We start from the raw sequence: 144,179 nt of genomic DNA, 5'->3' as shown, positions 1-144,179 counted from the left end.
AACTGATCTCAGGAATGCAGGACAGTTTAGTGGGGCCAGATTCAACAGTCTCGAGCTGAGGGCTTAGAGAGGAATCACTAGTGTCGACCAAAATAGTAGATTGAGCAATCTTTTGGTAGATAGAGTTGATCTTATTCGAGAAGAACCCAGCAGTGTCATCACACAGTTGTTGGGACACCGTCTCTGGACTTTCACAAGCTACAGGGTTAGTGAAGGTTCGGAGAACCTGATAAAGTATTTTAGGGTCATTGCCTGCCTCAGATAGTTGAGAGGTAATATGGTTTTTGCGAGCAGCTCTGATGTTTCTGTGATAAGATCTCATGGCAGAGTGGTAGCGAAATTTATCTGCTACAGTATGGGAGTTTCTCCAGGTCTTCTCCAACTTCCTGCATACTTTCGTTTCTGCACACAGTAGATCAGAGTACCATAATTCCTGCCTGCGATTAGACCGTTGGTTACAGGTTCTTAAAGGGGCAATAAGATTAACTGCAGTATTCAGGGCAGCATTGTATTTGAAAAGGGCCATATCCGGGGTATCCGAAGTAGAAATGTATGGGGGAACAAAGATGTCTCTAAAGGCCTCCACGGACACCTTGTGCCACTGCCTGCACCATAAAGGGAGAGGGGCAGGTTGGGGGCGATCCTCTGTCTGAATGGGAAGGGAGAAACCAATCACAAAGTGGTCAGTCCACTCCACCTGTATAGGAGGATGACAGGTCAGCATGTGGGAATTTGACAAAATTAAGTCGAGAGTGTGACCAGCACGATGTGTGGGGCCCTCATTGCACTGTTTGAAGCCCAAAGTTGCTAAATCTGCAAGTAAGGTTTGGGCTTCTACGTTGTCCACCAGTTCGCTATGGATATTAAAGTCTCCAAGGAGTAGGAAGTTTGTCCCCATGCTAATATGGGGAGCCAGCGTCTCCATAAGGATTGTAGAGGCGTCTGTACAAGGGCCCGGGGGCCGATACACCAGTGCCCCCTTCCAACTGGTCTCCAAATAAGAGCTGATTTTAAAGACCAGGATTTCGATGTCACTGGTACTGCATTGGTCCAGGATGGTGACGGTGGAGGTATCCTTATAGATAATAGCTACCCCCCCGCCGGTCTTAACAGGGCGGTCCAGTCTAATTATTTTGTATCCCAGAGGGGTCCCCAGAGTAATCGCTGGGACCAAATGGGGTTTGAGCCAGGTCTCAGTACAGAAACAGTAATCAGGGAGGGCAGAATGGATCAGGTCCCAAACCTCTGAGTAGTGTTTCGGCAAAGATCTTACATTGCAAAGGATACTGTTCCCTATAGGGGACCTGGTTCTATGGCTCTCTGGTAACACCTTGTCCAGTAAGTGTTCACTAGGGTAAGACTGGAATTTGCAGATTTTGCACGAGAACGGGCCTTCAGGGAGTGGCCATGAATCCTGTACACAGCCTATGTGGGGTGTAGGCCACATATTACATAGGTCGTAAGGGGAGTACCTTATTCTTTCTGTAAATTTATTGTAAATGTATTGGCATTTATATAGCGCACTACTTACCCGTAGGGTCCCAAGGCGCTTCGACCGCTGAGAAACCCTTCCTGGCTTCCCTGAGAGATGGTCCCTTAATGGGTATCTCCAGGGTGAGACCAGGCATCCCCGGCGGTCTGGTGGGGCCGTTAGTGAAGATGAGGCAAGCTAATGCCCAGAGTAGCCGAGTGTGATCGCTGATCAGAGTGGGCACCGAGGCGAGAGAATTATCGAGTCCGCTGACCCTGGTCCAGAAACCTGCCGCGCCGGGAATCGAACCCTGGTCCCGGGCCGTCCTCTGCTCTCGGGTCTGCCGCCTCTAACCAGTGAGCCACACTACTTCACTTTCTGCTAAGTTACGGTTAGGTGCAGCTGATGTAGGGGCCATGGCCCCAGGCCCCGTTCGGTCACGGACGGGCACAGACGGGCTCCTCTCTGGCTCATCTCAGGCGCTCCTCTGCGTGTAACCGCTGCGCGCTTGGGCGACGAGAGGGCTTAAATGCCCTGCCTGCTGCAGAACTAGAGCGCTAACCGCGCGAGAGGCTGGGGTGGGGTGACTGGCTCTTCCTGTCCCGCCCTCCGCTCAACGGCACTGGTTGCCGAGTCTGACCAGGGCGGGGAAGGGAAAGAATCGAGCACTGCCCCTCTAAGTGCAGGAAGCCCCAATGTGTCCCCGGTGCTCCAGGAAGTTATTTTAGCAAACACGGTGAAAGCAATAGAAAATAAAGAGCAAATACGATTTTAAAATATTAAAATGCCACAGCACACAGGTATCAGGCAGAATGGTAGCGCAGAGCGCTCTCAGTACTCACGGAGCACGATGTATCGCGCGGGTCGGGGAGACACTGCCACCGTCCTCCCTACCGCAAGTGCCCGCTGCTCCTCGCTGCCTTAAATGCCCTGCCTGCTGCAGAACTAGAGCGCTAACCGCTCTAATAACACATTTGTTCATACAACTCAGTACTCTCGCCTTCTCACTAATTAGTGCGGTTACATATTGAAATACAGAGAGAGGAAAGGTATATAGCCTGCTCTCCTCCTACTTAAATTCTTCAAAATTTCTCCTCAAGCAGTAAGTGAAACATCATAGATGGGTTTGCAACATGGGAACCTATCAATAAAGCTATGTTATATTGAAAGTCTAGAGTACTGCACTTTTCAAGATTTTTCACACATTTTAAAGAAAGCAAATGTTTGGAAAATGTAATGCACTAACCACAACAATAATGAAACCCAATTGCACACACAGTTTTATGGCACTCAACGACGCTGAAAGCAATGCAATAACATGCATACTTGATGTTTTAACTTCATATAAACAAACAATTATACATTACCTGAGAAAATATTGAAACTATGCTGTATTTCCCTTCCTCACTTTGCCACTGGATTCAAGTAAGCCGGGCTGAAGACGGCTGGAATGCCAGAAACCGGTCCTCAGAAGCTTGTTTCCGGTCCAGGGAAGACATGGCTTGGCAGTTTGGGCTGGACTGTTCCCATGAGGCACAGGGTCAGACTGATTTGCATATAGCCATGTCTGAACTGGGGTGGCAGAGTGGGCTAAAGAACGGTGATGGATTAAACCCAGATCTTTTGACTGGGTGTGAGTGTTTGATTGATTCAGATGCTCCGTCCATCACCACCGCTTTTGTACCTCTTTTGGCCGCCATAAGTGTGGCAGGGTATGCTCAGACGGGAGTCCCTTGCTCACTTTGCCACTGGATTCAAGCAAGCCGGGATGAAGACGGCTGGAATGCCAGAAACCGGTCCTCGGAAGCTTGTTTCCGGTCCAGGGAAGACATGCCTTGGCAGTTCGGGCTGGACTGTTCCCATGAGGCACAGGGTCAGACTGATTTGCATATAGCCATGTCTGAACTGGGGTGGCAGAGTGGGCTAAAGAACGGTGATGGATTAAACCCAGATGTTTTGACTGGGTGTGATTGTTTGATTGATTCAGATGCTCCGTCTATCACCACCCCCCTTTTGTAATGCTTTATTTATCACCAGGAGGCCTAAAAAGATGCTCATATCATTTTTTTCTCCACATTTATATCATTAACTAGTCTGAAGGCAATTCACTAAATTGTTTCAAACTTTCACAAGATTCCTTATTGTCATCTTGCATTCAATTGCTCTGAGTATAATACATCTACAGTAAAACCTTTGTCTGTAGGGCGGATAGAACGCATTCTCATTTTGTTTTAATAAGACAGAATACATTAACTAGTATTAAACCGATTTTACACGTTTACAGTCTAGACAATCTTATTAATTTATTTGATTTCCTCTAACTTCTTATATTCTTCCAATAGATTTCAAAATATTACACGCCTAAAGGAATTAATGTAACATGAGTTTAAATGAAAAATTAGAGTGTGGTGGAGAGTAGCATTCTCACTGTTTTGGCGGTTCGCAAAGTGTTACATGTATACAGTAAATACATGTGTGTTTATCTGATGCTCCACAGTGTTTGTGCATTTGTGCCTTCACGCCTCAGCGTGTATGTCTTAATTTAATTTTATTGTATTGTGCCATGCATTAATACAATTGAAAATGTCTACTTATAACTTGTGCATTCATACATGTGAATTTGAATGCTTGCTGCTAACGTTCAATGATCACAGCCTTTGTATTTCCCTTTGTTAGGCATTGTCTGCATACATACCTACATATATACATTTGTTTTGTTGTGGAAGACCCATTTACTACTAAAACATAATACACAGAATGTTCTTTTGGATTGGTCCACCGTTGGTTCATAATGCAACGGTGTTCTTAACTCTATCAGTTTTATTCTTCTTGTTTTATGGGGTTCGCCTCTATTCTGTTGTCAACCCTCTTACTTTAGTAACATGGGACGATCAGGACCCGGAAATTACTCAGCGCGTGACTAGGAGCATGGCACAGGGCGGCCTACCGCGCACGACCCGCAGACCTCCCAAGTAGTCAATCTATCCTCCTACCCCTTGTCTCCACTACAAGAACATGTTCTTAATAAGGGATTGGGATTCGTTCCAACAAATCATCCTGATCTTTTTAAACTCCAACAGGATCTGGCCAATTTCTTTCGTAACCTACGACTGAGGGTCTTTTTTGCGGATCAGGAACCCCGTGAGGAACCTAAGGGAGGTGCGCCCTTTCGTCCAAAGTCCACCTTTACCCCACAGTTGGCTGTACTCCCTCCACAGATAGCCGTCTTTGAACAGGCAGTGGTCCATGAGTTGGAAACTTCCAACCTGGCACAACATTGCCATTTTTCAAATCTCTCGAATTGTGAGAGACATGCACTCAAGGAACTGGCGGACAACGAAGCAATCATTTTGAAACCGGCAGATAATGGCGGCGCCACGGTGATTCTGGATCTAGAAGTTTACCGGTCAGAATGTATCCGCCTGTTGTCCGACCCGAGGACTTATCGGAGACTGATGGAGGACCCTACTGACCTAATCACGGAGGGAGATCACGACCATGATGGGAGAGGCCAGAATTAACGATTGGATTACGGGACATGAAGCAGAGTTTCTAATTAACAAACAACCTGGAACTCCATACTTCTACGTCCTTCCTACAATCCATAAAGCAGTGTGACCCCCTCCCGGAAGACCAATTGTCTCTGGGATGGGGTCCCTGGTGGAGCCATTTTCGCAATTCTGCGATTTCTTTCTAAATCCCATGGTTCAGAAATTACCAACCTATATGAGGGACACTTCGGATGTTTTAAACCTTTTGAAAGATGTCCCTTTTGATCCAGACATTGAATTTCTTATAGGGCTTTATATAGAGGCCCTATATACCAATATCCCCAATTGGAAACACTCAGAGTTTTGGAGTCACTGCTTTGGTGAGGAAGAATGGCCTTATGAAACACCACGAGCCTTCATTCGACATCTAGCCGAGATAGCCCTCACAAAGAACTTTTTTGAATTTGAGGGCGCAATGTACCTTCAAACCCATGGAACATCTATGGGAAGTGTATTGGCTCCCAGCCTGGCTGGGTTATATGTAGGGGCTTTTGAAAGCATGACGGTTCTGGATGCGAATGGACCCTGGGCTTGACAATTGCGGATGTGGTGACGTTATATCGATGACGTTTTGGTGATTTGGAGAGGAGACAGAACATCAGTGGAATGGCTAAATGATCAGAATCCGTTCCTCCACTTCACCTCAACTATTACCAAGACCAGCCTCCCCTTTCTGGACCTAGTGATAGAGCCTAGTGAGGGTGCTCTGAAAACCAAGGTATTCCACAAACCAATTGACAAAATTGCCTTGTTGGCTTTTGAAAGCTTTCACCCCCGATCCTTACGGGAAAATTTGCTGGTGGGTTAGTTCTTCCGATTACGTCGGAACTGTTCGGATAGAACTGATTTTATGGTGGAAGCCGAAACCCTGACGCAGAAACTACAACAGAGAGGGTACCCTTCCAGGGTCATCAAGAGAGCCAGAAAAAGGGCTTTTAATTCCAATCGTGATTGCCTACTTTCCAAAACCATTAGACCTCAATCTAATAAACCAGTGTTTGTGTCTACCTTCAATACAGCGTCACAACAGGTCAGACGATTAGTACTAAGAAACTGGAAAATACTGAATTCAGGGGGCCTGAGTATAGAAAAACCTCTCTTTTCTTTCAAGTGGAGCAAGAACCTAAAAGATCTCCTTATACACACAAGACCTAGGGACCATATGGGCATGAGGAACACTACCACTGTGGCAGGCTTGCCCAGATTGACGGGCCACACGCGGTGTAGCTCATATAGCGTAAGCCACCTGACGTGCAACACCCAGTCGATTGATCTCGGACTCCAAGCACCCTGGGAACAAAGATATCACACTAATTGTAATTCCCAGGGGGTAATTTACTTGATCACCTGTCCCTGCAAGAAAATGTAGGTAGGGATGACAAGCAGGAAGGTGCGGACAAGAATTACAGAATATCGCAGCACAATTAGATGCGGCAAAAGTAATACTAAACTCCCTGCACACTTCCTAGAACAGGGACACAGTATCGAAGATCTCAAATGGACTGTCATAGAGAGAGTACCACTAGGGAGATACCAGACTGATGAACAGAGAACCCTACTAATTCGTGAACAAAAATGGGTCTACCGACTAAGAAGTAACCTAGTTGGGTTAAACGATGACATACCGTGGCAGTCACTAAGAAGCTAGCAATGATCAACACTGGCGTCTGAAATACCAGAACCACTCACTGTTCCTTTGCTGAATATACAGTCAGTCCCTCATTCCCTTCTGCCTCTTGTGTTAGTGGAATGACAGACTCATTATCCGCCACTTAGAGTAATTATATACTTTTCACTACCCACATTGAATATACATAAGAACGAACCATAGTGCCTCTAGTCAATAGCTTACGGTGCCTCTTACAATCGTTTTGCCATCCAATACTCCTATTTTATATGAACTCTCTCTTACGACATTCCGCACCTCGTGATAGCTGATTCGCAGGCCCCCCATTCACCATTTAGCGATTTTAATTTTCCATTATTAAAAATGAAACATAAGAGCGACTCACAGCATTGCCGATTTAGTGCACACTGTTTCGTTGTTTAAATTTTATTTTTAATATATTTTTTGACCCTTTTTGCTGGCGAAATTAGACTCCTTCCATCGGCAACATGGGAAGCTACATCTCCCATCATCCCCATTCCCGTTCCTCCCAGTACGTCATGACACTTCGGGCCGCCGCTCACGTGGGACGACAGGAAACGTAATGCAGGAAGTGGATATGCCATTTAAGCTTGCGAACACCGCCCGGACGCTGTCTTCACGGTGTTGGAAAGCAGGCCGATTTGGCAGGGCTAGCCTACGGAACAGTAAGGAGTTGGGAGAGAGGGAGGAGGAAGAGAGAGGGGGAGGGGCATCACGGACAGTGACACGAGGCACTTAAGGCCATTATTATGTAGGTGTCTTGCTACCGGCACGGACTAAACAATGAGTCCGACTTTTTGGAAACGGGGGCTCATCGCTATATCCTCCTCTTTTTCTTTTTTTATCAATGTGATATAGGTTGTGTTCCTGGGATACCTTCCTGCCGGACACCAGTTTGGGTTTATATATCATATAAACTCGGTGAGTACTGATGCGGGTATAGGTTTTTATGCCCGATTCTTTAAACAACATGATTGGGAGATGTATGTGATTTGGGATAAACAAGATGATTTGTGGTGTATATGGACACATGCAGCGTTTTATGTAAATATTGGCAACACTATTTAACGAGTATGTAGGACTTTGAGACCCGAGGGATTATTCTGAGACCCGGGATAGAAAAGGAAAAAAGGGGTGCACATTCACCTCGCTGACCTTACAGGGAATACAGGGAACGCAAACAGATGATCGCAGATGTTTTTTGAAGTATGGGGATGGGAAGAGATTACCTGTGAGTATAGCATGTCTATACTGTCTCTTTTTCCTTTACTAGTTAATGTTCTATCTGACTATTGGGAACATTCTCCACACGTGACAAGAGGAGCTAGGTTCTAGGTAGACCGGCTCGGACTTCAAGGCACAATAACCGAAATACGGTGGGGCCATAAGTGGTACTGGAAGCGACATCAGTCCTGAAGAAGATCGGGGTGACCTTTTGAGGCACAGTAAGTCGGTCGAAACATGTTGACCACAGCAGTAATAGGAGGGAAGTCTTGAGAAACCTCACTTTCTCACTAAGACATTACCCATCCTTTTTCTTTTTAATCCTGGTGGGGGAACCTGAGAATAATTTGGTCAGTACCCTTAAACCAGTTTTAATCATTTCCAATTAACTGCACCCTTTTTATCGCACTACTTTATTGAGCCACTTGGTGATTGGCACTTCTTTTTCACACTATATGTTACGTGTTTTATATGTTGAGCTTCATGGTTGTACGTTGTGTTGTGTGGAATTTATTATTTTTCCCCTCCCTTATGCTCTGCCCTGTGTGTGGCTACACCAGGGCGTATTGTAAGCAGGCCCTATGATGAAGCATGTCACATACTTCGGTATGGTAGTGAGGGCAGTTTTTTCAAACAGATAAGTTTGTCTGCTTTGTTACAAGTTATGTCTTTTGCTCTCCACCCCCTTTGTGTATGCACCCCTCTTACTTTAACATTGCGTTGTCTGGGTGAGCGTCACCGTTCATATGAAATACAAATGTTTTGTGCATAAGCGCTCCATGGAAATGTATGACTTTGCTTGCTATACCCCCATCTGGTGTCTTCCTTCTAGTTCTCTTCCACACTAGTCTGTTTTTCTTCCCGGTTTGCAGTTTACCTTTTTTTTATTTTCGTCTTTTAGTTTGCTTTTGTTAGGGCCCAGCAGATGTACATTGCAGCTGAGTCACGTTCTTTTCCACTCTCTTGGCATCTACATTGTTTTAAGGAAAAATTGCACTATTTGCCTTTTAGATCTATAAAATAACATTCGAATCTGGACCCAACTTTCCTCATAACAGCATACAATTAATTTTACTTTCAGTATCCATTTTCCTCTTGTGGCTTTTAAAAGTTTTAATGAGACAACCCAAAGAAGTAGAAAAGTATTACTCACAAGTCTTAGGGTGCTTGAATGATTAAATTGTCATCCTTATTTTTTAAACAACATGTACAAAGCTAAGATTTATCGTGGCCACAGTCATGTATCTCTTAGACTTAACTGTACTTCCATAGGAAAAGCCAGCATCATTTATTTAAGCCACTGTTTTAGATTGTTTCTATTTCAATTTCCCTTTCCAAATTTCTCATGAAAATGAAAAAAGAAATACGTTGACATTTTGTGCTAAATCCTTCTTATCCATTATGGAATGTGTGCACCACAATGCTCCATGGAACCTTTGTATCCATGGAGCTCTGGTTTAGTATTAGAATCTGGGGACGGTAATGATTAAAGAGAGGAGAGGGTTGGAGCAAAGGCAGGTGTGGTGTCAGAGGTGTTTCACTGAATCTTCAATAAAAATTCCTTCTCTGCATTAAACCGCTTCAAGGAACATCATTTTTTTCTCACTCTTGTTGATTAACAAGAGTGTTTCTTCAACAAACGACTCAGCTTCTACACCCCTACCCGCAAGCTCCACTCTGCCGGCCTCGCCACAGTGCCGCGCATCCGAAGAGCAACCGCCGGCGGCATATCCTTCTCCCACCTCCCCGCCAAGACCTGGAACACCCCCCCCCCCCAGCGTCTTGAGACCCTCACGGGTATGTAGCGCACTTAACAAATGTCCTGATTGATTGATTGATTAACTAGTGGGTACAAATTGACCTACACTAGACAACTAAACCTTAAAAGAACGTTAAAAATAACGTATCCTACGGACATTTTGCTCTTATCTTTCAGGACCATATAAAGTACACAAGCCCAAATTGCCCAGTGAGAACCTTCCTTATAGTAAATACATTTGTAGGGATTTACCCCTTAACTAGCTTCTGAAACTTTGAAGCAAATGGTGCCTTTTATGGCAGGAGTATTCCAATAAAACGACTAAACAGCCATATTATTTAAAGACATTGTTGAAGAAGAACTAAAGAAATACTCCAATTCTCTTGAGACTGCCATATAACCCATAAGCATTCTGTCTCCAAAATACATCAATCGATCAATCAATTAAACAGGATTTCTAAAGAGCAGCTAATCACCAGTGATGGTCTCTAGTCACTGTGAACCCAGCAGAAAGAGGGGGATCAGTTGAACACCCAGGTATTGAGTGCTTTCCTGAAATCCTACAGAGAGGATAATGTACAGAGATAAAGGGGAAAGTCAAGTCAAGTCAAACTTTATTTTGGTCGTTCTGACCATAAAGTGCAAATGCTTACAGTACAAAATAGTATGGATATGTGAAATTGCATTGATACAATATAAGTGTTAAAGCTGTAAAAGTGCAAGTGCTTACTGTACAGCACGTCTGGTTTGATTACGTGACAAGGATCCATTGAGAGTTTGCAATAGGTGCTTGGTCAGGGAAAAAAGCAATCATAGTAAAAGTAGTTAGCAATAAAGAATGAAAATGTTAAAAAGTTAGCCAAGGGACAGGCTCTGTTAAAGTGCATATGGCATCCCACTATAAAATCACAATAAAAAGATCGGACAATGAACATTTTTAGAAATCCTAATGTTGCTGCCTTGTTCTCAACTAGTGAATTTGAAAATGTAAAAAAGAAGAGCGGTAAGACAGACCTTATATTTTTTGAGTTTGCGCCTTCTAATTATCCACATTTTTGCAGGAAACGTAGCTACTGCACAAGCAGTGTTCTTGAGTCCGATTTTAATATACGCTGTGCTTCCTGATGGCATTGTGTTCCCAATAGCCTACAAACAGTTTCTTTTTATTTAAACAAAAGCAAAAAAAAAGACTTCATGTGACCCATTACAGAATAGTATCGGACAGTAAAAGACATTCCATACCTACAGAATACTGTGTGTATATTACAGTGAATGGATCAAGGGGACCTGCGCTCTTCAGTCTCCTCTGGACCTGTCAGGGGCTACAGATATCCCCTCTATAGTGATTCCATGCCTCCCAGACCTTACCCCACTTTCCCGGACAACCCTGGTAGAGTAAACTGCTCTTTCCCTGAACATGCAACAGTCAAAATCATCTCTCCACTTTTCCACACCAGGCGGATGGCGAGCTCCCCACAGTTGGGCAATATTGCGCTTCGCAATCATGAATGCCAGTGTTGCCCATTGCTTCTCAAAGGAATTAAGGTCGGTTGGTTCCCATACATTCAGAATACACCTGCGGGCTTCCAACTGTATTTCTGTACCCAGGACTGTTCGCAATGTGCTGTGAATCCTCCCCCAATACTCCTGTACTCTCGTACAATGCCACAAGATGTGCATAAAGGTTCCCAGTTCCCCACACCCTCCCTGCATTCCCCATTCTCCGAGTGGCCATATGGATCAACCGGGGACCGGTGACTTATGACCTATGTAAGATCTTTTATTGCACCAGTCGGAGCCTCATTGGAATTGCCACAACCTTCGGGGACGACACTGCCTCCCGCCCGTCCTCATCATCTAGCTCCAGCCCATCCTCCTGCCAGTGCCGTCTAAGAACTTATCTTGTCTTAGCTTGTCTCCTTTCTGGTGAAGAATTGGCTTGGTAGTTTAGTCTGCCCTGTTCCCATGATGCACTGGGCCAGGGACAGACTGATTTGCATATAGCCAGGTTCTGAGCTGGGATGGTGCAGTGAGATAAATAACGGTGATGGATCAAGCCCTGATCTTTGGACTGGGTAAGAGTGGTCTGCTTAATTCAGACACTCTGTTCATCACCACCCCCTTTTCTGAATCGTTTTTGGCCACTATAGGTGTGGCAGGGTATACTCAGACACGAGTCCCTTTCTCACTGCACCATCAGGATTCAAGCAAGCCGGGCCGAAGACGGCTGAAATGCCAGAAACCGGTCCCCGGTAGCTTGTCTCCTTTCTGGTGAAGAATTGGCTTGGTAGTTTAGTCTGCCCTGTTCCCATGATGCACTGGGCCAGGGACAGACTGATTTGCATATAGCCAGGTTCTGAGCTGGGATGGTGCAGTGAGATAAATAACGGTGATGGATCAAGCCCTGATCTTTGGACTGGGTAAGAGTGGTCTGCTTAATTCAGACACTCTGTTCATCACCACCCCCTTTTCTGAATCGTCTAAGAACTACCAGCGGGTCTTCCATATTGTTAATGAGCTTCTTGTACAGCAAAGAGATAGCCTTCTCAGGAAGATGGCCATCTAACCCTCTATCTTCTAGGGGAGAGGCCTCGGGAATCGTGGTGCCCCCGGGGATATGTGTAAGCAGTGCGTGCCGCACCTGTAAATAAAGAAAATATTTACCATCACTCAGGTGATGTTGTAGCTTAATGGAAGCAAATTCATGTATTGTGCCCTCCCCCCAAACGTCCAGTATGTGTGTGATATCAATGAGGTCTCATTTGTCAAAGCCTTTCGACTTTCACAGGTGACCCAACTTTTCAGAACTCCATAGTGGAGTGGCGAGTGCCGTACCTGGACGGCATGTGCCATAGGTCCTGTAAGGGGGACTCTGCAGGGCCCAGCATAGAGCGCTCTAGTGTAGTCACCTCCTGGCATTACCCAATGATCCATGGCGTACCCAGGGTCATACGGGGCTCCATATATCCCGTGGTTTACTGCCACAAACTGTAAGGCCCAGTAGTATTTCTTGAGGTCTTTCAGGCCTAGGCCCCCATAATACTAGGGGAGGGTAAGCATAAGAAATGCCATCCCAAAGCATTTGCCTCTGAAGGGACTCTATTTCCTTGAAATAGGATGCCGGGACGGGGTCCGTTGCATTCTGCAATGCATACAGGAAACGAGGCAAGGCCAACATTTTAAAGAGTACCGCCCTCCCTAAAAGAGAGAGTGGGAGCGCCTTCCAACGCGCCACATCATTTCTAAATTGCGCCAATGGGGGAGGCAGGATCTTGGCATAGCGGAGACTAGGATCGGAGGTGATATAGATGCCAAGGTACTTAAAGCCCTTTGGGGTGACCAGTATCGGGCTGTATCGGGTAAGCGTTAGGGACGTCTGGTGGGTCCCCTGTAAGGCTGAAGAAAACTGACTTAGACCAATTAATGGCAAAGCCCGAGTACTTTCCGAAAATAGCCAACACATCCAAAAAACAGCTCAAACAGCTCAAAGACCACTTCGGGTTGGTGAGGTAAAGCAGGATATCATCAGCGTAGAGCAGGGGTCTTCAAACTGTGGGGCGCGACCCCCAGGGGGGCCGTGGAGCGATGCAAAGGGGGTCGCGCCTTCACAGTGTCACTTCTGCCCAGGCCTTCAGGGCTTCAGCCCCCCTCTTCCCCCATCCTGTGTCTCAGCCCGGGCTGCTGCAGTGCAGCTCGCGCTCCTGGGGCCTCGGCTGGGCAGTGTCTGGAGTCTTATCTCCGGCCCGAGTTTTTCACATTTTTCATTTAAGACCATTAGCATATTTACATGCCTTTGTTAACTGATTACCAAAGCTTCTTTTTTTAATGGTTTCAGTACCCCCTGGGCCCCCACTCTGCCTAATCCTTACATTTGTATTTTTACACTTACTGCTGTAGTGTGAGAATGCATTTAATGAAAAGAAATATAAAGTTGTTTTGCCAAAATAAACATGCCTATGTGTTGTTTAAAGATCCTGCAGAGACCTGCTCTTGACACTAAATTGAGTTATACATACAAAAGTAGGTATTAATTAGTTATGTGACTTTTCGGTCTTTATTCTCTTTAATTATTAGTCATTGATCATTGAGGCATTCCTAGAACACAATTAAAAGTGCTTTCTATTTATATTTACTGTTCTAAGTATTCACAGATAAGTGGAAAAAATACAGCTGTAGGTGACTGCTTATTTCTGGGCCATCAAAATAATGAGCTGGTACCCTAATCATTAGACTGGAAGTTTGTTGCAGGATCAGGACATTATTTATTTCCTCCACCCTCGAACCCTGATTAATGCCATTATAGCAATAGTTTTACTTATATCTGAAACCCTACACTTCAAGTTTCTGGGAATGCACCCTGCTTTCAGACTACTCACTTCTCATTCTCGCCTTCACGTTCACCCTGCACTCCCAGCGATCACCATGCACTCACACTGATCACCGTGCACTCACACTGATCACCGTGCACTCACACTGATCACCGTGCACTCACACTGATCACCGTGCACTCACACCGATCACCATGCACTCACACCAATCACCATGCACTCACACCAATCACCATGCACTCACACCAATCACCATGCACTCACACCGATCACCCCTTCACCCTGCACTCAGTGATCACAATGCACTCACACTGATCACAATGCACTCACACTGATCACCATGCACTCACACTGATCACCATGCACTCACACTGATCACCATGCACTCACACTGATCACCATGCACTCACACCATGCACTCACAACATTCACCCACTCACCCTGCACCTACAGTGATCACAATGCACTCACACTGATCACAATGCACTCACACTGATCACAATGCACTCACACTGATCACAATGCGCTCACATCATTCACCCGCTCACCATGCACTCACGCCAATCACCATGCACTCACACCATTCACCCGCTCACCCTGCTCTCACAGTGATCACTTTGCACTAAAAATTCGCTTGCATTGTTCACTCTGTACCTCACCCTGCCGTCACACGAGCACACTTCTCACCCTGCACTCATGTGACACTCCACTCACCTGTCCCCCCTCTTACTGCTCAATCTGTAGCTCACTCAAACAAGGCCATCACTAACCATGCAGTAATTCGTCCCACTCTGCACTTACAGCCGAACCCAAATTCATATGGTCACCTCACTCACCCTGCAGTCACTCCTTTTACCCTACTCTCACACTGTTACATTGCTCACCATGCAGTCACATGGGCACTCTTGTCACGCACACAGTGCAGAAGGTTAAAGTGCCTGATACAAAGAAGATGTACCATGCACATCACAGAACTGAGTGTGAGTAAACTATGAGTAATGCTATAAAAAAATGAAATGTTTGTCAGACAGGTGCTATAGAGAGATGAGGTGTATTGTTGGTGAGTGGTAGTGAGGGAATTCATGGAGAAGGTGGAAAGACTTTTGCACCGTGTGCGACCAGTGCTTGGACAAGCCCTTGCTGGGAGTGTTAACCCCTCCCCCAAAGTTCGGGTCTAGTGGATCCCCTGCTTCTGCCTATTATTTACATTTGTAGTGCGCTACTGTTACCAAAAGGTGTCCTGGGGCTAATAACCATCTGCCTGCAATGTGAGAGAGGGATCCGTGGTTGGAAGAGGAGAGAGGAGAGTGATGGAAGGAAGGGGTGAGTGGAAAGGGGCATGGGCAAACTGTTTAACTCTGCACAAGACAGCCACGGTTTGAATGCACTCTTGCTGCTCCCGGCCATGGCCAGGTGAGCTTCTAATGTGGCAGCGCGTAGTCTTGCGGATTGGGAGGCCCTTCACAGAGGTTGAATAGACATCTTTCTGATGTCAATTGCTGTATTTTGGTTATAAACTGGTTCTGATGGGGGGAAATCTTTCCTCAGTATTACTGTGTTTGAAAAAATTCTAAATATTAAAGCAATGCTACCCCAAAATACGCAGCATCACAGAACATTATTTACATTTTCTTTTCACACAATTTAGTGAAGCCTGTTGCATAATTTGGTCCTCACCTTCCTCATAACTTAAAGGTTTAGAAATTTTTGTCAGGAGGGGGTCCTTACGTTTGAAAATGTTGACAGGGGGGTCTCGGCATCCAAAAGTTTGAAGACCTCTGGCGTAGAGTGAGATTTTATCATCCCACTCCAAAGTCCATCTCATCCCATGTATTCAATGGTCCTGTCGGACCCACGCCACCAATGGCTCCAAGGCCAGAGCGAATATGAGTGGAGACAGGGGGCATCCCTGTCTGGTCCCCTTGCCCAAGGAAAAGTCGGGGTACTTGCGATTGTTCACCAATACCCAGGCCAAAGGAGCAGAGTACAAAAGATGCACCCAGTCAATAAAATCTGGTCCAAAGCCAAGCTTCTCCAGAACCGCAAACAGGGAAGGCCATTCGACTCTGTCGAATGCCATAGTGGCATCTAGTGACACTAGCACCGTCGGTTCCTGAATTGTTGTGGCCTGGCCCAAGACCCCATGAAGTCGGTGCAGATTAAGGGCAGTGTTCCGGCGCGGCATAGAGCCCGACTGGTCTGGGTGCACCAAGGTGGTGATAACCTTGGTCAATCTCGTGGCCAGCAAGACTTTAGATTTGACGTTTAAAAGTGAGATAGTCCTATACGACGAACAGCATCCTCCGGGTCTTCCCTCCTTGTGGATGACCACTATATACATAGAGCTAAGGAATGGAGCAAGTCTGTAGGAGCTCAACTTGTAGAGCTCAACAGGAATACCATTCGGTCCCGAAGCCTTGCCAGAGCGCACTCCTCTGATAGCCTGCACTACCTTGTCATTCGTGAACGGGGAATCCAGATATTTACAGTCGTTGACTGAGAGCGTGGGTAGTTGAATGTTTGTAATCTTTCCCTTTTGTCTTCCTCTGTGTACACCACCTCCGAACGGAATACCTCCCCGTAATAGTCTGCAAACCTGTTGGCAATGGCCTGTGGGTCAGTGATCATATCAAAGTCATCTCCCTGCAATTCAAGTACCAACCGCAACACCCACTTTCTCCTCTCCAGCTAAGCAATTAACTTTCCCGCCTTATCTCCAAGCTCATATATCTTCCTCTGGGTCTCACCATACTGTGCCCTGGCCCTCTCCTTTGCAAGGCTCCCAAACTCATCCTGACGTAACCTAAGACAGTGGAGACCTTCAGGAGTAACTGCCTGGGATACTTCCTTGTCTAGAGTTAGTACTGCCTCCTCCACCTTCACCAATTCTGACTGCTACTCCCTCTTTTTCTGCACTATCAGGGATAGGACCTCTCCCCTGACCACGGTTTTGAACGGCTCCCATAGGGTCTGGGCCGAATCCACTGTGCACTGGTTGTCCTGGAAATACCTATCCATGGCATTGACTATATCTTTCTTTACAGCGGGATATCTCAAATGCCAAGGGCTGATGGGGGTAATCTTGCAGGCCAGGACCGGATCAAAGTCCAGCTGTAACCATACCGGTGAATGGTCTGAGATGACCCTCCCAAGGTGCTGCACCTCTCGGACCGCACACACCTGTAAAATATAGTCTATCATGGACACGTGCATATACTGCACGCCGCTTAACTTATACTGCCTCCAACTATCAACCAGGCCTGTTGTATCCAGGTAATCAGGAAGCCACCTCTGCGCCGGCCGCAGCATTCTGGCTGGGTGTCTCTCCTTTTCCCCATCAAGCACGGCATTAAAATTGCCTCCCAGAACCAGAATGCTCAGAGGCAACGTTAAAAAAATTGCGCCCAAATCTCGGAATATATCCGCCTGCAAACCCGGTGGGACATAGATGAAAAGAAAAGTGGCAATTTTCCCTTCCAATTGACCCTAGATGCCAACATATCTACAATGCAGATCGGACCGAGTAGCTTAAATAGTCTGTGGAAAGGAGTTTTTTTATCGAAATGCCGACCCCCCTCGACCCAGACGTGAACCCTGCATGTGCCACCAGCTTGTAGCCTCCCCTGTGGAATACTCCTATTCCCGATAAGGTGCTTCTCCTGCAACAGCACCATGACCGGGGAGTGACATCTAATGAACTGACTAACCATCCCCCTTTTGATTTTGTCACCCAAATCGTTTACATTCCAGCTGAGCACTTTGACCCCCGATCCCCTCTTACCATTTGACATTAAGCTGGCATGGCAGTGTCGCCCCATTTTCTCCTGATACAAACATGAAACAATAACCAAACGTATCCACACACGGCAAGGTCCCAAGAACCCGGATCCCCGCCAAACCCAACTGCTACCCCCCCTCCCTGCACCCCTGCTCATGGCTTCTGCCCATCCCCAACTGGCAGTGTGCCTATCGCCCCATTTACTAACTACTGACTAACTAAAGGTAGAAATGAGGAGGAGGAATGCCGGTGTCCCATCTCCCCCCCCCCAGCCCCATGAAGCATGACCCCTCCCCGCATCCGCAACAGCCCGTTGTTCATGGGTTCAAACCAAATGATATACACATGGGTCAACCCCACTTTCTGACAGGTCTCAAAAGTCCCATAAATTCAGCAGTCTCCATCATTCTTGCTCTCGAAAGCCACCTCCGCCGTCACTATCCCGGCCCTCCGACCCGCTCGGGGGACGACTATCCAACCAGTCCGATGCCACCTCCAGATTGTCAAAAAACCAGGCCCTCCCCTCGACCTCCACCCTCAGCCGGGCCGGGAACATCATTGCATACTTCAAACCTCTGTCTCTGAGCTTTTTCTTTACTGTGAGAAATCTCAGGCGCTGTTTCTGGACAGTCTGCGTGAAGTCAGGGAAAAAGGAAAGAGTAGCGTTTTCATATCGCAGAACAAGAAGCCTGTAGGATACCGTCTCTGTCCCTGAAGTTCAAGACCCTCACAAACATCGGGCGAGGGGGCGCCCCAGGCCTGGGTCGCCCATCCGGGACCCAATGTGCACGCTCGATCATGAAAAAGTTACCCAGTCCCTTGGGTCTGAGATGATTAAGGATGATGTCATCGACGAACAGATCTGGGGCCGGACCTTTGGCTTTCTCGGGAACACCAAAACTTTGTATGTTGTTGCGTCATGCTCTTCCTTCGTAGTCATCCAGTTTCTGATCGGTCAGGTAACAAGAGGTCCTCAGGTCCCCATCTCCCGCTGGAGCAGAGCCACATCATCACCTTTATGTCCAGGGACTTTACTTTTTCGCTTGCCTTGGTGAGGTCCGCCGGAATGAGATTGACCTCAATAGCGACTGTATCCAGTTTGTTGTTCAGTGACTCCATCTGTTGACCCAGTGATGACTTGACACCTTCAATCGCCGCCATCGCTTCAAACAGCGTCGGCTCGGCCAGAAGGCCAGAAGAGTCGCCCCCGGTCAACTGTATCGGCCTCGAGTCTGAAGGAGAACCCCTGGGCAACGTGTAGCGGTCCAGCTTGTTGGGTTGGACCTGCTTAGACCTCTTGGCGGATCTGGACTCAGGTTTATCTGCATCTGGTTTGGACACCATCGGAAGTGCAACCCCTAGTGCGCGACAGCCCTCCCGCTCCGTCAACTGCAACTATACCCCACTGGGCACCAACTGATGGCCGCAGCAGTCGGACGCACCGAACCGGCCCAAGCCCCAGCGCCAGTCATGGGACAAGCAGAGTCACAAGAGCGTCATACACTTATGGGCAACCAATCAGCAAGGGCAGCCAGACCGCCAGACAACAGGAGTGTCGCAGGGCAAGGAAGCAAGGATAGTCACGGTGAGGGCAAAGATGGGGATAAGAGTCCTGAAGCTCACCTCTTTTAATCATTCAGGTAGCCCAGGGCCAAGTGGGGACACACCACCACCAACGAGACTTCGGCCAGACTGGTGCCCAGGACAGGGGCACCCCGCAGCGTCACTCAGGCAATCTACTGGCACCCCCACAGGCAGTCCCAAGCTGGAGGAGAGGACATAGCGGCAAAAGTGGCCCACCAGGAGCCCACAAGAGGAGGCGCGTAGTCTCACCAGCAGGCACGGGCTTCCTCACTCCTCAACCGCCTCCAACATCCAGCACAGCCACAACTCAAGCCTTTGGCCCCCAGATGCCCGGCTAGCCCACTGCAGCAGTCCAACACAGGGGCAGGCCCGCAGAGGTCCAGCCACCAACTGATGGCAACAAGGAGGAGAAGGTCCTGATGTCAGCGGCTCCCCCTCACAATCAAAAACAGTCAGTACCTCCTTCAGGCATAGTCACAAAAGTAAAGGACAAAGATGTGCCTTGTTCTCAATGGTTTGCCTACCCTTATCAAACCTGAGGGGAAGAAGTGGGGTACTTTCGGGTAGGGAACAGAGCGATCTCAAGAATGTTTTCTCAGTTGTTAATAGACCCTCTGTAGTCTTGAACCCCCATAGTGCAGCCCCATACAGAGTAGAGCCTACTGATTTGAGGTCATAAATCTGTAGTGACGCTGCTATTGGTCTTGACTGGGAGTGTCTATGCTCCTTCAGCAAGGCTCCAGTGGTCTGTTTCTGCTGAAGAATCCGCTTTGCTATGTGGTGCTTCCAGGCCATTTCCTCAGAGAGAGTTACACCCAGATAGTCGAAGCTGTCTACTCTCTCTCGCGGGGGATCCCCCCAAGTGTTTATTTTCATTTGAAAGATTTGTGAGGGTTTAACAATAACAGCTTACTTTTCAGTGGGTTGACCTCTGGGCCTCTTGCCCCACACAATGAATCAAAGTGGTCTAACAACAGCTGGAGGCCACAGGGGGTCTCTGAGCCCAGCAGGGTGTCATCCACGAATAGCAGAGTTGTGCTTCCGACCTTTCCCAACAAGGGGGCATCAGCTGGAACTTGTGGTAAATGTTGGACCATCCCATTAATGAAGAGCGAGAACAAGGTAGGTCCCAACACACAGCCTTGTCAAGATGGCTGACAGGTGATGAGATCAGGAATTTACCCCCTCCTTGGACCCTTTCCACTCACCTGGAACATGTGGACTGCGGTCTTCATCTTCTCTAACTCCCCCAACTGAGTCTTGAGTTCCTCCGGATGTACCACCATTGACGTCTTGAAGTCCTGACGGCGGGGACCTGATCATTATGGCCGATGTCAGGTGGAGCTACTCATTTGGCTAGAGAAGAGACCGGCTTGGGCTGTCATCTACCCAGCCGGACATGGGACACAGTTGTCGTTGTCTCTACGCTCCTATTTCCTTCCTCATCACCAATGATTTTCTGTCTATGCAGCCAGATACAGTGTGGCGCCCCTGAGCTTGCTTTTGCCTTCTGAGCCTTGGGAGGCGTGCTCTCCTGGACCCTGCAGCTGCCTCCATTTCCTCCTCGGCTCGGACTCGCCTTATCTCTGGACTGGACACTCATTTCTGCCCCTCTGATTCATTCTCCTTCTTCCCCTCCCCATCCAATTAACCACTGGGGGTTTGCCGATGGCAAATCCTGTTCATAGCTCTGATGCCTGATGGAGCTGCCCTGGATGCTTCTGCTGTGATCATTAGGGAGCAGCAATCTGGCCGCCACCTGCGTCCGGACCTGAGCTCCGGCTGCCTTGGGTTTTCCCTTCGCCTCTCCTGGACTGTGGTGGGGATGCAGGATGCTTGTCACCCCGACAGAACAACTACGAGGGTGCAGAAATCGCTGCCTGCCATTGTCCGTGGGCCTGCTTTTTCGTTCTTCCTCTGATCTAGTTTGCCCTCCTGATCCGACTGCTGCCTTCCGCCTCCGAGGTTGCTGCCTCAGGGTTTGCTTTAACTGCCTCCGGTCTGCGTCGACCCGAGAACTGTGGACTTCCTACACCTTATTGGTTTTTCGAACTAACTGTTTTCTTATCTGTTTGCCCGCCATTTTGTCACTAAGTTGTTTTTGGGGGTCCTGGACCCAGACCTCCATCTTGCATTCTCCGCTGACTCTTAATTCGAATCTTGAAGCCGGTCTTCACCTTATACCCTCAAGTCTTTTCAACACCTCAATGGATCCCTTTTTGGAACTCTTTACCCCTCTGAATTCCCTACGATGTAACTATTGTGTAACAAACTGTTTATTTATTAACTTGCAACTCACTGTTTCTTATGCAAAGTGCTCTGATACCTCTGAGTCTAGCCAGCGCTATATAAAACTCATCAACCAAAATAAATAAATAAAGGCATGGTGGTGGCAAGCCCATCTCCAACAGGACTTGCCATAGCTTATATCTGGGGGTTAGATCAAAGGCCGACTTAAAGTCTATACACACGATATAAAGATTACCCCTCTCTGTGGTGACTGTCTCCCAGGCCAGTAATAAAAAATGAAAAACCTGGTCAATGGTGCTTACTTTCTTTCAGAACCCTGCTTGGTAGGGAGATAAGATGTTAGTTTCCTCCATCCAATCTGTAATCTTAGTAAGAAGGGCACAGGAGAAGACCTTTTGGGCACCATCGCTCAGGCAAACGGGCCTATAATTGGAGTGTAGTGAGCGTTCTCCCTTTTTGAATACCGGTTTGACCTCCGCTTCCTTCCATGAAGGCAGTATTGTTGCACCGGCTATGATACCATTTGCAAGTTCCCATATATATTTGGGCTGATTAGCTGTGCCTTTGGGGAAAATGTCACCAGGGATGCCATCAGGCCCCATAGCCTTATTATTTATCACTGAGTGTATGCTGTAAGATATTTCCTCTAAGGTAAACAAATGGGGGTCTTGACAGTAGTCGAAATGGGAATCAAGCCTTCAGAGACAAGGGTTTCAGTGCTAGTGTAGACTGCAGAGAAATGTTTTTTTACCAGGAAGAGGGGGTGATGTTATTAGTGGGAGGGGGCTTGGTCTATCTGAGTTCCCCCTGGTCACCAGGAGCCAGAACTTCCACAAATCCTTCTTCTGGCAGGCATACTTGATCTGGAGCCATCAGTCCTCTTCCCAGCCCTTTTTTTGCTTTGGTCTGTGCATTCTTATAGGATCTCCTCTCTATTTCCAGATTTGCCACATTGTTGGCTCTAATAGCCATGGCAAGTTGGGTTCTTAATTTCCTACATTCATGGTTAAACCAGGAGGGATGAGAACTGGATAGTTTAGATTTGCTATGTGGTCTTGGAGGTGCACTAAATAATGTAACTTGCTGTTTAAAAAAGGGTGTGGGGTGAGATGTAATCTTGATGTAAAAACCAACATGCTGCTCCAGGAGGTTAATCAGCTCATTTGTGCTCTATAGCAATTGTTCTTTCATAGCCTATAGTTTTTATGTGTCAATGGCTACCCCTGCCCACTTAAGCCGCCTGTTGTTGTTTGTCAGGTCTATCTCCTTGGTGGTAAGGCGTGAATGCAGGTGGCCTAAAATATTATTTCACAAGGGTGACATGTGCAGCTCGAGAGGATTGTGGTCACTATCAATAGTTCTCCCAACAACCATGTCCAGCACCTCATGCCACAGTCTAACAGCTACGAGAATATAATCAATACAGTTGGTGGTTCTATTACAAGTATTAGCCCCTTTCCTATCGGAGATGGTCCGACCATTGGCTCTTCTAAGCCTGTGTTCAAGAGTCACAGCATGGAGCTGAAGGGCTGTACAAGTCAATTTTTTAATGGGTGACAAATCTAAAGGGGGAACAAACCACATCTCATCCACCTTATCACTATCAGTTATATCATGAGTATCCAGGGGTTCAAAGGTGGTATTAAAGTCACCTACTACTATTACTGGTGTAGTTTGGTCTCTTTCCTCTAGATTGTTTTCCAGATACATGATGGTAGGAGAACTACAACTAGACTTGGTACCCAGGGCATAAACAGTTCACTCAGCCCTGATGTGAATGGCTAAAATGTCGGAACTTTCAGTCCTGAGTTCATGGGTATTACATTGGGAGTTCATTTTACCCATATCAGCTGTCCCCCTGCAGGTTGTCCGGATCTACTGTGGACTGCAGGACAGCAATAGGTGACATAGCCAGGGATAAAGACAGACATAGTTGACCAGGTGGTAATACTGGGACCAATGTGGTAATGCCAGATAAGGCCTCACCCCTGCAACATTCCACGATAATATACAAAGTCAATATGGTGTTCTTTCATGTACTGGTTGGGGGACGGGGTGTGTTTAGCCTAGAGACCGATGCCTGGTCTACAATGTTGTCTGACCATATTGAGGCCCCTCTCTCAAGGTAGCAATTGAGGGCTGCTGCAATATGGGAGTCTCTAAAGTACCTGGCTTTAGAAAAGAAGGTGGTGGATATATATCTTGGATCGGTTTGATCCCTAGGTACTTACCCTTACTATTTGAGGGGACTGCTGAGGAAAGTTGAATGTTTTCGTTTACCAGTCAATCATTTTTGGCTAATGAGGAGACAGAGCAGGTTGTTGGAGGGGTTGTACTTTAGGTTAATCAAAGAGGATAGGACACTTGTAACCACTTTGCCAGGAGATGTATATTGTAAAACCCTCATAAACGCCGTGTTTATCGAAGTAGCGGTTTATCTTGTTCTCCGCCCCACACAAGCGTTATGGCAGTAGTCATTGGGTTAGACAACTCGTGCTTTTGCCAGCCTCACCCGAGGCAATCTCTGGTGTATCGTGGCAGTATCCAGAGAAAAAAGTTTTTAAACCCACTGGTAAGAAGAGGTTAAAAATAGTCTCCAATCAACAAATTGGACTTTATTAATGTCGTTGGGTAACTCTAGTAAAAAACTGGGTGGGTATGCTATAGGGACTGAGTTAGGGGTCCTCAGCATATCACTTTAATGAGATACGTCGACATGTTTCAGCTCACTGGGCCCGAAGGTCTATGGAGCATTCGTCAGGACATGAAAACACATACAAAACAAAAATAGAATTTGAAATACTTTCACTATTTGTGAAGTAATCAGGTGACTAAAAATTTTTTGATAGTCTTACCACTCAGGTTCAGCATTCACCACCTAAGGACGAAAAAAGGGTCAGTACCTGGGGTTATTTTAGTGGTCGGAGCATGCTTCATTTCTATGCTTTGGGTGCATTAAACTTACACATTTACTACTAGTCAGTACATTTGGTGAAAACTATCTATAGAGACACTCATGGCGAATTAGACAGGGAGGATTAGTGAGAGAGCGGTCATAATTCAATTCAATAGCATTAGATTGCTAGTCTGAAAAAACCTTTACATTATATACATGCGAAATGGAGCGTCACTTCATAAGGGCTCTGCGTGATATTAGATCGAGTAACAGAAAGATGGCATTTATTCATACCTCTATTTTGGGTGAGTAGTTGTAAACCTGGGAAAACAAAACAGCGCGTGTGACAAGCTTTGAATAGTGAAACACAGGGAGTAGAAAATGGAGGTACCTCGTGTGAGGTCTTACCTAGAACTCGTGTGAATTACACTCCCTCAGAGGGATTGGACAGTTAGTCCCAGGCTGTGGGGGTACCAAAAAATGTTCAACTTTAGAAAAAGTTTCTTTAAAAGTTACCCGTGTATGCAGAGAAATACCGTAGAGTGTCAGCTCTCACCCGCGGGGGAAACTGATTCCGCGTCTTGTGATGGCGCTGCCCTCTGGATGCCGGAATCACGTTTCCGGCTTGGTTTTGAAGGTAACATGTAGTTGTTATAGAAAGAGGACTTACCATGATACGTATAGCTCGTAATCGTGTCAGATGTATAAAACACTGTTTTTTATAACTGGTAGATGTTTTATGTTGATGGTATATTTATCATTTGATTTTACCAGGTTATTATGATATTGCATCGTATACTTCAAAATCTATATTACGAGCAGTGTGGTTCAGCGAACAAAATGGTGCCATGAAATATCATCATTCAGTCCATGTTTATTAGTCTTGAGTCGGTCCACCCAACGTTGTTCTCTCTCGTAAAGCACTGTCTCTACATTGGGGGTGCTCTCGGGTAGTCTCTCAATGACTGTCCATTTTAGTTTCTCAATACTGTGTTTTTGTTCCACAAAGTGTGAACAGAGTTTTGTTGTGTTTTTTTGGAGACGGATATTGCTCTTATGTTCTCCTATCCTTAGTTTCACCTTCCTGCATGTCATCCCGATGTACTTTTTTTTCGCAAGGACAGGTAACCATATAAATCACGTGCGATGAATTGCAATTTCTGTGTTGTTTTTGTATCCATTTTAGTGTTGGGGATAAATATAACACTTTTGTACTGGTCGTGGATTTGCAGGCCAGACATGACCCGCAAGGATAGTGTCCTGAAACTGGCGCCATATGTGCATCTCCTATTGGTTTTTCCAGGGTCAGTTGTCTCGGTCGAGTGTGGACAAGAAAATCACGAAGATTTTTCGTTCGTTTATTGGCAAAGCGCGGTTTTGACCAGTCGTTTTTGCCTGTATTGAGGATGTGCCAGTTTTTTTTAATTAGTTTGTTTACTTGGTAAGTCACTGGCCAAAAAGTTGTTATGCAGGTCATCAGATCCTCAGTTGGTGCCTTTTCATAGCTGGATAAGAGGTTTTCTCTCGGTTGGTTCATAGCCCTCTTACGACATTTCGATATGATTGATGGTTTGTATTCTCTTTTTAGTAGTCTCTCGCTGAGTTCTTTCGATTGTTCTTGGTAATCGGCCGTCTGGCTGCAGTTCCGTTTGAGACGTAAAAACTGGCTGCATGGCAAGTTATCTCTTAGAGGTTGGGGGTGGTAACTCTTGTAGGATAACAAGCTATTCTTTGCAGTTGGTTTTCTGAAGGTTTTTGTCTCTATGTTGTTCTCCTTTATGTAGATGGTTAAATCCAAAAAGTCGATACTGTTTGTATCAGCGGTGTGGGTAAAGCGTAGCCAGCGATCTCGTGTGTTCAGCCATTCCATGAATTGGTTCAGATCTTGGTCATTGCGCCAAATCAGTAAAACATCATCGATATAACGTTTTCAGTAAAGTATACTGGAAACGAAAGGATTGTCCACTGTCAGAAAATTTTTGGTTTCAAAATTGCTCACATAGAGTCCAGCCACCGACGGGGCAAAAGCACTCCCCATTGAAGTGCCATGGCTCTGTAAGAACAATTGGCTGTCATATTCAAAATAGTTCTCAGTTAACGCCAGCCGGCAACATTCCAAGACAAAATGTCTTGGGGTGTGAAAATTCAGTCTTCCATTAAAAGGACGTCTTCAAGCATTTCTAGAGTCTCTTTTTGAGGAAGGCTTGTATATAGGGATTCAACATCAGACCCACTAGTAGCATTGTGGTGGGGTCGAAGGTTTTATTTTTCAATTGGTTTAGCAGATCCCTGGTGTCCTTTAGATATGCTGGAGTCTTTTGCACCAACGGTTGAAGAAATTGATCAGCAAATTTAGATAGTGGCTCCAATATTGAGCCTATACCCGATACTATCGGGCGCCCTGGGGGGGGGGGGATTCTGTTCTTGTGTGTTTTAGGCAGGGAATAGAAAAAAGGAATTTTTGGGTCTGGTGTCAGTAAGAATTCCGCCTCTTTTTTACTGATCCATGAATGTGTCTCAGCTTCATACACCATAGTTGCAATTGTTGTTTTCAGTCTAGGTGTTGGATCTGAATCGATTTTGGTGTAAAAATTTTCATCTGCCAATAGTTTTAGGCATTGATTTCTGTATCCTTCTTTTCCCAAAATAACTATGCCACCACCCTTATCTGCAGGTTTAATTACAATTTCTTCATTAGACCGGAGTTCGTTCAGGGCTTGGCGGTCTTGTCTTGTCAGATTCTGAAAGGCTTTTTTTGTATTTTGTACAATTTTGTCAATTCCAGTGAAGATGGCCTGCTCAAAGGCTTGAATTTCGATAGGCACTACACTAATTGGTGGAGTGAAGGATGACTTCTTGCGTAGGTTAGTGTCTCCTCCTTGAGGTAGTGGGGGTGACCCGGAGAAGTGTGCTTTAAGTTTCAAGGTTCGGCAAAATTCTGATAGTTCGCACTTCAGCTTGAAGAGGTCTAGAGTGGGGGTCGGTAGATAGCCGAGTCCTTTATTCAAGACTTTTTCTTGTTCTCTGGACAGGGTTATCGTGCTTAAGTTCACTATTAGTGACTTGTTTTGCTCGTTCTTGGTTTGGCTGTTGTCATGCTCTGAGTTTGAACTTGTGGTTGTTGGTCTTGCCAAGTTATATTTCTTCTCATTCCTCTTTGGTTCTGGCCTCTCAATAAAAAAGAATCCTGATTTTGATTATTCATTCCTTGTAGTGGCATACCCATCATGTTATGCATTTGGTGTGATCCTTGGTTGTAAGGATTCATCCAACCCGGGAATGGTTGCATGTACGGTTGGAAAAATTGCATAGGAGGGCCCATAAACTGTTGTCTCGGCCATCTGTTGCCTCTTCTTTGAGGTCGAGAGCGGAAGTTTCGAAAATGTCCTTTTCCTCTTCTTGGGCCTGAGTCTTCGGATCCTGTCTCTGATCCTTTGGAGGAGTTCCACCCGTCTGAGTCATTATCTATATTGTAATCAGGTGTTTTGTAATCTGTTTTGCTATATGGGTGCATCTTCTCTTGACTGAATTTTTTAAGATCTTTACTTAGTTTTTGTAACTTATTTTGCATCAGGTATTCTTCGGTTTCCGATATCTCTTTATTCAGTTCTTCCAGTCTCTTTTTATAGACAGCTGGTTGTATGCCTTTCTTAAGCTCAGCTTCACAAGCTTGTATCTGTGTTAATAAGGCATCAGACAGTCTTTTGGCAGTTTTTACTATCAAAACAAGGTAGTCAAGGGTGCACTTCCACGAGATTGCTGACCAGTCTCTTCTAAACGCAAGATCGTGAAGAAAGATTCTGGGGGCATTGGTGATCCAAAGTCCCCGTGGTGCTGTTTTTGATCGCAAATATACTGTCATAATGATGCCATGTATGGCTGTTCTGATTTGTTCCTGTTTTTTGGCTGTGAGGCTTTCCCAATCATCAGTTTGAGCCAAAGCTTGAGCCAAGTCCGAATTTTGAAGTAGAGGTTGTGCCGCTAAGATTTCACTAATATCACTCTCCGTGAAACTCAAGCCACTTGTATCTTCCATGATAGATGTTCTGTTAATGTCTTGGTTTCTTGACAAAAGTCAGAGAAGTTATCCCACAGCTGTGCGCTGCTTATAACGTGTTTATCAAAAAGAGGGAAGAGGAATGATTGTCCAATCAGTTCCCCAGAACGTACATAGGTTAATCAAAGAGGATAGGACACTTGTAACCACTTTGCCAGGAGATGTATATTGTAAAACCCTCATAAACGCCGTGTTTATCGAAGTAGCAGTTTATCTTGTTCTCCGCCCCACACAAGCATTATGGCAGTAGTCATTGGGTTAGACAACTCGTGCTTTTGCCAGCCTCGCCCGAGGCAATCTCTGGTGTATAGTGGCAGTATCCAGAGAAAAATTTTTTTAAACCCACTGGTAAGAAGAGGTTAAAAATAGTCTCCAATCAACAAATTGGACTTTATTAAGGTTGTTGGGAACTCTAGTAAAAAAGTGGGTGGGTATGCTATAGGGACTGAGTTAGGGGTCCTCAGCATATCACTTTAATGAGATACGTCGACATGTTTCAGCTCACTGGGCCCGTAGGTCTATGGAGCCTTCGTCAGGACATGAAAACACAAACAAAACAAAAATAGAATTTGAAATACTTTCACTATTTGTGAAGTAATCGGGTGAGTACAAATTTTTTGATAGTCTTACCACTCAGGTTCAGCATTCACCACCTAAGGACGAAAAAAGGGTCAGTACCTGACGTTATTTTAGTGGTCGGAGCATGCTTCATTTCTATGCTTTGGGTGTATTAAACTTACACATTTACTACTAGTCAGTACATTTGGTGAAAACTATCTATAGAGACACTCATGGCGAATTAGACAGGGAGGATTAGTGAGAGAGCGGTCATAATTCAATTCGATAGCATTAGATTGCTAGTCTGAAAAAACCTTTACATTATATACATGCGAAATGGAGCGTCACGTCATAAGGGCTCTGCGTGATATTAGATCGAGTAACAGAAAGAAGACATTTATTCATACCTCTATTTTGGGTGAGTAGTTGTAAACCTGGGAAAACAAAACAGCGCGTGTGACAAGCTTTGAATAGTGAAACACAGGGAGTAGAAAATGGAGGTACCACGTGTGAGGTCTTACCTAGAACTCGTGTGAATTACACTCCATCAGAGGGATTGGACAGTTAGTCCCAGGCTGTGGGGGTACCAAAAAAATGTTCAACTTTAGAAAAAGTTTCTTTAAAAGTTACCCGCGTATGCAGAGAAATACCGTAGAGTGTCAGCTGTCACCCGCGTGGGAAACTGATTCCCCGTCTTGTGCTGGCGATGCCCTCTGGACGCCGGAATCACGTTTCCGGCTTGGTTTTGAAGGTAACGTGTAGTTGTTATAGAAAGAGGACTTACCATGATACGTATAGCTCGTAATCGTGTCAGATGTATAAAACACTGTTTTTTATAACTGGTAGATGTTTTATGTTGATGGTATATTTATCATTTGATTTTACCAGGTTATTATTATATTGCATCGTATACTTCAAAATCTATATTACGAGCAGTGCGGTTCAGCGAACAAAATGGTGCCATGAAATATCATCGTTCAGTCCATGTTTATTAGCCTTGAGTCGGTCCACCCAACGTTGTTCTCTCTCGTAAAGCAATTTCTCTACATTGGGGGTGCTCTCGGGTAGTCTCTCAATGACTGTCCATTTTAGTTCCTCAATACTGTGTTTTTGTTCCACAAAGTGTGAACAGAGTTTTGTTGTGTTTTTTTGGAGACGGATATTGCTCTTATGTTCTCCTATCCTTAGTTTCACCTTCCTGCATGTCATCCCGATGTACTTTTTTTTCCGCAAGGACAGGTAACCATATAAATCCATTTTAGTGTCGGGGATAAATATAACACTTTTGTACTGGTCGTGGATTTGCAGGCCAGACATGACCCGCAAGGATAGTGTCCTGTCACTGGCGCCATATGTGCATCTCTTATTGGTTTTTCCAGGGTCAGTTGTCTCGGTCGAGTGTGGACAAGAAAATCACGAAGATTTTTCGTTCGTTTATTGGCAAAGCGCGGTTTTGGCCAGTCGTTTTTGCCTGTATTGAGGATGTGCCAGTTTTTTTTAATTAGTTTGTTTACTTGGTAAGTCACTGGACAAAAAGTTGTTATGCAGGTCATCAGATCCTCAGTTGGTGCCTTTTCATAGCTGGATAAGAGGTTTTCTCTCGGTTGGTTCATAGCCCTCTTACGACATTTCGATACGATTGATGGTTTGTATTCTCTTTTTAGTAGTCTCTCGCTGAGTTCTTTCGATTGTTCTTGGTAATCGGCCGTCTGGCTGCAGTTCCGTTTGAGACGTAAAAACTGGCTGTATTTATCCCCGACACTAAAATGGATACAAAAAACAACACAGCAATTGCAATTCATCGCATGTGATTTATATGGTTACCTGTCCTTGCGAAAAAAAGTACATCGGGATTACATGCAGGAAGGTGAAACTAAGGATAGGAGAACATAAGAGCAATATCCGTCTCCAAAAAAAACAACAAAACTCTGTTCACACTTTGTGGAACAAAAACACAGTATTGAGGAACTAAAACGGACAGTCATTGAGAGACTACCCGAGAGCACCCCCAATGTAGAGAAAGTGCTTTACGAGAGAGAACAACGTTGGGTGGACCGACTCAAGACGAATAAACATGGACTGAACGATGATATTTCATGGCACCATTTTGTTCGCTGAACCGCACTGCTCGTAATATAGATTTTGAAGTATACGATGCAATATAATAATAACCTGGTAAAATCAAATGATAAATATACCATCAACATAAAACATCTACCAGTTATAAAAAACAGTGTTTTATACATCTGACACGATTACGAGCTATACGTATCATGGTAAGTCCTCTTTCTATAACAACTACACGTTACCTTCAAAACCAAGCCGGAAACGTGATTCCGGCGTCCAGAGGGCAGCGCCAGCACAAGACGCGGAATCAGTTTCCCACGCGGGTGAGAGCTGACACTCTACGGTATTTCTCCGCATACACGGGTAACTTTTAAAGAAACTTTTTCTAAAGTTGAACATTTTTTTGGTACCCCCACAGCCTGGGACTAACTGTCCAATCCCTCTGAGGGAGTGTAATTCACACGAGTTCTAGGTAAGACCTCACACGAGGTACCTCCATTTTCTACTCCCTGGGTTTCACTATTCAAAGCTTGTCACACGCGCTGTTTTGTTTTCCCAGGTTTACAACTACTCACCCAAAATAGAGGTATGAATAAATGTCATCTTTCTGTTACTCGATCTAATATCACGCAGAGCCCTTATGAAGTGACGCTCCATTTCGCATGTATATAATGTAAAGGTTTTTTCAGACTAGCAATCTAATGCTATCGAATTGAATTATGACCGCTCTCTCACTAATCCTCCCTGTCTAATTCGCCATGAGTGTCTCTATAGATAGTTTTCACCAAATGTACTGACTAGTAGTAAATGTGTAAGTTTAATACACCCAAAGCATAGAAATGAAGCATGCTCCGACCACTAAAATAACGTCAGGTACTGACCCTTTTTTCGTCCTTAGGTGGTGAATGCTGAACCTGAGTGGTAAGACTATCAAACATTTTTAAGTCACCCGATTACTTCACAAATAGTGAAAGTATTTCAAATTCTATTTTTGTTTTGTATGTGTTTTCATGTCCTGACAAAGGCTCCATAGACCTACGGGCCCAGTGTGCTGAAACATGTCGACATATCTCATTAAAGTGATATGCTGAGGACCCCTAACTCAGTCCCTATAGCATACCCACCCATTTTTTTACTAGAGTTACCCAACGACATTAATAAAGTCCAATTTGTTGATTGGTGACTATTTTTAACCTCTTCTTACCAGTGGGTTTAAAAACTTTTTTCTCTGGGTACTGCCACGATACACAAGAGATTGCCTCGGGCGAGGCTGGCAAAAGCACGAGTTGTCTTACCCAATGACTACTGCCATAACGCTTGTGTGGGGCAGAGAACAAGATAAACCGCTACTTCGATAAACACGGCGTTTATGAGGGTTTTACAATATACATCTCCTGGCAAAGTGGTTACAAGTGTCCTATCCTCTTTGATTAACCTATGTACGTTCTGGGGAACTGATAGGACAATCATTCCTCTTCCCTCATTTTGATAAACACGGGGTTGTACATTAGTCTGAGGGCCGTTTGTGTAGGTGAACATGATCTTGCCTCAAGGGCTATGAGGTTATGGCCTAAGTTTGCATCTCTGAAATGTAGTTCAATAGAATCAGTGGAGAAACTGTGGTGTGGCATTCTCTTTGCCTATACAATATTCTCTATAATGATGGATCTATACCCCTCACCTTGCTACTTCAGTGTATGGATTTATTTATCAGGAGTCTTTGCCCTCGTGTTTCATACGTGGGGTAACTATCGGTACATTTGCCATATAGATGGGCCTAACGCCACTTTGGACCTGATCTTTTCTGTAGCTTGGTTGCCAGCCCCTACCTTCATTTGTACAATCTTTGTTTTGTGTAGTGCTGTATCTATTTTTAGTAGTCGATATTCTGCAGGGAAAGGTAGGAATGGACATTAGCGGTACTATACTAGTTGAAGTAATCGGTGGCTCTTGCGTAGGCCTCTTTGGCTGTTCTGGGCAGCGTTCTTCAGAGGAGCCTCTAACAATCAGAAGTTTGAATCGTAAATTGAGTGCTAAAATTAATGTTTTTAATGAGGATATTTCTACCCTCAAATCTAAAATAATCCTGGCAGTGTCCTCGCTCTGCGACACCATCTCTCCAGATGGCCCCCATTCTATTGAGCACTAGAATCATTTCTTGTGGGTTCTATAGTCCGCCTTAACAGGAGAGGATCTGGCTCTAACACCGGTATTTCCCCCTGCTGGATGTTATGTTAATCTTGAAGTGGTTGGAACCTGTTTGTTAGGGAAATATTAGTGGAGCTGTCAATGTCAATGTTTTTCCGAGATTTATCTGCAACCTTAGTGGGGAGTGAGAGCAAAGCTGTCTTTGGAATCCCATGTTTGTCTGTAGGATATGTAGACTGGTTACGCGAGGGGGCAACGTTTTCCTACTACTCATTTTGGTAAACATTGTGGGAATCTGTTTTTTAGGGTGTGGAGTGGGACTATGGGAATGTAAGGGTCCCTCTGGTGAATGTGGATTAGCTGAGATGGCTATATTAGAGTCAGGAGTTAACATTTCCTGGTATTCCACTATTAGATTGATACACTACACAGTTGTTAGATGTGATCTTTCAAGCCTGCTTGCACCTGCTCGATTTCTGACGAGCCGCCTTCGCCCCCCCTCCTCCCTCAAAGTTAGACAAGTTTCTTTTCTCCATTATAATGATTAGCAAACTAGATTTTGGATTATGGTGTCTCCAATGGGGTGTGAGGAAAATATCACACTTAAGACCAATAAATACCCACAGATGTCTGGCTATTTAGCTGTTACACAAATATTTGGGGGATTTGAGTTATAAAACGGATAGATGCAGGCACCAAACAAAGTAGCCTTTTCAATCTCAAAGTTGGTAGCAAATTTACCAGACTAACAACCAATAGCAACAAGTCAGTGACAGATCAATCCCAGAATATTAACTGAGTAACAACAAGAATAACAGCAGGACTGCGGGAATCGGTCCCAAATCTCAGCGGGAACTGCTGTTAGGGGCTGGGCAAACTCTAGGCTTGGAAGATGCTTTCAGTCACTGGTGAACACTCGAGCTTACACATTTCCATACACAAAGAAAAGGGCAGGGTACTACTAGTAGCAGTTGCTCCTGCCTGAAGCAATAAGTCAACTCCAAGCAAACAACTGTGGAATGTCAATTAGTCAAGCAAGGTAAACAAGGTAATACAGTAGAGAAGGCTGGCAATGGGAACTGAGCTGGCCCTGCTTTTCTTTCCTTAAGCTTGTCAACAATTGACGTAGTTGTACCAAAATATGGAGGGGGGAAGATACTCGAACCCCAAGCCCTGAGGACAGATGTAAACAGTAAATAGTCAAAACAGGCTAGAGCAAACACATTCACCCTGTGGACAGTAGAGGAGTCCTCAAGAAAGTCCTAATGAAAGAGGGGTGGCCTGGCCTCCTCCAGGCTCCGCCGAGAGTGGTTGGGCCTGCCCTTGGCCCGGACAAGCCTGCGCACGTCCCACAGCGCGGGAGCCCTGAGCAGTTAAAGAAGCACCTCCTGGTGCATTAAAGGACATCAGCGACGTCTGCCGCAAAGTGCGTTGGGGGATGGAGTTCCTTGTGAAGCTCTGGTTGGCTGGCTGGCCCCCCACAGGCAGTAGTTGTGTTAATGGGCTCGCGTGCTCCGGGATCCCTGAGCAGTTTAAAAAGCACCTCCTGGCACCTGAAAGGACATCATCGGCTCCCACCCAAAGTGCGCTGGGAATCAATTAATCAATCAATCAATCATACGATTGTTAAGTGCTACTACTTACCCTTAGGGGTCTCAAGGCGCTGGTGGAGGGGGGTTTCGCAGGTTCCAGTCCATCAAGGAGGGGGTCTGTCGAAGAACCAGGTTTTGAGGTTTCTTGTGAAGATGGGGAGAGATGTTGTCTGTCTGAGGTGGAGCAGGAGGGTGGTCAAGGCTCAGGCTGCGAGGAAGGAGAAGGAGCGGCCGCCTGATCTGGTCTTTCTGATGCGGGGGACCACGGCGTAGGAGAGTTGGGCTGATCATGAGGTCCTTTGGGGCACGTGAAATTTGAGTCAGCTGTTCAGGTATGCTGGCCTGGTGTTGTGGAGGGCCTTGTGAGCCTGGGTGAGCATCTTGAAGGTGATTCTAGCTTCAATGGGGAGCCAGTGGCATGTGAGCAGGTGCTGGGAGATGTGCCAGTGTCTTGGCAGGTTGAGGACCAGTCTGGCGGCGGCGTTCTGGATGTTCTGTAGCTTGCATGTGATGTTTTGTTTATTCCGGCGTAGAGTGAGTTGCCGTAGTTGAGTCTGCTGGTGACCAGGGCGTGAGTGACGGTCTTTCTGTATTTGAGGGGGATCCATTTGGAGGTCTTACGTAGGAGGCAGAGGGTGTGGAAGCAGGAGGACGATGCAGCATTGATCTGGTGGTCCATTTTGAGTTCGGAGTCCAGGATGAATCCCACGTTGGTGTGTGGTCCGTGGGGGTGGGCGGACTTCCGAGAGCGGGGGGCCACCAGGTGTCATTTCAGGCATCGGGGTGTGGGCCCGTGATGAGTACTTCTGTTTTGTTGGTGTTTATTTGAAGGCAGCTGTTTTTCATCCATTTGGCAACAGCTTTCAAGCCTTCTCAAAAGTTGTGGCTGGCGGTGTTGGGTTCGTTGGATAGGGAGAGGATGAGTTGGGTGTCGTCTTCGTATGACACAATGTTGAGTTCGTAGGTTCTGACGATGGGCGTGAGCAGATCCATGTAGACACTGAAGAGAGAAGGACTGAGGGAGGTATTATGCAGGAAGACTGACGCTGACGGAAGGAAATGCAGTACTGAAGCCGTAAGCACACGAATCCTTGATGCGATATATGGGTAAACCCGTAGTGGAGGGAGGCCACCTATTGGGAACTCCGAAAAAACCTGTAATACTAATCTGGGGAGGGCTTTCAGGCCTATAGTTTAAGGGACAAGTGGGGACAAAGAACAACAAAGTTGAGACACTTATGTGTAAGTTTCTTTTAGTGACTAGGGAAAAAAAGAAAATAGAGTGGATTACCCGCTGGAAATACATGATATAAAGCTTGATGCACTGCATAGACTACAGTAAGAAAAATTCGTTTTTTCTTTAATATTTTGACAGTGACGTGACGGATTGCGCAGGAACTGTTGACCTAGACGGTCGAACATCGTTGGCCAAAGAAAGAAAGGGAATGGCAATTTAGAAAAAAGAAAATAATTTTAAGGTACCTGTTAAGTATACAGTGTAACATCAGATGTTTTGTCTATCATGTAGAAACCTAGACAACAAATGGTCCTCGACATAATTTCACTGGTGAAAATAATCATAACATTTGATCAATCTTACTAACTTCACATTCAGACTTAATCTATAGTCTTTCTGACATGAATGATGCTAGCCCACAACCACAAAGAACATTTACAGTATGTGCCAATAAATCAATAAAATCGAAAAAAGGGGGGTTCAGCTGAGGTAATTAATTTAATATATCACGTATTAACAAATGGAAATCAATGTCTCTATATACATATATTTACACACATCCTAAGACAAAATACATTTTTTCTCTAAAACAGGAAAGAAGAACGTGCACAGAGAAAGATAAAGCGTGTGCTCAAGTGAATGATCAAGAGGATCAGAAAAACAGTGTAGATCATTTATATACAGGGAAACATTGAGCCTGTCCTAGGTATAGCTTGTAAAAAATACTTCTTTTTTACTCGCTAAGTGCTATCTACAATTCCTTGGTCCTTAGATTGCCCCGTTGGCAATAGGATTACCAGGGAGAAGGGGATGGAAGGTGGACTGGGGACAGGGGTCACTAGGTACAGGCTCCCAAAAGGGAATGTCGTCGACGTTTCGACCCAAATAAAGAGTGGGCGGTTCAAGTCCTCAACAATGGGTCTTCATCAGGACGGAGTGACAGGGGATATCTCTCAAAGTGCACGTCAATTAAAACCATTCATGTGGCACCCTCCCGTGGTGCCTTGATACGTCCAAGTGCGACGATCGGTCCGCACTTGTAATATGCAAGTGTCCAAAATTATACCAATGCGTTTGTCACTGGTGTGCTTATTTCAAAATTATATAATGTCAATCCAGCACGTCTGTTCCCACACGCTCGTGTGTTCAATCAGCGCCGAGGTATCTTGTTGTTTTAGCTCCGTTTAGCAGTGTGCAGCCTTCCGTCTTGCACCGCGTTATTTTCCACATTCCATAACGCGGTGCAAGATGGAAGGCTGCACACTGCTAAACGGAGCTAAAACAACAAGATACCTTGGCTTGAATTCCTGAGTTATGGAGTCTTCGTATTAGGGTACGGTGAGAGACTGTGTCAAACGCCGCTGAGAGGTCAAGGAGGATGAGGGCTGCTGTTTCTCCTTAGTCCAGTAGGGTTCGGATGTCGTCTGTTGTGGCAAGAAGGGCGGTTTTTGTGCTGTGGTTTTTTCTGAAGCCAGATTGGGAGGAGTTGAGGATGTTGTGCTCTTCGATAAAAGTGGAGAGTTGGCTGTTGATGGATTTCACGATGACTTATGCAGGGAAGGGGAGCAGGGAAATGGGTCTGTAGTTTTTGAGGTTGGTGGGGTCTGCGAGGGTTTCATGAGGGGGTTGATTTTGGTGCGTTTCCAGTCATCGGGGAACAATGCGGTTGCAGGGGAGCGGTTGATGGTGTGGCGGGGCATGGATGCGATGGTGTTGGTGGCTTTGTTGAAAATGTGGTGGGGGTAGGGGTCTGTGGGGGCCCTGGAGTGGATTGAATTCATCATCTATAGTGTGTCTTCGGTGGTGAGTGTGTCTAGTTGTTGATCACTGGCTTCATGGTGCCGGGGTGGTTGGTGACGGTTGAGTGTGTTGGTTGTCTTCGTCAAAGTTGCCGTAGATCCTCTTGATTTTGTGGTGTAAAAAGGTGCTGAGTTTGTCGCAGAAGTCTTGTGAGGGGGATCGTTGGTGGACTTGCTGGTAGGTTGGGTGAACTCCTTGATGATGTTGAAGAGTTCTTTGCTGCTGTAGGTGTGGGTGGAGATTCTGTCTTTGATCGCTTTTTTCCTCGTTTTTCTTATGAGTTGGTGGTGGACTTTGGTGGCGGTTCTGAAGTTGTTGTGGGCTTCAGTGGATCAGGTGTTCCTCCAGTCCTTTTCAAGCAGGCGGCAAGTGCATCTGGTCTCTCGAAGTTCGGTGGTAAACCATCTAGCTTTCTTGGCATAGATGTTGTTGTTTTTCTTGAGGGGATGTCGATGATCCATCTGTGCAGGGTTCAGGCTGCGGTGTTGGGGTAGTCGTTTTCTGCAATGGTAGGGGTGGAGTTGCAGAGTGATGAGGTTTCTGGTCATCAGTGATTCTGGTCCACTTTCTTTGTGGGAGTAGGTGCTGTTGCCTGTGGGTGGTGGGTGCTCTGAAGGTTAAGTGGACGCATTGATGGTTGGTTCATGGGAGTTTGGTGGTGTGGCTGAAGGTGATGGAGTTTCCTATTGTGGAGAGGGGGTCGAGGGTGTGTCCTGCTGAGTGAGTATGTTCAGTCACAATTTGGCAGAGTCTAATGTTGTGTAGGTTGTCCATGAGGTATGTGGTGCTGGGGCCCAGTTGGTTGTCGAGGTGGAAGTTGAGATCTCCCAGCCTGGTGTAGTTGGTGGATGCAATGGCCTGCTGGGAGATGATGTCAGGGCTGGATTTGGCAAAAGGTCCGTGGGGTCTAGGGGGTCAGTAGATGAGGGTTCCTCGGAGGGTGGTGTTGGGGCTGACCATTGTCTTGAAGTGAAGGTGTTCCATCAGGTCTGTGGGCTCGTCGGGACTGTGTTTAGGTGAAAAGTGGGTTTTTGGATGATGGCAATTCCTTCTCCCGGGCGGGTGGGGCCGTCCTTCCTGGATATCTTGTATCCTTGGGAGATGGTGATGGCGATGTCCGGTACCAAGGAGGTGCTGGTCCATGTTTCGGTGAGGAGCACTATGTCCGTGGTGGTGCTGTCGAGGAGGTCCCAGATTTCGGTGGCGTGTTTTGTGGAGGGATAGGATGTTTCGGAGGATGCATTGCAGGGTCTTCGGTTTGGTTATGTTCTTCCGGGTGGGTTGCGCTGGCTCCATGTTCCTGGCAGTGCTGCAGGTGTGCCGTCAGCGGTTACAGCTGAAAGGTCCATGGGTGTCAGCCGGTGACGCTAGCTTGCAGCTGTTGGTGTGGCCTGTGTTGGGTGCGTGGAGGGCTGCTGGGTCGTAGCGTTGGTGGCGTGGAGATCCAGGGTTCCTGGCTCTGGTTGTAGTTGGGTCACAAACGGGTGCAGACATGCTTGCATTTGGCGCACCTTCGGTGAACCAGCGGCGTGTCCGCTGCTCGGAAGGGCACTGCCGCCATTAAGTAGGGGTCGGGGGGGCTGGACAACTGGGAGGCGGGAGCAGGGAGGGGAGCAGGATTGGTCACACTGGGCGTGCTGGGGAAGGGGCCGCGGGGACAGCAGCTGCATGAAAAAACAGGCAAGAAAGGAGGAATAAGGGGGGAAAAGGGAGAAAAAGAGTGAAATAAGACAGAAAGCAGGAAAAGCACAGAAAGTGCAGAACTGATTTAAAAAAAGGTGATAAATGATTGAAAAACAGAGCGGACAGCGGTGCGAATCAAAGGAGAACAGAGGTCCACTGGACTACCAGGGAGGCTAAGGAAATAAGCGGAAAATGAGAAAAGTTAGAAAAAGTGCAGAACAGAAAAGACAGAGGGAGAAGTAAAAAACGAGTGAAAAAAACAGAGAGGCGAGTGGAGCGAGGCAAAGGAGAACAGGGGTCCACTGGACCACCAGGAATGAGGCGCAGGCGATCCTGCGGGTGGAGGAGGGCCTCGAACACCAGCAACACTCAAGAGTGCCGGGGCTCGGGAGGGCCTCACTCAGTGGGGGAGCTGCGAGGGTGGGAGCGCAATTTCACTGACAATTATTCCCCGTAAAGCTCTGGCTGACTGACTGGCCCCCAGCAGGCAGTATTTGTGTGAAGGGGGAAGTCGTTCCAGGACTTAGCAGTGGAGTAGGAGAAGCAACGACCCCCACTGTTGCTTTGGCGGATGTAGGCGCTGTGAGTGAGGATGAGGGAGGGGACGTACACGATTGGTTGAAGTCCAAGCGGTGGTTAATGTATGCTGGTCTCTGGTTGTGCAGGACTTTGTAAGTGTGGATGAGCATCATGAATTGACATCTCATCTGAGTTGGCAGTCAATGAAGCTTCCTGAGGTGGGGGGATGTGGGTTAATCTGGGTAGGTCGATAATGAGACTGACAGCTGCATTCTGTTTGGTCTGCAGTCTAATAAGGAGGTGAGTGGTGATTTCTTGATAGAGTGCGTTTCCGTAGTCCAGCTGGACGGTAACTAAGGCTTGAGTAACGGTTCTTCTTAATCTTTTGACAGGAAGTTAGTTGTAGGGTAAGGAATCAGGCGGATAAGACAGCGTTGATCTCGTTCTTCATGTTGAGCTAGCTATCCAGGATGATGCCTGGGTTGCGGGTCTGGTTTGTCAGAGTAGGTGAAGGTCCAAGTTCGGAAGGCCATCATTTGTGTACCTATAATTGAGTCAGATATACTAAACTCAATGACCTGTAGGAAACTGCTTGCACTTCTGCAGATACATTGTATAATTGCTGTCACTGACCATTTGCCTAGTAAAAGTCTGTCAGGACCTTTGTGCTATTAACAATATGATTCAATATATTCCAATCTGCCAGGTGTTCCAAACACCTATGCCACATTGCAATACACAGAAGGGACCACTGATGTTCGAAAAGGCTAATTTTATTCTGACAGAAGACATGGTGATCAGGCTGATAGCGTGGTGTTTGCTATGGTGCTGAGGTATACAAATTGGGCTGATATAGAAACTACCATGACATAGCTGGATTTTCCTATGTGACAAATAACATACAGATATCAGGCCAATAAGTATAACCTAATATACAACTATATATATTTTGCTTATTTTTAATGTCACATGAAAAGTTCATTCCCCCCTAGTTCAGTTGTGTTCAATTTAGCACCAAGTCTATTTATACGCAGACAGCTCTGCTAGGTTATTGTTTTTATATTTATTTTACTCAGCTATTGATTATTGTCCAAATACCAAGCACATCGTAGCGCTATGAGCTACCAATGGTGTTGTATTTCATTTTGTTTTGGTGAGGGGATTTGGTCTGCTCCATCCAATAATTCCCCTCTCTGCCAGCTACTTGTTTTCTTAAGTAGAGGATCCAAACCATATGTTTACCAGGTGCATTCAACAAATGCGGACTTTTAACACATAGCACTAAAGACGAATGCAGACACACGTGCGACATACTGAGCAATAAACTGCGAATTCTTTACAGATTGGCATATATTCTCAAATTCTCTACTTACTCCTTTCTTGGGAGCTGGGCCTGTTTTTTATTTTGTTGGTATTTTCAAAAACACCTCCATGTCACATGATTATTTAGACATTTCTGTTGATGTTCCAAACTAGTTGCTGGAATCAGCACAATATTCTGTTGTGTGCCTTGTGAATAATTGACATCTTAATTTTAACTAGACTTTTTACATTTAATTTATGCATTTCTTCATTGATTTATTTATTATAGCACCTTTATCCAAGGAGCTTAACATATCATAGAAACTGTGTAATTAATAACGGGAACTTGCTATCTACTTAGATATAACAAGGGTATTGTCACTAATTCTAACACTAAATTAGAAGATATTCCTTCAATTAGTACCATAGAAACAGAAGAATTAAAGGCACAGGGTCTGAAATGTAAGATTGTAATCCAATCAGCTTCTACGTTTACCTCTCACACAAAGTGAATCTCTCATTTTGCATGACTTTTTTTTTATTTCTCAAATTCTCATAATGATAGATTCAATGTGACAACGAAGGTCTCTTGCGGACAAACAATATTAAATGTCCATACAATAGATAACCAATAATGACGCCTAAGCCTTGAGACACATTGTCCTAACTAAATATTAAAGCATATGTAATTGAATATATTTTCAATTTACATTGCATTAAGCCCTAGACTCAAACTTCAGGGGGGGGGGGTCTAACACATGGATTAGTGGAGACAGAGACGTCATAAGACCCAATCAAAAATTACTTGTGGGGGGCTTCCTTCACTTTTCCGATGTAGTGTGTAAAACACAGAGTCATTATTTGAGACTTCTTGTGGAAATAGTGCATCTTAAAGCACACAGGGTCACTAACATTTTTCACGGCATTACATGATTTTGGGTCTCTCAAGAAATTTCTGCACAGTGGATTACAAATATCTTAATACGCATTAGGTCAGTAAACTGGGTGCAATGTGAAACACCAGATTCTATTTTACATCACAATCTCGGGCAAATTGTACACTCCAAACACTCTGGGCCAGTTGTGTCAACCTAACTAGTCTTAAACAAATCTTTTACAAGATGTTTCACCATCCTTCCACCAAAGGAAGGTTTTGAAAATTGGAAACAAATAATGCAGTTTCAGCACATTTATTTAGTGTCTGCACACAATACATTTATGTAATTCTCTGAATATAATGTTGGGATAGTAACGAGCTTTGTAGCTGTTTGGAGGAAGCTGATACATGTCCTAGCTCTATAGCACAAAGAATGTTGAATATATAATATTTGGTACTTTGTGATAACTCCCACTAAATAGTTTTGAATTTCAAATGCGTGGGTAGTCATTTATCAAGAAACACAACTCACGTTTGAAAAGATTTGCTCTAATAACGTACATTAAGGATAGAAACAGAGCACAAAAGCTTGATTTTAGATGATACAGATGGGTGTCAATCTGACATTAACATGGGTAAGAGATGCATACCTAGTTTTCAATTTGGCACTCATCCCACTGCACTCAGTACCTCTTGTCTAAGTGAAAAAATCGGAAAAACAACAGAGCTTTAAAAGTCTCATTTATTTTTTTACATTCCAGTCCCTCTACCTATACACTGGGCAGCAAATAAGTAGCTGTTGTGGAGCTAAGCATGGGTAAAGGGATCAACCTTTGACACCACTTCAGTTATTGCTGCTATATTAGACAATAAATGCCATGCCAGCTAATGGCTGACATTAAAACTTGCAAAATGCCCCTTAGCACAAATGGGGGCAGATTACTAAATAGCACTAACATTCACGAAAATAATTTGCAACAGTGCTCGAACAATGTTTGCAGATTTCAATTGTATAGTTGTGTGAAGCAAATGATGTATGAACTAAGACTTCTTAGGGTGGACGCTTAGTAGCAGTATGACAAAGTAATCCAAGAAAGACATTTGGATGCATCCGTCGGTCATCTAATAAGAGTGATGGGGCTAAATAAGAACAATTGCAGAACATTTTGGAGTAATCATAATGGGAGAAAAAGACAGGACTGAAGACAAACTAGTCTCTGCTTTGTTGTAGCAGGCAGGGAAATAAGCACAATCAATAGGCCTTGCAAACCTAATCCCAGCCTCATTTGAGTTCACATATTGGCTCATCTGAGCATGAAGCATTTACTGCAGAGACAAAACATACCTCCACAAAGTATTATCCATTTTAAGCACTGCTCCTCCTGCTAACATAGCCTTCTGCCCTATAAACTATTGCATAAGATAAGACAACCATGCTTGCTTCTGTCCTCAAAGAAGTCATCTCTTCCTTCCACATTCCCTCATGAGAATTATGCCTTTAGGCCCCATGTAGAAGGTGGGCAGCTTCTGCTTCCATGGGGCTCTTCTTGGCCTGCACAAGTATCTCCTGTTCTTAATACAATGGTGTGCATTGCATGAAGATTACTATAGGTGTGCTTGGTCGCCATGTTTGAAGTATTCCAAAACAAAGTCAGCAATATTAAGATAGTCTTTTAAACGCTGGCCGAACCTTAACGCTTGGCTGCCATATTGAAGATGGTTAAAACTAAATCGCCCACATTAGCATAATATTGCTTATCGAAAACTAAACTATATTATATACTGATCACATTATATTGAACTACGTGGTTATCTTTTCAGGAATATATCAACGCTATGCATTAGAGAGTGTATCAAAACTATATTAAAAAACAATATAAAAAACTAAATAAAAAATGTTCACTAAACAGTATTGAGTTCACAACCCACTAGTACTAAAGTACTTGATATTCATTTGATCATGATTAATTATAGCCGACCCTGGCCTTATGTAAAATCTTAATAGCTAAAAGTACCAAGCTTATTTTACCTTGCCCAAATATATTCAGTGGTAAAGTGAAAAATTCCAACAATAAGCTAAACTACAAATTTCATTAATGTCTTACTTTTAGTCAGAATGAGCAGAATCGTACACTCAAAGATCTGTATTGTCATATAAGCTTTCCCATTCTTCCTTCCTATTTAATCTATTCTTGTAGGTGTTAAATGTAGACATAAAATGTTGTTCTCTTCATTTCCTTTCTATTACCAGGTCACTACCTCTTATATTTATTTGAAATTCTTCTATAATGCACCATTTTAACTCATCTATTGTGGTCGGCTCTTCCTTATCCAGTGATCCACAAGTGGAGCGTTTTTCTTTTTTGTGCGGAAAGCAGATTTATGCTCATTGATTCTTATTCTTATTTCACGAGAAGTCTCACCTATATTACCTCTGTTACAAGGACATAGTATTAATTAAATTGCATTCTTGGTACGACAATTTACCAAGCTTCTCAGATTAACGACGTTGAAGTGTGGGTCGCGTAAAGTTCATAGACGATCACTTAGGTGTGTGTATTCCTATTAAAGTTTATTAAATGAATGCTATCTATTATGCATAGCTCTCTATCTTTTGATAGAATCCTATCTTCATTACATCACGGTAGGAGAATACGTTCCCTTCCATTGGTTGTGGTTCCAGTTTAAGCAAGAGACCACTTTTCGAAGGGTCTCAATACAATTTGATTTGGTAAGGTTTTATTGTACAGTTCTCTTTACTTTGAGGTGACCGATAGATAGACAAGTAAATATGATAAAACAAGGATCATGCGATAGATGCACAAAATCATTTGAATAAATATTTGGAAGGTATTTTCTATAGTCCATAGTGCATATGCAATCAGTTATTAGTAGGTGATCTTAAGATTTGTGAAGCTATAAGGAAATTCAATGTTGCTGTTTTAATTAATGTGCTTCAGATGAAGTAGGTCAATTTGTTTTTATAGTTGAGTTAACACATGTTTTGTTATTCAAATGAACTGAAATAAAAAAATGCTGTCCTGAAGAAGGCGAAGAACTACCAAAATGTTGCCGAACCAACGCATCAACAGTTTTTGACAGTTTTTCTGTTGTTATGACAGTTTTTTTAATTTGTATTTGTCATTTGAGTTTTGAAATATTGAAGTGGATAAAGGGAATGATATGAAAGTGTTAATGACATTACTGTGATTATTGTGACTATATAAATGTGCATCTAATAAATCTTCACTTAAAGAATATTAAAACAATTTAGTTTAAAACCAATAGTGTTTTTAAATAAAATTGTAATTGAAGCACATTATTGTTTATTGTTATAGATCACAGCATCCTGTAATACTAATCACTTTTTTCATCTTTTTACAACAGCATTAGGAGTTTTTTTAGTGCTCGTGTTAAGTACCGATACTACATGATCCGAACTCTAAGAAGGTTACAATATCTACTCCTATATCCATCATGGTTATAGTTGATATCTCTAAAAAGGGATTATTTAGTTTTTGGTGTTATTCCTTAAAAGGTGACACCCCTACTGCAGAACAGTCCCAAATCCTAACAAATCACAAAGTTGAGCTATTCACTGTGCGCTGGTGGTAGGTATTTTTATCGCTCACTCCTTTTGGCTCCATTCCAAGCTCAAGTGTATCTAACACTGGTGCATGGATATATCTTTTCCCTAAACACATTGAAAATGATGCTCATTTGGACTACACAATTTTGTACTGTAAACTACGTAATTCAACTTTGGCCCTGATTACAAATTCCTTGGAGGAGAGTGTGATATCTATTGCACATGTTAAGTTAGATACTAAGAGGGGTTCTCAATTTATCCTTTATGATAAATAGTATCAATTTTGAGTTTCGTCTGAAAATGGAACACAAGATCCAGATGTTAGTGTTCTCTGCACCAAAACCTGCATGCTCCAATATTTACAAGGCACTTATCTTCCAGCAAGGTTTTTCTCAGGTACATTTTGGCAAGGGAAACCTGTTGAAGTTTACCTGGGGAAAATGCTGCAGTTGTGGGGCTTGTAATGTGGATATGTGCTGGCCCAGAAGCTACCCTACATTTCAAAATTAACTAGGTCAAACATAATCGGTAGCTTTAACCACTTAAGTTCATATAACACACAGTTTAAACCATGCTACAACGGTGGACATTATAAATTACAACACTTAAAAATATATCTCAAATGCTTTTGCAAAGCATCCTTGATTGTGCTTTCAAAGCTGTACCTAATTCTGAATGACTTACCATTACTCCACAGAACAAAACATAATTAAGATGTCTGCAAGTGCTGTGATTTAAAAAAAAAAAGCACAATAACTGATGCCCTTCGGTACTATTGAGACTTTTATTTATAGGGGCTGTAGTATACAACATATTGTAAACTTAACATTGCTTGAAAACTGTTTAAGTTAAATATATACATTTGTGTTCTACATTACACAAGCTATAGGATATTTGATAGTTTTGCAGGATTGGGTTAGCTATTTTATCAATCACAGCAAGATGAAAAGGTAAGATGCCTTTTTTGGAATTCAAATTCAAATCCATGTTCCGCGGGCTTTAGAGTTGGTTGAGTAACTGAATGTTCAAGTCCGGCTCAAGACAGATGTCTTGCTATGGCTCACCTTGAGGTTCTCTTAGACCCTTAAGACCAAAAAGAGCCAAGTTTGCATGAGGCTTTTTGCTGTCATTCTCTCTTTTACCTCATGCAGCAAGAATTAAAAACACAGCATTGACCAGTGATGTAAAACAGGACAAAGTAATATTCATCAAGTGTCAGAAATTTACAATGAAAAATCCAGAACAACTGAGTTCACTCCCAGCTTTCTTGCTTGACTGATTGGTGTGATCCTAGGGAATATTTAATTTCACCATAACTCCTTTTTTTATTGCACATGGCAGCAAGTTGAAATGTGTGATCACTGTATAAACGTACTTGCATTTGATTGTTTGGTCTAAAATGCTTCTACATGTAGAATAAGAATCTAGGCCACATTCAGGGTGCGCATGACACTGTCTTGCCTCTTAGTGACCTATTTATGGCATTTTGGCATAGGGCAGTGCAATAAGACACATTGCTGTTCTGCCATATGGCAAAGTGAATGGGCAGGAATGCATCATATTTTTGAAATATAGTTATTTCCTGTCTATTCACCCTGCGCTGGGACTGTTTCTGCAGCCTAGCACCAACGCGGGCACCTTTGCACCATGGTGCAAGGGTGCCTCCATTGCATGCAGGATTTTTTTGTGCTGGAAGGGGCACCTTCTTGCACAAAAACAATGCTAGTAGGTGTTTTCCATTTTCTATGTGCACTGCATAATGCCACACACATAGAACGAAGAAACAATGAGGAGAAATGAACATATTTCCCCCCATTATAAGTCATCTTGTGAAGCATACATATTTGGTGCTTCCCAAGCTTTACATGACTTTGTAATCTGGGGCAGCATCAAATTCCATAATGTTGTGTGGAAAAACCTTCTGCAATGCCCATAGAATGCCTTTGGGGCACAGAGTAAAGCGACACAGCGATTTGCGCTGCATCGCCTTAGTCTTGATTTATGAGGCCACTCAAGGCCATGCAAGGTGACTTTGCGTGGCATCTAAACCGAAATGAGAGCTACCCATTCGACGTATGTACGGCATGGTGTCTGAATATATTACATCACACACTTATTATAAAGAGACAATGACTCATAAATGTGAAAGTCGATGTATGGAAAATGTTACTTAAGACTTTGACGGCTACAAGGTGTAAGAGTCAGATGTCATCCATACTGGTAGGCAGTGGCGTAGCGTGGGCGGAGCCACAGGGGTGGTTAACCCGGGTGCAATATTCTTAAGGGTGCAAATTTTAAAAGAAATTAACATTTGTGTAGGAAGGGACTCGAATCACATTGGTGCTGTAATCTGCAAATGCAGATTATGTTCTCTTGCCCGCCTGTCCCCACAGGAGGACTGCACAGAGCTGTGCCCACATGCATATCTCAATGCCTCAGGTCAGGTGGGAGCTACTTGCGCCGTTTCCCGGTGGCATGAGAGGAGCGCTGCCCAGTGGCACAACATTGGAACATTGTAGGAAGGTAGGATCTGCTTATTATGGTTACCCCCACTTTTAGCTTGATGTTACACTGTTTTTGACTAATCTGACTGGGATCCTGCTAATCAGGACCCCAGTCTATCTGCCTTCTACTTAAAATGTAATGCATGTACTTAGGTACACTGCAGATTGGATACTGTGGTCCCTTTGTCAGTCTCTAGTATATGGTACACATGTAACCAAGGCATTGGTATCAAACACTTTGGAATCCTACCTCTACACTGCTAACCTTTGTGAGAGGTATGATTCCAGCCTTCTGAAGCAAGCTTCGGGAGTACCTGGTCTTCCCGGTACCAGCCTTTTCGACCAATGACAGCACAAAAAGGTTGCTGCCGACCAGAGACACATTTCTGCCCTCCTTCTGCTGACTCAAGCTCAAGCAGGGGAAGGCATCCTGTTACAGGGAGGTGTAACCACATCCCAGAGAGAATTTAGTGTACTGGGGCTGGGTAGGTACACTTCCAACGTGCCTGAAAGTCTGCATCTGGGGCACACTTGTTACCACTGTGCATAGTCCAGTTCAAACCAGTCCTGGGAGCCTTTGGCTGCTGCTCTGGCCTGAAACTGGACAAAGAACATGGGAGTATACTCCCCACTTTCATGACCTATGCCTGGGAGGGTCCCCAGAATCTGTCCAACCTTCTCCCGTGGGTACAAAAGGGCTTACTTGGCTGTAGGACCTGAGATTTGACATGGACAAGATTCTGATCAAGAAACCACTTACCTTCGACTGTCTGGACACACTGGAATTTGGTGGATTTCAACTGGACCCGACTTCATTTCTTTCTCCGTCCAAAGCATCGTCTTTGCTGTGCACAATACGGTCTCTGTGCAGGACCTGCGGTGATCAAGGGCGACTTAAGTATCTCCCCTGGGGTGAAGGAGTCACTCCGGTTCCTTGGCAATCACTGTAATGAAAGTGACCTGTCTGCTGATCCTGAGCTCCTGCGGACTCTGAAGGCTCCAGCAACACAGGAGGTGTGTTCCTACTTTACTTCAGATTGAGCTGCCCTTTCACCAAGTTTGAGGCTAGTATCCCTAGTTGGGACCGCATAACTAAGTATGGGCAGAAAATTCATTCCGCTCGCGGAGTTAGCAAATGTTTGGCAATTTTGTGATAAGCGAATCGTGCAAAATCCTGGTGTCTGAATAAGTTTTAGTATATGAAACTGATAAAATGATTTTCACTATTGCTGCTCCTCTCATTTATATATTTACTGTTAGAAATCTAACCCTTGCAACATGTGCTCATCACAAAGGAGTAAAGTGAAATCCACCAACGGGTCATGCATGTGTCTTGTTAAAAGAGCTTTTTTCACATAATTGAAAAGTATCCATCAGTTGTTCAGATTATGTTTTCATTTTGCAGGGATTGGACGAGCGAACCATTCAGGCATTTAGTACTTTCTGGATGTGTCCAGTAGCTCTACTTTATAGTTGGAATATTAATTTTACTGTTTACTCTGCAGATCAGTGTTCAATGGATTACTATTTCCGCTATCGGGAGAATGGGGCACTTTTAAAGCAGGAATAGGAGCTAATTCACAAATGCATTTATAAGTGTGTAAAGCAGTCCTACAAATGGTGCCCCTCTAGCACCAGCAGGTACAAAAAGAGAGTCTGTTTTGAACAGCCTCGAGCACCAGAAAATGTAAACAGACAAGTTGACATTACTGTCAGTTTGCATATTTGAGGGAGGTTTATTGTTCAGCTTCCCTACACATTCACAAGCCCATAGAGTTGCTGTGCATGTCCTATGCAAGGCAGCATGTCTGAAAATAGAAGATTGCTCAGGCTGTGAAGTTTTCTCATCCCTATTGGCCAAGACCCAATCAGAAGGCGTGATAGAACAGCATGGGTAAAGAAAGGTCAAACCTCCTTCTAATCTGACTTCCGATAGGAATGTGAAAGCAGGAGAAGGACGTACTTGTGGAGCCCGCAAGAAAAAAACAGAATGGAGTCTCCATGACACCTGTGTGAACCGGTAAGATTTCAGACCCACTGACCAGACCTCGGCATTGCTACAACAGTGATGAAGCAACATTTGGACATCAATACCTTTCCAGCAATCAGAGATCAAGGTCTACAGGGATTCTGTAAAGTATTAATACTTATGGGGAGTGGCCTAGCCGCTGACCGTGATGGACGTGATGGCTAGGATCTCCGCCACTAACTCCCTCTCCTGAGCTTGCCGAGGCGGCACAGATGGGGATCTCCTAGACATCCTATGAGCTGTAGGAGACAACAGAGCAGCTCTTCCCAACGGAACCGGCTCGTCTGATGCCCGTGGCGTGGCTCACCGCCAGACGGCCTTAATGGGCGCGGTGAGGCCAGCCAGGACCTCGATTTTAGGCACCGGCCGGTGATGGCAGGCCTGAATAAGGACTGGCCGGGAGATTGGACCACATTGCCTGCATAGCCTACACGAGCTCTTCGTGCTGCAGCTGTGCCCACTCCCTGCCCCTTACTACCTGCATGTAGGCTGGATTACTGCCCTGTGGTTGTGTGGGCCCCCCATTGTCCTCTCCAGTGCCTACCTACCCCAGTGCACACTGTGGCTTGTATGGAGGGGGCTGGGAACATGTAGACTACGGGGACCACATTTGATTGCTGCTTTGGCTGCAGGGACTGAATGGATCGTGCAGGTGATGTGATCCTGGGTGCCAACACAGTGTGAGTGCAGTGCCTGATTGCTACGGCTCCTAGCTGTGGGTCCGTGGTGTTCCCGGGCTGGTCTGGCCATTGGTCACATGTGAGCATCCTGGTTCACTGTTCATCTCCTTATCGCTCTTCAGATAGGCCTGTGCCAATTAGGGCCCCACCTGGACCACTCGCCTTTTTGCGTCTTGCTCTCTGCTCGGCCCGGGCCCCCCTGCACACAGATTTGGCTCAGTCGCTGCTTGGCCTGCATTACCTATTGGCCAGCTCGTGTTGTACAGTGCCCATCTCGGCTCCATCACTGCTCCTGTATTTCACCTACTGTTCACCCGCCTAGTACACCACCTTCTTATATTCCTTGGATTCCAGTACAGCACCGCAGTGGTGTATGGGGCATAAGGACTCCAAGCAAAGCGTGTTTTCCTTCAAGCCATCTGGCCCTGGTTCGGCAGTGCAGCAGCCCAATATGGCGGAGGGCAGAGAGTTGCATTCAGTGGAGGTGGCTGAGCCTGACGGTTTGTTGGTGGAGCTACGTGCGGGCTTCAAGACCTTGGACACTAAGTTTGAGTCCCTGGATAGGCGACTAGATCCCTTGGCTGCCCAGTTGGATCAGCACGAGGGGCGACTGACGGTGGTAGAGAGTAGGATATCCGACTTGGAGGGCGGTGCGGCATAAACCGCTAAGAAATATGAGAGGATGGAGAAGCTCCTTAAATCAGTTGCGTTAAGAACAAGGACTTGGAAGCTCGGGGGCGAAGGAACAACATCTGCATTATGGGTGTGCCTGAATCAACAAACACAGGCAGCTGGACCACTTTGTTGAGAAACTCCTGATGGATCTCTTCGGCGGTGAGCCATTCACCAACACCTTTGTCATTGAACGTGCAAATTATATCCTGGGACCGCATCAGAATCCTGGGTGCCCACCACGACCAATCATAGCCCGCCTTTTGAACTTTAAGGTTACGGATACCGTCCTACATTTGGCCCGCGAGAAGGGCCAGCTTGATTGGCAGGGTTCGAGTATATCAATAAACCCTGACTTTACTGCCATGGTTTAAGATGTGCATAGGAAATACGCGGGGCTAAAGCTGCCCTGCATAAGGTGGGTATACAATACCTCATGCTGTACCCTGCATGGCTGAAGGTGAATGCTGATTGACGTTCCCGGGTGTTTGACTCCCCCCACGACACTCAGTTCTGCCAGAAGTAATCCAAAGCATTGAAGAAGAAAAGCTCAGCGTCTCTGCAGCAGTCACAGGACATTCCAGACTCCAGAGCAAGTGCGGACCTTTTCAACTCTAACTAGACGGTTGATGCCTGCTCCAAGCCCTCCAGTATGTTGTTGTTACGATCCAACTCTTCGAGCTGCACTTCACGGAATCATGCCAGATGCGCGCTGGTGTGCCGCCATGGATGCATATGTATACAATTTACCGCCTTATGTGCCAATACTGGGGGAATGGCGGGGTGTTGCCACTTCCCAAGTGCATGTGGATTATAGTATTTTATAGTATTTTGTGTTTGTGTTTGTGTACTTTCTTTATAATGTTTGTAAGAGATGGGGATTCTCCCTTGTGTTTGGTGAGGGGGATGGGTGGTGGGAGGGGGTGGTCTGAGTCTGTAGGTTCATGTTTGGAGTATTTTCTTTACAACTGTCATTTGCAGTGTAGCATGTACGGCCACAGTATCAGTGGATCAGAAGTTATGGATGTAGATCATGGCTAGTAAGGTTGCTGCGGAGGCCAATGTGGTTCTCATGTCTTGGAATGTTAGAGGCTTAAATAATACCCGTAGGTGTAAACAAGTGACCAACAATATGCAATGTTACTAGATAGATGTGACCTTTCTGCAGGAAACACAAACCTTGCTGCAAACTTTAAAGGATCAGTGGCGACGAGCTGGGGTGCACATAGATATTTTGCAGGATATAGCTCCTATGCTGGACCGGTTGCAGTGTTAATACATAAGCGGTCGCCTTTCTGGGAGGAGGAGGTCTATAAGGATTTGGGGGGGTCGTTATGTGCTGGTTTAGGGCTATATGCTTGAACTATTTGTTAATATATATGCCTTGAATGTAGACGACCCCAAGTTTTTTTACACTATTCACAATCACATAGCTCACATGGTGGCGGACTACGTCTACTTGGGATGAGATTTTAACCTGTTGCCCGACTGGGAACTTAATAGTACAGCACATACAGTGGCTACAAAGCTGAAGGTGAGGTGGGCTGTGTTGGACACTATAGAACTGTTTGGCCTGGTGGACGCAGTGAATGGTACACTCATAATTCTGCACCCCATAACACCTGGACACGGTTGGACTACTAGTGCTTATCCGCTGGAGTGGCGGTGTCGGTTGAAGCAGTTTCTCATCTGCTGTGTACATTATTGGACTATTCTCCAGTGCTGGTAAAACTGCAGGTCCCTTGAGCAGGGGGGGGTTGAAGCTTTCTTGACGATTTCCGGATATGGCTTTGAGGGATTCTGTCTTTGCAACTGAACTGAGAGAGGCAATAGTAGAGTTTTTTCGATAAATGTTGGGTCAGTGGATTTTAAGGCCACCCTATGGGAGGCATTCAAGGACTATACGAGAGCTGTGTGCAGTTCTAAAAACACAGGAGTGCTTAAGTCTCTGCGTCACATGCTTGCTCAGATAGAGGTGCAGTTCCATGAGTTAGATTGTAGTGCATCCAGCTCTGGCCCCTGACAAGCATAAACACGCTGCTCTGTGGACAGAATTCCTTGAGGCTGCAGAAAGAGAGGCACATTTTTGGGAGGAATATGCCGTAGTCAAACAGCATGGGGAGGGTGAAAGGCCTGGCAAGACATTGGCCAGGCTAATTCAACTTACCCATAGGCCAACCCACATAGCTGAACTTAGCAGTGAGGATAGTGAGCCGATCAATGGTAATGTGGGGGTATTATGGGAGGTACTTAAATAATACATAACGTTGTATACCTCCAGGACTGCTGACTCCCCTCATGACTGGATGGACAAGGCTCACCAGGAATTCTTAGCACTGAAAGAACCTTACAAGTGTAAGGTGGAGCTCTTGAGCACTCCTGTGTCCGAAACAATTTTTGCAGGCAATTAAACAAAGTAGTGTATTTGAAGAAACAGAAAGATTTATTCACTTTGTAATTTGTAGCTTTGGAAACGTAGGTTATGATTTCTTTAACATAACATATTACAATCCAATGGGTTTCTGGATATTCCAAAGGGTTAATTCCACACAACGTGTATGTATCTTATAGACATAGTTTTGTATTAGCCCCAATGCATTTCAAGCCTACGGCTCTTCTTCAGGGGGTCCATTAATCTACAGAATAATTTAACGAAAAACGTTGTTTAAGCGCAATACAGGGCCCGAGGCTATGGCTGAATTTTAAAGTGAACTAAAAAACCATGGTGTTTATGTGTGAAATATAATCAATAGCCGTGGCAAAGGTGATGACTGTTAGTGCCCAATGGTGAACAGTATACAGGTAAGGTATAAAGAAATGAAGTGGCAAGAAGAATGCGTTAAGTGACTAAAAAACGTGCAGAGCATAATAGTGGCATGCTAACTTATGAACTATACATATTACCTAGCTTCCTGGCGAAACACAGCAGGTCTTTATGGTAATCCAAGAAGAAAACCACCTCCGAGGTGAATTAGTAATATGCCAGAAATCGAGATATTAAAGATATAGGAGCTGAGCTTACCGCTGTGTATCAATAAAGAACCGATGTGCTCCGTGCTTTTGTTAGAACGCATGGAACCAGAATCGCCGAGCAGCAACGCGGAAATAAACGTTGTGCAATCTCGTGTATGCGTGTTAAGTGTAAACAAGAGCGAAATAGAAACAGGACTGTTATAAGGCCCGAGAATAAAGTAAGTGTAAACGATAAAATCTCAGAATGAATAATACACAACGTAAAGAAGGTTATAAACTGAAGTATCATGAGAAAACGAAAGAGGAATAAGGAAAACATTAAAGAGATATGAATAATGACGAAACATATAAGCACAGTAAACATGATTAACAAACGAAGGTTAAAGAAAAAAACAATAATATCCCAGCATAGGGATAAAGGAATGAAGGAAAAGAACATAATTAAAGCATAATTGAATAGTAACAGTACAAACGGGGAAGACGAATGTAGCTAAGTACATAAATAGAAAGATAAAGAACGTGCAATGAAGTAGGTAACTCTGAGTGCGTGAGCAGAAAATAGGGGTTCAATAGGGAATAATGTAAGTGTAAATGATAACATATCAGAATGAATAATACACAACGTAAAGAAGGTTATAAACTGAAGTATCATAAGAAAACGAAAGAGGAATAAGGAAAACATTAAAGAGATATGAATAATGACGAATCATATAAGCACAGTAAACATGATTAACGAACAAAGGTTAAAGAAAAAAACAATAATATCCTAGCATAGGGATAAAGGAATAAAGGAAAAGAACATAATTAAAGCATAATTGAATAGTAACAGTACAAACGGGGAAGACGAAAGCAGCTGAGTAAATAAATAGAAAGATAAAGAACGTGCAATGAAGTAGGTAACTCTGAGTGTGTGAGCAGAAAATAGCGGTTCAATGAAAAGAAAAAAGAAAAAAGCAACAGGAACAGGAAAGAAACACAAAAACTAGAGAAATGTGATGGACAGTGTAGAGGAAAAGAGATACGGTGATTATATAGGGGCAAGTGGAAAATCAACCCAAAGGTCGAGTATGTGACAGAGACTGAACTCTGAAGTGAAAATTTTAATAAAGTAATGATAAAGTTAAAAAAGTTAAAAAAGTAAACAAAGTAAGAGAGAGTGAAATAAAATGAGTTATATGTATACAGAGGGTGAAATGGATCGAAATGGGATATAGTGAAAGATGCGATAAGGTAATGAAAAGGAACAAAGTGCTTAGAGAGGAATAATGCCAAGAGAGAACAGTGGTTATAGGGAAGAGCAACATTATAAGAAACTACTACATTCCAGTCTCTTGTTGAGTCCTTTCGTATGGGTGGAACAGAGTTTGTGAATCCAGTATAGTTCTCTTTGTAGTAAAAAAAAATTTGGGTCAATGCCTGTAGGTTTTTTTTACTACCTTCAAGATTTGGAAGCGAATTTGGCTTGCATTGTGGTTCAGTTGGGTAAAATGTGCTGCCACGCAGGATTTGAGTTTCTTATTTCTAATATTGCAGCGATGTTCCGTGAGTCTAATTTTTATCGTCCGTTCTGTTGTACCCACATATGGTAAGCCTCAGGGACACTTTAAAAGGTATACCATGTTGGTGGTGGCACAAGTTGCATTCGCCTAAAGGCGAATGGGGGTACCTTGAGTGGGGTGCATCACATTGTTTCCTGGAATGATGTTATGACAGTTAGTGCAGTTATGGCATGGGATTGTGCCCTTGTATGTGGTAGATTCTGTGGAATGAGGTTTCAGCATGGATTTTAGATTTCTTAAACGCTGACAAGCAAAAATGGGAAGATGTTCAAAAATGGGAATAAAATCTGGTTCCAGTTGAAGAACTTGCCAGTGTTTGATGATGCATTGTTTGATAAGTTGGCTCTTGGTTGAAAATTCGGAAACAAATACATTCCGTGGTTCTACTGAACTTGAAATGACTTTCGGTGTGAGTAGAGTGTTACGTTCAATTTCTGCTTCTCTGTCACTGGCTGCTTTGACAATTTGATTAGGATAGCCTCTGTTCAAAAATGTATTCATGATGATGGGACTGTCATGTTTGTAGGCATTTTCAGTGGATGCTATTCTTTTGGCCTGAAGCACTTGTGAATAGGGTAGATATATTTTGAGGCTGGGCTGGTGGAAACTTGAATATTGCAAACAATTGTTCTGGTCAGTTTGTTTGATGTAGATCGATGTGTCTAAGTTGGTGTTGCCTATTTTTATATCCACATCTAAAAAGGATATCCTGGAAGCACTGATGTTGTAAGAGAATTGTATCCTGTCATCAATGTATCGATGGTATGATTTGAGATGCTCTTGCCAGTGTGGAACGGTATGCATATGTTCAGTCTTGTACTCATGCATGAACAGATTGGCATATGGTGGAGCCGCACAATTGCCCATGGCGATGCCTGACAGTTGAATGTAGAAAGTTTTTTTTTTTTTTAAACCTTTTTATTAGTGGCATTCAACACAGAGGCATGAAAGTCAAAGCAGCAATAATACAATACAATACTGTTTGTGGTACATACAATGGATATAGATCATCTTCACAAGGGCTGGTACAATGCATACATTACGTATAGCGTCCTGGAGTGAGAGACATCGCCTCATGAAGCCCCCCCCTACCCAACCAGGGGCGTAGGTAGCGGAGACAATGTCACATTCTGTCATATATAGGCATCTCGGCAGGAAGGGTGGGAAACATCGCCGGTCACATCTACCCATGTCCGTTTAGGTACCAATGAGTCAGCTATCTACACCCCCCTGTATAATACCGTGTCATATGTGCAACAAGCGCGTGCGGTTCCGTCAAGTAATCTGATGGTAGTCAGTGGGAGAGTATCCAGAATAGGGTGCATCCCAAATCAGGGCTCTACGCTCCTCAGCACAGACGCCATCTTTAACGACTTGCGTCTGCAGGGCCCATCGCGTTTGTCCGCTCCCATTGGCCCATTACGTCGAAGAATTAGGAGATGGAGAATGACCAATCTTTTAAGCAATGCTATGTGTATCGTACACCTTCCGGACTTCCCAGCGTCACCCCAACAGTATTCGTCCCATCCCTCCCCGGGCCGAGCGGGACAGGCTCATTCTTACGTGTGATATACAGTGTGGTGGGTGTGGTGTGAGGCATCAATACACGCTCATGGGCCCGGCACCGACTCGTCATCTCCAGAGGGGTCGCTGTGAGTCGTCTGAGATAACCAGTATACCTGCAAGGGGGACCAAAAGTCGCTGGGTTTACAACGGGCAGGCAGCAGTTCTGCATAAACGCCATGCTGATCCTGGCAGTATGTGAGATCGTCCAACCATTCCTTAAATTTCGGCGCCCTTCCCCTCCCCCACCTGCAAGCAATCCTTCTCTTTGCAAGTAGCAACGCAACATCAACATATCGACGGTCAGTCTTGGGTACATTCCTGGTGTAGCCCAGCAGCATCACCACTGGGTCCAAGGGAAGAGGGCCCGCTATCATAACTTGGAGCGCAGCATGTACCTGTTCCCAGTATGCCCGAATCGCTCCGCACTCCCAGGCCAAGTGGAGAAAATCCGCGCCCTCCGCCCGGCATCTCGCACATCTATCATCCTCCGACAGGTGAAAACGCAGCTTTCGAACTGGAGTATAGTAATATCTCTGTACGAACTTATAATGAATAATTTTCAGTCTACAGCTGGAGGAGATTTTGGCCGTGACCGAGCAGCAATATGTCCATTGTTCATCGGAGAGAGCAGTAGGGAGTTCAGAGTCCCAGGCAGCTCGCGCCTTGGCCAGGACAGGGGGACGTTGCTCTCGAATGGCCGCATACAATTTCGATACCAAATGTCTGCCGTCTGACACCAGCATTATGTGCATAGGCAAAACTGTGCCCGGTTCCTCCGGGAAGCTGGGGAGTATGTCTCTCATACCCTGGCAAAGCCGGATATAATTGAACACCTCCATTGGCGTTGGTGGGGTGCTCAGGAAGATCTGGTCCTTGGTGCGGAACTGTCGATCCTGAAATAAATCGCCCCAGGTGGTAATATGTACGCGGGTGCACATGGCTCGGAATCCGCGTTCCGTTAAGAGCGATAGTTTCGGGTGGTATGCGAGGGGCATTGCCGGTGAGTAGAGCATGGGAGCTCCTAGCAGTTTCGTCACTCTCCGCCACGAGTCTATGGTGCAGGTGACAGTGGTAGCCGGCGTCTCGATATCTCCCACCAATCCCATCAGCATGCCCTGGAGTGGCAGTGGGTGAACGATCCAGTCCTCTGCGGCAACCTGGGGCATAAAGGGAGCGGGGTTTACCCAATGGTAGGCATGCTGAGCCTGAGCACTGAGGTAGTACACCTCCAGGTCGGGCACGTCAAATCCTCCCCTGTCATATGGCTGTGTGAGGACATTCCAGCCAACGCGCGGCTGCTTACCTCCCCAGAATAGCCGCAGCAATTCAGATCGAAGTCTTTTAAAGAAGTAGGCCCCCGGGTAGTAAGGTATATTCTGGAATAGGTATAGGAACCGTGGGAGGACAACCATTTTTATCAGGGAGGCTCTGCCTGCCATCGACAGCAGCAGGGCCATCCAGCGAGTCACATTGTCGGTCAATTGTGAAATGGCCACTCCATAGTTCAATCGAATTGTGTCTTCCTTGTTGAGTGACACTCCGATCCCCAAGTATTTTAAGTCAGAGTCGCACAACTCCAAGGGGTAATCTAACGGGAAGCGGGTTACGGATGCCGTGAGGGGAAAGAATTGCGACTTTTTCCAATTGATGTGCACTCCAGAAATGCCACCAAATAAAACAAATTCTCTCAGCAGTGGATTGAGATGGTCCTGCGGGTGTCGCACATATGAAGTGACGTCATCCGCATAGAGGGATATGCCAATCTGCCATTGGTTGCAATTAAAGGCACTGGCCTTATGTAGTTGTCGGATCCTGCAGGCTAGCGGTTCGATTGACAGGGCGAAGAGCAGGGGTGACAGGGGGCATCCCTGCCTAGTCCCCCTCGTGATCGGCATCTGTGCGGACAGCACACCGTTAACGACGACTCTGGCAACTGGAGAAGTATATAGTAGCGTCACCCAAGCTAGGAATATCCGGGGGAACCCCATTCTGCCCAATATGGCCAGGAGATATCCCCACTCCACTGAGTCAAACGCTTTGGTGGCGTCCAAAAACACAGCAGCGACCGGAAGTTCGGGCGATATGGTGGGCACGAGGGAGAATAGTGTACGGAGGTTATGGGAAGTAGCTCTTCCCGGGATGAATCCAGATTGATCCGGCAGGACCAGGGTGTTCATAAGGAGGGATAGCCTAGTCGCAAGTACTTTCGCTAAAATCTTCGCATCACAATTTAGCAATGATAGAGGCCTATAGGCATCGGTATCCACTGGATTCTTCCCTGGTTTTAGTAGCGAGGTGATCGCCACCTCCCTCATAGAGCCAGGCAGTATTCCCTCCTCTAGCGACTCTTCGAATACCTCCTTCAGTACTGGTGCCATGATGTCGATATAGCACTTATAAAATTCGGCCGGAAGGCCGTCAAGCCCTGCAGCTTTGCCATTACTAAGCGACATGATCGCTTCCCGGATTTCGTCCAGCTCGAAGGGGCATCCCAAGAATGCCCTGTCGCTGTCACTTAGCCAACAGAGTGCTATATCGTCTGGGAAATTACCAAACTCCGCCTCCCCTGTCTGTTGAGTGGAGTATAGACGTTGGTAATGCTGCAGGAAGGTGTCTTGTATCCCTTCAGTATCCCGGTAGGACCTGCCCTCTCCATCAGAGATTTCCAAGATATGTGTGGCAAACCGTTGATGTCTTGTGAGTGCTGCTAGAACTTTTCCCGGCCTATCTCCCTCGCGATACCACCTGGCTGTCCAATATTTGCCCCGGAATTTCACTTCTCTGGCTGCTTCGTCTTCATAGGACGACAGTTTGGCCCTAAATGCCCTCTCTAGGTCAGGGCAAGGATTCCTGACCATCTCCGCCTCTAGTGCCTTAAGTTCCGCTTCAAGGGTAGTCAATGTACGTACGATTTCCCGTAGTACGCCACAGCTCTTGGATATTGTGACGCCTCTCACGGTGACCTTAAAGGCCTCCCATATCGTTTCGACCTTGTCAACGGACCCTTTGTTCCTAGGGAAGAAGGCTTCAATCTCCTCGCCGAGTTCCTGTTTAAAGACAGGATCAAGTAGGGCTGAAGGGAAAAGTCTCCACGGGGGGCGCATTCTCGCATAGCCAGGCATCTCCATAACAGTCAGTACAGGGCAATGGTCCGAGTATGTACGAGGCAAGTGTTTTACCTGGACGAGTCCCCCAGCTAGGCTCCGAGAGACGAGACAGTAGTCGATTCTTGCCCATGAGCGTGCGTATGTGGTAAAGTATGTACCTTCCCTAGTTTCCGGGTGTAAGTGCCTCCAGCTATCCAGTAAACCCGCATCTGTAAGTATACCCTGCAACGTGTCCCTAGCTTTCGTGTTATATTGTCTACTCCCGTCCGATCTGTCCATACCCGGATGCAGTGAAAGATTGAAATCTCCTCCCCAGACTATGTGTGTGGCTTCGACCTCCAGCACATGACCCCAGAGTGTTAAGAAAAATCCCGGTGTGTCGACATTAGGTGCGTAGCAATTCACAAGCATTATCACATCGGTACCCAGCCGCCCCCACAGAATCACATACCTCCCCTCCCTATCTGCCCGAACCCCCAACTTCTGGAACATCAACCGTTTATTTATCAGAATGGCCACCCCCCTGGAATAGGTGGAATAGGAAGAAAATTCTCTCACATTTGCCCATTTACTTGCGAGACGGGGAACACAGCTCGGGCTCAGGTGGGTTTCCTGGAGCATCGCTATCTGCACCTGGTGCCGATCCAGATATGCAATTACATTCCTACATTTCCGGGGGTTATTAAGCCCTCCAACATTCCAGGACAATATGGAGACAGTAGTCAGGGCATTATCACCCGCACTTATAATCACAATCTTGAAGCATGCAAAGTGCCAACGCTCCAGCCCTTTGTAGGAGCGTAACCAGTACCAGTCTCTCTGTAGTCATGAACCGTCTTTGTGCTCGATCATCCACACAGTCACATTCCGCATCTCCAGCACTAGTACTTGCGCCATGTACTCCATCCTCAAAAGCTCTGCCACTATCAACAACACCCATCCCAACAGTCAAACACCCCCCCCTCCACGCACATTATCTCAGTTCACTTAGCTCTATTCCACCCCCAACCCACTGAAGCAACCCAAACTTGCCAGTACCAGATACCCACCCCCCACCCCAATCCCCATACTCAAGAACCATATCCAAACCATGTGGGGCATCCCCTCCTGGGGGTATTGGAGGTACGCACCCATACACCCCTACACTCCCCTCCCGCCCCGCGTATGCCATACGGGGAAGACAGAGAAGAAGGGGTGGTGCCTGGCATATATAATCCCTGTGGGCCGAAGCCTATACCTCACACCATCATAGCTCCTCCTCGCCTCCCATTAGGCTAAGTCAACAATGAGAACAGGGGGATTAGCCATAGATCCGCCTGCGTACCCCCTATCCTCCTGCATCCCCACCACCTTGCGCATTTCACTAGTCATATCAGTAGCGCACATTGGGCTAACCAGCCATCTCTCAGCAGCGAGTCTAAATGGCCAGCAAGCAGCTGTTCGTGGCGCCACTGGTAGGCAAGGCTGTCCCATCGGGAGCAGGGCAAATGTTCCGAAGCGAGCTCCATTAGTTCAACGGCGGTTCAGTAAACAAGCATTCGTGAGGGCTTCATCCCTCCGACGCCCCTCTCTTCAGGCAGTGTACTGTGCAAGAAAAAACTTGTCGCCTAAATATCTTCCGCTGCCCACAGTTCTTTCCGCTGCGCCATGCATCTGCTCGATCTCAGCACCATATCAGCAGCGGGACAAAATGCTCAAAAGCTATTTATCGCTCAGCAGTTTATCTAGGATGCAAGGTAGCACTTATCGGCGACTCCGTAGGTAATGCAGGGTAGTCCTAGCATCCAGAGCATACATTTTCCGAAGGAAGCATCAGTAGTTCAACAAGGAGCCAACGATCAAACGAGCATTAGCCCACCATTATGATTCATCTTGCTCGGCCGGATTTCCTCCTGCCTCATCCTCCTCATCGTTGCGTCTGTCCCTCCTAGTAGCGCAAAGCCTTTTTACGTAGTCCTCAGCTTGCTGCGGGTTCGTAAAGAAGTGTTGTTTGCCCTGATGGGTCACCCTGAGCCGTGCCGGGTATAAAAGAGCATAGTCCACCTGCATGTCCCTTAGTTTCTTTTTCACATCCAGAAATTTTCTCCGCTGGTCCTGAACCATGGGCGTGAAGTCTGGGTGTAGGGAGAACTGTACCCCATCGCAGGCCAGGTTCCGGCTTGTACGGGCTGCTCTTAGCGCCACGTCCCTGTCGCGGTAATTGAGTAACCGGGCGATAATGGGACGTGGCTGCGCCCCCGGTTTGGGAACCAGGCCCAGAGAGCGGTGAGCCCGCTCAACAATGAACTGATTAGAGAAGGCCTGGAGTTCTGGACTTTTTGGTTCCGTCCAGAGGTGTCAGGGAACAACACCCAAAGACCCCGGAGTTCCACCTGCCTTGGTGCACAAATGAACAGAAATACGGGCTTCTCGATGGTGGCGTCAAAGACCAAAGGTTTATTACTGCAGGGACACAGAAGTCACAGAAACTACGCATGGGCAGTAACTAGGAGCCTGTTCAATTTGTACAAAGAGGGTTGCTCCTTATATACTAAATTTTGGCCTTCAGGCGAATTCTTACATGTTAGTACATTCCCAAACCTTTGTGTCCTAAACAATAAATATTTGGCGTTGCACAGGAATCGTCAACAATATCTGATGTCAAAACATTACGAACGAGGGGTTCCCACTTTTCCATCATAATCTCATGTCAACTTTTCATTCAAGACCCGGACCGCCTCATCGTAAATTTCGTTACCTCCCCCTAATAAAGGCCCAGAAGGAAAGGAGCAGAGCCAGGTGCAGAAGATAGAAAAGCAGGATAAGGGATGTTTGTAGGTTGTAAATGGGCAAGGCTACCGGCTTCGGCCGCCTAATCGTGATCAGGACAATGGACACGAAGACCAGTTTAGCAGAACTGGCCTCAGGCAGAGGAGGCAGCCTTTGTCGAGTCATGCAGCTACAGCATGATCTGGTCTAAGGTGCACGTGTCATGAAAGAGGTGAATCTCCGGCTAAGGTTACGTGTCCTTAATCGAAATGAAGTGATCAGAGGTTATTGCGTATGTGAGGGCAAGAAACACAAAATGGCGGCCATGATCTAAGATGGATGCCATGGGTAGATCGGAAATGTGTTTGTAAAAGGAGTACTCTTGCTCGTTGCGTAGCGAAAACACCAGGATATGCTAAATGGATCATTTGCGGTTCGCTGATACCAATATTATGTATTTCCGACAATATTGAAAACACGGGTTCAAATCGTCACGGAACCTCAGACCCTCCTTTTGCCCTTACATAGGCAATTACTCAGTCTATGTCAGAGTCTAATTCTATGCTCATCAGGTCAGTGACATGCTGTTGTATCATCATCCTTTCTCGTGCCTTTTCTCCAAACGCAGGTGGTTTTCTAAGACAAGTTGCAGCACAAAGACTACACAGAGCAGGACCACACTGGATAATCAGGCAGCATGAGAATAGGAATACTAAGATGACACCAATGACCATTAGAACCTTCCATCCCCACGCTGAGATCAGAGTCCAAAACCACTCCATGAAGGACCAGTTTCCCTTGTCTACGTGAATAGAGTCGGAAATCTTGTGTAGCTTAGAGATCGCCTCATAGACTGTTGGAGCATTATTAGGAATAAAGACACAGCAGCTCGATTGGATCATTCTGCATACCCCACCTCGATCTGCAAGTATAACGTCTAGAACCATACGGTTCTACAACGTCATGAGTCTATCCGCCTGAAGCTCAGCTGTCAAATTGCTAAGGGCACCAGCAGTTTCGGTAATAGTAGATTCAACTACCCGTGTTAGCTGGCGTATGTTTCTACTATTGGCCATAGGCCCCCAGAACGGAAGGAAGCCTTTGAAGAAGTCTCCAGCTTCCTGACCAGCAGTATCTTCCTTGCTGAAGACACCTCTCGCTACTCTGGTTCTGTGGTAATCAGATGAAGCAGTGTATGTCGGAGGCAATAATCGAGCAATATAGCATGATCCTGAAAAGTCGGCAGGCAACCATGTATAAGCTCTATCTCGACAGATGAAGTAGGTACCCCTAGCAGTAAGAAAGGCAGGGGAAGAGTTAGCCGGAAACACATAAGTCTCTACGCACTCACTCCTCCCTAGCTGAGCTCTCGGATTTCTCCCATTACCTTGCAAACAGACCTGACCTCGGTGAGGTACGACCCAGATTGGAGTTGAGCTTTTGCGCTTGCTTTCTCCTAAACTAAGGCGATACTCTGAAGTATTCCAGCTTAAATATACTCGCAATTCGTCTCTAGGGTAAGATGGAGTATTATTGACGTCCTTGATCATGTCAATAATTCCCTGGACTAAAGCTTTGTTGGCAGAGTTATATTTAGTAGAACGTGGTGGACGTGGAGGATAGGTTTCAAGGGCGTAAGCAAAGATGGTTTGAAGGGCCTGAAATGATCCATTGTAGCTGAAAGGCAAAACCAGATAGGGAATACCTTTATCCATAGTGTGGGGTATCAAGCCACACACCCAGCAGTCTGTAGTGTTAACTACCAGTTGGTGTTGGTGCAAGAGCTGTACAAAAGTGTTGTTAATGAACTCTGAGCGTCGGGCTTGCTCATGTTCGGGAAACGAATGAAAAGAGTGTATAGAAGAAACAGTAGAATTAGCAGGATCAAGGGGAGGTACTGTAGTAACTGGCACAAAAATCAAATTTATACTGAAAACGATTCCACCCACCAACGTCATCAAAACAATTAAGAATGTAATGGCACATTGCATCAAAAAGCATTTGCTGTGAAGGATTCTGCAAAGTCTGTTTCTGCGAACATAAATCACATTTTCTCGTTGCAGCGCAGGAAGCTCCATCTTCTACAATCCGCTCGCGACCACTGATGATGTGTACGTAGATGAAAATGCCTCTATCAGCCCTGGGAGTTCCCAGAACTAACAGAAAGATCGACCTTGTGTCAGACCCCTGCAGATTCAACTAGGCACACAGCCACGACCCTACGGCTACCCAGACGGCAAGGCAATTTTAAAAACAATAAAACAATAGCAAACTTCCTGGCTGAAGGCAAAAGTTCAGAATTTCAAAATATCACAATGGGCAGTTGCCTGCTTTATTTGTCCATTTTACGATTTCGTAAATTATATCTTTGCTTCGCAGGTACTGTCTGATCGGCAAATAGCGTTTCACTGGTGGCTGTTGCAGTGTTCAAGTTCGCAGATGACAGAGTTCTTTCTGATGCAGGGGACAAATGTTCAGAGTTCAAAGGAGTCTTTTCTGAAGGAGAGTCAGAGCTTGGAGTGTCAGTGATCAATTCAGCATCGCTGAAAGGGATGAATTTTGGCTTGCTTTCAAATTCGGAGGAACCAATTCCCTTCTTCACCCAGTCGTCGTAAGGAAGTGGCAAAGGTACACGCTTTACATGGGATGCATGCACCCAATGCTTGCGGCCAGCCATACGAACTGCTGTTCTTGTTACAAGTAGGATCTGGAAGGGGCCGACAAATCTCGGCTGAAGGTTCTTCGTCCTCGCGAAATTCCTGATGACCACAAGATCTCCTGGTTTCAGCTGATGCCCTGGACTCTCCGGAGGCTTTGGCAATGCATCGAAAACCTGTTGGTGAATAAGACTCAATTTAGCAGTCAAGTCGTAAAGGTAGTCTATTAACATAGGATATTCTAGAGAACAAAACTCCTTAGGCCTCGGCACACCCCAAATATTTGCTGGGCGGCCAAAAACTATTTCGTAAGGGCTAAGCCCCACTCTAGAATGTACAGTTGCTCTCGTTGATAGCAAAGCCAAAGGAAGTGCGTCTGGCCAGGCTAAACCTGTGGATGCCTGTATTTTAGCTAGTTTCAGCTTAAGGGTGCCATTGTAACCCTCTACTAAACCAGCAGACTGGGGATGATTCGCACTGTGGAACTTTTGTTTCAGACCTAGGCCAGCACACACACTCTGCATAACTTTCCCTATAAACTCACTTCCGTTATCTGACCATACAATCCGTGGCATACCAAATCTAGGGAAATATTCTTTGAGAAGAATCTTGGCAGTTGATAGGGCAGTATTGTCCTTTAGTGGGTATGCTTCAATCCACCTGGAAAAAGCACAGACTACCACCAGGACATATTTCAAATTATTACAGCGATCCATGTGAATGAAGTCTAACTGAATCACTTCAAAGGGGCAGGAAGGAGGAGCGAAGTGACCAGCTGGAGGTGGAGTTCCCTTGCCAGGATTATGCATCAGGCATACCATACAATTTTTCACCACTCTCTCTGCACACTTACTGATCCCATCATTCTTCCAGACTGGAGCCAACATTTTACAGATTCCTTTAGAACTTATATGTGCTACTCCATGCGCCATTGTCACCACTGCAAGCACATACGCATCAGGCAACATCCAACGCTGCTGTTCCGTCAGATCAATCCAACACCCATTCGAATCCAACCTGCCCGTACTTTCTTTCCATACACGTTTTTCCTCTTCAGTTGCCTCTTTCTGAATCTCTTTCACACTTTCCATAGTATCCTCACACATCCCAGACTCAGCAATCCATCTTGCAGACGTAGCAACATACATTCTGCTCATCGTGTCCCTAGCTGTCTGTTTAGCAGTCTCATCAGCAAAAGCATTCCCGCGACCAACATCATCCGTGATTGCTTTATGAGCACTGCACTTTACAATCGCAACTTCAGTCGGCAAGGTTAGAGATTCCAACAAGTCGTTAACTAACTGACCATGTTGAATCTTAGTCCCATGGGACGTAATGAAACCTCTTTCTCTCCACAAACGGCCAAAATTATGGGCCACGCCAAATGCGTACTGACTATCTGTAAAGACATTCACTCTCTTTCCCTTAGCTAAAACACACGCTCTTGTTAGAGCTATTAATTCTGCAGCTTGGGCAGAATTCTGACTCACTCTTGCAGTCTCCACAATCGTCTTCAAAGTCGTTACTGCGTAAGCAGCTGTCACATCACCATTCTCCAATTTAAAACATGACCCGTCCACATACAGCGTACCATCTGGATCGGATAACGGAGTATCCTTTAAGTCAATGCGTCCGTTTGTCTCTTCCTCCGTTTTAAAACAACAATCATGTGGCTCGGAATCACTCGACTCTTGATCAGTCGGCAACAGCGTTGCTGGATTCAATACATTACATCTTTTGATCTGAATATGACTCGCTAGTAATGTCAGCTCGTAACCAGATAATCTCGCACTGGTAAGGTGTTGTGTCTTCGTTCGATTCATGAGTGTATCCACCGCATGAGGAACCATGACCACTAGCATGTTGTTCATCACCAAACCAGCAGATTGTCGAATGGAAGCCGCAGCTGCCGCTGTAGCTCTCAAACAACTAGGCAACGCTCTAGCTACCGGATCTAATGTTGATGAAAAATACGCACAAGGGCGTTGTTTATCACCAAACTTCTGTGTCAGAACACTCAACGCGCAACCTTCTCTCTCGTGAACGTAGAGCGTGAATGGCTTGCTGTAATCGGGTGTACCCAATACAGGAGCTGAACAAAGTGCATTTCGTAATTCAGAAAAACTCTCCTAACATTCATCAGACCATGGCACCGGACTCGGAACATTTTTCCCAGTCAAAGCTACCAATGGTTTTGCTAAAAGAGAAAAATTTGGGATCCACTGCCTACAGTAAGAGGGAATACCTAGGAAGGCACGTACTTCTCTCTGTGTGCGTGGAACACTCATCTGCGTAATTGCTTTTATTCTCTCTGGGGTCAACTTCCTTCCCTCCTTTGACAAGAGATGACCTAGGTAGGTCACTTCTTGGCAGCAGTATTGCATTTTCGAAGGTGACACCTTGTGATTCAAATTAGACAAATGATGCAATAACGAAATCGTAGCTGCTTTGCAAGTTTCCTTATCATCAGCAGCCACTAAAAGATCGTCTACATACTGTACTAGAGCAGAACCTGGAGGAAGGACAAAGGAATCTAACTGACTTTTCAATGCTTGACTGTAAATAGATGGGCTCTCACAATAGCCTTGTGGAGCGCGTTTAAATCTGAAACTTCGACCTCCTAGACAGAAGCCGAAAATATCTCTGCTTTCCTCGGCTATCGGAATGCTGAAAAAGGCATTCTTCAAGTCAATGACTGAGAACCAAGTGGCTGTAGCAGGAATCAGTGTTAACAAGGCAGTAATGTCTGGGACCAAAGAAAACTGCGGAACTACAATCTTATTAACTTCTCTAAGGTCGATAACAAACCTATAAACGGGAGGCTTTGTAGGATCAGTTTGTTTCAAAATCGGTAGTACAGGTCTGTTACAGACATTTCCTCTCGTTTCTTCAACCACACCTTTCTTAATCAAGTCTTGCACAATCAATAAAAGTGCACGCTCACCTTCACTAGATATTTTGTATTGAGGAATTCTTGGAAATTTTACATTTGCTTTCAAAGTTACTACATATGGTGGTATTTCTAAAAGCCCTACATCATTAGGACCAGTCGCCCAAAGAGAATCAGGGAGTGAACGCAGCTCTGGCGGGAGTGCATCCATTGACAAGTACATCGGAGAAGTGATATTTTTACCTAGTGTAAGCTGTACTCCTTCCGGAGAACAGTACAATGTCGCATATAGTCGTTTTAACAAATCTAAACCAAGCAGATTTTCATTACAACCTGTCGTCAAAATCAGAGGTGCTTTTAATTGACACGGTCCAACAGAAATAGAAAAAGGACCAGATATCGGGTTGTAAACAGGGGCGCCTGAAAAACCTACAGAAACATTTGTTGAGCCGGACAAAGGTGCGCCAGGGAGTTTCGCATGAATGATAGAACTTTTTGCGGCACCAGTATCCAACAGAAACGGTTCGACTACACCTGATGTTGCTACTGCGACATAAGGCCCACTCTGATCCACTGGAACTGATACTACTCCCTCTCTCTGTCCATGGCTGTCCTAGTACCCAATTTGCTGAAATCCTTCATCTACTTCACAATAATCTTCAACAAGATATTGTTGAGATCTATTTTGCTGGGCAGACTGTCCATTTCGTTGATCAAAGTGATTGGAAGGACGATCATTCGTTTGTGGAGGCATAGCACCTCGCCCTCGACCTCTAGAATTCTGCACAGAACCACCACGACCTCTCTGAGCTGCTGCTGCATTATTTTGCGCTAAGATCGGACATTCATTCTTGTAGTGACCCTCTTTCTTACAGTACGCACATTGATTCCACTGATATTGAGGCCTCGATGTACTATAATCTGTCCTTTGATACGAACCCTGTTGCGTATTAGTCTGATTCATGCGAGGCGGATACGCCTGCTGCAACAGAACTTTAGTCTTTAAGTCTTTCGTTTTCTTATCTGATTTCTCCTTTTCCTCTTTATCCCTATTTTCGTAATACTGTGCAGTCGCAAGTATTTGCGCAGTTGTGGAAACAGCCCACGCACTCTCTGAATCTTTTAATTTATTGCATAACTCAGGTAACAAATTATGCACAAATTTATCGACAAACAGTCTTTGTCCTCCTTCTGTACTCATATCCTGACCACTATGATCTACAAAAGTCTCTTCGAACCTCGTGAAGAAGTCGGAGACACTTTCGTCTTTCTTTTGCCTGCATGCAGACAACTTGTCCCAATTAACACGCAATGCGGGCATCAGAGTCTTCATTAGATCAATTATCCTACCTGGAAGATTAGCAATTAAGGGTTCAGGTTTTGCACCACCTACTTGCTGACCATCCGCTGCAGTGATAGCTGCCCAATCACCACCTAAGGCAACTTGATGATCCTCTCTACGAATTTTAGCCCATACTGGTTGCGGAACTACGTTCCCAAATAACATATCGATGTCTGCTAAGTTCATTATACAAGCCTCAACTGTCTGTGTTAATTCCTTATAGTATCCAGCAGGATTCTTACGCGGATCTGGCAAGGCCTGCTTCTCTGCTAGCACTTCAGCTCGCTTCCACGGAATGTGTATCCACACCCTTTGGAATTGCGCTGGAGCAGCTACAATACCATTATTTTGATCGGCTTGCACAGCTTTGCGCCAAATTGGAGGAACCTCCCTCATTGGATATTGGCGACTTAGCTTCGTCTTGCTTTTCTCTAAATCTCTTGGTGAACGAAGTGATGGATCATTCCTATAACTTAAAATCAGTTCCATCGCTTCTTCTATATTATCACCCACTATCATTCCAGCAGCAAACTCTTTCTGAACCTTAATTAAGTCTTCTAAATTTGATTCAACATCGTCTTCTTCTATTTCTTCACGTAACAACGAGCACATCTCGTCAAAGATGTACCGTTGCGTTGGTTCTTTCCACTGCATAAAAGTTTCTAGCACATCTCTCGTACTATATCTCCTACTCTTCGAAATCCATCTGAGAGCCGTGGAATCTAAAATTCCCCGTTCCTCAGTACTCGGAAGCTGACTACGTCTCTGAACAGAGTCAGAAGTAGGAGTCTTGATTAAAGTTTTATAGAAAGGAGACAGAATGTTAGACACAGAATCAGTGATTCTTCGACAAACAGAAAGTGGAGTCAACACACTCGCAGACGCAGAGAACACAGTAGAGGTAGGAACAGATAACGGAACAGTAGAAGTATCGAGAAAGACAGTTTGTGGAACAGTAGGTGTAAGCGAGACAGATACAGGTATAGAAGTCGGCAACCCAGGAGGAGGAGGAGCCGTAGGAACATTTACATTGACCACAGGAGGTACGGGAGCTTGATTCTGAGGGACAGGAGCAGGAATACCAGGTTGTCCAGCAACAGGCAATTGTACATTCGGTAAAGGTGGAGCCGTAGCACCTTGTGCATACGGTGGGGGTGACCGTAACAAATAAGATAGCAGAGGATCGTTTTCAGAATCCTCTAGTATCTTAGCCGTTTTCGATGGCAAGGCAGGATAGCACTTGTCAATCGCTAAATTGTGCTCTCTAATGGCCACCTCTATGGCTTTCTCTGACTCGTTAACTTGCAGCTGCTTAGCCGCTTGCTCCAGAGTCAATTCTTCTTGCTCTTTTTGTTCTTTCTTTAACCTTTTCATTTCTCTCTGTTTGGATTCTTTTCGCCAGTAACGGAAAGAATCAAACATTGCCGGCCGGGCTTTCTTCCTAAACAATTTCGCTTCTAAATTGTCGAGAACTTCGGGTTCAAAACTACCATGCAGTGGCCAACTAAGGACACCATCTTTCTCAGTGTATCGGACCCACACCTCATTATAAGATATAGGACCCACACCATATTTACAATACAAGTCATATAGGGGAGTCCCAATCGGAGGAACCAGACATGAGTCCTCCAATCGTGAGTCACTGTTGCAACCGAAACAAGACAACATACAGTTTCTCCGACTTACCATTTTTCAGTCCGGAACACAAAACAAACAAAACACAAAACAGATATATGCACTTGAACCAAGAACTTAGGCCTACCAAAACGAACTGATGTATCGATACCCAAACTAAACCAAATAGATTATCGTAACCTGAACAACCAGTGATAATCTTACAAAACCAAACCAAACCAAGAACCGATCAAGGATTTTAACAACCCTCACAAAGTAACCAGCTAGCTATCACTAAATACTTAACTGAGGCACTGAAGACGTCACCAAGGAGAAACCCGTCACGTTTCGCTGTACTAAGGACTGCACCTCGGGTCCAAGACAGGCCGACGGTCAAGGCAACGGCCCACTGCAGCCGTCCTGAACGGGAACCCTCGTGGAAGAGAACTTCGGGCCACTTTTGCGATATGCCGGGATCGATGAAGTGGGGCGCCTCCCTCAGGAATCTTCACACGAAGCTTCTCGAACTCTTCAGGCCTTTGGACCGGTACCGAATGACGTCGCCCCACATTGGGCGCCAATTGGAGTTCTGGACTTTTTGGTTCCGTCCAGAGGTGTCAGGGAACAACACCCAAAGACCCCGGAGTTCCACCTGCCTTGGTGCACAAATGAACAGAAACACGGGCTTCTCGATGGTGGCGTCAAAGACCAAAGGTTTATTACTGCAGGGACACAGAAACTACGCATGGGCAGTAACTAGGAGCCTGTTCAATTTGTACAAAGAGGGTTGCTCCTTATATACTAAATTTTGGCCTTCAGGCGAATTCTTACATGTTAGTACATTCCCAAACCTTTGTGTCCTAAACAATAAATATTTGGCGTTGCACAGGAATCGTCAACAATATCTGATGTCAAAACATTACGAACGAGGGGTTCCCACTTTTCCATCATAATCTCATGTCAACTTTTCATTCAAGACCCGGACCGCCTCATCGTAAATTTCGTTACCTCCCCCTAATAAAGGCCCAGAAGGAAAGGAGCAGAGCCAGGTGCAGAAGATAGAAAAGCAGGATAAGGGATGTTTGTAGGTTGTAAATGGGCAAGGCTACCGGCTTCGGCCGCCTAATCGTGATCAGGACAATGGACACGAAGACCAGTTTAGCAGAACTGGCCTCAGGCAGAGGAGGCAGCCTTTGTCGAGTCATGCAGCTACAGCATGATCTGGTCTAAGGTGCACGTGTCATGAAAGAGGTGAATCTCCGGCTAAGGTTACGTGTCCTTAATCGAAATGAAGTGATCAGAGGTTATTGCGTATGTGAGGGCAAAAAACACAAAATGGCGGCCATGATCTAAGATGGATGCCATGGGTAGATCGGAAATGTGTTTGTAAAAGGAGTACTCTTGCTCGTTGCGTAGCGAAAACACCAGGATATGCTAAATGGATCATTTGCGGTTCGCTGATACCAATATTATGTATTTCCGACAATATTGAAAACACGGGTTCAAATCGTCACGGAACCTCAGGCCTCTTTGCCTACTGCAGTGATCAGTATGCGTTCCACATAGTCCTCCATCCGTCCGGTGTTGGTGGATTCCGGAAGTCCCGTGACGCGGATGTTATTGCGTCTACTCCTCGCCTCCAACTCCTCATTCTTAGCTGCGATCACTCTGAGGATATTATCCATTCGGGTCAGGCGCGTTTCGTGAGTGTTGGAAGTGTCTTCAGCAGTGGAGATGCGCCGTTCCGCCTCCGTGAGCCGCTCCTCGTGGACTTCTATCTTTTGCGCAACTCTGTCCATCCTGGAAGATAAGCGGTCAACCTTATCCACGATTGTTGCGAAGCCCTGTCGCATCTCGTCGATAAGCAGTCGCAATTCTGGAGCCACTGGTGCAGGGGATGTCTCAGCGTTCGACGGTACTGGGGCACCGCTGGACCCCATGGTGCCTCGCAATGGTTTTTTGGCGGCTGTGGGTTGGAAGGCAGCTTGGGCTGTTTAGCGTCGTTTTTGCCCATGGTGCCCAGTCTGTTGGCGCCAATCGGGGCCGGTACCAGGCGAGCAGTCGTAAGGTGTCCCTCCACCAGGCCAAGGCACTCGAGCCGACAGTCCCCAACGTGGCGAACCCACCCAAGGCAGTATCAGCCGATGAGCAGGTCGGCAAATCCCAGTGGCCCCCTGTCCCCCTCCGCACCTTAAGTACAATGTCCAGGGCGTCTCGGAAGCACACACGTTGGCAGACAGGTCACAGCTCGCCCGGGTAGGGACGAGCAGTCCTCGACGACAGGAGCACCCAGGAGGCGGGGGGCAGTGCGGCAATGTTGGGCCCAACCCGCCCCTATAGCGTTCGTAATTCTGACCTCACAGACGGTCCTCCGTTGCCACAGCCGCTGTACCCGGTGGCAGCAGTGTCCCTCAGGTATTCCAGGGAGGCCGGCCGGGGGGTGTGTAGCGGGGTCGGGTGAGCTGTTATGTCCCTCGGCAGGCCCAGGCGGATTGCGCCGTTTGTACCGGGAGTGCCAGCTGTTCCCAGGCACAGTTTACCGGCTCACCACTCTCTGCAGCGCTGTCAAAGGTGTCAAGACTCACCTCCGTCCGCCCCCAATGATCTGCCCGCTGGTCGCCCGCCTCTCATCCCGTGTTCTGTGACTTCGAGGCCTAGCCGCCTCGTGGGGAGCCGCGGCCTCGCGTAGGTCAGCGTCCTGTGCGCCGCAGCAGCCCTCCTTGGTGTCTCCTCCCGGCGGACGCTCACAGCGCCGTATCTCAGGCTCCGGACCTCGGATCTTGGCCAAATTCGGGCAGGCACTGCAGCACAGGTAGTTCCACCCTCGGTACGAGTCTCAGGCGTCAACCCCCAGGTTAAGCATATAATTGCAGGATGTTTCTGGCCAGGCAGCCAGAGCCTCACAGAAGTGCGGCCATTAGCTTGTGCGCCCTCCTGAATGTAGAAAGTTTCCCGGTATTTGATGTAGCTGTGTAGTAATGTAAATTGAATCAGTTCCATTTGAAATAGTTGCAAGTCTGGGGGTTTCTGATTTTTGATTAGAGCGGCTTCAATGGCTTGGAGGCCCAAGTTGTGGGGGATGGATGTATATAAAGAATTTACATTGATCGTACATAATAATACGGGTGCTATTGGATCAATGGTGATGTCTTTGATTTTGGTCAAGAAGTCTGTAGTATCTTGTAAGTAACTGGGCATTTGTTTGACTGAACATTGGAGATGCTTGTCTATGTAAGTACAGATGGGCTCATGGATTGAGTTGCATATACTGACAATAGGGGTAAATGGAGGTTTCAACAGGTGTTTATGAATTTTTGGAACCATGTATAGGTACGGGGTTTGAGGATGTGATTTGACCTAGCATCTCCTGTCTTTGTCCGTGATGGTCCCATGGATGACTGCTTTATCAATGAGAGACTGGAGAGTAGTGGAGTATTCAATGGTGGGATCCATGTTTATTTCCATGTAAGTCTTAGTGTCTTGTAGATGAATATTTACACTGTATTGGGTATCCAATATCACTAGGGCGCCATCCTATCTGCTTTACAGATGGTGAAATCACTGTTAGTAGCAAATTGGGTTAAGGCTTGTTTCTCATTCTTAGAAAGATTTGGTTTGGTGTGTACAATTTTACTGGTAATGACTTGAAGATCCTTGTGCACAAGTGCCTCAAATAGGTTGAGGGTCTTGTGGCTAACCGGAGCCAAAAAGGAACTTGTAGGTTGTAAATCCATGAGGGTATGCTCGTCCTCCGCGAGTGATGGTACACAAACGATGGTGAAGAAGTGTTTCAATCTGAGTGTCCGCATGCATTTATAGAAACTCACTTGTGTTTCTAGGTCATTGGTGGTGTACGTGGGAACAAAGGGCATGCCTTTTTGTAACACTTTCATCTGTGAGATCGAAATATTGGATTGGGAAATATTTATAACTAAGTTCTGTGACTCCGTGTTGACTTTGCTATTGAGTGTTGAGAGTCTGTTGAACTGGGTCCGCCTGGATAGTCGGTTGCGTCGGTGCCTTATCCTAAAAAAGACACCGGGCCAGTGCTGGTAGCAGTAGGTTGGTTCGTTGAAGTGCTACTTTGTTGTCTTGATATGGCAGTTGACGCAAGTCTTGTCTAGGGAATCTAGTGCGTGAAGAATCATCAGAGGATGAGGTTTCGCCATCTGTGGATTTTTTAAAATGGGATCTTTGTTGCCTTCTAGCCGCATAGATTTCCACCCAGTTGTACACTTCCCCAAGCTTATAGTCCACAGTGTTCCTTTTGAACTTGCGTAGCTTGCGTTCGTTTATTTCTTTGGTATATTTTTCTAGTTGCACATTCACGTCTGTAAGTGTTGGACCTAGTTCTTCTGGTGTGAGTTTGGTGCCTAACTCTTCTTTCAATTGTGTAACTTTGGATGTGAGATCTTCAAGCATTTCAGACAACTCTTCCACAATTAGAAGAATTAAATCTAGTGAACATTTGTTCAGAATTCCAAACCACCTTTCGGTAAATCTGATATTATTTTTGCAAAGGGTAGATTTGAGAGGTATTCGCAAGCTTCTCGGTATTCTCGATACTTTGTGGTAGCGAATTAACATGCTGGCGTGTAGGCATTGATTTATTTCTCTCTTGGCAGCAAAGAGGAGTTGACGTATATTCGATTGCACAGAACCTGTGCTGGATGATATGCACTCGGGCTCCTGTATGAGTGTATACATACTATTAGTATCCTCTGTAGTAAATTCAAAAGGTGTCAGCTTTGTTGCTGGTTAGGTTAGCTATGTCTGTGTAAGACATGTTGTTTGATTGGTGGGTGCTGAGTGGGAGGACAGAAGGAGAAATGTATAAGGAAACAGAGATCTGCTGCACTCCAAAATGTGTTTTTAATCGGTAGATAATAGCTAGAAATGTTCAAAAAGGGGTTAGGGTGCTCAAGGTGATCGCCTCCTGTCCAAGGGGCGCTGTAAAATATAGCACTGAAAGAACCTTAGAAGTGTAAGGTGGAGCTCTTGAACACTCCTGTGTGCGAAACAATTTTGCAGGCAATTGAACAAAGTAGTCCATTTGAAGAAACACAAAGTTTTATTCACTTTGTAATCTGCATCTTTGGAAACGTAGGTTATAATTTCTTTAACATAACATAATACAATCCAGTGGGTTTCTGGATATTCCAAAGGGTTAATTCCACACAACTTGTATGTATCTTATAGAAATAATTTTGTATTAGCCCCGATGCATTTCGAGCATTATGATCTTAATGATAAAAATATTTATAAACAGGCACTGAAGGCCCATTACAAACAAGTTCATGAGGAGAAAAAACTTTTTTCTCATCTAAAATTGAACTTGCAACAAACCAAAATAAGGACATTTTCAAAGTAGTTAGTGAATTTTCTTCCCCTGCAGGGCCGGTCAAGTCATTTACCCCCTCTGATGCGTTGACATGCTGTATGGCCTCCAGATTTTATGATAAGATCAAAAACATTCAGGATACTTTTCCCGCAACACCTTCTGCACATGGAGACAGCTCTGAGTGCAACCCTTCATTAACTCCAGTAAGAGAACCATCTTTTACGTAGTTTCCCCCGGTATCCATGGCTAAATCTTTGTAAATCATTAAAGGCCTTAAATCTGACTCCCCCTCTGACATGTGCCCTGCCACTGTTCTGGCATTAATAGCTGAGATTATGAATCCGACGGTCAATTGGATTCTTAATCTCTCTTTGCAGAAGGGGCTGGTCACCGACAGGTGGAAGAGTGCAAGAATTCTCCCCTTATTAAAAAAGTGGACATTAGTTCCAGAGTTAGCCTCTAATTATAGGCCAATATATCTGCTTTCCATTTTTTTCGAGGCCCTGTAAAAAGTTGTGAATTTTTACATTGAGTAATCCACCAGAGCCAGTTTGGATTCAGGACAAATTTCAGTACTAAAATGGCACTCCTGGAAGGTTCGGAGGCCATAAAGGTTGCTTTGGACAAGGGTGGCAAGGCTGTATTGATATTACTGGACTTATCTGCGGCTTTTGACACCATCCCCCATGACCGATTCCTGTTGAGACTCCAGGAGTGCGGTTTTGGGTGCTCGGTAATCAACTGGTGTGCGTCCTTTCTAAAGGATCGTCAGCAAACAGTTTGGTTCCCGTCTTTTGATGCCCCTATCACCATCTGGAGGTGGGAGTTTCCCGGGGGTTCAATTCTGAAACCCAGTCTTTTTAATATGTATATGGGTCTCTTAGCGAATCTGGCTAAGGCTCACGGAGCAAAAATAGTATTGTAAGCGGACGATACACAGCTGCTCTTCACCTGCGAGAAAGACTCAGATTTTAAAGGAGATGTGATTAATTCCTGTGTATCAGAAGTGTTCTCCTGGCTCCAATCAAATCAACTTAATGGAACTCTGAAAAATCAGAGATCATCTTTTTTGGCCACCCCCCCCCAGTAGTATGTGGCGAAATTGGTGGCCAGTGGACATTACTCTCCCAAAATCTATGTAAAGACAGTGACAAATTTAGGAGTGAAGTTGGATGAGAATCTTTCGATGCAGGCCCAGATTTAGGCAGTTGTCGGATCATGCTTTGGCATGCTGAAAATGCTAAAGCAATTTCTTCCCCTCCTGCCTATAACACATAGGAAAACGGCGGTCCAAGTATTAATAGTCTACAGGCTGGACTACATAAACGTCCTGTACCTGGGGTTACCGGAATATCTACTAGCACAGCTGCAGCTGGCCGAGAACACAGCAGCCAGAGCAATACTCATGCTTGGCCCAAGATCAAGGATGTCTCCACATCGGAAATTCCTACATTGGATACCAGTTTGCAAGAGGATCCATTTTAAAGCAAGAGTCCTAGCTTTCAAGGCTCTCCTTGGCACAGGCGCCGTCCGTGTACATTAGGAAGAGAGTCCAGTTCTAATGCCCGCACCGAAGACTGAGGTCCTCAATGCTACAGTTGGCATGCACTCCCAAATATCACCGAGTGCAGATAGGGGGACACTCCTTTCAGGTGCAGGCGGCTCAACTCTGGAACTCCCTGCCGCTGGAACTGAGACTGAAGCACACCCTCCTTCTTTTTAGGAAGACACTGAAAACCTTGTTTATTCCAGCAATAATACTCAACCTGGTTTCAACAGCTTAATGCCAACGTCGTCACAATGCTCTTAGCGCCGGGACACTCTATTGATTAGCAATGCACTTTAAAAACACTCATTTAACATAACATAACATTTGCAATACAGCATACCTTTCACTGTCCAGCAAAGGCAATTACAGTACTTTGCAAAGCCATAAAGAAAAATGAAGGCACATTTAGTTGTCCATAACAGATGCTACATACACTGTGTTTCATATTCTTTATGCAGTGGCTAGAATGTTTACAATACCTTTTAATGACAACATTAAGATGGGCAGGGTAAAAGAAAGTAAAGAATATTGTAAGAAATGTGACTGATATTTGAGATTGGTGACTGGTCACTTTAAGTAATAACCACAACTCTTGTCAGGGTAAACCCTCAAAGTAACTAAATAAACTTGAGGTCAACCCCCAAGTAGATATGGTACAGAGCAGGCAGTTTTTAATTAGGCATGCTGTAAAGTATTTATGCAGTACCAAAACAAAATAATATCCCAAACTGAATTTGAATATTGGAGAAGAATTTAATGTATAAAAGGACACCAAAATCACAAAATTCTTTAAGGAAACGTGAAAGTATGATTGTTTAAAAATGTAAGTGAAAATAGTGCTAAAAAGTCTAAAGTGATAGCAGCAGTGGTAGTTTATGGAAACAGCTATCCAGAACCAAGGTGTGTTCTGAGGCTGAATGAAATGGCACTCTGGGTGGATAAACAAGTCCATCTGGAAGTCTGGAAGTGAAAACGTTCTAAAATGCAGAAAGGCACTTTGTTACTTTTGAGAAGACAAATCGTCTTTGAGCACTTTGCAGCTGAATTTGCAGCCAAGTTGCAAGAACAGATGGTGGGATTCTTTAACCCGTTTAGCGCGTCGAACATTCCGCCCCAGTGCGGACGTTCGATCGCGCTAACGGGATTCGGACGTCCAACGGTCGTGCGCAGCACCAGCGAGGTAGTGCACGCGACGACCGTTGGACGTTCGCAGCACGGAAAGGGTTAAGTACGTTTGTCCTGCTGGAGCTTTAAAAATGTATTGCAGGAAATTTACTGCAGACAACACGTGTTGCGGCATTTTTAGTAAGTTTCGATCAGTTTGAGCTGAAAACTATTTTGTTTGTAGAAACCTGCAGATTATGCAGTAGATTATGCATTGTGCAACAAATCAATAATAATGTGGGAGCTACTGCAGTTGCAAAATCATTCTGTGGGATTATGGCTTTAGAAAAATTGGGGGCATGAGTTATAGTTACCTCACTATCTATAATGGCTGAATTTCTCTTGTGATCCTTACTATACCATCTCCGTAATCTTTGTATTGTTCAGTGAATTTCTAAGTGTTTTTTAATTCTATTTCCTAACTATGACATCCTTGTAAACTTTGTTTTTTTCTGTGAACTTCTATATTTTTTAACTAGTAGTTCTGTTTGCAGAGTGGTGGAGAAAGGGAGCTGGGCCTCTGACCAGCTCACAGGAATCCCGCTGTGTAGGACTTACAGTAGGTGCCATGAGGCCTTCCTGGCCACCAAGGTCCCTCCAGAGTTAGGGGAACTTCATCTCCCAACCAGTAATGCACTACAGGCCATGTTTGCAGAGTGGTGGAGAAAGGGGACATGGCCTCCAAAGATCTCCTAGCATACCGCTGTGTGGGTCATATTGGACTTAACAGGTGGGGTAGTTGGCCCACAAGGACGTACTTGGGGGCCAACTACCAACTATGCAAATGCACCTCTTGGAGCACTACTAGTAGCAGGATTAAGTCCCCTAGGCTATTGATGGTACTTGGGAGCCACCTACCCCTCTTGATACCTCCAGCAATTCCCATACAGTGGGTTTGCTGGGAACTTTTTGGTGACCATGCAACTTTTCTCCACCACTATTCAAATGCACCTCCTGGCACACTACTAGTTGGGGATTAATCCCCATGGTTCTTGAGGGTCCTTGGGGGCCAACTAGCTCTCCTATTACCTCCAGTAAGACCCACACTGCTGGATTGCTGAGAGGTCATCTGATGCCAGCCCCCATTCTCCAACACTCTGCAAACACACCTCCTTTCACATTGCTGCTTGGTAGATAAAGTCCACGTTTAGTCCTGTGGCCCTCAGGAGGCAAGGGGACCTCATCTCCCCACCAGCAGTGCTCTGAGAGGCATTTTTAAAGAGAGTGGTGAAAGGGGGCATGGCCTCTAACCACCTCTCAGCAATCGCACGGAAAGGGGCTTACTGGAGGTAATAGGAAGCTTTGTGGCCCCCTAAGGACCCTCAGTAGCCAAGATAAATTTATCCCCTGGCCCCCGAAAATGGGTGCCTTACCTCGGCCTGTACATCAGGTTCGTAACCCAGGCTTCATCATCGAAGAGCATTTGACTATGAAAAACAAGTCACGAAGGTGACTTCAACTTGTTTTACCGTTTAAAAGTAGTTAAAAAAATTCTATGGATGATACCCCTCTCTGCTCAGATATAAATTAGTTCATGCCGAGGTTACGTCTAGGCTGGACTGCGATAATGTTCTTTATTTGGGCTCCAAACAAAGCTATGATGCAAAGACTGCAGGTGGTACAAAAAGCGACTGCCAGGCTGGATGTATGTCGTTACAACGCATACTTTTACTCCGCATACCATTACAACGCGGTATTTACAACGCATACCGCTACAACGCATAGCGCTTTGGGGTGCTGGATAGTGGTAAGTATAATTTACTATTCTAACTCCAGTCCCCGTGGACCCTAGGGAAGGTGTTGGATAGTAAATTAAACTTACCTCTTATCCTAGAGCGCCCCCCTGCGCAATGCGTTGTAACGGTATGCGTTGTAATGCCTGCGTTGTAGTGGTAGTGCGGAGTAAAAAATGCGTTGTAACAGGTGCATACAGCCAGGCTGCTCTGTCATGTTCTTTGGCTTTTCCGTGATCTTCATTCGTTAAAGGTGGAGAATTGAATCAAATTTAAAACACACAAACACTGGATGATGTAATCAGTGATGTCATCAGTGATGTCATGTGAGATGTCATCAGTGATGTCATCAGTGATGTCACTGACCATGTCATGAATGATGTAATATGTGACATCATCAGCAGTGGATTGTGGGCGCGCAAGTTATAGTGAGTCCAACTAACTATAACGTGGGAATTTCAATTGTTTTGTATGAGTAAACTGTTCAGCTAACTATAACTGGTGTGAAACCTATGTTTTTTTCAGTGAATTTTAATGGTTTTTTAAATGCTAGTTCCTAACTATAACGATTGTGAAACCTCTGTTTTTTTCACAGAATTTCAAAGTTTTTTAAAAGCTAATTCCTTTCTATATCAAGTTTGTAACTTACGATTTTTTATTCTTTTAATTTGCTGTTTTGTGTAAGTATGATTTTTTTTTTTATAATAATATTGGTAATGTTTTTTTTTTAATCAATTTTTCCTGGGGCGCTCTAGGTGCGCGCACCGGTAAGCACTCCGGAGAGCGCACCCAGAGTGCTACTTCTGCGTTTGTGTAAAAAAATATGAATGAAAAGTAAATAATAACGCAAGACATTTAGTACCATACATATAAAAGCGGTATTTTTGATTTACGAAATGAAAATGATTTTGCATTTCCGTGAAACTATGGAAACGTCACTTTGGCGCGCTGCGTAAGCGCCCCCGGAAGCGCCTACGTTTGCGCCGCATATGCGCCCCCGGAAGCGCCTATGTTCGCGCCGCGTAAGCGCCCCTGGAAGCTCATCGGTGCGCGCAGCGTAAGCGCGTCAAGTCATGTGACCTTAAAATAACACTTTTCATTGGTTGCTAACAGTTTTTTTTACAAAGAATGAAATCCCCACCAATTTCCTTCACTTCTTCTTTCACGTTTGTGACTGCAAGACCTGCCTTTTTGCTCTCGGTTCTTTGTTGGATATCTTGGAATATCATGGCTGCCAGACAATCCAGCAGTGAAGATGACACCAATGAATTCATCAATGAAGAGCCTCCTCAGCTGAAGGTGAAAGAACATTTCATCTGGAAATTTTTTTCAATTCGTGATGACCAGAAGAAGGTAAATGCTCCAAAAGTGGAGTGCAGGATCTGTCACACAGTCCTATCACGGGGTGACCCCACTAAAAAATATTCTTTCGGGAACTCCACAATGATTCGTCATGTGGAGAGGAGGCACCCCCAGAATTTTGCCCGGGAAAGTGTCAGGGCTCTGGCACAAGAGGTTCAAAGTGATTGGGCCTCTACATAAACCGGAGGACCAACAACATCGGTGAGGGATCACAAGAGCTGGTTCCGAACATTCAGCCTGCATTTAACAAAGGCGTCCTTAAATGTAGAGACTGTGATCAGCTACTTTGCTATGGGGAGCAAAGTGTTCTGCTCATAGTTCGAGCATTGGAGAACCATCGCTGCAGTTCCCAGCCCTAAATTTTTTCTGCTCCTGTTGAGCAGTTTCCATTCCCTGTTTTTGTTTTTATTCTAAAAAAAGAAAAAAAGAAGAAAAAAAAAGTTATTTTCAGAACTACCTCCAATTCTCATCAATGAGCTATATTCTTTAAAAAATGAAAAAGAGTAAGTGAAGTGGAGTGCATTGATAAAGGAGAGGAAAATGAGTAAGAAAGAACAGAAAGGTATGAAGGAAGAAAGGAAGTGAAGTAGGGGGACTGAAAGAAGGTGAGTGTGGGGAAGGAAAGTAAGGAGAAGGAGAGTGAACATGGGGAATGTGGATATTCAAAGAAAATGTAGAAAAGGAACGGGGGTGTGGAAGGATAAGAAAAGATGCATTGCTGGAGTTGCATTATTTTTGTGACAAACTCTAGCAATGCATCACTTTTGCGCTTACAGATACGTCTGAAATACTGACGTATCTGTAAGTACTTGCAACATAATACGTCATATATTTAATATGACGCATGAGTAGAAGACTGAAGGCCTCATTTATTAGGCCATGCGTCCCTTTTACGCCACCGGTACGTCACTTTTTGTGACGCACCAGTGCTGTAAAAAAACCACCTTATTAAGTCATATTTACAAAGTGACGCGTCTAGGTAGATGCGTCACTTTGTAAACCCCTGCGCCACATTATACCTACATCAGGTATAATGTATACAAAAGGGACGTATTGACGCAAGAAACGGTCATAGAGGTGACGCAGTGAAATCTATGAGATATCACTGCGTCACTTTTATGACTCTGTTGCGTCCAAATCTTGCGCCTGTTTCACAGCAGGCGTAAGACTGATGCAGGCCCTTTCACATGGGCCTGGCCCCATGTGAAAGGATGCATTGCTGGAGTTGCATCATTTTTGTGACACACTCCAGAAATGCATCACTTTTGCGCTTACAGATACGTCTGAAATACTGACGTATCTGTAAGTACTTGCGACATAATGCATCATATATTTAATATGATGCATGAGTAAAAGACTGAAAGCCTCATTTATGAGGCCATGCGTCACTTTTACGCCACCGGTACGTCACTTTTTGTGACGCACCAGTGCTGTTAAAAATGCACCTTATTGAGTCATATTTACAAAGTGACGCATCTAGGTAGATGCGTCACTTTGTAAACCCCTGCGCCACATTATACCTACGTCAGGTGTAATGTATGCAAAAGGGACGTTTTGACACAAGAAAGGGTCATAGAGGTGACGCAGTGAAATCTATGAGATATCACTGTGTCACTTTTATGACGCTATTGTGTCTTTATTTTGCACCTGCCTCACAGCAGGCGTAAGACTGATGCAGGCCCTTTCACATGGGACTTTCCCCATGTGAAAGGATGCATTGCTGGAGTTGCATCATTTTTGTGACACACTCCAGCAATGCATCCCTTTTGCGCTTATAGATACGTCTGAAATACTGACGTATCTGTAAGTACTTCCGACATAATGCATCATATATTTAAGATAATGCATGAGTAGAAGACTGAAGGCCTCATTTATGAGGCCATGCGTCACTTTTACGCCACCGGTACGTCACTTTTTGTGATGCGCCAGTGCTGTTAAAAATGCACCTTATTGAGTCATATTTACAAAGTGACGCATCTAGGTAGATGCGTCACTCTGTAAACCCCTGCGTCACATTATACCTACGTCGGGTGTAATGTATACAAAAGGGGTGTATTGATGCAAGAAAGGGTTGTACAGGTGACGCAGTGAAATCTAAGAGATATCACTGCGTCACTTTTATGACGCTGTTGCGTCCAAATCTTGCGCCTGTTTCACAGCAGGCGTAAGACTGATGTAGGCCTTTTCACATAGGCCCGGCCCCATTTGAAAGGAAGCATTGCTGGAGTTGCATCATTTTTTGCCACACTCCAGCAATGCATCACTTTCCTCTAAACACTCAACATTTTTATTTCTCTATTTTTTTTACACTCTTTTTCCCCGTGGTGCACTCAGGGTCCACGTACCGGAGAGCGTACCGGTGAGCGCCGCCAGCGCTCACCTCACGAAATTTAAAAAAAAAAAGTTTTTTAGCCCTTCATGGTCCTTCTAGGCCCCCCTCAGAAAACCTAGGGGTCAGGGGGTGTCTACTCTGCCCCCTTTTAATTATATCCCCCTTTCTTTTTTCAACTCTTGTGTCTCGATTCTACTGAGACACAAATTGGCGGACTCTCCGGACTGTTTTGAATGTTGACAGACACCTGACAGCCAATCAGCTTTCTCTCGCGCACTCCCGTAGCGCGCCGGGTGCGCTCCCCGGTACGTGCACCGGGGAGTGCCGGCAGCGCGCCTATAGATATATATGTGTTTTTGAACTTAATTTTCATAAAAACCACTGGAGCAATTTTCACCAAACATAGCAAAGGCACATCTGCGTACCAGTCCCTACAATTTTGCCAAGTTTGGCGTAATTCCGTTCAGCGGTTTGGGCTGTAGACTTGTCAGACCGTCCTATGGAAATTAACATGGAGACCCCCCTTTTTTCTCAGCCCCCACTTCACGAATCCCCCCGAAAGGGAAGGAGCGGAGCGTAGCAAGAACATTTTAAGGAAATGTAATTTATTTATATATAAATATATATATATATATATATATATATATATATATATATATATATATATATATATATATATATATATATATATATATATATATATATATATATATATATATATATATATATATATATATATATATATATATATATTCACTGAAAAAACCATAGGTTTCACACCAGTTATAGTTAGCTGGAAATTTTACTGATATAAAACCATTGAAATTCCCACGTTATAGTTAGTCGGACTCACTATAACTTGCGCGTGCAATGCACTGCTGATGACATCACATATTACATCACTCATGACATGGTCAGTGACATCACTCATGACATCACTGATGACATCATCCTTGCGACAGAGTGACAGACCTCCTTTCACTATAATGTAACCCTTGAAACACATATTCAAAAATAGAAACTAATATTTTCAAAAAAGTGGATATACCCATACCAGTTACAACAACCAATTCAGTAATACCACCATCTAATACACATCCACTCATGTGTATGTATATGGGTTATTAGATATTTTTATTAGTATCAGTATGAGTGTCTATATGGTTTGGTGGGGGTATTACTTAGCACATAGATGCATGAGTGACTGACTCTTTGTTTGTATGTGTTTTGAAGACAGCATATGTACAGGACTGTATGGGTGGATGAGTGTCTATATGTGTTTGTTAGTGAGTGAATGACTGTCTCACTAGTGTCTTTATCAGTAACTACATATGTTTTAATCTAGTATATATGAATATTGATGTATATAAGTGAGTATATGTGAGAGTAAGAGATTGTAAGAGTTCCTGTTTAAATAAGTATGTGTTTCTATAAGTGATTGTTTAAGAGAATAAATATGTGTAATTTTAAATAGAAGTAAGGTGGAAGTGTGTGTATAACTCTATATTCAAATAAATGGATGTTCAATAGTTTATTTGCACGTGTGAATATGTGTGTGAGTAACTTTTGGATGAATGTCGGTGTGTAACAGGATGTATAGGTGTATCACTTCATATGATGAGTGAGTATATGTATGAGTGACTATATAGAACTGTTGGTGAATGAGTGGATGTGTATATAGATAGTGGAATTACTGAATTGCTTGTTGTAACTGATATAGGTATCTCCATTTTATTAAAAATTTCAGTTTCTATTTTTGAATATGTGTCTCAAGGGTTACATTATAGTGAAAGGAGGTCTGTCACTATGTCACAAGGATGGTGTCATGAGTGATGTCACTGACCATGTCATGAGTGATGTAATATGTGATGTCATCAGCAGTGCATTGCACGCGCAAGTTATAGTGAGTCCGACTAACTATAACGTGGGAATTTCAATGGTTTTATATCAGTAAAATTTCCAGCTAACTATAACTGGTGTGAAACCTATGGTTTTTTCAGTGAATTTAATAGGTTTTTTAAATGCTAATTCCTAACTATAACTGGTGTGAAACCTATGGTTTTTTCAGTGAATTTCATAGGTTTTTTAAATGCTAATTCCTAACTATAACTGGTGTGAAACCTTTGGTTTTTTCAGTGAATTTCATAGGTTTTTTTAATGCTAATTCCTAACTTTTTATACAGACTCATACCTATGTGTTTTTTAGTGAATTGCTAAAGTATGTTTTTGTAAAAATGAACACTATAATGTATATTGAGATAATATTTTTAATTTAAAATATTTTTTTTTATATTTCGCTTTCGGTGCGCGCACCGGTGCGCGTACCGTCAGCGCACTAACAAAAAAAAAGAAAAAAAAATGAAGGAGGGACTGTGTAATAGATAGTAAGACAGATAAAAAGTGTAAAAGGAAGTAACTGAGAAAAGAAAAATGAATAAGGGAGCAAAAGAAAGAAGAAATAGGAAGAAGACTAAAGCAGAGGTTAAGGGAGATTGTAAATGGATGTTGAAAGTAAAAAGAAGGACAGTTAAGTATGGGAATGTCAGGTAGTGACGGAATCAGAGGAAAAGAATAGCAGTGATTGAGGGAAAGTAAATATCAGTGAATATAAGTAAAAAGGGGTGAAAGAGGGTACATGTAAGTGAATAAGGGTAACACATGGGGAGTAATAGAGACAAACAAGAGAGAGAGTAAAAGAAGGACTGTCACAAAGGGACTAAGTGAACCAGTAAAAAAGGTAAGTGAAGGAGTGTGCATAGGCAGAAGTACTGAAAGAAATTGAATGTGGTAGGAAGTAAACATGGAACAAAAGAATAAGTGAGGGAAGCAAAGTAAGGAAATAGGGGTGCGGTAGGGTGACAGAAAAATAGTGAAAATAAAACAAAAGGTGATAACAAAAAAGATTTTGTAAACACACTTACCATATAATCAATGCAAACTTGTATCTATGAAAGATAAAAGAAAAAACACGTTATAATTTCTTAAAAATATATAATAAAATAGAAACAACAGTTCATGAGGTTTAAAAATCTACAAAAGTTTACTAAGAAATGATGCAATAGTGAAGGATACAAAAACAGAAAGAAAGTAATGTAGAAAGAGAAAAAAAAAGGAAAAAGAAATAGAAAGAGAACAAATTCCTAAAGGTAAATAAGATACTAAAAGAATGTAAGATATCAAATCAAAATCAGTAAAGATAAGAAAATAAAAGAAAAATGAGTGAAAAGGAGAGAAGTCTGATTGAGAAACTATAAATAAAAAAGAGGAATAGAAGATGATTGAGAGTGAGTGAAGTAAAGTAACAGAGTGAAGGGATGAAAGGAATGAAGTTAGTATAGAACGATGGATAAAACAGGAGTGAGAGAGTAAGTACACAGAAAGACAAAAGGAAGAACTAAGTGAACTACAGTACAATGGATGCGAAAGAAAAAAAAAGGAGAAAAAGAAAGAGAGGGTTAGGAAACTAAAGCAGTGGTACTGTGAGAATATGAAAAAGATAAAAAGTGGTGGAAGGAACAGAGGAAATGCAGACAGTTCCTATTAGATTAAGAAGTTGTGAATGAAGTGCACTAAAGAAACAGCGATGAAAAAAGAGTGTAAATTAGTAAAGAGAGGTAAATAAGGGTGAAAAAGAAAATGAGTATAAGACAATGTGAACACAATATAAATTACACAATGCAAACTACACAATAACTTCTACAATATGTTACATTATTTATTTTTGCTGTTCTCAGAATATATTGAATTTCACTTAAATTAGTGAGATCAAAGTCTTCATCATATAACAGCGGGAAAAAAAAAACACAATCTAAAAGATTGTGTTTAAAAAAACCCATTCAAACATACATCTCATATAAGTACACTAATCTTTGATTCACTTACTTTTCCGTGAGACCAAATTGCAGATAGTGAAGGTCCTTTTGGTGGAAAAAAGTCTGCTGTGCTCTATAACTTCCATTTCATCGACTTCCTATGAAAAAAGATCTAACAACATCATATGTTACACTTTCCTCACGGCCAATTTGTGTCAGATATATCAGTATTTTTTACTTTGAGATCCACTTAAAGTATCTACATGAGATTGCAGATAGTGAAGGTCCTTTTGGTGAAAAAAAGTCTGCTGTGCTCTATAACTTCGATTTCATCAACTTCTAACAACATCATATCTTACATTTTCCTCACGGCCAATTTGTGTCAGATATATCAGTATTTTTTACTTTGAGATCCACTTAAAGTATCTACATGAGATAAATAATTTCAAATATTAGATTAACTAACTAACTAACTAACTTTTATTAACTATTCCCGTCTTCAAAGGCCAATTCCCTTTACTAAAACTTTGGTTTTAAAAACACTAGATAAGAATTTGTAGAGTCATAAGGCAAACGTTGTTTATAAGTTAAATGAGAATCATTGCAGTAACTCCATCCATTTTCAGATTTTAAGTAGCATGTATAATGTCCTGAGGTGGTCGAAGATCCATCATGATAAATAATAGCTTCAGTTGTAAAGGTCCTTCCAGAAATTGATAACTGAGAAGCCACAAAATTTTTGATAGAAGTTGTCAATTTAGTTCCATCAGGTCTACATCGTTGGAAAACTAAAATAATATACTGCCCATACCTTTGTATAAATAATGTGGACAGCATTGTACAGTTACATTGGGTACACACCATATTATGATCTGCTGCTTTAACTAGATTTTTAAAAGACACTGATTTACAGTCTGGTAAAGTCAAATATATAAATCTTTCAGTGTCTATTGTAGTAGTACTTGATAAACTACAATTGTGGCAGTCATGCTGCCATTGATAAGAAAGACTGAAAAGATTATCTACATCTACACCTTCATCTTCCAAAACACCAAACATATACATTAAAAATTCCTGACAATCCTGCTGAATGTTCTGTGAAAATTTATCTTGACCAGAACACAAATCTAAAATATTTCGAATTTCTGTTACACTTTCTATTTGTGCTGTAACACTGCTACATTTCTGAAACACAGAATTCAATAAACCACACAATCTTTGATCCCGATTTTCAACAATCTGTTCTTGTAAACTTTTAAGAAAAAAAACAACATTAACCACTACATTAGCATAGCAGTTGACACCAGAACTGTTTTCAAACTGAAATCCAACAACATTTTCTCCACAATTCTTTTTCTTCCTGTTTTCAATTACAGTTTTCTCTACTTTTTGTCTTTTTGCAACTACCTCACTACAATTAACCTCATTTCTTCTTTTTCGGCCTACCACACGTTTTTCAAACAGAGGATATTGAGGCAAATGTGGAGCATACTCTCTTCTTAACCTATTGTATTCTTTAACACAATCTAGATCGGCAGAAATCTTTGTCTCATCACACGCAATCAAGTACAATCCTGATAAAGTTCTGACTCGAGATAATGCCACATATGCCATACCCTCTTTAAACACAGATCTTCCAATGTTCACCAATGCACTATCTACACTTAAACCTTGAGATTTATGAATTGTCACTGCATACGCCAAACAAACAGGAAACTGTTTTCGGCGAACATATAAGTCTTTTACAAGTAAAAATCTAGCAGAACAACGACTTATTTGTTGTACTTGTTCAATGCCATCAAATTTTATTTTTAAAAATTCAATTCCATCTCTATTTCTGTAATTCACAAAATCAACAACATAACCCATTGCTCCATTTACCAGACCGCTTTCAACATTTAAATTCCTTCTCAAAATGATACGACAATTTAAACACACATTCAGAGTCTTTTCAAAACCAGCTGTTTTTGAAATACTTTTCTCCAATGAATGCAATTTAGTTTTCAAATTTTCTGACAAAACAATTGTTGCACCCATATGCTCTATTTTATCTATTGCTTCCAGTTTCACAATCTCTTCATTTTCTAAGTCTAACATTTTTTGATTGAAGATGGAACATTCTTGCAGAGTTGGCATCAAACATATCCCAGATTTCTTCTCAGTCATTTTTTTAAAAATATTCTCTGGAAGAATGTTTTCATTTGCATACAAATTTGAAATTAATCGACTATGCAAAGCTTTTTTCCCTTTCTCAGTCATTTTTCCAATTCTTACATCTTGTAGAATATTTTTATAATCTTCATCCTTGGCCTGTCGCATATTTTGAAGCAGTTCAGCATATTTAAAATTTAGCCATATATTAACATTTCCAATGCTTCCAAGGGACTTCCTGGTATCTTCATGCGTGAGCATTTTAAACACTGGTTGTCCTTTTACTGGAGTCAACTGCAATAGATCTCCAAAAACAATAATGTGTTTTCCTCCAAATAACACATCATAGTCTGTTTTAAGAATTTCTTGCATTCTCAAATGCACAAAAGCAAGCATTAGATTTGAGACCATGCTTACTTCATCTATGATAAGAAGTTTCATTTTCTTCAAGACTCTTGAAACTTCAGAACACGCATCTCCAGATAGCTTGTTGTAATGCAATTTATTATCATGTTCAACTGGCAGCATCAATAAACGATGTAGAGTAATCCCTTTAATGTTATGTGCTGCCAGACCAGTTGGAGCAGTTACAACACAAGACAGTGGTGAATCAGTCCTTTTCTGCAGATAACTTGCAACGGCTTTAATTAGAAAACTTTTTCCTGTCCCCGCTTCTCCACTTACATACAGTCGGACAGGGTCAAATAATATACATGAGCACTCTTTTTTCTCATGTCTGAATCCATGTTCAATCTGCTCTGTGACTTCATCATATATCTTTTTCTGCTCAATGTTTAGTTGCGTTACCAAATCTTCTAAGTTAACTCCATCCTCTTGAGCTTGTTCCATAGCTCTTTCCACCTCATCCATGGCAGTGGCAGCTTCATTTTGGATAATTGGTCCTCCTAGTGGATCCTGGCTCAATGAAGTAGAACTCTGACTATCTTGAGAACTGTTTCTAGCTATCTCTTCAGCAATTGTGGTTTCTTGCTCCATTTCTTCATTCAACATTTGCAGATAATTTAGAAAAATAGGACATTCTATGGTATCCTTAGTTGCATTAAAAGAGTCTTCATAACAGAGAAAATCTCCAAGTAGTTCCTCTTCTGTACGCCATGGCTTAAAGAGTTGCAAAAGAGCTAAATAGTAAAATTCTCTTTTGTCTGGAACTTCACAACTCAATTTTCGATGATTAATCAAATGGCCTTTTTTCTGCTTCACTAGACATCCTTCATAGCCAATGAGTGCATATTTTCCATTATTGATATCTTCTGTGATGTTCCTCTTATAACTGTAGTTTTGAAGAACTTCATACAAACATGTGTTCTCAAGGTGAGTACTTCTATTTGGATAGTATGTATCCAACATATTTGTCTTCAAAATATCTGTACTGTTTGGTTCTTTTTCCGCCAAATATTCAATTTCTTGTACAGATTTCAAAACTCGGTTTCGTGTTGCAGCAAGACCAAGACTCACCCAAATGATTGTTCTTGATTTGGCATAGAGACTTGCTGATGATAACCGATCAGAACATTCATATGCTCCAATTTCTCGATGCGACAACATCTTCAGACTGAAACTGTATAATTTCTTGCTTAGACTCTTTTCATGTGAAATGTCCTCCCACATTTCCTTCAGTTCTGTCTTTTCTTTTTTGGTGATGTAAGATGTCACATATCGAGCCACAGCAATAGAGTTGTCAGCAACGAACTGAATATCCATGTTAGCATTCCACATGGACAAAATCACTGGGTTGTAATCGTTGATGTACTTAGATTCTTCATTTCTTTTCAAATTATATGTGTTTTTGGGAGATTTTCTCGTCACAGTATGTCGTAGAGATGACATCAAATTATTTACTCTTCCTTTAGAAATCACTGGTCGAGGAAATGCAAAACGACATTTCGTGTAGTACTTTTCCTTGTTTTTAAATTTTCGACGACAGTACTTTCCACAACGATGAGATTGAAAACGTAAAACTTGTTGCCTTAAATTGTTTTCTTCAGTAGATTTTGGAACAGCACATGTTGAATACTCTTCAATGAAACTCATCACTGTTTCATCTGAATCTGATCCAAATTTGGGTGCATCTTTAATCCACAACAACATATGTATATGAGGAGCACCTCTCGCTTGATATTCCTTCCTCCAAAAGAAATCCAAAACCTCTCCAAGGGGAGGATTTTTTTTGTTGGTAATAAAAGACATCATAGCTTCAAATCTATGATTAAAATATCTGCAAACATTCACTGGATCTAAAGAACACAGTTCTCCTGGTGTTTTCAATTCTATATTTGGTATGTTTTCATTTGCCTCTCGTAGAAATTGAAGTAAATCGTCCCAGGCATACTCAGCACAGCTAAGAGTGAGGAACCATGTAGGAGTTCCTAAGTTTCTTAGCATACATTTCAATTCTCCATGACGACGAAACCAATACTCGTTGGTTCCACGTTGACATGCCATGAGATTGATTAGCTGAGATTCCAAAATACTGTCTTGCAGATTAACTTTCTCCATAAAGTCCCTTGCACATACATTTTGCAAATGAGGTCCACTTTTTAATATATGATTAACTGCATAAGAAAGCCCAGACAAATCACTTTCAAACAGTAGATGAAATAAATATGGAATGCATTGACGAAACCTTGGATCTTCTGCATATAATCTTAGAGTCCGGTATTCAGCTGCAGGAATTTGAACTGGTCGATCATCATATCGTCCACCACAACCTGTTGGAAATAATTGTGGAAAACAACGAGCTTCCAAACTTTCTTCCCATACACTAATGGGACTTCCTTTTGCTGCCTTCATTTGAAACAAGTCAATTGCATTTCCCATTACTTCTTTGGAATGCAAAGGATGAACAGTATAATGTTCATATATTTCTTCAGTTCTAGACACATCAACTTTTTCAATTTGACCAACTGAAGAATCACTATCTTCTTCTGTAGCTGTTTCCTCTACTCCAACACTTACATGTTTGTAGTACTCATTGTTTTTAACTAAATACAACGTTGCCTTCTTGACTTTTTTAACATCCACTAAATCTTGCCAAATTTTCTTACTCTTTGTTGGAACCCCATTAACTAGAATAACTAAAGGATCTTCTTCTACTCTTTCTACACCAATTGTATTAATATTTTTCTTTACATCTAGAGGCAAATAAACAACTCTTCCCTTTAATCCTCTCAGTAAATCTGATGGAGGCAATTTCCCTGTCTTAGGCTCCATGCGAACAATAGCCTGAAAAGGATGGACACATTGAATCAAAATAGATTCATAAGTATTTAGATCCATCAATTCAGAAGGAATATCTATCAACTGAAGATTATTATAAACTGCTCTTGCAGGCATTCTATTTTCATTTAATTTTTTCAAACAATAAGTGCAAATACGCTGATCCAAACTCAAATCAAAAGAATTCTCCACCAACAAATAACTTACAAAATCCTCCCATTCACTATTATTTTCCAATTCACTTTTTGCATATAAATCAACTAACCTAGTCTGAATTTTATAATGAGTCCGTCGACAACACACACAAGTTACATTAGGCCTCTCACTTGATTTCACCTTAAACTTGATAATTTCCTCATCAAACTTTTCAATACTTGAAATTTGTCCATTATCTTCTGCATTACCATCCATTACTATATCTATTTCTACACTGTCCTCTTTGTTCCCAAAATAACAAAACTCAATTTCTTCACAAATAGTCTTCACATCCACTTCAGATCCATGCAAAAGAGCACTATTTAACTGTTTAAGCTTAAGTGCAGGACTTTTTGCATAATACAACTTCCTCACTAATTTCCTTACGTTATTATGATGCACTGCTAACATCCTAAAATGATGAAAAACACTCCGACAAACTTTTCTAGAAAGACATGCTAGTGAATGCCCTTGCAAACCTGTGCTTTCTCTCACTCTGCAAGGATCTAACTCTTGCAGGATCTTCATTTTTTGTTTGAGACTTTTTTTACTATATGTACGTAAGAAATTTCGAAGCAAATCAATTGATTCCTGTCGCACACTACAAATACTACTGCATTTCCATGTGTACACTGGACCCTTAGTACGTCTCCCTAAAACTTCATCAGCTAAGACCTCTTCTGCATCTCTAGATACAAGTTTCTCTTTTTCCATCACACAACTATCTTTCACCTCATATGCACGACCACTGGTGTCAACTGCATGCACCAAATCATTTTCCTGAAAGTAACTCTCCTCATTAAAAAAAGGCTCAGAACTTGAACTATGCATCCATTCACCAGAAAATACTTCACAAAAATTACTCCGATTAATAATTCTTTTCCATCTACTGTTCGATTTGAAAACATCCATTGCCTTATTAAGTATCCTAATTCTATTGATTATTAAAATAAATAATTTTTTCTTAACTTCAAAAGCCTGATCAACAATCTTTTCTACACTTTTCTTTTTCTTGTAAAAAGCAGCTTTTAGTTTACTTTTCTTTTCATTTTTTAGCAAATTTAAAACTACCCTATTGCGAAACATTCGCCTACGAATGTCCCTAAAAACATTTACCCTTCTATTGCTAACCATTCTCTTCTCTCCTGGTCCAATGGAAACATTTTTTGTGGGCTTCTCTTTCCTTTTTAGATTTGTTGACTTTTTCTGTATATTCACATTAGCAATTTCATTTTTTTTCCTACGACATATGTTGCGAAGAAAAGACTTAATTGGCTTACCAGAAGCTTTTCTGGTGTTTTTTGAAGTAGTTGTTGAAGAGGATTCCATAAACTCTGTTGTTGATGTTCTCCTTTTCCGTATGGTATTTTTGATATTTCTTTGCCTTGAAGGCATTTTTGCTTCCTTTTCAGAAGTTGATTTGAATCTGTTGTTCTGTTAAAAAAACACATGAAAGACCACTATTAGCAAACAACAAAGTAATGTTAAAAAGCAAACAATATAAACAATAAATTGCAACATATTTAAGTTTATACAATAGCAACACATGGCTTTATTTTTAAAGGCCTTGCGCCACCAGTGCGTCACTTATTACCCATGTTTAAAGTCAAGCATCAGCTGCACATGGCATTCATAAATAAGGGCCAAATGCAAATACCAATCAATTGCACCCAAAAATCGATTTTTCAATAACATGTAAGAAACACTGCGCAAAACCTAAGTACAACCACTCAATATCATCAAACAAAGTCAGGGTCTGATTTATAAAGGCCTTGCGCCACCAGTGCGTCACTTATTACCCATGTTTAAAGTTTTGCATCGGCTGCACATGGCAATCATAAATTAGGGCAAAATACATATACCAATCAATTGCACCCAAAAATCGATTTTTGAATAACATGTAAGGAACACTGCACAGAACCTAAGTACAACCACTCAATATCATCAAACAAAGTCAGGCCTTATTTATGAAAGCCTTGCGCCACCAGTGCGTCACTTATTACCCATGTTTAAAGTCATGCATCAGTTGCACATGGCAATCATAAATAAGGGCCAAATACATATACCAATCAATTGCACCCAAAAATCGATTTTTGAATAACATGTAAGAAACACTGCGCAAAACCTAAGTACAACCACTCAATATCATCAAACAAAGTCAGGGCCTTATTTATGAAAGCCTTGCGCCACCAGTGCGTCACTTATTACCCATGTTTAAAATCATGCATCAGTTTCACATGGCAATCATAAATAAGGGCCAAATACATATACCAATCAATTGCACCCAAAAATCGATTTTTGAATAACATGTAAGGAACACTGCACAGAACCTAAGTACAACCACTCAATATCATCAAACAAAGTCAGGCCTTATTTATGAAAGCCTTGCGCCACCAGTGCGTCACTTATTACCCATGTTTAAAGTCATGCATCAGTTGCACATGGCAATCATAAATAAGGGCCAAATACATATACCAATCAATTGCACCCAAAAATCGATTTTTGAATAACATGTAAGGAACACTGCACAGAACCTATGTACAACCAATCAATATCATCAAACAAAGTCAGAGCCTTATTTATGAAAGCCTTGCGCCACCAGTGCGTCACTTATTACCCATGTTTAAAGTCATGCATCAGCTGCACATGGCAATCATAAATAAGGGCCAAATACATATACCAATCAATTGCACCCAAAAATCGATTTTTGAATAACATGTAAGGAACACTGCACAGAACCTAAGTACAACCACTCAATATCATCAAACAAAGTCAGGCCTTATTTATGAAAGCCTTGCGCCACCAGTGCGTCACTTATTACCCATGTTTAAAGTCATGCATCAGTTGCACATGGCAATCATAAATTAGGGCAAAATACATATACTAATCAATTGCACCCAAAAATCGATTTTTCAATAACATGTAAGAAACACGGCGCAGAACCTAAGTACAACCAATCAATATCATCAAACAAAGTCAGGGCCTTATTTATGAAAGCCTTGCGCCACCAGTGCGTCACTTATTACCCATGTTTAAAATCATGCATCAGTTTCACATGGCAATCATAAATAAGGGCCAAATACATATACCAATCAATTGCACCCAAAAATCGATTTTTGAATAACATGTAAGGAACACTGCACAGAACCTAAGTACAACCACTCAATATCATCAAACAAAGTCAGGGCCTTATTTATGAAAGCCTTGCGCCACCAGTGCGTCACTTATTACCCATGTTTAAAGTCATGCATCAGCTGCACATGGCATTCATAAATAAGGGCCAAATACATATACCAATCAATTGCACCCAAAAATCGATTTTTCAATAACATGTAAGAAACACTGCACAGAACCTAACTACAACCACTCAATATCATCAAACAAAGTCAGGGCCTCATTTATAAAAGCCTGGCGCCACCAGTGCATCACTTATTACCCATGTTTAAAGTCATGCATCAACTGCACATGGCAATCATAAAAAAGGCCAAATAAAAATACCATTCATTTGCACCCAAAATCGATTTTTAAATAACATGTAAAAAACACTGCGCAGGACTTATATACTAACATACAATTTCACTTCTAAAACATAACTATCTGCTTCCAAATATTCTCCATAGAGAAAATAAATCTCTATCTAAATTAAATGAATCATTACTTACCTTTAGAAATGCTTTTGGAGATTGAAAACAGTGTCAGACACACACACCAATTTTTCTTTAGCAGAGGAGAAGGTGTGCTCTCAATACACTGAAACCAAGACTGGCATAGAAAATCTCTATCTTTGTACACATATGCCTTAATTCAACCAATGAAAACTCTTCCCTCACTATTTTCAAACCAACACCCATCCCCCTCTCAAACCTTTCTATCTGTTACCATAGCAACTCCCTCCTAACTGAACTGTAAGGTTCAAAAGTTTATCTTACAATGTTGCAAATTAACTCAGCAAGGATGTTTGACCTGTCAATACAGCAGCCTATACAGGGTATTTTTGCTTTTGGTGACTTTTTTTAAACCATTCAAATTGCTTCTTTCACACAACATAACCATACACCCTAACTTTCAGTTTTCAACTATCTGAATCCACCAATCATTGCTAGTGATTCAAGAGCACAGAAACTCCACAATTATTTTTTTGTGAACTCCTACTGTTCCAACTGCCATTTCATTCCCACACTTCATCTGACTGGACCAGAACCTTCTCACATCATGTACTCTGTTTGGGTTATTGGACATAGCTACATCCACTGGGCTCAAAGGTATGCAGCTAGCAGAAATTTTCATAACCTTGATTTATCAAATGTGGAAATCAAGTGGATTGGCCACAGAGGATTAAAATGTCACCAATTGATACCATTGGTGAAAACCTTTTTGCATCTGCCAGAACCTGACCTTATAATTGTGCACTGTGGTGGAAACGATCTAGGCACATTAACTGGGGTAGGTCTGGAAATGCTATTAAAGGACACCTTTCATCAATTGATGATACTTTTTCCCCACACTGCCTTGGTATATTCCAATATATGCCAAAGACAGAAATGGAACTGGTCCAACCAATTTGGTCCACAATTTGAGAAAGCACGGAAACATGTAAATAAATCTGTTTCTGCTTACATGAGAGACTATGGAATGGGTTCATTATACAATAATAACTTGCGTTACAACATGCAAGACATCTACAGAGGAGATGGAGTGCACTTCTCAGATGAGGGGAATAGAATATTCCTCCTGAATTTAAGAATGTGTATTGGAACCTACTTGTAGGTACCTAAATCAACCACAGAACCCAAAAGCTCTTTTCAGAGCTACCCTAACTCTGATCATTCAAAGCGTTTATTTTTTTCTAACTTTTTTCACTATTTTTCACCAAAGTACGCTTTCGGGTACGCTTAAAGGTGCGCGCACCAGGCGCTACCCCCGCGAAAAATTAAAGAATTTTTTTTTTTTTTTTTACGTTTATGAGCCTCCTAAGCCCCCCTCAGAAAACCTAGAGGGTCAAGAAGTCTCTACAGTTCCCCCTTCTATCCATTCCGAACATTGTTTACCCTCCATCTTGTGTCTCGATTGTTCCGAAACACAAAATGGAGGACTCCCGTAACGCTGCCAGTGCGCGTAAAGGAGCGCGCACCCCTAAGCGCTCGTTAAAAAAAGGTGGGAAAGTAATTTACGGAAAACCCAATGGAGACACTTTCATCAAATATAGAATACGCCCTACTACATAGCAGTCCCTACCATTTGCCCAAATTTGGTGAAATTCCATTGAGACATTTAGGCTACAGGCCTGTCTAAATATCCTGAGGTAAATTACATGACAAAAACACACTTGTAATGTTAGAATTTACAACCAATTAAAAAGTATCTCTCATTTTCTACGATTATTTCCTGACGTTTGATTGGTTAAGTACAACAATATATATAAAAGAAGAGAGGGAAACACAGCCATTTTGACTACTGCTTCCTGAAGTACACTTGAAAACAAATTTCACTGACAACTTCAACTAATTTCTCTAAGGTAACTTCTAATTATGGAAGTATATTGTACACGTTAAGTTTATTTCTTAAAAAATATTCTGTTAGTGATATGCTATCCCTCTTTAATAGTTAGAGATAGAGATAGACTTCTCTGTAATAGTTATGGATTGAGTTAGGCTTCTCTGGTATACTAGCTCTACTAATATAGTTAATTTATATGCAATTTTCAGAAAGAAAATGGAAGGAGAAAATAAGGCAAATGATACTTCTATCAAAGTAAAGGTGGAAAAACCAGAAGATGAAAAAAAAGAAGTTGATTTCATGGATGACTCTTTGGATGAACAGTTTATAGAATGTTTGGAAGAAATTGAATCATGTACATATAATTATGAGGAAATTCCGGACAATATTATGTTAGAAATTTTATTAAATTATGAAAAAGAATCAGAGGAATAAATTTATCTTTAATAATTTCAATTGTTTCAGACAATATTCTTTTTTATATGTAATTCATGAAGTATTACCAAAAATGTTTAAAATATAAAGTGAGACTTATAGTATACTGTTCAACTATTTTTCTGTTACATAGTAAGTTTACTCATAGTTACTACCTTTCTCCCACTATATTATCTCATATGAATATTTTACACCTCATTTTCATAAGTGAACAGGATAGACTACTCATGATCCCCTAGAAATTCTCAGGGAGTGCTTAAAAGATCTGTTTCTCCTTTCCAGACAGACTATATTATGAATTCCATATACCACAAAAAATACAATAACAACATGCAAGATGTCTACAAAGAAGATGGTGAACATTAAATTTAAGTCTCTTCATTAGTACCTACATGTAGGTACTTACATAAAATAAAAAAATAAAAAAAAAAACAATTCATAAACATACAATTTTTGAAGTGATTATTTTTCCATAGTACCCTCCTCGATACGCTCCCCGGTGCGCGCACCAGGCGCTTCCCCCGCGAAAATCGAAAAAAAAAAAAAAAAATTTGAGGCCCCGCGGGGCCCTTTAATGGCCCCCATATCAAACCTAGGGGGTCAGGGGGGGTCTACCCTGCCCCCTTATGGTCAATTCCACCCTTTGTTTTTGCCACCTCTTATGACTAGATTTTACCGATAGACAAGATGGCGGCCGCTCCGGACTGTTTAGAATGTTTACAGACAACTGAGAGCCAATCAGCTTTCTGCGCGCAAGTCGCGTGTCGCGCCGGGAGCGCTCACCGGTGCGCGCACCGGAGAGCGCCTATAGATATATATATTTTTTTGAACGTTAATTTCTCAAAATCCACTGAAGCACATATCTTGAGACATAGCAAAGGCACATCGGGCTACCAGTCCCTACAATTTTGCCAAGTTTGGTGGAAATCCATTCAGCCGTTCGAGCTAAAAGTGAAATCGACCGCCCTATGGAAATTAACATGGGGAAAACGCGTTTTGGGACCCCCCTTTTATCTCGGCCCCCGCTTGACGAATCCCCCCCAAACTTTCAGGGAAGGACCGGACCGCCATGAGACCATTTTCCTGAAAATTTCAGGCAGATTCGTCAACCGGCGCCAAAGTTATTCAAAATAGAATGTTGAGATTTAACATTGAAAATTATCCTAACTATAACTACCTACTGGCGACCGCCAGTAGGTAATATATATATATATATATATATATATATATATATATATATATATATATATATATATATATATATATATCACCTAAAAGGATTTTTGATAACAACATTGCCAGCGAAGAAAGAAAAGCTCTCCATCTCCTTCAACAGAGAATGGTTGTCAATACAAAACCGGCAGACAAAGGTGGTGCACTTTAAGTATCCGTGACTGGGCTAGGTCACGGCACCTGGACTCGCACGCATCTACTTTGAGATAGATAGATTGGCAAATTCCAAAAAGGAAAGGAGTGCATCTTGTTTCATTAAATCTTTGTTTCACAAATTAACTGTCCCACACAAGTATGCACCCTGTGGATAATAAGCATGATTACAATCCGAGTAAAAGATGTAAAAAGCCACACATTTCCAAGGACAGCGTGTAATATGGGCATATTCAGAATGGACTTAATGGAATTCCATATCGCTACCAATAAAGAGAAGGAACGCTTACAATCTTGGACATTTAAACGCCATTATGGACATTTTTTCTTTTCTTTTTTCTTTTATTCTTTCATTTTTTATGTATTTCCTAATGTTGATGGATTTTTTTACAGGAAAATATATGGATTTTGCATCATTGTCGGGCTAATTAGAACGTTGGTTAGTTTCAAGGGTGGTTACATTCATTAGTAGGTTGTTTTTCATGGGTGGGAACTATCAGCAGCAGTTCGTTTTCAAATGTGATTTCCTCAGGGCGCGTTCACATAGAGGGGTTAGGTGACTGTTTCTTTAAGGTTTTCATTAGAAAGAGGGATATGGTCACGAGACACAGGTAAAGATCGGTCCTATTGGATATAAATAGACAGGACCTAGGTGGGTGAATTCAGTAGCTGATGTGAAAGAGCACACGAAGTTATCGTAGAGGGAGAAAAAGTACGAGTTGAGAAGGTCACTGACCGTGGGTTGCATGGTAAATTGCTTAAGTATTATGAGCTTGGGAAAGGCAGAGAGTGTGTCATTAGGACTCGGGCAGGTAGCAGGGAGTTGGGAAAGATTTGAGTTTGGAGAAAGGCAAGGATTATGCGCACATATTAGGTAATGTTTTTCGTGACATTTATTTTGTGTTTTAATGGACATAATTTTCTTTTTGCTATCACAAGTTTAAGCACTTTCAAAGCACACGCAGAGAGGAGTAAACATTATTGGGCATGTTTTCACAGAGATTTGGGCTGGGCGCAATGACTGAAATTGAGTTAATCTAAAGGCATACTGAAGGACTGGGTTATTCTAAGACCCAGCGGTGCCAGGGATAACACCTGAAACCTTCGTGGGTTACCTGTTCCGGCATACAAATGACAGAGACACGGGACACTTCCTTCGGCGTCAAAGATTCGAGGTTTATTTACTGCAGGGAACACAGAAGTCACGAGAAGTACATAGCATGTAAGTTCACGGAGTCTGATTCAAATTGTATCTGTGGATCGCTCCTTTTATACAGTTTTCTCTCATAGGTTAACATGACAGACAAAAGGTTACAACCCAGTTCCCATAGTAAAATATCATAGGGGGTCGCTTTCATGTATTCACGGCCCGGAACATAATTACAGTAGCATTTGGCGGTTCCCAACTGTAAAAGTACATCTTCCCACCATTAGTACATTCCGTTCGGCTGTAAACGAATCAAGGAAGAGACAGAAAGAGGTGCAGAGGAAGACGAGGATAGCGAACAGATCGAAGAGGGTGTAAAAGGGGTGGTATCAGGAAACACGAGCTGCAGGCATCAAAGGACGTGCCTAATGAAATGCACAACTAAGACAATAGACCGGCACGGCAAGATGAGCCTCGAGCGGGGCCATCTGCCTTACAGTATCATCCCCCTCGTCATAAAGACACCCTCAAAGGAACACGTGTCTTCCGCAAGAGTTTGGGAATCCCAGGGTCGCGAAGCGGACAGCGTCCGTTCGCTGGCTACTTGAGGGCAAGAAACAAAATAGATGCTGTATCTAAGATGGAACCCGTGGGTTCAGATGAAGAAACCCACGAAACAAACGAACGGTTCAGGCTAGTACAGTGAAAACGCGTAAACCCACTAAACTCATCATTTGCGGTTCATAGATACCAGACTCGACCATATTCGTGCGAGTCAAAAACACCACTTACGATTGTCACGGAACCTCAGACGCTCCTTTTGCCCTCATGTAGGCAAGCACTAGTCGCAATCAGAATCGATTTCGATATTCATCAGACCATCCAGATGCTGCTGCAACATAATTCTCTCCAACAATGCTTCCTTGGTAACAGGTGGCCGTCTTATACACGTCGTGGCACAGAGGCCGCATAAGGCAGGACCACACTTCACACAAAGACAACACGTGAACAGGAATGCTACAACAACCCCAATGATCATCAGAATCTTCCAACCCCAAGTCGACATCAGGCCCCAAAACCATCCTAGTAGCGTCCAATCCCCTACGTCCACGTGTATGGACTCAGAGATCTTATGCAACTTCGAGATGGCTTGATAGACAGTCGGAGCGTTGTCTGGAATGAAAATACAACAGCTCGAATGGATCACCTTACATACTCCACCTCGATCTGCTAAGACGACGTCTAAAACCATACTGTTTTGTAACGTCATAAGCCTGTCCGCCTGAAGCTCTGCTGTGATATTGCCAAGGGCACTCGCAGTGATATTAGCGGTCGATTCCACCACTCGAGTCAACTGTCTCAGGTTCCTACTATTGACCATAGGTCCCCAAAACGGCAAGAAACCCTTGAAAAAGTCTCCTGCCTCCTGACCGGCAGTGTCCTCTTTGCTAATCATGCCTCTCACAACTCTGGTCTTGTGATAATCGGAGGCGACTGTAAAAGTCGGAGGCAACAAATTTGCAATATAACAGGTACCCGAGAAGTCGAGGGGCAACCATGTATATGCATGGTCATAACAGACAAAGTACGTACCGTTAGCAGTCAGGACAACAGGGGAAGAGAGCATTGATAAAACAAACGTTTCAGTGCAAGCACTCTCCCCAAGGTGAGCTCTCGGGCTTTGGCCACGACCTTTCAAACAGAAATTACCAAGGTGGGGTACGATCCATATAGGAGATGAACTTCTGAGCTGTCTATCACCCACTAGCACGCTATACTCAGCCTCACTCAGATCCCTGTAGGCTCGCACCTCTTTATCTGGGATAAGCGATGAATCATAGATATCCCTATCTAAATCAGCAATCGCTATTGCCAAAGACTTATGGTACGGGCCGGGACCAAAGTGTGGAGAACGTGGCTCTCGATTGAGGTAAGAATCTAGTGCGCTACGAAACATTGTTTGGAATGCTCGAGCTGAACCCTGGGAACTGTAAGGTAGGACCAAGTACGGAATTCCCTTATCGGTGGTATGTGGCATTAACCCACACACCCAACAATTGGTAGTGTTCATCACCAACTGATGCTGATGAAGGAGCTGAACGAAGGAATTGTTCATAAATTCCGCACGTCTAACCTGCTCGTGTTGGGGTAAGATGTGGAAGGAATGAGGAGAGACAGTGGAAGTAGGTTTAGGTTCAGAAGAAGGGGTAGGTGAGGTAGAAGGCAACAATGACTGTATCATATAATACACTCCACCCACCAATAACGAAGAAACAGTTAGGAACAGAAGGAACACCTGAAACATGAAGCATTTTGTTCGTGCGACTCTATGTAATTCGAATCTTTGAGATTGAGTCTTTTCCGATTCCGACAGCTTCGAGAAAGCCATCCTCTAAAACCGTCCGCAACGTTCTTGACGCACTTCGTTCTGTGTAGCAGTAGCCAATCCCCAGGAGTTCCCAGGAATCGACGGTCTCCAACCTAGTGTCAGGACCTACTAACCAGAAGGAAGTACCCGCACGGCCCTACGGTTCACCCGGATGTAAGGTACTTTAATCAAACAGTATATACAAAATCTCCTAGCTGTGGAAGCAAATACACATATGCAGAAAAGAACTCAGGATTTACGAAAATTGCAGTTATTCAAAAATGTTCAAAGTGAAAAGTGATAATGGGGTAACGTGAACGTCAGGGGAGGAAGCAAAAATATTTTTTTATTAGTCTCTAGTGTTGGAGCGGAGAAAATATCTGCTTCTCCCAGGACGAGTCTGTTCGTCAAACAGTTGATTCGATGATGAGACAGAATCCTGTCGACCAGACAATTGTTCAGATCTTGAGTTCTCTGATGACAAATGTTCAACAATATCGTTCTGCTGCACTGAGGTATCTCCGACAGGCTGAGCGTCGCTGAATGGGACAAAGTTCGGTACAGTTTCAACTTCAGACGAGGCGATGCCCTTCCTCACCCACGAGTCCGCTGGTAAAGGTATAGGTACCTTTTTGGTATGGGTGGCGTGCACCCAATTCTTACGCCCCTCCAAACGAACAGCGGTCCTCGTGGCAAGGAGCACCTGGTAGGGTCCGGTGAAACGAGGCTCAAGGTTGCGCTTTCGACCAAAATTCCTCGTCACCACCCAGTCTCCGGGCTGGAGCTGGTGGCCTGGACCCTCCGTCTGCGTCGGCAGTGCTTCAAAGACCTGTTGGTGAATTAACCTCAGTTTAGCAGTCAGATCATGAAGATAATCGATCAACATTGGGTACTCAAGATCAGAAAACACACTGGGTCTAGGGACCCCCCAAACATTGGCAGGGCGGCCAAACACAATCTCATAGGGACTAAGCCCTACTCGGGAGTGTACAGTCGCCCTGATTGACAGAAGAGCTAAGGGCAAAGCGTCAGGCCACGAGAGACCAGTCGTAGCCTGAATCTTCGCTAGTTTCAATTTAAGGGTACCATTATACCCTTCAACCAAACCTGCTGACTGGGGATGATTGGCGCTGTGGAATTTTTGTGTAATCCCAAGGCCCTTAAACACACTCTTCATCACGCTCCCCACAAACTCACTTCCGTTATCAGACCATACAATCCGTGGCATTCCATACCGAGGAAAGTATTCCTTCAGTAGGATTTTTGCAGTGGACAGAGCAGTGTTATCTTTAAGAGGGTAGGCTTCAATCCATCCGAGAATGCGCAAACCACTACTAAAACGTATTTTAGGTTATTGCATCGCTCCATATGGATGAAGTCTAACTGAATCACTTCAAAGGGACATGAAGGAGGAGCAAAGTGGCCAGGGGGTGTAGGAGTTCCCTTACCAGGATTGTACATCATACATACCATACAATTCTTGACCAATCTCTCAGCACACTTAGTGGTACCATCATTCTTCCATACAGGGGACAACAACTTGCAGATACCTTTCGCACTAATATGTGCCAAGCCATGTGCCATCGTCACAACAGCTAGCACATATGCATCCGGCAACATCCACCTCTTATTTTCCGACAAATCGATCCAACAGCCATTCGCATCCAATTTTCCCGTACTCTCTTTCACTTCATCTTTTCAGACTCAGTGGCCTCGTTCTGAATCGCTTTCACACTCTCAATAGTGTCCTCACACATACCAGTTTCTGCAGGCCACCTTACCGAACTCGTCAAATACATTCTAGTTGTAAGGTTCCTGGCAGTCTCCTTAGCAACTTCATCAGCGAACGCATTGCCACGACCAACATCATCCGTCACCTTACGGTGTGCACTACATTTAATAATTGCCACCTGCTTGGGCAATGTAAGTGCATCTAAAAGATCATTCACAAGCTGTCCATGCTGGATCTTCGTACCATGCGATGTCATAAAACCTCTCTCTCTCCACAAACGTCCAAAACTGTGCGCAACACAAAACGCATACTGGCTGTCCGTAAACACATTCACCCGTTTACCTTTCGACAACACACACGCTCTGGTCAAGGCAATCAGCTCTGCCGCTTGCGCAGAGTTCTGATTCAATCTCGCAGTCTCCACAACCGTACTCAACGTTACCACAGCATACGCAGTCGTCACATCACCATTCGGCAACTTAAAGCACGAACCATCCACATACAAGGTACCATCAGGGTCTTCCAAAGGAGTGTTTTTCAGGTCCACACGACCTTTTGTTTCCTCCTCAGTTCGTAAGTAGCAATCATGTGGAGCTACCTCATCTGATTCCATATTGGTTGGCAACAAAGTCGCCGGGTTTAGGACATTACAGCGTTTTATTTGAATGTGACTTGCCAAAAGCGTCAGCTCATACCCAGACAACCTTGCACTCGTCAAGTGAGGGGTTTTCATACGATTCAAGAGAGTGTCAACTGCGTGCGGAACCATCACCATAAGCATATTATCCATGACCAATCCTGCAGATTGTCGGATGGACACCGCAGCTGCCACTGTTGCTCTCAAACAACTCGGCAATGCTCTAGCTACCGGGTCCAAGGTTGAGGAAAAATATGCACATGGATGCTGCTTACCACCGAATTGTTGCGTCAAAACACTCAACGCACAACCTTCCCTCTTGTGAACGTATAGTGTAAACGGCTTACTGTAGTCAGTAGTACCTAACACAGGGGCCGAACACAACGCATCACGCAGTTCAGAAAAACTTTTCTGACATTCTTCCGTCCATGGCAAAGGAGTTGGAACATCCTTGCACGTGAGGGCTACCAATGGTTTTGCTAGCAATGAAAAATTTGGAATCCATTGCCTGCAGTATGACGTGATACCTAAAAAGGCACGCACATCTCTCTGAGTTGTTGGCACAGTCATTCGAGCAATTGCCGCTATTCTCTCTGGGGTCAACCTTAGTTACCCCCCCCGCCCCCCCCCCCCCCCCGGCGAAGGTCTTATGAGAGACCGAAATGAATTGGGTGGAATTTTATGCGGATCTAGAGTATGAACTATGTACCTCTACATGCTTTAGCTGAGGCCCGGATAGGCACGCTGAATGCAGTTAAAGATAACATAATAAAAGACCTTTGAGAAACGCGCAGTGATTTTTGTATGTCTTCATGTGACTACACTAAATGTTTGGATTAACAATGGACTACGTATTGGAGTACTAAAAGTTTAATATGGAGAACGATATATTGGCTAAACGAATTAGGGTTAATCCCGGGTTTCTAGCAGTGCGAAGGGGTGGCGCGCAATGCACCTGCCTTTTGGTGCACTTTAAGTATCCGTGACTGGGATAGGTCACTGCACCTGGACTCGCTCGCATCTACTTTGAGATAGATAAATTGGTAAATTCCAAGAAGGAAAGGAGTGCAGCTTGTTTCATTAAAACATCTCGAGCAGGAGCTTGCTGCTTATTAGCTGTGATGGTGTTGCAACTAGGAAATGTTGCCTGCCATTTTATGAATCCGCTGAAGCGAGTAAGGGGGAAAAAGGGAAAATAAAGTAGGAAAGGAGAGTAGGAGCACTGTAAGTTTTGTGGGGGAGTGTGAATCATAGTAGTCTCTGTTACCCATCTGAAAGTGCGGTGTTGCTTAGAGTGACATGGTGCTGACATGAGATGCTGCTACACTCGGGTATGAAACCGAGAGCCTAAACTGTGTGCTCATTGCTGTAAAGTGATGTGCTCTGGTCTCTGTAGCATACATGTGCAAGTAGTGTTAGTAGGCATTTATACCGGTGGGAAGCGAACTACTGACCGCTACTGTGTGTTGATAGTATACAGGAAGCGGGAAACAAAGTAGTTACGCCTACCGGTGTGAAAACATGGGGAAAAAACAGAGGTGATTGCTGTAAAAGGATGGTCTCAGGGCGCTGTAGTATGCGTGTGCAAGTAGTGTTAGTAGGTGTTTATAACATACAGGAAGTGGGAAGTGAACTTCTGACCGGTACCGTGCATTTATACAATACCAGAAGTGAGAAGCGAAGTACTCACGCCAACCGGTGTGAAGACTTGGGGATCAAACCGAGCTGGTTGCTGTAAAGTGATGAGCTCTGGGCGCTGTAGGATTCTAGCCGCTGTAGATTAAGTATGTAAGTAGTGTTAGTATGCGTTTATAGTATATAGGGAGTGGGAAGCGAACTACGCACTCGTACTGGTGTGACGACTCAGGGATTAAACCGTGAGCCTAAATTGTGAGTTCATTGCTGTAAAGTGACATGCTCTGGACACAGTAGCATACCAGTGGAAGTAGTGTTAGTTTGCGTTTATACAATATATGGAGTGGGAAAAGAAATACTTACCCTTACCGGTCTCAAGATTTGTTGATGAAACCATGATCTCATTGCTGTAAAGTCATGTGCTCTGTGTAGTATTCCAATGTAAGTTATAATAGAATGTTAGTATGTAATCCTACTAGAATCTAAGTATGTAATATTAGAATGTAGGGCTGTCAGGAAGGGAACATTGCAGAGTTTGTACACGGTGCTGGAGAAGACGATTGCCTTGCTGTTTGCTCCGGTTGGTGGCTGTTTCAAGTGCCTTGTTTTTCTGTAATAAATATATTTATTGGATCCACTGCTGTCTGCCTCTTCACTACATACATTTCGCGACGAGCGGGAGAAGGTACAAAGAAAGCACCACTCACCAATATTTCAAAATTGCTTGCATTGTGCTGAAGACTTGTTTTCTTCGTGTAGCTGTTTCTACTCATGCCAGGGTCGCCGGCTAATCGAACGATGTCATCCGACTTCTGGTAGAATTTATATTTTTTGATTTTGCTCCCTTCTGCTTCTTCACTACATTCTGATCGCCGTACTACACATGTATAGGTCGTGTTAGTATGCGTTTATACTACTAAAGGCATCATGCTCCTGGGGAAGGCGACATGTCAGGTGCAGCTCATATAATGTCCCGGGGTGTGCATTCGCGGGACATTTGTGTTTGCTTTTAGAGGGTTGGTGTATGGCTTCCACCCTGTGATAGAAAATTCTTGTTTGACTACTTGAAGTGAGAGGAGGAAAACCTCATATCACTTTAATATACAGGATGCAGATGGTAAAAATGGAGAGAAAAAAGAAACAACAAAAAAGCGGTGTCTCACCCGTTCTTTTAAATGAGGCCCCTGGCGGGTAAAGTTCCGTGGCCAATCCAATTACTATATTGCAGGGTCTTTTTAGGACTGGGGATTTTAATGTCACATGTAGAAATAGGCGCGGAAGGGCACAAAGATATTTTGCAGCCTAGGGGACTGCCACCTTCCTGGGTATAGTTTACTAATTGTTCGGGAGGTTCAAGGCCAACTGAAGTCCGGGGATCGCCACACTCCGGGGCTTTATTTAAATATGCAGGGTGGGGCTCGGCAGTCCCTGAAGCCTCAGTAGTCCTAGGCAGTGCCTTATATGTTTGGTAATCACACAGGCAGGACTTATGGTGTTATAAAGTGATGCACTCATAGAACTCTTGCAGTTGTAGATTTACCCAGGCTTCATGTGTCTAATAGTCAGTTAGATTATGTTTGGTAGGTGCACTGTAATAGAAGAAAAGTTTGCCCTTAAAATGTCCTATAAACATGTGATTTTCACAATAAATAATAGACAAGTGTTGTCAGAAAAAGAAGACCTATACAGTCAGTTATTTATTTTAAAAAAGTAACCTTTATTAAAACACAAATAAATAGAAACGTAAGTTTAATAAGACAAACAGTATCATATAAAAAATGAGGTTTGGGCTCCAGTGGAAGCAGCGTAGGAAACCTGCAAGACAAAAATGAAACAAAGGTATGTGTGCTATGTGGAAGAGGTAAAGAAAGGTAGTCCGAAGGAAAGGACGATAGTGAGAATGGACGTGAGGGGGAGTGGGTGGAAGGGAGAAGGGGAGGGAGAGTCAAAAGAAGAGAGGGAGGAGGAGACAGAGCGTCGGCCTACTACACCCAGCCTTTATTGTTTACCCTCCTGCCACCCGTTTGTCTAGGATGTTGGGGTCCACGAGAAATAGTGTGGTTGAGCAAGTCCTTAAAATGAAACACATGAGGCCAGAGATTAGGGGCCATATTATCAAGGAACGGCAATAACATTAGCGCTGCTTTTGCGGCAGGAAACTGCCTCTAAAAGCGGTGATAAGGGGTTGTTAATATGCCCTTGTGAATTCCTATAGAAGCCCAGTTTCTGATGTGAACCAGGGCTTCTATGGGAATTCACAAGGGCATATTATCGCCACATTAGTGGCAGTTTCCTGCCGCTAAAGCTGCGATAATGTTATCGCCGTTCATTGATAAGTCCTGTATTATTAGGTATGGGAAAATCGCTTGCATGCACCTGTGCACCCAGAGTGAGACACCCCAGCCCCTTCCCCCGCATTGTGCTCAATTGTAGGTCTTGCACACCGAGACTTCACTGCTCACCTGCCACTACCAATGTGTCCCACGATGTGTTGGTTCAAGCTCCGAGTCCGGGGTATGTTTGTACGGTAGACCAGGTCTCTGGTCGGGGACGGTGTCTTGATACCACAATGGAAAGTGTCAGAATGCCTAGGGCATCATTGCGGGGTCAGCTCCCGCTCTACCCACCTTGAGGCAATCAATTAAATGTCTGAAAAGGGAGAAATAATTTAATGGTGGAAACATCTGGAGGTAAATGAAGGTTTATTTCAAGCATGATAGAAAACAGGAGATGAGCACATCCTTTGTTTTTGAAGTACGATCTACCAACTGTTAGTGGTAATCATGGTTCAAAGAGGAGTTGGAGTGCTCAAGAATTCACAAGGTTAAATAATAATATGTTATACAAAGATTTATATAGAATGGAATGGAGCGCATGCTAGAAGCATAATGTGCATGTACACTTAATACCGAGCTCACTGCAGTGCCCTAAAAACCAACGCCACTTGCCTGTAGGGCAGCGCTGCCTGCTGGCTCAGGGCTACATTATGGTACAGCAGGTCCTTAAAATGAGACAGATGTGACTGAATGAGGTCAGAGATCACATCATTACGCACACCATCATTGCGTTTTCGCACTTGCGCACTCAGGGTGATGCACCCCACCTCTCCCGCAGCATTGCGCTCAAAAGGTGTCTGTATGGCAGTGCTGCCCGCTGGCTCAGGTCTACAGTACGGTCCAGAAGGTCTTTAAATGAGACGGAGATGAGACTGAATGAGGTCAGAGATCACATCATTACGCACTGCAACATCGTTTGTGCGCACCTGCACAGCCAGGGTGATGCAACCCACCTGACCTGCTGCAGCATGCTCAATTGGAGGCCCTGTGCACCCAGGCAGCTCTGCTTACCTGCTGTCATTGTTGTGTGAGCAAACACTGCAGGCAGCAGTGCTCACAATTCAGGTGAAGTGATGATTGCAGGGTGGTGTACATCTCATGGATCCCTTTCGTACAGGAAGGGCAGTAGGGCTCACAATTTAGAGCCCGTGTTGATTGCCAGAATGGTGTACAGCTCATGGATTTCTTTTTTTTTACTGCGCATTGTGATGTGCGCGGTGGATGTGTCCATATCATCTGCGGCAGTGTGGAAGAAGAGGGACGTGCGTCGCCGTGGTTATCCTATTTATACATGCGCAAAGTGGGCTGGGCTTTCGTACGCGAGGCTAGCGTAGGGGTGTGAATAACTATTCTGGGGACCTGGGTGTTGTTCAGTTCCTGTTTGGCCGGGAAGTGTACTTATGTGTGTTTCTTTTGTAGTTTTAACCTCGGAGAGTGTGCAATTTACATTAGTGTAGCATGTGTCGGGAGGGCGAAAACTATCGTTAATGAGATGGTGTTTGAAAAGATTGAATGGTGAACATTACATGTCGTTGTCAAGGTGGTGGATATGCGCAGACACACATGTCAATGGTGTGCAGTGGTTTTGAAAGTGTTGCTATCGCAAAGCGTACACATGTGAATGTGGTGGGGTGGAGGGAGGATCAGCCTTGAGGCGACGTCATACACAGTGATAACACTTATTACAGTCAAGGAATACATGTCAAATGTGAATTTGAAAGTCTCACATGAAACACATTAGTATATTGGTAAAGCCTAACAACAGAGCGTACAGCAAAAGAAATAGTTTATTATTTGTCACATGTGATCTAATCTGTGCGCTCTGCCCGAGGCTCCTGATACTTCTTAGAGCCATGAATACCCAGGCCAAAAGAGAGCACAATATTGTGCACACACACACACTCCAGGGGCATATTTGTTTTTTAACTGAATGTTTGAGATGCATGGCAATCTCACGTGGAAGGCTAATGTACAGACAGTGAATATAGATCAAGGTGATCGTTGCATGTTGTGTGTAGTATAAGATATGTGTACACAGCAAAAAAACTTTAAAAAATCTATCTAAGCAGAAGAGGTGTCTCTCATCAAACGCTGTAGAGAGAATAAGTAAAATGGGTGGGGTCATTCAACTGTTACAATGGAAAATGTTATGAAGCAATTATTATTATGTTTCTTATATAGCGCCAGAATCGACCCCCGAAGGGGTATCTCCGCGTTTGCCTTGGGAACCCGTCCTGGCTTTTCCCTGTGAGATAGCCCCTAGAGGGCATCCCCAAGGTGAAAGCCAGGCATCCCGCCGCGGGGGGCTGTTGTGGAGATTACGCTAGCTTAATGCGCAGAGTGTGAACCCATGATTAGGTCAGGCACCGAAGCGCGAATTATCGAGTCCATGGACATTTGTGCTCAAGACCCTGCCGCGTCGGGAATTGAACCCTGGTCCCAGGTCTGACCTCTGCTTCAGGGTCTGCCTGCTCTAACCAGTGAGCCACACTTCTCCAGCAATCAAATGCTTTTTTTTAAGGTCACATGGCAATCGTGCATTGAACACGCAAGGAGGCCGCATCCAACGCTATTTTGACAAAATATATTTATAATAATGTAAGTTTATTACAGTTAGAAATATATAACTGTTTGAAATATTTTAGATTATCGCTTGCTCTCATATGCTGTTTAAAGTTATTTAGCTATACTTAAGAGAGAAAAAAAACTAGGGAATAGCGTTCCCTGCACAACACTATACGTCTGTGATGTAACACAGGGCCTGTCAGCGTGTACTTGTCGCAAATGCAATGCACAGCAGGTGCGACCCCATACGTACATGACGTAACGCATGGCTTAGTACTGTGTACCCGTCGGATACCAAAGTAGCAGCTGGGGTGACTTCACGCATATATGTTGTTAGGCGGGATTCAGTGCCACAAAGTCGATACAAAATGCGCATCATTTACGAGTTTAGCAATATTATAGGATTCAGGTGGTGATGGAGCCTAGTACGCCACCGGTATGGAAGTGCAGTTTTCTCAGAAAAAACTAAAATATACATATGTTTTAGGAAGATATAAAACATTATATCATATATCATATAATATAATATAATAGAGTTGTAAAATATACAAAAAGATATTTGCAAAAAATATAGGTTTAAGAAACATTAAAATATGAAATTAACATTTAAAAAAACCTTAGAAATTCACACAAAAAAATAGGTTTCAGGGACGTTATAGTTCGTTGAACATTTGACTCACATAAAATCAGAGAGATTCGCCTGTTATAGTTAGTTGAGCTAACAATAACGTACGCGCCCGCAAAGCACTGCTGATGATCTCACATATTGCATCACTAATGACATGGTCAATGACATCTCAAATCACATCACTGATGTCATAACTCATGACATCATGCACGTGACAATCTGATGCACATACTGATGCTCTAATGTACACTTTGATACACCATTCTAAAATGCTGACTACTATTTTTGAAACTATACACAGAAGAATGCCATATAATACATTGCACTCACTATTTCCTAGATCTACACACAAATCCAGTCACTTATACTTGTAGTTACTCATCAATACAGGACTATAGTATGCACTCATACATCTATACATACAGTCACACTCCTCCACTATTCCATAGAGTTACTGACACACCTAGTCAGTCATGCAAAGAATCAATCACATACCCATTTAGTCATGTATACAGTTATACACATCAACTACGTTATTTTTACACATACCAAATCACTTATTTATAGAGATACTAACACATATTTACTGTCTTATACAATCACTGATAGAAGCAGACACGTATTTATACATCCACTCTTAAAATAACTTACTCTTGTGTATAATCATTAGTATACTCCAACTCTCACATCTACTGCCTTAAAACATATGTAGTTACTCATAGATATACCATTGAGACATTTATTCACACATTGGCATGGACTTATCGTTATGTTAAAGACTACTCAAAAATGTGTACACACAGGTGGGTACGCACACACATAGACACACCCCTACTGTGTTCATTTCACGGACAATTAGGAGTGTGTGGGTGCAGGGCCCGCACCCCTTCCCCACTAGCCTAGCAGGGAGCGCCCTCTGAATTGCTGTGAAGCACTTTGCTGCTGTGTGTGTGTATTTATATATTTTTTATAAAGCATGAACTCAACCCAAATATATGCGAGCGCTTTACATTAGCACCGATTATGATATACAAGAACACATTGGCATGGACATATTGTTATGTTAACGACTACTCACAAGTGTGTACACGCAGGCGGGTATGCACATATATGCACACACCCCTAATGTATTCCTTTCACAGACAATAAGAAGTGGTTGATTGCAGGGCTCACACGCCTCCCCCCACTCTCCTAGCAGTGTGCGGCCTTTGAAGTGCTGTGAAGCACTTTGCTGCTGTGTGTGTATTTATATAGAGCAAACTCGGCCTGGATATATAAGAGCTCTTTCTATTAGCACCGATTACGATATATTCAAGAACACATTGCTATGGACAAATTGTTATGTTAACGACTACTCACAAGTCAGTGCACGCAGGCGGGTACGCACACACATGGGCACGCCCCTACTGTGTTCATTTCACAGATTAGAAGGAGTGTGCGGTTGCAGGGCTCGCACCCCTCCCTCCACCCCCCAGCTGTGAGCGGCCTCCGACGTGCTGTAAAGCACTTTGCTACTGTGTGTGTGTATTTATATATATTTTATATTGCGCAAACTGAACCACTCACAGGTTATTGTTTTATAAATCAAGCCCCGGGGGGTGGCCATCCCCAGGGTTGCAGGGGGCCGTGAGCCTCCTTCAAATATTGTAGATAAGCCCCAGGGGGTGGCGGTCCCTGGGGCTTGGGGGGCCTTTGAGTACCTCTGCATATTACTTAAAAAAGCCCAGGGGGTGGCGGTCCCCGGGGCTGTGGGGGGGCTGTGAGCCCCCCTGCAATTATGTTAGATAAGCCCCGAGGAGTGGTGGTCCCCTGGGCTGGGGGGCCCCTCTGGACCCCCCATTACAATAAAAATATTGCCTCTGGGACTTGACCCCCCTGGGTGCCTAATACTAATGAAGCGCGGGAGCCCGAGCTTTGATTTATTTTTTCAGCAGGATCCGCCCACCCTGCATCGATTTTCAAATAAATAATTTAGAGGCCCTTGGGGTCCTTGTGGGACCCCCTAAGCAGGCCTAGGGGGTCAGAGTATTTCTACCCTGCCCCCTTTTTGGGTTTTGCGCACTTGTCATGAGTGATGTCACTGGCCATGTCATGAGTGATGTAATAAGTGACGTCATAAGCAGTGCATTGCAGGCGCGCAAGTTATAGTGAGTCCAACTAACTATAACGTGGAAATTTCAATGGTTTTATGTCAGTAAAATTTCCAGCTAACTATAACTGGTGTGAAACCTATGGTTTTTCAGTGAATATATATATATATATATATATATATATATATATATACATATTACCTACTGGCGGTCGCCAGTAGGTAGTTATAGTTAGGATTTTTTTCAATCCAAAATCGCAAAATTCTATTTGGAATAACTTTTGCACCGGTTGACAAATCTACCAGAAAATTTCCTCAAATTTGCCTCGCGGAGCTCCGGTCCTTCTTTGAAAGTTTGGGGGGAATTCGTCAAGCGGGGGCCGAGATAAAAGGGGGTCCCAAAACGTGTTTTCTCCATGTTAATTTCCGTAGGGCGGTCGAACTCACTTTTAGCCCGAACGGCTGAATGGATTTCCACCAAACTTGGCAAAATTGTAGGGACTAGTAGCCCAATGTGCCTTTGCTATGTCTCAAGATATGTGCTCCAGTGGATTTTGAGTAATTTAGGTAAAAAAAATATATATATCTATTGCCGCGCCCCAGGACGCGCACCGGGGAGTGCAGCGGGCGCGACACGCGAGGTGCGCATGGAAAGCCGATTGGCTCTCTGGTGTCTGTAAACATTCGAAACAGTCTGGACCGGCCGCCTTCTTGTGTCTCGGTAGGATAGAGACACAAGAGGTGGAAAAAAAAGGGGGAAATGACCATAAGGGAGCAGGGTAGACCCCCCCTGACCCGCTAGGTTTGATGTGAGGGCTATAAAAGGGCCCCGCGGTGCAAAATAATTTTTTTTTTGATTTGCGCAGGGGCAGCGCCCAGTACGTGCACCGGGGAGCGGACTGGGAAGCAGCCCATGGGGAAAGAAGAATGACAGAGTTTTAAAAAAAGGAAGCCTTTTTTTATAAATCGGAGGTAGTTCTAAAAAGAACTAGTTTTTTTCTTCTTTTTGTTGTTTTATATTTTTTTTGTTATTTTTATGGGGAGAAACGAAAAAACAGGGAATTGAAAAGGGCTCAACTGGAGCAAAAAAAAAATAAGAAAAAATTAGGGTTTTTGGGGGCATTTGTGGTTGTCCCCAGCAAGGACGATAAGCTTTATGCTCAGTTCACCATCGGAGATGGTCTTACCACAATGAATACATGTTATTCGGAAATCCCCAAACCGTGGCTGAATGCAAGGGATTGTCTCCCTTGCCTCTGGTCCCGATGGACTGGGTTGCTTTCTTTTGGATGTGGTGCTTGAAGATTGGGGAGGGTTACTGGCCAGTTCCCTCATCCCTGCAGCAGAATAGTTGATCGGATGCCTGCGCTGCATGTGGCGAATCATGGTGATGTTTCCAAACAAATATCTTTTATTAGGGTTCCCCCTTGAAAGTTCCATGCCACAGATTAGGCAAGTCACCTTGGCTGCATTGACTTTTTTCTTGCCCTCTGGGATCGAAAATAACTCCCATACAATGTGTGGTCTTGGCTGGTATAGGGTATTGTGTTCTTGCAGCCATCTTCTCCTCCCGTCCTCCTCATCCTCCTCCTCCTCCTCCTCTTGTTGACCACCAATGTAATCTTGTGGTGGTCCTCTTGGTGGTTGTGGTGGTGGTGGTGGTGCAGATGCTCCAGCTGCTGCTGCTACTGTAGCCATTTCAAAGTACAAAATATACCTCAAAGATTGCAAAACAGGTCTTTCTAAGTCAAAGGACAAAGTCAGAATAAGGAAAAAAGGTGGGGTCTTTCATCATTTTGAAAAAAAAAAGGCCTGAACCAATGAGAAGTGTTATTTTCAGGTCACAAGGAAAGGGATTTCATCATTATGAAACCAAAACTGTTCTGCACCAATAAAAAAGTGTTATTTTCAGGTCACATGACCGACGCGCTTAGCGGCGCGCCCCGGGTCGCGTCGTGTAAGCGCGTCGGATGTTTACGTTGCGCGATCGTATTCGCTCGAGTGCCTCCGGGTGTGCTTACGCTGTGTGTATCACGTGGACGAGGCTACGCGATACGTCACAATGATGTTTTCGTTCACGGCAATAGCGCTAACGGGACGCTTCAAAAGACTACGCTTTCCGGGGCGCTCACCGGGGCGCGCCCCGGGAGCGCTCCAGGGTAAAAAAAAAAATAATATATACATTAAAAAAATAGTTTTAAAAACAGATAAAATATAGGATTCATTCATTTTCAAAAATATTACATTTCAGAGTTATAGACATTTGCTATTAACAAAATTTTGAAATCCGAAGAAAACAACATAGGTTTGGGGCCTTATATATAGTTAGCAATTAGCATTTAAACAACCTATGAAATTCACTGAAAAAAACGTAGGTTTCACATCCGTTATAGTTAGGAATTAGCATTTAAAAAACCTATTAAATTCACTGAAAAAACCATAGGTTTCACACCAGTTATAGTTGGCTGGAAATTTTACTGACATAAAACCATTGAAATTCCCACGTTATAGTTAGCTGGACTCACTATAACTTGCGCGCCTGCAATGCACTGCTGATGACGTCACATATTACATCACTCATGACATGGTCAGTGACATCAATCATGACATCACTGATGACACCATCCAGTGAATGTGTGTCTTTCTGAAATATCAACCATGTTTATTTCGAGGGTAGGCAGCTTAAACAATGTTAGCTTCTTCAAAAGTGCATCTAACAACAGATACATATTCGAATAAGCATGTTTAGGTATTTTCACCTTTCCTGAAGAAATTGCAAATACAACAAGGGACATTGGTAATGGGCAGTGGATTTATATGATTCTGTGGATTCAGCGTTTAAAGCATAATTCAGGATTTACTGCATTTTCACATTTTACAAAAAGGTAGTTTCTAGCAAAAATGGATGCAAATAATTTTGCCGGATAATAATGTGCATAATATTGGATTTAAACCACTACCTTTTTCGTAATGAAAGCACCCGAACTTGTGATAAACAAATACATAGCTAGATATATTTTGAGGTATGGCATGAGACAATGTCTATGTAATTTTAAAAAAGTATCCAAAGCATCTGCTGCATTACCTGGTGTTCTCTTGAGGTACACACTCCTTATATTCTTATGAATCTACTCGCAGAGAAAAGAACTTGGGTCGTGGCAACTGCAAAGGGACTTCAAGGTCGGGGAGGGCACCAGCTTTTCATTGACCCTTGTAATGCTCATAGCATGCCAACTCGAATCTTTGAATTCATGGGAGAGGTGAACTAACACATTAAAGAACATCACTCTGGCAGTATTCTGCTGACACCTGCATTATGCCAGAAATGCACAATTCACAATCAGCCATTTCAGCGAAGGCCAGGAACAATGGCAGACGGTATCGTATTGTTTTTAAATATAAATTCTTACACCTTTAATTTCTCCCAAGGCTCCACCTCCTGAACCTAGATTCATTTTGCCCGTGTTCCTACCAGCTCCATCAGATAGTACACTAAATGCAGTGCTGGAATAAGCCTTCCTGAAGCAGAACCCTATTATTAATGGACCCAGATCCAGCCGCATCCTCCTGCTCAATAACAGAAGGTCATTTTAATTACCATTGTCTCTTTGTTTTTCCTGAGCTATTGCCCTGGTAATCAAAAGAACAGTGCGCCTCGAAATATGCTGATGGAGGATGATATTGATTTACTTTCTGAAATACGTTTATGTAATACCAACCGTGCTGCTGTGAATCTAATATGCATTGGCTAAAACGATGTGCCCTGCTGGGCAAACTTTTCAGAAGGCTTTTACTTGACCCCTACTCTGCTATCTTTAAGTCATATTAAGTAATTACCTCAAGTATTGTTTTAAAAAAACCAAAAGGGAATTGCAAATAAAACTAAAACCATAGGGTGTGTAGTATCAAAATTGAAGTCCGTTATTACAAGTATGTGTGTATGTATATGATATTTCTATAGCGCAGCAAGTCGGCGAGTGGAGGGAGACAAAGCTGAGCAGTGGGCGCTTAATGTACTGTAATATTTCATTCTTTAAAGAGGTGAGTCTTCAACTCTTTCATAAACGGGAGCAGCATTGGTGTAGTCCTGTTGTGCACTGTGATGTTCATGCAGATCATGAAACTACTGTCCTGTTTTTTCTTTTTTATACTTCTTGGTCTGATGGTGGCCCGGCAGGCGGGTGTGCTAAGACTAGGCCTGGGCGAAGCACTACGCTACGCTCGTGGAGTTTGCGAAGTTTGCGCAACTTCGCACTACGCGAGCTGCACGTAGCACAGTGCGAACATGCGTATTGCAGTGCAGTGCAGCGTAGCGTAGTGCAGAGCTCATTTTTTGCTTGTTCCCGGTCCTGAACGTCATGTTCGCGACCGCGAGCAAGCAAAATGACATCCCGGCGAGATTCTCAACGCAGGGAGGTAAGGTTTCTCATTGTGAGTGGTTGCGCATGCTCTCGACCGCTCTCGATGAGAAACTACCAGTTCGCGTTGAGAAAGCTGCAGCTCGAGTAATAATCTACTCGAGCAGCAGAAAACTACAGCTCGCACTGTGCAAGAGGCCATTTTCAATGATTGCACAGTGCCGGATGCTTGTCCGCACTGTGCAATCATTGAAAACACTTCTTGCACAGTGCGAACATGCTACTACGCAGCTCGCGTAGTGCTACGTGAAGTTCGCGTAGTGCAAAGTGCACTTCGCGTAGCTTCGCGTAGCGCTACTTCGCGAACTACGCCCACCCTTAGCTAAGACCCACCTGGGATGGTGCGGACTGGCAAAGGGAGTCAATGGAATACCATGAGGATGGGAGTGATGTGATCGCTGTGGAACGCAAAACTTTCATTAGGTGTACCAGTGTGGAATGTGTGAGGCAATGGAGCAGGGCATTGCATCCATCCAGATGCTAGTGTACAAGGCCTTAAACAGCAGTACTGAAGTGGCTTTCTGGTGAGAGCAAAAATATTTTGTTCAAAACTTTGATTCATTATTTTATGAAGACACTCTAGCAACAAAGAACATTGAAAGTGGCTCACAACATTTTATGTTGTTATGAGATACACAGTTGTGGAAATAAAAACAGCAGTTAACAAGCAAAGCTGAAATCCTGAACCACAGAATCTATATTTCAGAGCCGAAATAAATTTACTTCTGCAGAAAATTCCCCTTAATGGGGTCAGTAAAAGGAGCTATTGAATTGCCGCTGGAGAAAAGACGTGGAAAATGTTTGGAACACTGCCGGAATTAATAAATATGATCTATTTACTTTCCAAACCTGAAAACATATGGAAATAGTACTTTCACTAAAGGTAGAAGTAGATGTTTTCAGAGTGGACGGGCATGGAAAACTACCATATTTATGGCGTGTAGAAAAGGTTTCTTCAGAAGGAATCATTATTTTGCCTGTAACGAATAAACAGGTTAAACGTGTTTACAACTATACACTGGGAATTAGGAATATCCCATTGTGAGCAATGTTCCTTGTGTAGGTGTAAGTTACATGGAGTATTCTGGGAAACCTGTGGGTTTCATAGATTTCAAGGATTTACAATGCCACGTTTCGTTTTCCAGCAAACAATCTAATTAATTCTCATACAATCCTGGGACTAATCTGAGATGTGCCAGACAGTGCACAATTACGTAATTGAGAACAGTTGATCCGTTCATATATTGCATTGTGCACACCAATGAGTTCTCCATGTTGACATCTTGCATAGCTATTTTACAAATATGCTGTTCATATGTTTTAAACACAACTATGATGTTCTGGAGGTGATATTTTTTCGAATTCTATTTATGCAAAGAAGAGATGTGGCCCAACACCCGGAGCTTCCGATTTTGGAACTTGGAACCAGAATTAAAGCCCGGTGTCTGCTCAACAACCTGTGAATTTTAATAAGTCCTTAAATACCATTGTGCCTAAAAAGGTACACCTACCTTGTGTAATATAATCTGGTGCTCCTGTAAAACGCTCTGATGCCATTGGGCCAAGTTTGCGGTATAGAAACTGTGGCTCATTTTGGGGTTCAACAGTGGCCCTGCAACTGAAAACCTATGTTTCATAGGAACACCCTCAAGGCTAGAGGAGACCCCAAACCAGTTTTCCTGCTCCCTAATCACTAGGTGGTAACCCTATTCCTTTACCAGGTTCCGATTGGCAGCAGCATCACATGGTTGAGGGGTGCAGTAGCAGCACTGATGTTTGATGGTTAATGACCTACCCAGGTAAATTAAGTTTAATGACTCCAGGTAAATGGAGTGACTTTCTGTTTTTTGGTTTATTGACCAAATGCCCACAAAAATGAACTATATTGAAATAATACTGGGTAGACCTAGCCAGTTCTGCGGGTCAGCCCAGATTTTTGCATTACTTTGCTGACACCATTTCTGTTGGCTTTAGTAATCTGCTCACTTTACTCTTGCCGACCTTTGGTGAAGCAATTGTGCTCTCCCATGTTAACATTGTAACATTGGTATACAACTTATTGGTACATGGAATTCACTTGTAAATTGGGCGGCAGAACTCATTGTACCAGCCACTATGGATCCCTGTAAAACATGTCTCAAATTTGCCACTGCAGACAATAGTGCAGTTTAGAACTTCCATTTAAGCCTGGCAACTTCAACTTTTTGCCAGGCCTAAATCTTCCTTTTCAATACTTATATGTCACTCCTAAAGTAGGCCCTAAAGCAGGGGTCTCCAAACCGGTCCTGGAGGGCCGGATCCATTCCAGATTTTCGGGATATCCCCATTGAGATACATGTAGTAATTTTAAAAATTTGGCATGGATCCGGCCCTCCAGGAGCGGCTTGGAGACCCCTGCCCTAAAGGATCATAAGATAGGGTGCATGGTATTTACAAAGTAGGATATGTTTACTTAACATTTACATATCCTAGCAGTGAAAAACATTTAAAAGTAATTTTGCACAATGGCAAGACTACCTCCCCCATGGACTAATACTGGCTTACCTTATTGCACCTAACCCAACCCTCCATGGTTGGCCAATCCGTGCCACGCACTGCCTAAGGTTGTCCACACTATGGTGTTAGCAAATGACAGGAAGCACGACGTGCCACCACTATCAAGTAGTCTACTTGATGGTGGTAGCTTGTCGTGCTACCGGGTCTGCACTTACAGAACGTAATTGGTTGTGGATTTTAAGCTTCGTTATTAATATATGGCCTTCAGTTATTGTTCTATGATAATGCAAGGGCAATTTGAGTGTTTCAAGAATCTCTGGGATGACTGATTCCCTCACACTTAGACTTCAATTTGATATTGCTGCCAATATATAAATAAACCCTGATGAATTCCCTTCAGAGGACAAATTGCCAAGGCTGTTTCATTGATGTTTTGAAAAATAATAAGAATTTTTTTTGAGATTCATACTACTGCTCCCATGTTATTTTGGTCTTGGAGAAGAGTATATTAGGATCAACACCATAGAATTATGTGTTCTTCATGAAGTGAGGTGAAAAAAGCGATTATGCTCCATAATACAATAGTTGGACTGTTGAGGCACTCCCTTTTTGTGTGTTTTTGTGTGTCCCCTTGAATGCTGAGGGCCATTGGGGCCAAGAGCCACTATTGTTGCCACATGTTTGTCCCCCACAGCAGGATTGGAGGTCCCTCCCCCTTTCGCAACCACTCTGCAAACACGCCTCTTGGCACACTACTGGTTGGGGAACGAAGTCCCCTTGGTTGCTGAGGGTCCTTAGGGATCCAAGAACCCCTACTGTTGCCCCCAGAAAGTTCCCCATAATGGGATTGCTGAGAACTCATTGGGGTCCACCCCCTTCTCAACCACTCTGCAAACAAACAGCCTGGTGCACTACTGGTTGGGGGGTGAAGTCTCATTGGCTGCTGAGGGTCCTTGGGGACAATAACTCCTATTGTTACCACCAAAGAGTCCCTCACAGGGTGATTGTTGAGATTTTGTCGGAGGGATCACCCTTTTCTTAACCACTTGCAAGCACGCCTTCTGGTTCACTGGTGGTTTGGGATAAGTCATCTTGCCTGTTAGGGGTCCTTGGGGGCCACAAACCCTATTGTTGACACCAGTAAGTCCCACACAGCAGGATTGCTGAGACCTCGCAGAAGGAACTGCCTCCTTTCTCAACCACTCTGCAAACGTGCTTCCTGGTGCACTACTTGTTGGGGGAATGAATTCCCCATGGCTGCTGAGCAGCCGCAGTCTCTGCAGGTAACAGCGGTGGGGTGGTGGGGCCGTGTTCAGGGATTTCGAGGGTCGATGCGGAGGGAAAATTAAATAAATAATTAATTTTCCCTTTGGCCCAAGGACCATCGGATGCTGCTGAGGGTCCTGGGGGCCAAGAAACTCTTTTGTTGGCACCAGTAAGACTTTGTCATTGGGATTGCTAAGACCTCATCAGATGCCCCACCCCATTTCTTAACCATTCTGCAAACGCGCCTCCTGGCACACTACTGGTTGGGGGTTGAAATCTCCTTGGTTGATCCGGTTCCTTGGAGGGCCGGAACCCCAATTGTTGCCAACAGTAATTCCCCCACAGCGGGACTGCTGAGCCCTTGTTGGAGGCCCGCCTCCTTTCTCACCCACTCTGCAAATGCACCTCATGGTGCTCTACTGGTTGGGGGATGACGTCCCCTTGGCTGCTGAGGGTCCTTGGGGGCCAAGAACTTCTAATAAAACCAGCAGTAAGTTCCCTACAGCGCGATTGCTGAGACTTCAACGGAGGGCCACCACCTTTCTCAACCACTCTGGAAGCGCACCTCCTGGTGCACTACTGGTTGGGGGATTAAGTCCCCTTGGCAGCTGATGGTCGTTAGGCGCCTCTTTCAGTTCGTTTCCGATCTAATTTTTGCCTCTTACTGCTCATTTGTTTCCTTTATTCTGACTCTTGCTCCTCATTTGTGACCTCTATTCTGCCTCTTTCTGCTTGTTTCTGACCTCTATTCTGCCTCTTTCCTCTTGTTGCTGACCTTTTCTCACTTGGTTTTGCCTCTTTCTGCTCTTTTTTGACCTCTAACTGCACCTTTCTGCTAATGTTGCACCTTTATCTTGCGCCTCTGCTCGTAGTTACATTTATTCTGCCTCTTTCTGCTTGTTTCTGACCTTTATTTTGCCTCTTTCTATTCGTTTCTGAGCTTTATGTTGCCTCTTTCTGCTCGCTTCTCAACTTTATTTTGCCTCTTTGTTCTCACTGCTGACCTTTGTTCTGCCTCTCTACACTTTTTTCAGACTTTTATTCTGCCTTTATTTTGCTCTTTTATCACTCAATTGTGCCTCTTTATGCTCAGTGCTGACTTATATTCTGCATCTTTATGCTAGTTTCTTACCTTTCTTTTGCCTTTTTCTGCTCATTGCTGACCTTTATTTTGCCTCTTAATGCTCGATTCTGACTCTTATTCTGCCTCCTACTGCTAATTTCTGACTACTAATTTGACTCTTTCACCTCTTTTCCCCATGGGAATCTGGGTCCTAGCAGTCCCAGGCAGCTCCCTGCCTTCCGTGGGAGCCAGCATTGCCTTCACAGGCAGGGAACTGTTAGACATGCAGCTCCCTGTCTTTGAGAACAATCCTTTCATCTGTTTCCCTGTTGTCTTGTTTGCCAAAGCACCTGCCAAGTCACAGTGAACAGGTATATCCTGGGGTAAGCAACCCGGGACATAGCATGAGCCGGCCCCTGGGGGTGATGGTCCCCAGGGCCATATATGGTCCTAGAGGGGTCTGCGCAGCCCACATCCCAGTTTAAATTAAATGTTGGCCCCCATGGAGCTGGTGTTCTTAGCGTTGGGTCCATGCAGACCCCTCATTGTATTTCATTTTAGCCCTATGGAGATGGTGGCCCCTGTGGCTTAAACCAGCCTCAGGAGGGGGTCCATACAACCCCCTCTAAATTGAAAAAAATCCCCGGGAGGTGGTGGTCCCCAAGGCTCTAAAAAGCCCAGAAGAGGGGGTTTGCATGGCTTCCCTCCATTATATTAAAAAAGCCCTAGTGCTAAAAAGAGCCTCGAGATATTGACCCGTGCCCGCTCCTCCTTTTATTAGTCCTGCATGCCTCCAGGACCTGGCTCACCAAGGTGCTAAATAGTAGAGAAGAACGGGAGACCAGACTTTGAAAAAAAATTAGGCGAGTGCTGCATATCTAGAACTACTGCCACCGGAAAACAAATTGAAATGCCTTTTTGCCACAGTTGGGGTCCCTGCACCACCCCCTCAATGGCCAAGGGCGTCAGGATTTTTCTACCCTGCCCTCTTCTCTTTTTACAAACATTTTTGTGGGACTCAGCTGAAGCAGTGTCCCAAGATGGTTGCCAATATTTCCTGTATGAAGTGTTTGGTGTAATTCCGGCCACTGGTTCGGGCTGTAGTTGTGACTAAAATCTCTATTGGAATTAACATGGGGAAACACACTTGATTTGACCCCTCCTTTTCCTTGGTGCCCTCATGACAGATCACCCCAAAATGTTCCTTGCACAATAAGAATCGCTGAGGGACCTTTTGGTATTTTTTTTAATATTCATCAATTGACGTCAAAGATATAGTCAAGTCCAAAAAATCAATCCTATGGAAACATAGAACTACCTACTGGCAACCGCCAGTAAGATTGTATATATATATATATATATATATATATTCCAACTGATAGCGCTCCCACAATTAAAGATACCACATGTGATGTCAGGCTTCACCATTTAATGCTGGACAGGCTGCAACACAAACAGTTATGCTTTTTCAGTGCAGATTCTGCCTCCTTGTCATACGCATTTCTGGATTGCCCCTTGTTCACTGGCTACGCTTCTGGTGACAGACACAGCTTTGCAAAACTTCCCACACCTGCGATAGTTATTGTAGTCCCGCCGCAATGGGCATGTGCAAAGTGCACTCTGGGTCTCGTAGTATATATATATATATATATATATATATATATATATATATATATATATATATATGTATATATATATTATCGGTAGTTACAGTTAGGACCTAGTTATCATAGGAAAAGGCAACATTCTTTTCGCAATACCTTTGGCGCCGATTGTTGAATCTTCGTGAAATTCTCAAAACGAATTCTTTTTTGACATCAGCTCCTATGATGAGAGTTTGGGGGTGATTCGTCTGGGGGGCCGAGAAAAAAGGGGGGTCCCAAAACGTGTTTTTTCAATGTTAATTTCCATAGGAAACTTTAGACAAGGCTACAGGTCGAAAGGGTGAACGGAATTACCTCAAATTTGTCAGGGAGAAGGGTCTTAGTCTATAAGGCATGCTTTTGTTTATTTGGTGTAAATCCATTTAGTCAGTTTTGAAAAATATTGAAATTTACAGATATCGATATTTGGGAATTCTGCCATTGGATTGGCTGAGGCGTTACGCGCAAGAGCTTGCTGATGATTGGCTGCTCGTTGTCTGATTTCATAAGGTTAAGCAAGGGCATAGGTGGCGGAGGTGCGTTTGTTGCTGAATATAAGACGGATATTTGTAATGTGGGCATGTGTAGTAACTAAAAGTTATGTAGTTTCACTGGGTCCATTTATAAACAGTGCTATGGGATGGTTTATGTTTTACCCACCAATTTGCATGTTTGAATATTTTGTTGATAGTGTTCCGGTAGACACCTGTTAAAATTAAGACTGTGTATGGGTATAGTGGCGCTACTAGGAATGAGGGGGGTTTCTGTTTGCTTTCGTACTGTTAACAAGGGCGGGGTGGGGGTGGTAGTTATGTTGCTGTTTGAAATACAGAATATAGTAACGTGGAGATGTGGAGCTACTAAAGGTGATGTAGTATCACTGGGAGCACTTATAAAGCACCCTATGGCAAGGTATATGTTTTACCCGCAAGTTTGCATGTTTTAATACGTTTTACTGATGAGCTTTTCAGGAGACATCTCTTGAAGTTAAGGCTGTGTATGGCCATAGTGGCGTTTCTACGTTTGTTTGAGCTCTTTCTTTTATTGAGTAAAGTTAAACAAGGGCCGGTGTTGAGGTGGTGTAGTGGTACTGTGACTATTTATAAACCGTCTTATAGTATGGTGTATGTTTGAGTTGCAAAATTGTAAGTTTTAATAGCTTTTGCTGATGAGCGTTCAAGCAGACACCTGTTGCCATTAAGTCTATGTATAGGTATAGTGGCGGTAACAGGAGTGCTGGGGCTCGTTGTTTGATTTCGTAAGGTTAACCAAGGGCATGGGTGGGGGTGGGGGAGGAGGGTATGTTGCTGATTATAACAGGGACATTTGTAACAGGTACATGTGTAGCTAGTAAAGGAAATGTAGTTTCACTGGACCCATTTGAAAACAGTGCTATGGGATGGTTAATGTTTTACCTGGCAATTTGCATGTTTGAATACTTTTTGATGATAAGTGTTTCGGCAGACACCTGTTAAAATTAAGCCTGTGTATGGCTATAGTGGTGCTACTAGGAATGTGGGGGTTTCTCTTTGATTTTGTACTATTAAGCAAGGGCGGAGATGAGGGTGGGGGATGTAGTTATGTTGCTGTTTGAAACAGAATATAGTAACGTGGAGATGTAGAGGTACTAAAGATGATGTAGTACCACTGGAAGCACTTATAAAGTGCCATATGGCATGGTATATGTTTTACCGGGAAATTTGCATGTTTTAATATGTTTTGCTGGTGAGATTTTTGGAGACATCTGTTGAAATTAAGCCTCTGTATGGCTATAGTGATGCTTCTATGTTTGCTGGGGTTCTTTCTTTTATTGCGTAAAGTTAAGCAAGGGCGGTTGTTGAGGTGGTGTAGTGGTACTGTGAATATTTATAAACCATCTTATGGTATGGTGTATGTGTGAGTTGCAAAATTGCAGGTTTTAATAGCTTTTGCTGATGAGCGTTCCGGCAGACACCTGTTGACATTAAGTCTATGTATGGCTATAGTGTCAGTAACAGGAGTGCTGGGGCTCGTTGTTTGATTTCGTAAGTTTAAGCATGAGTAGTGGTGGGGGTGGGGGATGTCCGAAGGTTGCTGATTTTAAGATGGACATTTGTAACGTGGAAATATGTAGTTAGTAAGGGTAAAGTAGTTTCAGTGTGCTTATTCATTTACCATGCTAGGGCATTGTCTATGGTATTGTTTATATTTTTCTCGCAAATTTGCACATTTGAATACTTTTTGTTGATAAGTACTCCGGCACACACCTGTTAAAATTGAACCTGTGCATGGGTATAGTGGCGCTATTAGGAATGGTGGGGGTTTCTGTTTGATTTTGAATGTTTAAGGAAGGGCGGGGTGGGTGTGGGGGAGGTCGGTATGTTTCTGATTAAAACACAGAATTTAGTAACGTGAAGATGTCGAGCTACTGAAGGTGATGTAGTATCACTAGGAACACTTATAAAGTGCCCTATGGCATGGTATATGTTTTACCCGCAAATTTGCATGATTTAATATGCTTTGCTCATCATGTTTCTGGTAGACGGTTGTTGAAATTAAGTTCTTGTATTGGTACAGTGTGTTTACTAGGTTTGGTGTGGCTCTTTCTTTAATTTTGTAAACTTAAGGAAGAAAGGGGAAGAGGGTGGTGCAGTGGCAGTGTGCCCATTTATGAATAGCTTTATGTAATGGTATACTTTTTTCTGGCAAATTCCTATGTTTTAATACATTTTGGTGATGAGTGTTCCAGCAGACAGGTACAGAAATTACACACCAATTTCTGTTGATAAGACATCTTTGTGCTGATAGACCCTCTTGTACTGTGGTAGAAGCCTGATAGCATTGATGCAAAATTATGAAACTTTGTTGCATTGTAGATTTTAATGGAAGGTTACACCAGCGGAAGTAATGTACGAGAAAATGAAAGAAAACAAGTCTAGAGTTTGCTTAAAGCCTACAGTGGAAGAGTGTTATACATTAAATAGAGACCTTATGAAATTGGAAAATCAAGAAATAGTTCACATTGATGCTATTGATAAAATAGGGCATCAAGGAATAACAATTGTTCTTTCAGAAAAACTACAGACTAAATTGGATTCTTTGGAAAAGTCTGTATCAAAAACTGCTGGCTTAGAAAAAATGTAGATGTATGTTTAAACTGTCGGGTAATTTTGAAGCGTAATCTGAATATAGAAGAAAGTTTAGTGACTGGAGCAATGGGTAAAGTTGTTGATTTTGTGAAATATCAAAATAGAAATGGAATTGAATTTTTGAAAGTTGATTTGACCAGATTGCAGAGGTAAGACAGATTGCATTTTCTGCAGCATGTTTCTTGCTTGTAAAAGACTTATATGTTTGTAGAAAACATTTTCCCTTCTGTTTAGCATATGCAATACCTATTCACAAATCACAAGGTTTAAATGTAGATAATGCTTTGGTAAATGTTGGAAAAACTGTGTTTAAAGAGGGAATGGTATATGTTGCATTATCTCGACTTAGTACGCTGTCTGGTTTGTATTTAATGGATTTTGATGAGAACGAGGTTAGTGCTGGTGTTAATTGTATAAGAGAATATAATCGTTTGAGAAGCCTTTATGCTCCTAATTTAGGTGAATATCCTATTTAAGAGAAACATGCTGTGTATTCAAAACGCAAATATGTTGAAGAGTTAACTATGGTTGAAAAGGAGAAAGAAAATCAACAGAAAAGAAAAGATGTAAAGAAGCAGAAAATACAAACAAGTGATGATGTTGTTGGATACCAATTAGAAAATGCTTCTGGTGTCCACTGCTATGGTAATGTTATTCTAAATGTTATATTTTATCTTGAAGATGTTTATGATAAAATTATGGAAAGTCAGGAAAAAACTTTATGTTCTGCACTCCACTCTCTATTTCAAGAATTGAGAACTGATAAAACTAAGATTCATTCTGCTTCTGGTATTCTGTTGGATACATGTACTGGATCTTTAACGTTCAGTGCTAATATACAGCACGATGCACAAGAAGTTCTGATGGATATGCTTGTAGTACTAGAAGATGAAGGAATTCAGATTGAGAGTTTATTTGGACTCAGTTACAAATGGAAACAGAAATGTAAGGAGTGTTTATTATCTTCAAGGACTATAGTTGACAGAGAACGATTTTTAAATTTAACAATACCTGACTGCAAATCTGTACAATTTTCCAAATTAGTAAATGAAGCTGATCATGAGATGATGTGTGCTTCTCATAAATCAAGAATGCTATCTACATTATGGCTACCAAGATGTGGAAAATATATTGATTAGAATGCTGCAACGCTGTCAGTCAAATGGAAGAAAAGTGGAAACCAAAATTAAAAATGTTGCTGCTAATCAAGTATCTATTTCTGGAAGAACTTTTGCAACAGTTGCTATTGTTTTCCATGCTGTAAGTACTACTAAAAGTGGACAATTTGCAGTTTATTTAAAGTGTAATAATGGTTGGAGTCGCTATAATGATACACACTTGGAAATGAAACCAAGATTGCCTTATGAATTACCCAACTCATACTTAATTTTTCTGAAACAAAGATTTTGGATACACTATTTTGCTTTAATAGGAAGGTATATAGATCTTTAAGAAATACATACTGGATGCTACCAAAGAGAAATTTTTGATACATTATCTGGCTTATTGGGAAAACGTGCAAAGAAACTACGTAAGATCTTAAAGGAATTCATACTGGATGCTTTCAAAGCAACATTTTTGATACACTATCTGGCGTATTGGGTAAAGTTGCAGACAATCTACGAAGTAAAGGTAAGCTTTGAACAATTGAAGTACTATTGGATGTGTTATTTGTGTTGATTTCGTATTATATTTGAGAGAATTCTTTTTTTTAACAATCTAGTTGTTTGTTCTTTTTTTCCCTGCTGTTTATGATGAAACTACACTGGCATCACTGTGAATAGTGGAGTTAAGTAGTAGCTGATGACAGCAAAAAAAGGGAGAAAAAATGTTATCTGAATGTTAAATTGTATTGTCTTATTTAAAAACTCATTGTAATCTGTGAGATGTATTATGTTACATAGTACTTTTGCAGTTTATTTTATGTAGTTGAAAAGTTAGAAAAATAGTATTAATGACAAATACACAATAGTCATTCAATATTTAAAAAACCTTTAACATTCATTGAAAAAACATAGGTTTCAGAGATGGTATACTTAGAAATTAGCATTTATAAAACCTTAGAAATTCACTAAAAAACCATAGGTTTCAGGGACATTATAGTTAGTTGGACATTTCACTCATATAAAACCAGAGAAATTCGCCTGTTGTAGTTAGTTGAGCTAACTATACTCTCGCGCCCGCAATGCACTGCTGATGATGTCACATATTACATCACTCGTGACATGGTAAGTGACATCACTGATGACATCCCTGTAGACATCATCCACATGATAATGTGATGCACATGCGAATGCTCTGATATAAACTTTGATACACCCTTTCTAAAATTCAGACTACTATTTTTGAAACTGTACACACAAGAATGCCATATACTACATACCGCTCACTTTTTCCTAGTTCTACACACACATCTAGTTTACTTATGCTTGTTGTGACTCATCAATACAGAACTATAATATGCACTCATACATCTATACATACAGTCACACTCTGCCATTCATTCATAGAGTTACTCAGACAACTAGTTAGTAAAGCCAAGAATCAATCACATACCCATTTACTTGTGTATACGGTTATACACATACACTTCATTATTTTTAGACATACCACATAACTTATTTATACAGATACTAACACATATTTACTGTCTTATACAATCACTGATAGAAGCAGACACTTATTTATCCACACACTCTTCAAATAACTTTGTGTCATGTATACTCATTTATATACTCCAACACTCACATATAGTGCCTTAAAGCATATGTAGTTAGTCACAGATCTACCACTGAGACATTCAATTACTAACCAACACACGCATACAAACACTAACTCACCCATACAGTCCTTCCCAGATGCACTTTTAAATCCATACAACCACTAAATCACCCACTCAGAAATCTATGCACAGACTCATACACACCCACGCACCCCCCCACACAGATACTCAGGGACTCATACAGATACTCGGATAACAAATCAATAACCTATATAGACACTCATGTAGTTATTCAGCAACCCATGCAGTTGCAGTTGCGAGATAGCAAAACCTACTAAACAAATAACCATGGCAAACCAAAAGATCTAGAAAATAAGAGAATTGATTACCTGCAAAAGTCAATACACCATTTATATGATTAAATGTCCTTGTCAATTACTTTATATAGGAAGCACAATCTGTGAACTGAAAAAGCGTATTTTGGAGCATGTACGGGCCACTGTAAACAAGGACAGAGGAAATGCAGTGGCCAAACACATGGAGACACACCATAACGGGAATTGGAAGCTTTTAAAATTCCTGGGATTGGAAACGATGTCGCTTTCAGATAGAGGGGGACACCGCGAAAAACTGTTAAGCCAGAAGGAGTCACAGCATATTTTGAACTTTCGAACGATGACCCCTTTTGGAATCAACCAGTCGGAAGAACTCTATGTACATATATGACAGACTCAAAATATATAAACTTCTCGACCAAATCTCCGTTAATTATTCTTCTTCCCTAATCCCACACAACAGGTTCATCTAGAGATGAACATTATAAAGAATCTGGGATTTATAAAAACATCATAAAATAGAACATTCTCATATATCATCTGAAAAAAGAAATTAAGAGATTCAGAACTCCAAAATTAATGTCAGCCCACTTGAGGGCTTTAAACTGATAAACAGACAATGCTATTGGTAAAAAATGTACCCTGTACTCCCTTCCCTTACCGCTCCTTTTACTTTTGTAAATAGATTGAAACCGAAGGTTGGTAACAATGAATAACATCTTAAGAAAAGCGCAAAACATGTGACTTTGATGAAAAAGAAAATGTTGATAATTGTTGAATATTTAGAATAAGAAGGGAAACAGGGGGTAAAATTGTAAATAATTAGGGGAAAGTTTTGATTTATCTGCACTTGATTAGGACTACATATCCCAGAATCCAATTGTGAAATAAAACATATGGATGTCATCACGTGGCTGAGGTGGGCGGGAACTCCCAGTTTTAAAACACAACCAGCAAACAGTGTTTGAAACAACCGTGATCAAGTTAGTGGGGAGCTAATGAAATGCGTTGTTTTTTTTGCTGTGAATATGCTGCAATGGATTTAAGAATAAATTAAGTGTTGTCTCACATAAAACTCGAGTGGCTGGAGTGGCTGCTTCCTTTGTTTCCCATGGAATATTGTGTTCTACGGGCTACTCTGCTGTAATACTAAGCGGTTTGGTTCCACCGCAAGAAGCCACGCACCTGCAAGCAGCGCCAAACGGAGGGAGACCTGAACCAACAGTTGTTGAATATATATATATATATATACGATGAAACCTACCCTGTGGCTAGGCACATACACAAAACACATGCTGGTAACAGCTCTGACATCAAATATTTTGTCATCGACAACGTTGCAAAAAGTATCAGAGGAGGGAATCGCAGACTTGCTCTGAGACGTCTGGAATCAAGATATATTATCTTGTTGGATTACAAGATTCCGAATGGGCTCAATGCTGATGAAGCCTTAACTGTACATTTATAAATTAATGCAGTATACTCCCGAAAGCCCCTTTTTCCCGCTCGTGATACACCTACACCATCACTTGTGTAAATACTTTGTTTCCTCTGTAACATTTGATTTAATCATTTTTGAATGTATCTAGTATGGCAACGTTAAGGTTCAAATCAATATGGGTGAGATGTTGGGGTCCTTTAGTTGCACGCATCTAGGGACGGTAGGATGTTAATCATAACTAGGCTTATGACGATGGCTCACACTTCATGTAATGTACACACATATCTTTGCTCCACTTGGAGACGAGGTTCGCGTGAGTAACCTTTGTGTTTACTTTGTAACATGGTGAATGGAACTTGCTATCTTTATGGATTTTATTTACTTCATTTATGTTTGACCCATTGTCATTTGCCTGAGAACATCATTGTCTTGTATGAGGGAATGTACCCACAAGCTCTAGATGCCGAGTTACCCGGACTATGTTGATTACAATCATATAGGGTACTGTATAGATTCTCCCTCATTTCTGTAATTTATTGTGGTATTTTTGCTAGGACTCCATGTTTACTCTCACCCGGGTTTTGCTTACAGATAATGCTATGCATCGTGGTGCCAACTTATACAATTATGTATCTTAACATGTACACAATATTAACTTGTTATTTGATTTTGTATTGCAAAGTAATTCATGTTTTATACTCGCAATTGCAGATGGTTTTCCCTTACTAAATGATGCAACTTTGCACGAACCTTTGGGATGATGTATAGGAACTTTTCTATGTTTGTTGCCCTACCACATGACTAAACTATGTGTCACCATGGTTACTAGATACCAATCACAGTGAAGCAACTGTGTCCGTACAGAGGGATATATGTTTTGGAATCGCATTTGGGTAGGTGAAGTGAGCAAGGAGGAGGCTTCCGCCGAAACGCGTCTTCTTGCAGCTTTGAAAATAAAACTTCAAGCTTGAGTAAACTCACGGAGTCGGTGCCATCCTTTATCGAGAGGAAGTGTGCTTGGTAACTAATATATATATATATATATATAGATATTTTTGCTCATTTAAAAAAACAAAGGTTACAGGGACTTCATATTTAGGCTGACATTTGATTCATACAAAACCAGAGAAATTCAGCAGTATACTTACGCCCTCGCAATGCATTGCTTATGACGTCTCATATTACATAACTCATGACATGGTCTCATCCCTCATGAGATCACTTATGACCTCACGAATTACATATTGGTCTTTATCAATAGAATATGTAAACAGTGATGAGGGACAAAGTGCAATATTTCAACAGTATAGAAAGAGGACTTGAGATGGTATAAAGTTGACTTTGAAAATCAAAAACTTTAGCCACTAATTGAAGTCATTGAAAGCTTTACCCAGTTCAATGTGCTGGTTAATCAGATACAATTCAATGTTTTCCATCTCCAATTTGGGTAAACAGATAAAAGTCCCTTCATTTTCAGAGTTTGGGACCACATAAATCACAATGCTTCAATGTTTAAGTTCTAGAACTGTCAATGTCCCTTCACATCACTGGTTTGAATACCTTTTCACCTTGATTTTGTGCAAAATTGCATGTCCTTATTTCAACTTCAAAGGATACAATTCCATATGTGACTTAGTCTCCTGCCAATATGTCTTATTGAAGGTTGTGCCACTGTTGCAGTGAAAACCTGGGGACTTCTGATTTACTGAGAGAGCTTTATGGTACAGTGTGACCAACTAATGTAATTGACTGGCAGCATCATTGAACATAAAGTTGCAGCCACCATTAGCAGACTCAAGGACTCTGCCCCCAAATCTTGGAAAATTATTTGAGAACAGAGTGGGTCATGAAGGGGTTTACAAAGTGACCGTAGACAAAAAAATATATAGGCTGAGTCCTCTGGTAGCAGCGCAGATCCCTGTATGATACTACCATGGCAGCACACACAGAGTGCCACTCGACCATAGTAGTACTAAATGGGGATGTAAAAGAATGTGAATCAATGGGGCTGATGTTTGTAGGTTGGGCCCATGTTGCGAGAGGAGAGGGGTTGGCTCTAATGCAAAGCCACCACTACCCACAGTCAAAGACAAAGGCCATGTGGTGCAGGGTTATTGGTCAATCACTTGGAGGATTTGAGCAATCAGCCTGCCCGCAAACAATGCTTTGCAACCAAACCACCAGCTGCGCATGGCAGAAGCACAAGCATACCAGGGGTTCAACACTCACTTAGGATTGGCTAGGTGTAAGCCCTGCAGCCAACATCCTTGCTATGCAGAGCTGGGAATGGTTGCTCAATCAAGGAGGATTACATTTCTCCTAACAAGAACACATATACAAGTGCAACATTTATACAAACATTCTGAATGGTCATGCAAGCATGTAAGATATCAAAACCGCAGAACATTGTACATAGTCTCGTTAAACATCAGAACCACAAACATTACATATAGTCTTGTAATCATGCTGGTGTCTTCTTCAACTGTTGTGATCCTGATCGACTAAAACATCATGTCCTGTGAGAATACACATTTCTTCCCTACAAAGAGCACACTTAGGTACTCTGTTGAGCATCCAGATGATTTAATGGCTAATTTTAGCAGCATTTTTGAACAGCTTTATCACTCAAAAGGTTTGACTGAACATGAAGACCTTTTTTGCACCCTCCCTTGAAGATTTGATTTTTACCCAACCCACACCACAGTTTCCTTAAAGGCTTTGCGTCTATCATACAGTTTTTTCCACACAAATTATTTTCCTCTTCTCTTTATCTCCACCCTTCCACATTGCCCTTCTGATCATCAACTTCCTTATGTTTACATGTCACCCAACTTGGTACTTCTTCACTGTTGGGGAGTCTTACCCTCCCCAACTGAAATGGTGATACACCATTAGTAGAATGTGGTGTAGGGTGATATTCTCTAACTTTTCTCCTCATGATACACTCCCAATTGACTACATACACCAAAGATTGTTGCAAATTCTCCTTTAACACTGTGATGAAGCATTCTACTACTCGATTTATTTTTGGATGATAAAGTGCTGCTTTCTTGTGCTTGATTCCTCTTACTTTCAAAAACTCTTCAATCACAAGTGAGGGAATTTGGACACAGTTGTCAGTGAGAATGGAGGAGAGAATGCTTTCCCTTTCAAATAATTTCTTCAAAAAATAAATGATATCAGTGGATTCTATTGAACTCACCACCTTTATCTCTGGCCATGACGAGTACATATCAATACACACCTAAACATACATTTCACAAGCTTTCACTGGTCCCAGTATGTCCAACGTCATGTCCTCCCACTGGCCTGAACCTTGCTATCTTATCACCAAAGGCTGTGTCCTGCACATAAAAACGTAATGATTTTTCACCCACTCTAGACATTCCCTCACCTCTCTCTGAACCATCAAATCCATTGCAGGCCACCAGTACACTTTCCTAAGTTGTTCTTTAGTCTTGGCAATTCCTGTACAGCTTTTATGGGCACTAAACACCAGCTTCTTCCTTAACTGTTGTAGTGGGACAAATGTACTTGCCCTCAATAACAATCCATCTCCCACAGCTAACTCATTTCTTACTCGTTAGAATCCTGAAATGTCCTCATCACATTTGTCCTTACCACACCACCCTCCAGTCACTGACTTCATTGCCTTCTGCATACACTCATCTTCATGGAGTTCTTTTTTACAATCATCTTTTTGTATAACACCTTCTATAATCATACAATTTTTCACATCCTCTTCAAACTCTTCGCCTTCATTTCTCTACCACCACTTCATCTCCGTCTTACACCAGATACATCCGAAAGACACAGTCTGCTTGCAAGTTATCAACTCCTGGTACATAGGCAACAACACAATCATCCTCTTGAAGTGCAACCACCCACTTGCAAATGTGATTCGAAATTTGGTCTATACCTCTCTTAGAATAAACATCTTTAAGAGGCTTGTGATATGTCTTGACCTCAAATTTGTGCCCGCACAGAAACAGCCTTAATTTTCTTATCGCCCAGAAAACACCAAGAGCATCCTTTTCAATAACAGAATAATCAGCTTCAGCCGTCCTCAATGTACATTAGGCAAACAAGACTGTTCTTTACTTCACACCTGATCTTTGCATCAGGACAGCTTCAAGTCCTTTAGAGCTGGCATTAGTCATTACTATCATCTCATAATTTGTATCAAAGCTTCCAAGGTCTGCAGCATTCTTCAAACTTGATTTTACATCCTCAAATTCTATTTGACATCCCTTATACCATAAAAAAACCCTTGCCTTTCTTCAATAATGACCTAATGAATTCAGTCCTTTCCGCAAACTTAGGAATAAACTATGTTATAGAATTTAGCCATTTTGAGACACTTTACGAATTCCTTTTTAAACCCAGGTGGCGGTAAGATCTTGAGCCCCTCTACAAGACAGCTCTTGTGTTGAATCCCTTTGCCTGTTATTAAATTAAATAAATACTCTATTTCAGTAACATTAAATTTACATTTCTCCTGTAAAATATGAGACCCTTTTCTGCAATCTCTCCAATACCGTAAGCAATCTTGTATTAAGATCCTCCCATATAACATCGAACACAGCACATCATCTTGATAAACTCTCACTTCTTCAATTCCTTTTCAAACCCTTTACATAGTGCTCTGAAATACAGAGGCCATGGATATTAACCTAAATGGCATTCACTAGAATTTATATGTGCCAAGTGGTGTGACAAAGTAGTCAGCCCTTGTGAAGCTGGTTCTAATTTTATCTGGTGGTGGGCAGAGCTTAAATCTAGAATGGAAAAATGCTTTGCCCCATTAACTCCTTCCATGCTTGTGACAGAACCACTCCGTCACGAGCCAAGGGCGAGCTGTGCTTATGACGGTGTGGTTCTGTCACGCCACGGCTGCTCCGCCCATGCAGCACTGATTCCCCGCCTGTGTGTGGGCGAATTAGTGAGTGGGCGGAGCCGTGACGGAGCCACTTGGTAATAAGCACAGCGCGCCCATGGCTCTTGACGGACTGGTTCCATCACAAGCATGGTGGCACCGCATGACACCCCCTCCCCCCCAGCGCCGCAGCAGAATTACCGCCACAGCCAAGGGGTCAAGAGAACTTAATATCTTGTTGATATTTAGTAGTATGTAATGTTCCACCACCACCAAAATTAGAATTGGATGGACCTACTATGAACCCCAGCCCCATCATAAGCCCAATTGATCTTTCATACTCACTACAATTTCTTCTACCCATTGAGCAGACTGAGATGGAACTTCTGACCAAAAAAGTAAAGTCCGGCTCCCTGGAAGATCCCATCAAGCCTGAACTCCTTAGATCATTCCAGGATTCCATTCTGCCGGAGGGGCAGGCACTAATTAACAACTCGCTCCAGTCAGCGGTCATTCCCACATCCTGGAAACATGCTAAAGTTGTCCCACTCCTAAAAAAACCTTCGCTGGACCCCGCCAGATCGGAGAGCTTCAGATCTATCTCCTTGCTCCCGTACCTTACTAAGGTGATGGAGGCTCATGTGAATTCCATTTTGACTACCTACTTGGAGTCCAATGGAATTATAGATGAGTCCAAAAACGGATTCCGTGCTAAACACAGCACGGGGTCTGCTTTATTGGCTGTCACGGAACATCTGAGGGAGGTGCAGGACCAGGGTGCGACATCTACTCTGGTTCGGCTGGATTTGAGTGCGGCCTTCGACACGGTCTCCCACAGGATCTTGCTCGAGAGACTGTGGGAGATCGGAGTCAGGGAGAGTGCCCTGGACTGGTTCACGTTATTTCTATCTGCCTGTTCCTTCCAGGTGCACGCCCCACCGTACTCATCCAGCAGGCACCCCCTGGAATGTGGGGTCCCGCAGGGCTCTGCGTTCAGCCCCACATTGTTCAATGTGTATGTCCGCCCCCTGGCCATGCTGGCTCGGGAACGCAAGATTAAACTAATATCATATGCGGACGATACACAACTCATTTTCACGTTCTCCAAAAACACTGTGGCTGACCAAATTAAATTCCAGGAAGATATCCTGGCTATATCAAACTGGCTGTCACAGAACTATCTCCAGCTAAATTCATCTAGAATGGAGCTACTCCTCATAGGAAAAGAAACACAGAAATGGGACAAACACTGGTGGCCCCCCACATTAGGACTCCCCCCCCCCCTCCTAAGGAGGTTGTTAAAATCTGGGCGTGATGTTGGACAATTCACTCTCACTGGAGACCCATGCCAAGAGAGTGGCAGGCACCTGTTATGGTCGCCTACGCTCTCTTAAACCCAATCTCGGGTTCTTTGAGCCTCACACTCATCAGATTTTAGTCCAGGCTTTAGTCTTATCCCATCTAGACTATTGCAATGTTCTTATGCTTGGCTCTAACCTGACAGTGATAAATAGGCTACAAAGAGCCCAGAATGCTGCCGCCCGTATTCTGTTTGCACTTCAAAAAACCAGCCATACCTCTCCTATTCTTCGACGTCTGCACTGGTTGCCGATCAAACAATGCATCCAGTTTAAAACTCTATGGCTTACACACAAAATTCTATATGGTACCGGCCCCCAAACTCTGCAGGGACTTTGTTCCCTTCATGCCCCCACGCGTGCCCTCCGTTCGGCGGATCTATTTCTTGCCCGTACAATTAAGATCCGGAGGAGTAGAGTTGGTGGCCGTTCTTTCAGGTATTTGGCCCTGAAGCTTTGGAATTCAATCCCTCTTGGGGCTCGGACTACCCCTTACCACATGCTATTTCGTAAACAGATTAAAACCTGGCTGTTTTCTTCCATTTAACTTTTTTCTACCTGATGTGCTGTTTTGTCCTCTGGTATGTCCACAAGCGCTGGGATGCCCCGTTGCTGGGGTAGCCATGCGCTATATAAACAGATTTAACATAACATCGAGCCATCACCACAGGCATAACCTATTCAGATGCTTTTAACACCTGCAGGATTCCACTCTCCGTCAATTTTCACGGTTCTTCTTACAAGCTTTCTTCGAACATTACATTCCTGATTTTAGGGATCTTTTTTGTCGCCATATCCTTGAACTTGATCAAATGCACATAGTTTTTTAAACAACCCAACGCTTTTATAAAGACTTCAGGAAATTCCTTCAGTAACCCATAACAGCCATCAGAGATGCTTCTAATCACTGGCACATCCTGACAGCAGGATTTTCATTGGGTTAAAGATATACTTGAAGATCATTTGATTAAACCAGTTTAAAGTGAATCCCCTTTCATTGAACCAAAATATCCCGGCACAATGTGATTCTTGAATTCAATATTGTTTAATAGGTTCTCCTATATACCCTCTGGGTTTAATGTCTGGTTTCAATAGCTTCACTTTGTCTTTAAGCATGTGTTCATAAAGTACTTTTGGTATTAATGCAATTCTTGCACCAGAATCAAATGAAAGTTTGACCAATTCTCAATTACCAAACACAGTTTCCATTGGACCTTTAGGATTGCATCTTTAGTTTGCAGGAATGCTATCTCGTGTTCTTTATCCCAATCATCATCATAATCATCATCATAGTCTACTTCCCAAACATTCTTCACACTGTGTGAGGAGTTATAACAATTAGAAAAATGACTATGTACATTTCCAACCAGGACATTATCTGTATATTGCCATGTGGCCTAAATTGTCACAATGATAACAGCTTTCCAAAAATGTCCTGACAGACTACCTGTGTTGTCCCCCTCTTTTTTGACTAGTCATTGGCCTGTCTTGTGTCATTTTGCCTGCCTTAATCTTGTCAGATACTACTTTAACTGCTACCTCTTCATTTTTTGTCACACCTGACAAGTCTTTGCGATTGATCTCAACGAATATTTTGGAGTGCCCATACGTCTTTGCCATTGTCAACACTTGGGGGGTCATTCGGATGTGGGTGGTGGCAATCCGCCCTACATCCTTCCCCACCCACCACCCATTTACCCCTGCCATATTAGTATGGCAGGGGTACCGCAGTGGACGGGAAGACCATCCACCGCTTTTCAGCCGGTTGACAAGTAGACCGGGCAAAAACAGGTTTAACATGGTGGTGGTGTCTGCTAGACATCGCCATCCATATTAGAATGGGG

The 144,179-nt window shown here is 43.3% G+C and overlaps 1 protein-coding gene across 1 annotated transcript; it reads right to left on the bottom strand.

Moving 5' to 3' along the window:
- Positions 1-22,901: 22,901 nt before the first annotated feature.
- LOC147728703 (uncharacterized) lies at positions 22,902-98,902 on the bottom strand. The gene is made up of 5 exons (XM_086963846.1): positions 98,798-98,902; positions 90,960-96,569; positions 60,106-60,948; positions 26,990-27,659; positions 22,902-22,996 (listed from the first exon to the last, which is right to left on the bottom strand). Exons 2-5 carry the CDS (start codon positions 96,528-96,530, stop codon positions 22,902-22,904), a joined length of 7,179 nt encoding a protein of 2,392 aa, XP_086819972.1. The 5' UTR covers positions 96,531-96,569; positions 98,798-98,902.
- Positions 98,903-144,179: the final 45,277 nt, after the last annotated feature.

Source organism: Lissotriton vulgaris, chromosome 3_1 (assembly GCF_964263255.1).
Source record: "Lissotriton vulgaris chromosome 3_1, aLisVul1.2, whole genome shotgun sequence".
Classification (NCBI taxonomy): Eukaryota; Metazoa; Chordata; class Amphibia; order Caudata; family Salamandridae; genus Lissotriton; species Lissotriton vulgaris.
Note: the sequence above shows the minus strand (reverse complement) of the source record. Positions and strands in the feature narration are given on the sequence as shown.

Excerpts from the sequence above, each read along its gene's own strand:
- LOC147728703 (XM_086963846.1), bottom strand. The coding sequence starts at position 96,530 with ATGCCTTCAAGGCAAAGAAATATCAAAAATACCATACGGAAAAGGAGA. Across the intron at positions 60,949-90,959 it reads ATGAGGTTAATTGTAGTGAG|GAACTCGGCGAGGAGATTGA; the intron begins GTAGTTGCAAAA and ends GTCTTTAAACAG. Across the intron at positions 27,660-60,105 it reads ATGCGAAGATTTTAGCGAAA|AGGCCAGAACCAAAGAGGAA; the intron begins GTACTTGCGACT and ends TTTTTTATTGAG.